Genomic DNA, 127,670 nt, shown 5'->3' with positions numbered 1-127,670 from the left:
AGACTAAGGATTGTGGGTTAGCATTTCCTTCCTGCCAGTTCTCTCGAGAGCACTGATGTCACCCAATTCAGAAAGAAAAAGGGTGAGGCAAGAGCGGCTGGTAACTATAGTTAGCGGAATCTGTTCTTCCCTTTTCCCATGGTAATGGAATTGAAATTCACTCAGATGACTGCCTAATTAGGACTATGTTTTCTGTGTCCCTCTTGTCACAGGTGTAATCAAGTGACTTCTCTCCTGGGCTGGGACCGTTAGGACAGTGGATGTAACTCCTTCATGTTCTCTCTTACCCCTCCCTAAAGTAACAGGTTTAGCAGCCCAGCCTTAATTTGTTGCAGAGCCACAGACAGGAGATGCCTGGATCCCTGGGTGACCACATGGAGTACTGGACTGTCATGTAAAAAAGGAGTTAATGTCTATTATTTAAGCCACATTACTGGTTTTGGGTTAGCAGTCACCTTTTGCTCAAACTAATAGAAATGATATTTGAGGATTGGCTTTGCTGAAGTTTGCCTTCAGAAGGCTGTACCAGTTCTGTGTTTCCATCCTACAGTAATAATATATAATAATATAATACAATATAATAATCGTGGAGTAATGGGGACTGAGTTTACTTCAAGTTGTATTTAAAATGTCGGTGACATATTGCTAAGGCTGCATGCACATTTGTATAGCAGTAGGGACACCCTGCTTTTTCTAGCATGTTGTTTTTTGAGCTCTGCCCCCCATAGATGAATGAGTGTTCTAACGTTAGACCATTGTCACTGAAGTTTTAACTTTTGGTGGGGGGATGTTTTTTAAATTATCTTTTTAGAGATAACTGATGTATAACATATGTTTCGTGTGTGCAACCTTCTGTCCCTGCTTCCGTGTACTCCACAGTGTGCTCACCACCAAAGCGTTCGTTTCCATCCATTACCACACAGTAATACAGTGGCCTGCCCTGGTAGCTCAGCTGGTAAAGTACCTACAATGTGGGAGACCTGGGTTCGATCCCTAGGTCAGGAAGATCCCCTCGAGGAGAGCATGGCCACTCCAGTATTCTTGCCTGGAGAATTCCATGGACAGAGGAGCCTGGCGGGCTACAGTCCATGGGGTCGTGAAGAGTTGGACATGAGTGACTTAACACAGTACAAAATAGAAAATAACCACGCTTATAGACACTTGCTAGAAGAGGACACCTGTGGTCTTTCTCCACTGCCTAGGCTGCTCCTGTATGGTCATTTTTTTCTGGTTAGAACAGGTGTGAGGCGGGGAGGAGGAAAGGACAGAGTGATCCTGGCCAGCTGGCATGTGACCTTCAGGGCTACACTCTCTGGGAAGCCTGCTCCTGGCCCAGGACTCTGTTCCTGGGCTCCTGCTGGTGCCCCCTCTCAGGCTTTCTGGCTGAATCCCTGCTGTTGTCCTTGAGGGCAGCGAGGGTTCACTGAGAGGGTGAGGATCCAGCAGCCAGAAACAGTGTGCTGTCCCTGCATCCGTCTGATGGGAAGAGGCCACCCTTCATGACCAAGCTCTCAGGAAGACACACTGGCCAAATGGCTTCAGTGCCCTCAAGCAGACCCGGCGCCAGCGCCTGGCATGACCACACCCTCTGCTTGCCTGAGGCTGCTGAGGCCAGACCCGGGTCAGCCCCCAGAGGATGGGGCTATGTGGGAACGTTTGTATATGTGAGAGAGTGTGGAGGGCTGGGGTCGGGGTCGGGGGGAGAGAGGCGACAGTCCAGCTGAACCACAGCTCAGCAGGCCAAGGCATGTTTTGTGGTCAAGTGTTCAATTTCCCTTTCCTTTACTGGCCAGGACTGAACCTTAGCTGTGATGTGGGCTCAACCAGGGTGGCCTTCCACCACCACAGAGGGTGGGGATGGGGTGTGGCTCCTCAACACTGCAGGGCTTCCTCAACTAAGAGAGGGGAGTCATGTGTGAAAGTCACCTTTCCTTTCCAACACCCCAGGGGCCAAGAAGAGGCACCGTTTTTTTCAACATCTCATTCCCTGGGGCAGCTTGACCTCTACAAAGCCTACAGGGCTCGCCCCCATCCTGAGGTGCGAATGTTGAGTGAAGGGGTGATGCCCTGCAAGTGTGGGTAGGGGCGTGGAATTGGTCCCCACCTTGTAGGAACTTCACATTTTAAAAACTTGGTATTCCGTTACTTCTGTAGAGTAGAATCAAGTGTAACATCAGATGTAGCTTAAAGTACATTCCAGGTTTAATATATTAAATATAGGATTCAGAGAAGCACTGTTTTTCATTTATTTCACTATCTGAACCACATTAGAAGGCCCATTCTAGTATTTTTAGATTCACAAACAACACTTTCACATGTTGTAAGCCAATGAGTATTTTTCTCTCACTTTACAATTAAGGGCTTGCCTAAGGTCATATAGCTGGAAGGGGCAGAGTCAGTGTTTTACCCATATCTTTCAACTTTTAAACTTGGTGTTCTTGAAAGAAGTGGAAGTTCAGTGGTCATTCAGAACTAGGTTCCAATGCTGACTCCAGGACACGCTAGCTGTTGGTATGTACACTTATGGTGTAATATGTTTGTGATGTTTATAATATGTTTGTTATATATAAAAATAACTTACAAAAAACTTCTGATAAAATCCTTGCTCAGTAGATTTTCACCTATACTCAGTCACTACTACCATCTATGTTGGTTTCTATGACTTCTGCTTTGGAATTAATTTAGAAAACATCTTACAGGTTCATAAGACATGGTTGTTAAGGGGCAGGTAGGGTTACAGCCCCCACAGTTACCACATAGCCTGGAACTCAGCTCTTTGGTGTGGTACCTGGACCCATAGTGATTTGAGAAGTGTCATTTAAGTGGAATAAACCTGGTAATTCAGCTCTCCTATACTGGGAGCCAACATTAATTAAACAAAGTTAACACTTTTTCAGCTTTGCTTACAACATGTTCAGATTCCAGACTGCTACTAACTGCACTGTAGAAAAAAAAATCTTTTATCTTGGTAATTGGGGGAAAAATAAAACACAAGGGAGGAAAATGTCTTGTTTTCCATATTCTGTATGCCATTTCAGATTGCCTACTTAAAGGAAAAAGCCAACTTGAAGCATATGCACCTAGAGGGAGGTAAGCACTGCCAAACTTCATGCCCACTCAGAGTCGCAAGCATTAAAATGTAGAAAAGCACCAACCGTCTTTAAAGCTACCAACTCTCATGAGCCATGGTCTCTGAAGGACCATCCCGTCAGCAATCTTTGCCAAGTATGTTGGTAAATGAAGAGTCAAAAAGGGAAATGACACTTTATGCTGAGTGGGGTGACTTGCCTGCTGGCTGACCCAATAAATTCAGTTTGGTCTTCACAGAATACCAACGCTGGAAGGAAGCCTTTGAGATGGTTGAGCACCTCTCATTTTACAGAAATGGAAACTTGGCCACAGCACTCAACCGCCTGAGATAATGAGAGAGGGGAGTCTCCTAACCCACATCCCCTGAATTCTAGAGTCCAGTGTGCTTTGCATCTCTCCATCATCAACTTCGTGGCAGCTTTATATTAGCCTAGTAATCACTTTTTCCAACATCAGGTGCTTTTAGTTTGTTGACCTAAAAATGTGAAAACAAGTATTAGCACTTAGAAGAACTACTTTCATGTTCTCGATGGTACTGTTTATGTTGTCTGGAATCAAGTGCTTCTGGAGAATGCAAGTTCCTTCTCAAGTTGCCCTAACAGCACCTTGCACATACGGCAGCAGGGATGTGAAATTTCTTTTGTAAAAAGAAGAGTTGAGGTTAAAATTGATCTCTCAAATGGGAATCTGACCAGCTACCTTGGTCTGTTCAAACAAGACTGGCTGTAATCCTGGGAGCAAGTCTCTATACACATACCCCATCTTCCCTTTCCTCTACACTTCCTTTGTAAGCTGTGAAAGCCACCCTTCACCTTTCTTCCCCTAGTAAAGTCACTGCTATGATTTTGGCATAGAAATGCCAGAGCTCAGAGATGCAAAATTTAATTGTTCCTGCTTATTTCTCCAGTGAGCCTGGAAGCCTTCCTCATGTGCTTTGAGAGCGAGCAGAAAACCCATGTGACTGTTCAGGAGCATGCCTTGTTAGAAAGTTCCAAAGCACAGCTAGAGAATCTAACTAGGCAATTTTTTCATTTGACAAATTAAAAAGGCCTTTTTTATAATTGTGTTGCTAACATTAAATTTGATAATAAGGCTTTTAGTGGAATTTTTTTAAATCAGTAATTTTTCTTCCTTAAACATCAAAAAAAAAAAGTCACATCTTTCTGTAAATAGTAATTAGTTGTGCCTCCTTTAGACAGCTCTAAGCGATGACTTCAAGTGCTTAAATTTATAACCCATGTGCTGACGGCAGGTTCATTTTGTTCAAAGGGCTTCAGAAATGTTTGAATTAGTTGCTAGCATTGAGAAGGTGGGAGACGTTTTACCAAAGTTCAAGTTCTTGGTTGCTTTTGGAAAGACTGAGGTTCTAGCGCTGCTTCTCTCGTCCATGGCAGTTGAGTGTGCCACAGGAGAGCGCGGCGGTCAGCCGAAGCCTGCCCACACCACGTGGATGGCACGGCACTCCCACAGCGCCTCCACGCCTGCTCTTACTTGCCTGGCCCGTCACCCAAGGACCACAGAGGGCAGGCCACATGCCACATGTGGACATCCAGCAGTCTTTGGTGCTCATCCCCATTTTACTTCTGTCTTACCGTGGCTTATGCTTTGTATCTAAAGTGAGTGCTGTGCTCAGTTGTGCACAACTCTTTCTGACCCTATGGACTGGGGCCCGCCAAGTTCCTCTGTCCACGGAATTCTCCAGGCAAGAATACTAGAGTGGGTAGCCATTTCCCCCTCCAGGGGATCTTCCTGACCCAGGGATCGAACCCACATCTCCTGCACTGGCAGGTGGGTCCTTTACCACAAGCACCGCCACACAGCAAATCTCTCCTTGCACTTCTGATACTTATTTAACTCAGGAACTAGAAAGCCGAGTGTCGAGAATATCAAGTGCATACACAAGGTGAGTCATTCTCTCTTATGAGTACTGAAAGCAGTTCCCATTGACTTTTATCAGCATCCTTCCACGGGCTGTGTGTGCTCCAGTTTGGTCTGAAGTGAGGAAAAATGCAATCATTGGGGTTCTGTTTCACCCATGTAGAGACTAGAGGCAGTGTTTTAGTATTTGATACTTATCTTGGGGCTAAATTTTAAGAGTTTTGTGATGGACCAAACATTTTGTTAACGAAATCTATGAACACCTTTTAGCAAAGGTAGGCCTAGTTTTCTAGCCTAATTCTTTACAGGACTGCAGGGCAGCTGCCTTTCTTTCTTCCTTTGTAGACAGTCTTCTTTGTTATTGCTATCAACCAAGATTTAAAAGCTTTAAAGCTTACATTATTATTGTGAATAAATATTTCTGCATTTCCTTAAATCTTTGGCAGTCTATATAACCCTTATGTAAGGAAATGAAGAAATGAATGGGGTGATTACTACGAGGAGCAAAAGCAACTAGGACTTGAAACCACTGAGGACAGTGACTTCAGCTTACACCTGCCTTTCTCCAGGCCAAGTAAGGCTGAGCATTTCATTATCCATCCTTTCAAGGCAAAGGTCTTTTCTAAAAGGAGGCCCACTGTTTGCAGCAAAGGTTCTGAAAACATCTTTAAAATCTGGAAACTTGCTCCTCTGTCATGTGAGATCATGAGGGAACAAGCACCTGCATTGTAAATAAGGATCAGAAGATGGCCTTCTTGAGGAAAACTGGTGAGGGCCATCAAAGTTATAAATGCGTAACCCTTCTCCCAGTAACCATGCTACTCAGAATTTATGTGCATATGTGCCAATGAAGGATAAAGTGTCTATGAGAACACTGAAGCCCATCACCAAGGGACTGGTGAAATAAATTACAGTATATCCAAAGGTAGACTACTATGAAGTCATTGCAAGAACACAGTGAGGCAGACCTATACACACTAAGGGGGAATAGCCACGTGTGAAGTGAGAAAAGCAGGTCTTAGCTGGTCTAGTTTCCTGCCATTTTAAAAAGCTACAGTAATGTAAATATGCTTTGAACAGCTGAAGGATGCACAACTAATGGGTAACAGTGGTTACCTCCAGGGAGGGGAACCAAGGGAAGCGGAGTGGAAAGGAGGTACTCCATGTCTTTCGCTTGTTTTAAACCATGTGCGTGCATTTTCTTTGCAATGCTGTTTTTAAAATGAATCAGAACAGGGAGATGATAATGAAGTTATTGAGAAAAGAGCTCTCCCCCACTGGCGTGTTTCTGAAGGGCTCTGTCTAGCCTGAATACCAAGCCTTGCCCTATCTAGGGGTGAGTACAGGGGATGCTGTTGACCGCTGGTTTTCCTACTGGATTCAGGGCTGCCCTCCCAGGGCCCAGCAGCTTTTCCCACACCAGTACGCGTGGGCAGCTCTGCCTCTGTGCCTCAGTTACTATTTCATACAGGCTAGCAGGGCAAGTGGACGTGCAGGAGTCAAACACTGGTCTGCTAGTGGTAGAACAGCAAGGCTACTCAAAGCAGCAAAGTGAACATAATCTGGATGCGTTTGAAGAGAGCTTGTTCAGAAAGGTCATTTGTTATTGATTAAGCATTTATTAAATACCTTCCTAAAGGTCTGAGATACCACTAGGACACTAAGTTAGGACCGAAACATGTGCAAGAATGACCCACATTGAAGTATTAGCTCGTCAGTTCAAATCCAATGTAATTCCCCCTTGAAACAGAACCCCAGATTAAGCAGCCAGCAGCACAGAATCCTCTAATTTAAAGATTTTAAAAGAAAAACATAACCAGAAGGCCCGGTTTTCAAAACTACTGTTAAAGGCCAACGAATTAGCTGGAAGGGAGGGGTGAAAAGGAATCAACCTACAAAGCACTCTGCCATAGAGAGCAGATGCTTGTAGTTTTTTGGTCTCTTTCCTTGAGATAATCACTACCTTGCTGAAAACGGGAAAGGCACCCCCTGCCATCCCCAAGAAGAAAAAAATATTCACCCAAACAGCTTCTCCTTGTTTTTAACCATATATTCCAGGGGTATGTGTGGGAAGATTTTTTTGTTTGTTTTTACATTTATACAGTTTACATTGCTTGACCCATAAATAACACTTGTAAGATTAATAGGGCCATAGTTTTAAAGAGTATTTACATAGCCCCACCATGCATACAGAGCCTTTTTAATATTGAAAAATTGGAAAAAAAAAAAAAAAGAACTTTCCATCACTAGGCAATATAAATTTGACCATCTAAACTTATAAACCCTGACTAAGATACAAGCAATCATTTCATCCATAAATGCTGTTTCTGGTTCCCTAACAAATCTAGCACTGCAGTGTAACAAACATCTTACATTTCAGGGATATAAAAATATCAGCTTTAAAATCTGAACTGTACAGTATGTACATTAATATTTGCACCGTTAAATTAGGAATACACTTAAGTCTATGAAATACTACATTATAAATAGCAATGTTCTTTCCGATCTGTAGCTGGAGCTAATATAATGTTTACCTGGCTAATAAGGGCTGGAAGGGGAGGAGGTGGCCTTGCACAAGGGGATGCACAGTGTTGGCTGGGTCACATGACTACGTGCATGCCACACAACTGGACAGACCGTCAGGACCTGGGTCAACCTGGTGCAGACAAATGACAAACACTATTGCTTGACAAAGGTGGCTCAAGTTCTCCACCGTCTAAAAATCAACACCCCATCCAATCACCTCTCAACAGCTTCTTACGGATCTCTTGAGGTTTGGAGACCAAAGCAGCTGTATCAAATTGTGATGCACCCAACAGACACAAAAGGTCATGTCTACCTGGCACCATCCAAGGAGGGTAAGTGGAGAAATCACACCTTCCAAAGGTGAATCTGACACTGTAAACAGCAGTCGGGGTCTCACTTACATGGGCAAAGCACTTGAATCTATTTTAGCAACTTTCCTATGGAAGAAAAAAGATATGATTTAAGATGGTTAATGGCTAAGTTTAAATACAATCTCCGCAGCTACTACATTAAGAAATAATACAGTTTTTGCCCTTGTGTCCCTTTTTCTTCTTGGATTTAGTTGTCCTCTGACCAAACTGAGGAGTGGGGAGTGCAGAAGTTGGACTAGAAAGGTCGTCTGTGTAGTAGGCGTATCTCTGCGGCCGGGGCTGAGGAATTGGTTGTCCAAGAAAATACCCTTCTTCTTCCGAGTCAGAGGAGGAGGAGGTGGAGGAGGAGCACCAGGAGTCGTCGTCCTCCCCATAGAGGCCTAGAAATCGCGGCCCCCCCGGGTTCTGCAGGGCGTAGTCAGAAGTGGCGTGGGTGTACTGCCCATAGAGGTCAGCATTCTGGATGTAGGCCTGGATCTCCCGGGCACTCTTATTCTGGATAAACTTTTCGTAGTTATCGGGGGTGTAGAGCCGCAGCCTGTCCTTGGGAGAGTATTTTCTTTCTGTGACAAGGTTCAGGGCATTGTCTGAGCGGGACTTCCTACTTCTCCTGCGGCGATGGTGGTGTGACCTGGGTCCCCTCTCTTCAAAATGGTACACCCGTCTCCGAGTTCGCTCACTCATGGGCGGCTGCCGGATTTCGATGTTCTCATAGCTTCCGTTGTCGATGACATCATCTGAAAACTTGACCTGCTGTGGCCTGGACTGAGACTTGGACCTTCGGAGCACTGGCAGGTGAACCGGCTTCTCCTCGGGCAGGACTTTTTCTGGACACAGCTCTGAACTGAGACTCTTCAAGGACTCCGTGCTCCTGTGCAGCATGGAAGAGTTCAGAGTCCCCATATTGCTCATTTTCTCACAATCTTCTGTCTCTATTTCCTCAAAGTTTTGCAGAGAATACAACGATGGCCTCGGCTTGCTTTCTCCATCCACTGAAGCCCCTAAAAAAAAAGCCAAGAGAAGACGTGACCATCAATAATCCTAACACTCTGACAGTGATTACCAACAAGCTTTAGAAGCATTTTGAAGTGCAGTCTCTTGAATTTCAATATCTGATGAATAATCACTAGGCAAAACCAAGAGACATATATACTTAAACAAGAAGAGGTATGAATTTTATCATTGAAACAAGTGGCCCAGCATCTCTTATAAGCCCCAGCCATTTGGGGGCCAAACATGAGTTACAGCCCATGGGATGAGCAGCCAAACTAAAATCTCTTCATAACACTTCTGTCATTAATTTATTAACATGACACATAGAAGCTTCTGTCTCTCAATCCATTAACGCAGCTGTTTATCTGAATCTCTCTCAAAGCAGTCCTTCCCTTTGCATGCACACGGCCACTATTATGGCCCTCTTCTTACGCCCACGCTAGTCTTCTCTTATACCTGGACTGGTAGTCGAACAGCCCAAGGGCCAGATCCAGCTCACAGCCTGACTGGTAGTCGAACAGCCCAAGGGCCAGATCCAGCTCACAGCCTATGTGTGGATAGAGTTTCACTGGGCCAGATAAATCTGTTTGCTTCTCTGCTGCCTATGGTTTTTTTCCACAATGTAGAGTTGAGTAGTTGCAACAAAGACTATGATGTCCCGAAAGTCCTAGCTAGCCTTTTATGGAAAAAAGTTTGCCAACCCCCTGACCCAGGCCTTTATCCAATCTTCTGCTCCATCAATCCATAAACTAATATTCCACTTCCAGGTTAATTTCATTTTAAAACTTTGCTCAAAACTGATGATGTGCTCCTTGTTATAACAGGGCTCAGGCAAGTTAAGCAAAATGGACATAACCCAGCTGACGGTAAGCAACAACAGGGAATGCTGTGAACTGTTGTCAACTGGTGGCTACATAGCCTCCCAGTTTCTAAATAAAGCCTGTTTTTGAGCCTATCATTGTCAAGAAAAGTCAGCAATAAAACAATGTATACCAAATGTTGCCTATTTTTGATATTTAAATGTTGAAACACCTATCATATGGTCTAGCAAACAGGAGGTGCTTAGTATTTAGTCTTACCCACCATTCCTTAAGTCCCCTTAATTATAGGCTTTAATGTTGACAAGCCCAGCTGAAGTCAGGAGGGTAGCTGTCTTAACCCTCTGTGCCCAGCACGTGGCCTGGGGCCCTCCTGGCAGCTGCTCAAACCTTTCCTGCCTATGTTATAATGTAACGTAAGCTTTATGAAAGGATTAGTGTCATTCGCTGAACTATGAAACTCACCAAGCAACAACCGCACCCAAAACTTGCGGCAAGTGTAAGATTCAGGAGGACTGGGGTCTAGGATCAACCTTATCTTTAAATACTTATATAAAGTTGGGCGTTTAGCATCTTGGTTTCTTTGGTGTTCTGTTTTTGTATTTTTGATCACGCCACGTGGCTTGCAGGATCTTAGTTCCTCAACTAGGGATTGAACCCGGGTCATGGAAATGAAAGCACTGAGTCCTACCCATTGGAACGCCAGGGAATTCTCTAGTCTCTTGGTAATTCAACTTTCCACATTTGTAAAATGCAATAATATCCACTCTCTCAGGGTCATTGTAAGGATGAAATGTAGATAACTGATACAAAAGTGTTTTGAAAACATTAAAGTGAAATTATTTTATAATCTGGGTTAAAAAAAAAAAGACTTAGCTAATTTTGAGCTATCTATTGCCACAGGGCAATTCAGGAAAAAAAAAATGTTCTGTGCTTATGGAGTATGCATATTGATTTTAGTATCTTTAATTCATACAGAATGATCCAAAGAGTCCAATATCTTTCAAGTACAGATGTAGACTCCATCATCCCAATAAATTCATCTCTTCTCTTCAAAACAGGGATAACAATACCTGTCTCCAGAGACTGTACTGAAAATGTATTTTATATGTACGCATACATGTATGTGAGTGTTTGCTTTGCTATCTGTTCTGTTCGGTTGCTAAATTGTGTCCAACTCTTTGTAAGCCCACAGACTGCAGCATGCCAGGCTTCCCTATCTGTCACCATCTTCTGGAGTTCGCTCAAACTCATGTCCATTGAGTCAATGGACCATCTCATCCTCTGCTGCCCCCTTCTCCTCCTGCCTTCAATCTTCCCCAGCATAAGTGTCTTTTCCAACCAGTCAGCTCTTCGCGTCAGATGGCCAAAGTATGGAGCTTCAGCTTCAGCATTAATCCTGCCAATGAACATTCAGGATTGATTTCCATTAGGATTGACTGGTTTGATTTCCTTGCTGTCCAGGGGACTCTCAAGAGTCTCTTCCAGTACCACAATTTGAAAGCATCAGTTCTTCAGCACTCAGCCTTCTCTATGATCCAGCTCTCACATCCATACATGACTACTGGAAAAACCATAGCTTTGACTCTACAGACTTTTGTCAGCAAAGTGGTGTCTCTGTTGTTTAATACACTGTTGTTTTGCTACAGTGTGTAGCATTTAACTGAAACACCTTCCTTCCCATGGTCAGCCATTTTAAAAAACATAGCCCCTACTGGTTGCTGAACTGTAACTTTTGGCATAAACTTTTTAGTGGCTCCTTTTTCAAATACCCCATAATCCCCAGATTACATACCTGTGATATTAGACAAAGCCAAAGAATCCATAGAATCCCGAACACTTTGCTCTGGTTTGAGGTCTGACAAGCACTCCAGGGAATCTTCATACCACTGTGTTTGATCGTGATTGTATCCTGAAGCCCCATGGTCCAGATCCAATTCCTGGAGTCTTCGACTGCTCGCAGGGCCCGGGTGGCTGCCATAAGCTGAATCTCCTAGTCCATCTTGTGACTGTGCCCAATACATATCAGATTGGTATTTTTTACTTGCAAGGCTCTGGTTGTTTTGCTTCAACTCAGTCTTATTTTTAACCATGTTATCAGCTATCCAGTGCTCACTGGCTCGAATGTCCATCTCACTGGGCTGCTGCTGAAAGAGACTTTTATCACCAAACTTGAGGAGGAGCTGTGTCATATAATCTTCATGCTCGGCCCACTCTTCAGGGTCTTCGGGGGTTTCGTGCTCTACTCTGCCTTTCCAAAATTCTTCACTGACAAAATTTGCTCCTTGCCTGGAAAGGCTCAGATCGTCCAGCTTCCGAGAGAGGGTGTCGTCAGCATTGCCTGACAGGCCAGGAAACTTATAGTTCAGAGCAGGGGACAAAAGGAGGGACTGACGACACTGATCTGCTGACCGGCTGCTCTTGCCCATCCGGACACTTCTTCTGGAGTCTCTTGATCGAGCTGACTGGAATGCAGAGTCAGAGGAATCGGAGGCATGCACGTCTTCACCGAGGCTGCATGTCTTCGAGCAATAAATCTGGCCTTGTTTGGGGAGGAAGGGGCATCCCAACAGAGAGGTTTTGCACTGGGCACAGGAAAAGCAGGCCTCCGTGGCATGCCAGTGCTGCCCATCATAGGTCATCTGTGCGTGGTCCACACCTGTTTCGAGAAAGGAAAGAATCACAAGTTATGGTTCCGCCCTGACACAGAGGAAGAAGAAAAGACAGACTGTGGGCATGAGGGCACCTTTGAGGGTGATGAGGCTGTCCTGGATCTTGATAGAGCTGGGACTTACACAGGTGTAGTTAATTCTCATTTATAAATTGATCTCTGTGCTAAATGTCTTTTTAGTTCCAGAATCCTTGCAGAGTCTCCCAGGTCACTTGCAGACATGTGCAAAGTGGCAGAAACTTTGAGTCAAGGGATGCTGCTGCCTCCCAGCTGAGGAGAGAGGGCGCTGCCTCTCGTGTCAGTGCTCACACCTCACACAGGCCCATTTTCTTTCCCACGTTTGCACTTCCTCTTAGTGATTTTGTTTGAAATGGCCCCAGCACAGAGCTGAAGTGCTGTCTAGTGTGGCTCAGCACAGAAGGCTGTGACGTGCCTCACAGAGGCAATCCACGGGTCAGATGAGCTTTGTCCAAGCAGGTGGTACAGGGCTGTTGACTGTGAGTTCGATTTAATGAATCAACAACATATATTAAATAAGGTGTCTTTAAACCAAAATACACAGGAAACAAGATTATCTGTTTGACTGGTTTATGACAATGGTTCAACCACAGGCTCATAGGAACTAACTCACTGTATCTCCAGGAGCAGTAGCTAGGTATTAGATAATCATGTTCATGGGGACTTAACAGATCACAACTACCTGGGGAGACGAGAATCCAGTCTACATCCATTTATCAAAATTCATCAAACCGAAACACTTAAATCTTTCAGATTTCACTGTACATAAACTGTACCTCCATCAAAAACAAAAAGAAAGAAAAAAACACTGGATAATCAGAGACAGAGTGATGGGTAAGTGGCAAAGCAGGCTGGGCCACAGACGCACCAATATGCTCCCCGCACGTCTCGCAGTACTCTGCATACAGGGACTCGAAGCAGCCGCAGCAGAATGGGCGGCCGTCCTTCATGATGTACCTCTGCCCGCCCAGGACCGTCTCGCACTCCAGGCAGCAGAAGTGTTTCATGTGCCAATGCCGACCCTCAGCCTCTGTGCACTCATCAGCAAAAATTATCTTTAAAGAGAAACAAGAAACCACAGGATGAAAGAAATTCATTTTGAATGATTTTAAAGGCCAGGTTAAATGCATGTTTTCTGGGCAACTGACAGGCACTGGATCTTTTGTTTCTTACAGCCCCAAGCTTACATGTAACTCGATGTAGCTACAAAACAAGAACAGAAATTGAAAACATTGAAAAAGAGAAACCAAGTGCATGCTTACAGAATTCTACATTGGAGTAATACACTTGGTCATATTTTTGCTCCTCAAGCACACTTTGCAGGCATAATCTGGCAAAGAACACATTAACACTGAAATAATTTAGTGGCCTGTGTACCTTTTAATAGAAAAAAAAGAAAACAAAACTCACTAAAGTGGCTGTGAGCCACCAGTTACAGTGATCTGGGTGCTGCACGAGTGAACAGCACTGATGCAGATAATGCTTCCTCGGACCTGGTGGCCATCTCCAGATTAAGGACTTTTTGATTTTTCCATATTTTTGGTTTCAAAAACTTTTCAAATAGCACATCATAGAAGAAACTTAAATATACAAAAATAAAAATAAGAAGTTTACTATTACTGATTGAAGCAGACTAGGGAGATATAACGAATAAATGCAATGAGGTTCCCTGGATGGGGTGTCAGAATAAAACACAGACACGAGTAGAAAAACTGAAGAAATCCAAATAAAGTCTATGATTTAGTTAAAATATTATACAATGTTAATTTCTTAGTTTTGATGCATATACCATGATTACATAAGATAATTAACAAGCTAGGAGAAGGGTATACAGGGACTCTTCATGATATTTTTGCAACTCTTCTGTAAATCTAAAATTACTTAAAAATAAAAAGCCTAAGGTAGAAAAACTTGATTTTACACCACCAGCCCTTCCCACACATGCTCCAGGGGTTAACCACTGTGAACTCAGTGTATGTCTTTACACGCTGTTTCTGAGTGTTTACAAATATGTATACAGTCTTGTTCTTCCCCTCTTTGACAAAAGTAAGATCAATAGTTACACACTCTTCTTGCAACTTGCTTTTTTCTCACAATCCATCAAGGACATTCTTGTCAGTGGACAAAGACACCTGCTGCCTTCTCTTCATCAGCCGCATGTGTTTCCATTATACCACTGTACAGGGTTATCTTAAAACTATATACACACAGCATACGCAGCAGAGACTTCTATTTGGCTGAGGTGTGAACAGTGGAATATTGGCTGACTAGAAGCTTATTTTTCCCAGTGTTAAGGGATGAACTTTTTTACCTCGTCACATGCTGAGCACCGGGGTTTGAGCAGCTCAGCATGGTGCCGGCCACAGTGAATTTTTCCATCCTGATAAAAATAGATGAGGTCGACCAGCAGCTCACTGCACGTGAAGCAGACAAAGCAGGATGGGTGCCAGCACACTCCCGGGCCCGCTCGAGAGGCAAACACTGCAATCTCACCTCCGTTTATCTTCAACCCACACTAAAAACAAATGGATTTCAATTTAAAACGATGCTTCTTCAATGACTGCAGTCTCTGCCTTTTCCACTTAACACTCAATCCCAAATCTCTCAGGGAAACTCATTTCTGTTCCCTCCTTCTAGTGGTTAAACAGCTCTTCACTGCAGAACTCTCACTCTCCACTGGAATGAACATGCCTCGGCTTTACTACCTACCGCACTGGACTGCTCACCGAGAACACTCGCAGTGGTTTTCCAGGGGTGGCCTCCTATTGGATATATTCTTGCTCTAAGAATGCACAGTAAAGGCCCTGAACGTCTATATTATGTCCCTGTGAACACGAGGCACACCCCAGCCCCGCCCTCCATGCCAGGACCTTAGGATTTCACCCCATGTTTACTTAAGGGGCTGCCTCCCCCATACACACAGCAGTGTGGCCAGTTGCAAACATGAATCCCCATTTAATATTAAGCTACGTTACTTTTCTTTCTCATAGTTTTTGGGTTTTTAGGGCTCACACCGATGCTGGCCTGGCTATCTGCTTCCTCCCACCTCTCCCCGCAGCTGATCCAAGACGTCACCACCCCTCCACCCAGAACTCGCTACCTGCTCGCACACGGCGTGCATTACTGCTCTGGACAGAAGTTTAATTGTGCCTCTTCCTAGTGCTTCTTTCTTCCGCTGAGCACTGAACACTTGAAGTTCTTTTTTCTCCTCCTCACTCAAAGTCTGGCAGTACCGCACCTTCACAGAAGGAAACAGAAGCACCCTCTGATGTACACAGCCTCCCTCACCAATTTTTTATTTCCAGAATTGAGTCTCAGGAAATAAAACAGCAAGTGTAGCTGGTCTGCCCTCATGAATCCCTAGTTTTAAAAATGACCCCATACCTTTAAAACGACAACAAATCTTGCAGCTTCTCTAGCAAAAGTGAAATGCAATCTGAAGGAATAGTCTGTCTGTCTTTTTTTTTTTTTTTGGCCACACCATGCAGCACGTGGGATCTTAGTTCCTCGACCAGGGACTGAGCCCACACCCCTTGCATTGGAAGCATGGAGTCTTAACCACTGGACTGCTGCAGAAGTCCTTTATTTGTTTTAAAAAAAAAAAAGGATGAAAAGTTTAATTTAAACTTTTATCAGCAGAGATGCTAAAAAAAAAACCTAAGGCATTAAGCTTTCTTCAAAAGGTTTAAACTGGTTACCTGCCACCTTCATTATACATTCTACAGGCACTCAAGCCCACTGCAGGCCCAAAGCCCCATTCAGCTCTGACTGGGCGAAGGGGTGGAGAAATTGCAGGAATCTGTAGGTTCCTGATAACTGGTGGGTGGCTGCAAACACTATAAAAAACGAACTTGTGTTAAGTTTATTGCACTGACACTCTTTTCTCTCTTGAAGAATGGAGAGCTGTATTCTCCAGCCCAATTTTATCTGAAGAAAGGCAAAAGAGTCTAAAGTTTATGGGAGGCATCACAACGCTGAGGGTGGATTTTTTTTTTTTTCCTAATTAGCCTTCTTCCTGTTCTTTTACCTCATTATCATGTGGTGGCAACTGGTACAAAAGCTGTTTAATTCGGTGCTTCTCTCCAGGGCTGTTAACATAAGGAACCTTTTCCTCTGGTAAGCAAGCAAAATAGAGCTGGATCTGAGGGAGAGAGGGAGGAGGAGGTCAGCACACAGGAAGCGAACACTTCAGCTCAGTCCACCCCAAGAAGTTACCCTGCCCTTTAGGTAGGGCTCCAGCCTCTGACAGGATGTGGCTGCTGGCCGCTAATGAGAAGACCAGCTGAGCCAGGCCAGAAGACGTGCAAACCCCCAGTTAGCTAGCACCCAGCTGCTAAAGGGCTCTTCAGGAATGTAATTTGTAGTAACAATCAGGGGTATTATAAATTACACACCATAAAATATGCACATTTAATGCTACCATTCCTGAGTGATCTCCCTAGGGTCAGCCAAGAGAGTGCTGAGTGAACACTGGCAGTGACCACACAGGCTGTGTGACACTGTCCACAATCCAGCCACTACACAAACACACTGGATTTGCTCTCTGAATTTCACAGGTTGCAAAGACAAAAGCTATTCTGTTAAACTTTGTAAACTCTCCCTTATCAGGTTCTCTCAAGCTTCAGCTTTCTTTGCTTCCATGGGTGCTGTTTTCTAAATACCTGGAGTCAATTTCCCCCAAACAACTGGAGGGAAGCTATAATGAGCTGTACTTAGTTCATTTTGAAAGAACTCAATTTTTGTTTGAATTTTTTTTTTCTTTCTGTTGTATCTAAAGGAAACCCCTTAATGAATGCTGCAAAGGATGCTGCAGTGCTGAGGAAGAATGAAAATGATTCAAGAAATGAGAAGACTAAGGAATTTGGGGCCTGTCTGCTTCAATATTTCAAGATCTCACAAACCTACCCTCCGAAGCTGCAGAAAGGGCTCTCTCTTAAAGGTCTGTCGAAACACTGCGTTCCTACCTGGAGTCCAGCTCTCCCCCATGTCCCAGTGTATCAGCCACCAGAGCTTGTAGGGCTGTAAATGCTAAACACCAGCTATGTGTGTACCAGGCACTGTGTGAGGCCCAGGATGAATCGGAAACCCCTCTTCTCAAGGGGGTGCCCACCAAACGGGAAACACAACCGTAACTCAGGAGCCCAACTGCCTCCCCTTGTTTCAAACTACCTTGGCCCCTGTGTCCGTCACCAGCAATTTTTTAACAAGTTCATCATTATAAGGATATTGGGAAGATAAAAACAGGTACACATAATGTTCTCATCTTCCTTAAAATAACAATACAACAAAGCACAAAATTAGCTCTTTAATTTTTTTTCCGATTCACGTGGTGTGGTGACAGAATCTTTCCTGTGCAAGGTTATCAAAGGTCTATTTAAGCAGTGACTCTGAAATGGTCTCACAGCTCTGTCTCCTCTCTTCCAAAGCCCAGGCACTGCAGAGAACTGCCAGAGAAACTTTCCCCTTTTCTTTCATTACCTTTTTGTTGTTACTGAAGTTTTTCAAAAGGTTAGTAAATTCCTCCCACTCTCTCCAAAGGGACACCTAAGTCAGAAATCCACATAACAAAGGCAAAGGCAGCACTCTGGGTTTCACTCATCAGGGCAAAAACGGCATCCTTCTGGACCCAAGAATATGAAAGGGATTGGAGACTTTCATTGAGAAACTAAGTGTGACTTAAAAAAGCAAAACCATCAGAAAAAAGAGTAAGGCCCGAGGACACAGCATGTCACTGAGGCAGTGACGTCTGATCACTAAAAAACAGAACACCAAAGACCTTAAATCACACTGAAAACCAGAAAAGTGGACGATGTGGTTCCCACCTGCTCGGGTCTGAGGCCTGGGGGTACCCAGGCGTACTCCTCCAGTGCGCAGCCCGAGTCATCATCCGATGTGGAGCTCCGCTGGCATCCAAAGGCAAGTTTGCTCATTTTGGGCTCCATCTCCAAAGGCATCATAACAGAGTCAACAGCTGGCTTCTCAGTCACAGGACATCAGACCGTGGCTGCTGTGAGCAATATAAGACAATCAAAGAGATGAATCTGAAGTCATGACTCTTACCCTCCAAGAGCTTTTATTGAACACGTATGTACACACATTGGGGCCCAGAGAAAGGGACCAAATGACCAGTGTCACCACCCTCAGGCCCCCAGATCTTAAAAACTACGGCTGCACGATGCGGAAAGAGGCCCGTTAGCAGCTCAGCCAAACTAGTTTATCTTCAGATGCCTTTAAAAGGTACTTCTCTACACACTGTTCATTAAAAAAGTTCTCAAGAAAATTGCACTGCTAACTAACTTCCCACAAATGAATCCCTGCGGAGCCCAGGAGTTGTAGGAAGAAGCTGGGTTCAAGCCTCCCGCCTTGTCCGCTCCTATGCGCTGTGAAAGGATTGCTCCAGCCACCCAAGTTGCTTCCCAGCATCTCCTGACCCATCTTCCCAGCGGAGGCATGCTGCCTGCCAGTACAGAGTGGGTCGGCTGGGCCACACTGCTTAGGTTTCAAGTTTCCAATAAAGTCTGAGAGGCACTGAACTTCGTTTACTCAGGGAGAAGAAACAGCACAGTTAAATTCTTACACAGCACATTAAATTCACAAGCCTTTATATCCATGGGCTACAGTCAGCCAGACATTCATTAATGAGTTCCTTCATAAGAAAGTCACTGAATCTGAGCACTAGGTTAAAATAAAATCCAGCGCGGTGACTATAAGCATTGAACTGTGTTAATGGCAGGCTTTCAAATGAAAAGTTCTGTAGTACCTGGTGGCTCAGTCGGTAAAGAATCTGCCTGCCAATGCAGGGAGACCCAGGTTCAATCCCTGGATCAGGAAGATGCCCTGGAGAAGGAAATGGCAACCCACTCCAGTATTCCTGCCTGGAAAATTCTATGAACAGAGGAACCTGGTGGGCTACAGTCCATGGAGTTGCAAAAAAGTGGGACATAACTTAGTGACTAAACTACCACACCACCACCCACCTACTGTGTGTGACATGCTCTCAACCTGCTGCTGGACACATGAGGTATAAACCCAGCTCTGAAAAGTCTCCTCAGATGAAGGCCTATAAGTGTTTAGACAGCAGTCCTGACCTACAGCCTAAGAACTTTGTTATCACCACGCATGTCCCTTCTGAGTTACTTCTGGTTCTTAAAAATCATCCCCTATTCCCAGTCACTAAGATGAAAAAAAGATAGAAGACTTTCAGGATCAGATGCAGCCTTTTATACTTCTCTCCAACAACAGCAACAAAAAAAAGAAATTTACAGGTAATTCAGTTCAGTTGCTTAGTCGTGTCCGACTCTTTGTGACCCCATGGACTGCAGCATGCCAGGCTTCCCTGTCCATCACCAACTCCCGGACCTTGCTCAAACTCATGTCCATCAAGTCAGTGATGCCATCCAACCATCTCATCCTCTGTTGACCCCTTCTCCTCCTGCCTTCAATCTTTCCCAGCATCAGGGTCTTTTCCAACGAGTCAGTTCTTTGCATCAGGTGACCAAAGTATTGGAGTTTCAGCTTCAGCATCAGTCCTTTCAATGAATATTTCTAGGAAATGACTTGCCCAAGGTCACACAGCTAAAAGCCAGAGTCTAGTCACACTGCAGCAAGTCTAATACATGGGACTTCTGAAAATTCTTCTGCTTTAAATGATCCTCTCATTTGCTTCAACAGGTAGGAAAAACACTGTCAGCCTGACAGTCATTTGTCAGTGACACTCTCAGTGCAACGCTACTTACTTACAAGTGTTAGAACATGTTACCTATTAAATCCTATGAGTACGAAAACTTACGACTTTTCTTTGATGAATCAAAGGACACTAAAATTTTAAAATTCTAACAGTTCACAAAAGGGGGGGGGGCACCAAGCACCCAAAAGGTACAATCTTTATTAGAAAAAGGAGTAATGCCACACAGAAGACAGTATTCCAACTAATAAACTTAACTTTCCTTCACCCTGAACAAAAAGTAAAGCTGACCTCATTTCCTGCCCCACCACTGGGGGGAACTGACCTTTTACACAAGACATCATTTCACGCAGGTGCACTTCATTCATGGCTCAACTGAGGGGAGGCTTTCTAAACATCGACACATTCCTCTTACCATTCAATAAAAAAGGATGTGTTAATGAAAGTCAGAGCACTTCTTGGATCTACTCTTTCCCTTTTGTTTTGAAAAAAATAACAACTGCATATCAAAGGGAGAACAACAGAGGATAAGAATTTAATTCATGACTCAAAACACCCCACTAGGAGAAAGGGTGCCTTCAATGCTATTGAACCCAAATCATGAACTATGCATGTCTGTCCTTTGCCAAATATGGCTGAAAAGGGAGACTTGAAGGTACCTGCTCTGCACAGACTTACCAAGAACATAAACATTAAGCAGAACCTAAAAATTAAATGTCATTGTATTTTAAAACAAGAGAAAACACCACAAATTAAGACAAATGAATTTTCCATGCTAGCACAAAGATGCAGATTGCCAAAGAGCTGAATTATTCTTATGGCTACATTCCTGATCAGCCTTTGGTGGCAACTGTACAGTAAATACTATACTAAGCAATCAGCACTCGATGCCACGGTCCCCGTGCTCCCAATCACCTGGGTGTGCCAGCCGCGTCTCCAGCCGGCAACTCCCACAGCCATACCAGCCTCGCCTCAAACTGTGCTGCAAACTGTCATTCAGCACTCATGGTGAAGCGATGAGCTGAAGAGCACGAGTGAGATGGGTGCGGCTCTCAGTGTCCTTTGTTGGCACTCTGACAGCTCACTCACTCCTCTGTGCCCAGCCTGGCATAATCAGTGATGTGACAGCCGATTACCACATCAAACAACCCCACGAGGGCGTATCTGCTTAAAACTGAGGAGGAAACCGAGGCTCAGAGTGATCGGCCATGGGTCACCTGCCCAAGGGCAGCTGCCTTAGAACACGGTTCATTTGTGACCTTAAACCCCTGCAACTCCATGCTGCCTCCTGGGTGGAGCTTTTTCATTTGTGAAGTAGTCAGACTGCTGGAGCACAGACATGCCTGATGACATAACCAGATCGGGCCCATCCACCTCCCCCAGAGAGGGCATTTCAAGGAGACTTTCATATAGTCAAAAGGATCATAAAAATTCAACGGCCTCATGAACTGTTGCTTCAGTTCAGTTCAGTTCAGTCGCTCAGTCATGTCCAACTCTGTGACCCCATGAATCGCAGCACTCCAGGCCTCCCTGTCCATCACCAACTCCTGGAGTTCACTCAAACTCACGTCCATCGAGTCAGTGATGCCATCTAACCATCTTATCCTCTGTCGTCCCCTTTTCCTCCTGCCTCCAATCCCTCCCAGCATCAGAGTCTTTTCCAATGAGTCAACTCTTCACATGAGGTGGCCAAAGTACTGGAGTTTCAGCTTTAGCATCATTCCTTCTGAAGAACACCCAGGGCTGATCTCCTTTAGAATGGACTGGTTGGATCTCCTTGCAGTCCAAGGGTTGTTTCAGAGCTTTTAATTTGGAGAATGTCTTTTTCCTTTATATCAGAGGATAATTACTTAAAATGACAAAATATTACATGTACTAGTAAGGTCTAAGAGCTGTCCAAAAACAAATATTAAAAAAGTACAGCTTAGTCACGGTGACCTCCTACTTACCAGACAGTGGTAGAGATGCTGTATTGCCACAGCTACTTTTTCTCTACTTGACAGCATAACAACTTTAAATCAGATTTTTCTTTTATAAATTACCTGTGCTTGTCAGCAGACCCAGAAAGTATACTGTTAAGTATATCACTGTCTCAGACTACATCATATGCAAGAAACTGACTGCTGAGGAGGGTTCTTGATCTCATAAATATCCCCTATGTAGACATTTACATGGCTACATGGTATTTACTTTGTAGCACAAGAGAAAAGAGGGAAGCCTGGCCATTGCTTATGCTCTGGGTGATGAGAAAGGGTCTTCCTAATGACATCTTCATGTGGCTGCATTTGCTTTTTGCCAAAATACTATTAAATATCTTTTAGGCCAAACATGAAACTATTGCTGAATTAGATCTAATAGGAAAATCCTATTCATTCTATTTCCAGGTATTGTCTCTCAAGACTGATCATGTGAAACAGATCAACAAACCAAGTCTGCAAGGAAGTTGAATAATAATTGAAATAGGACTTCCCTCGTGGTTAAGTAGTTCAGAACCCACCTCCCAATGAAGGGGATGTAGGTTCGATCGCTGGTAGGGGAACTAAGATCCCACATGCTGAGCTGCACCAGAAGACCCAACAACTAAGACTGGACACAGCCAAGTAAATGAATAAATAAATATTTTAAAAAAATTGAATTTTGGGGTTTGATATAAAACAAAACTTTTTTTTGGCAGAACCACAGTTACACAGACAAAGCTGGCCCTGTCCTGTGTCTCATATTTATTTTGTATATTATTTACTGTTGTAAATTTTTATTTTGCTGTAATTTCAAACTTCAGAGAAGTTGTAAGAAGAGTAAGGAACAAATTTAGGCAGCCTTTTACCCAGACTCATCAATTGTTTACATTATGCTTCATCTGCTTTATCCTCCTCCTCCACACACATACACACATGCTTTTGTGGGAACCATTTGAAAATATTTTTTACATTCTCTTACTTAACCACAATTAAACATGGTATCTTAAAGTTTATTTTAAAAAAATAAAACTATGTGCAAGATACCATGTTAGATGCCAAAAATAAATTGAATAAAAAGCCAGAATAGCTCAAATCATCACATTCTGTGCTTATTCTGAGGCAGGTTTCTTGTCCTGGTCTTGAAATGCGGCAATAAATGGAATGAACTCAATCACAAGTGAACAGCAATCATGCATTAACCAATTCTACACAAGGTTTGCCCCTTAAAGAAATGAACCAGTAGTGGCCCTACCTCTCCAATGTCTTTATGATTCTGGATGTAAATAAGTCTGATAAGGCAGAGAAAAGAAGTAAAACAGTTTGAGTCTGACCATGAAGTAAATGTGCAGGGGAAGCAATATCTTAAAGCTAATAACATGTCAAAGAGGCCCGAGGCTGGGTAAGGAGAGATGAGATGCTTATTCCTAGAAAGATGAGGATTCTAAAGTGGAAGAATCCCATTTCCCCTGCTTTGTCCTTTCTTTTCCTTTTTCCTTCAAGATAGTTAAATAGCTACTTCTCACCATTTAAAAAGATTCAGAGACAAACAGCTCGCAGATGTATGGCTTCTCAATCATCATATACCTGTCAAAAGAACACCTGACCTGGGGGAAAGGAGCAGAGCTGAGGGAAGGCAACTTGTTGCCCTGGGCATTCAGATAGCTCCGCCCCCAAGTCCTCAGGCTATTGTGGGGCCTGGTTCTCTCAAACAGCAACTATTTTCCTTCCAAAGATGGCCTAAGGATGTGACAGTTTTTAAAGAATAAAATAAACAAACATAAAGAATTGACGTTATCAATGAGTTGTACCAATTGGCATTGTTCCTTTCACTCTGATTACATACATCTGGAAGCTGACCAGTGACATCCAAAATGAGAACTCGTTAGTAACAAAGACTGAACACTGACAGGGGAGCTTCATCTTCTTTTTGAGTTCAGGACACTCCAGCCTCCTGAAGGGCAAACAGTATTGATAAATTATTGGCCACCATTCCTAGCTCCCTTGGAGTGAGGTCAGAATAACTAGATAAAATCTAGTTATCTACATAAAATCTCTGGCAGACAGACACTAAGACAGACACACACACACTGCATGTGTAAACGGTCTATGGAGCATGGCAGGATCTTTCCAGGTGTCTGACACAGAGCAGAAATCAGGAGCCCCTACTGGTGCTATGAGGCTGTGAGCTGGCACTTGTTCCCCAAATTCAATCATTTAAGGAGGAGTCCTTTATGAAATTTATTTTCCAGATTCACCTACTCCACTCATTTATTCATCCTTATATTTAAGGACCATTACTGAATCGTTCTGAGAAACAAAAAACAAGGCAACTGACATTCATTCCATTAAAAGCTGGAACTTTTTTTTAAGTACCTGCTGTGATAAGAATGTTTTCAAATTTCATTTGGAATTTCCTTGCTTTCTTTAATACTGGTGGTGTGTGTAAACTATACATGATTTAGCCTTTGGCTGATCATTTGTTTTCATTTTGAGTAGAAGATGAACAGTGTAAAGAACACTGGTTTTAGGAGTTTAAACAAAAGGAGCTCTAAGTCAGCCATCCAGCTGGGAACAGCCTGGGAACCATCCTCAAGGATGAGCTGAGGACTATATCTCACAATGCAGAGCTGATGTCCAGAATTGCATGGCTCCAGACACATGACTCGGAGAAGGCAATGGCACCCCACTCCAGTACTCTTGCCTGGAAAATCCCATGGATGGAGGAGCCTGGAAGGCTGCAGTCCATGGGGTCGCTGAGGGTCGGACACGACTGAGTGACTTCACTTTCCCTTTTCACTTTCATGCATTGGAGAAGGAAATGGCAACCCACTCCAGTGTTCTTGCCTGGAGAATCCCAGGGATGGGGGAGCCTGGTGGGCTGCCGTCTATGGGGCCGCACAGAGTCGGACACGACTGAAGTGACTTAGCAGTAGCAGCAGACACATGACTTTAATTTGTTGCTTTCAATGTTCTATAAATTAGGCAATTACAGTTTGAAAAGTTTGTCCACAAGTACATAGAATAATTATGCTGTCAATTATTGTTATTATGCTGTCCATTATTATATGGACAAGGGCTTACCGTTCCTCCCATAAGCACAGCAATCACTGTTTAAGATAAAATACAGTATGTGAAGGTGTTATTCAAACTAAAAAACTGCCTTATTATTTTGCTATGCTATTTTGGCCACTTGGAGATCATTTATTTTCTACTGAGCTATATGCTGCCTCTAGGATAGTTAAGGATTATTATTTTGATTGACCTTGACATATACATAAGCGAGCCTTTACTATTTTTCCCTAAAAATCTTAACAAGTCAACATAGCATATGAAAGTCTAGAGGCAGTAAATGGTCAATGTTTTGCTGAAAGACACATTCTTCTGAATGTGTCATCTGAAAGATGACAATGGTACCACTGAATAACTGCACATCTCAAGCAGAAGACTTTGGACTAAACCCTATAGACAAGGAAAAGGACAAAAGGCAGATAAGTAGGAAGTTTCCCTTCTTGGTCTTACAATTAATATGACAGTGATGGTCAGAGAAGAGAAAAGGAACCTGGAAGGGGCCTACTAGCCCACCGTCATCAAGAGAGCCTAAAGGTAGTAGCATGCGAAGAGAAAGTAAAAGGAACCAATAAGAAAGAGGAAAACTGGGTCAAAGAGGGTTCTGAGTCCTAGGTGATTGAAAAACAATGCACCAATACGGAAATATTGTCTAGGCAAGTCAGCAGGGAGTGAGGATTTGAGAGCATTGAGATGAATGAGTTCAATCAGATTCACATCGAGGTTATAACTGTGCATCAGTGCTGGTATGGTTCCTATTATTCATCATTTTCTTGGACCAAGTCACCGAATCAAATCAAAATCATGCAAATAGAAAACAGAATAATTTTCAGTGCTGGCCATTGACTAATGAAGTCTAAGGTCATACCCTTAATTACAAATACTTTTTCTAATGAAATTCCACCTTAGTTCCTATGAGAAGACTACCCGCAGCATTGCAGGATCCTTAGGAAAAAGTTATTTCTGGTGTGGACATGCCCAGGAAAGCTAAAAGTCCTTTGATCACCAGAAACCAGAACAGATACTGATTTGTGAAGTCAGTTGGGCTAACATTCCCTAAGTGTCCCCTGCTGCTAAGTGTCATCCTGTGGGCCACAAGCTGCTTAACAACTTCTTTGTTTAACTGCTTGTTAACAAGGCCTTGGTACATAGAAGATTCGGGTCACACACACCCACTCAAGATCTGCTCTAATTCAGCCAGGCTAAATATGCAGGTGAGTTAAATTTAACTACAGACTCATTTGGTAGTAGGGAATCCTGTAACACTTCCATTGTTTACAACACACACACACACACACATCCAAGCACACTCATGCTCGTGTGCACACACACATATATATATATACCCTAGTTTTATGGTGTCCTTAGCTTAAAAAAAAAAAAGTCAGAAATCTACAAAAGCCATAGGTCTCAAAACTATTACAATCAAGATTTGAATTTCATAGCAAACATTACTAAACTGTAATCTCTTTTAAGTTTTCACATAAAGAGCACTCAAGCCTATTGTCTGCTAAAGACAATAAGAAAGTCCTGGCCAACAGAGCCCAACCCAATTGTACTTATTCTGAAATGAATCACAATAACTGTAAAATAAAAACGAAGGTATCCGAAGATATTGCTTATGAAACATTCCTTGACTAAAAGGACTTCATACCAGCAATTAGTGACATCAGGCCATGAGCCCTTTGGCCTTTTCTGTATTTTCCAGGTAAACCTCCATTCAACTTGTACATTTTCCGACAGCTGAGTGGCCCGACAGGCACCACACCAGTGCCAAGAAGCTATCTATTTTTCCAAGAGGAAATGTGGCACTCTGCAGGGTTTCAAAGCAGGCTAATTTCATGCACAAATACATTCCACGACAGTAAGACAGACTGCTTAACAAAAGGAGGAAACCTGATGACAAAGCACGGTCCTTTGCCAGAGCGGCGCTTCGGGGGTCAGGTTATTTGGCTGTAAGCCGGCCTGTAAGGCAAAATCCAAAGGGCAGGCCACGGTGTGAGGCGGGCGGCGCGAGGCGCTGTCTAATGAATTCATTATTTTCCATAATGGGAGTCGCAGATATTTTCTCAAAATCGTATTCAAGTCTCCTATTGACTTTTTGAATTTCCATTTTCAACGGCGGCCCAAGGAAACGGCAGCCAGACTTGACTCCAATGTACACACAGACTCGGGTTTCACCCCGTCACCTGTTGGCTCCCGAACAACACTCCTCTTTGTGAAACTCACAACCCTCATTTGAAACAAGTTTCCAGAGAAAACACTTCAAGAAAGTGTTTGAGAAGTCACAAGACTCGAGTTGTAAAAACAAATTCCACACATAGCCTGACTTATACTGACACAGATTAATGTGAAAACCCGAGGTTTTTAAAAAGGCCGCGGGAGAGGAGTCGAGGAGGGGATATCACCCCGTCCTTCGTTAAAACCCAGGGGGCTAATTCGAGGTGGGCCGCGGGGGACGGGCTGCGGGGCTCCGCCGGGCCCTCCGCGTCCGCCTCAGGAACGCCCGGAGCCGGAGCCCGCAAGCCCACCCTCCGCGCGGCGCCGGCTGCTCGGGCCGCCAGGGGGCGCCCGGGCCGCGGGTCCGACTCGGGCCCGGGCTCCTCCGCCTCCGCGGCCTCCCGCACTTAGACGCCCAGCTCCACATCCCGAGGCGAGGAGACGAGCCCTTCTCGGCGCCGGCGAGAGCCCCGTGAAGGCAGCTCCTCGACGCCCGGAGCCTTCGAGGCCCCCGCGCCGCCCTCGGGGCAGCGTGACCTCCTCACCGGGGTCCGCACTCGTTCCACCGCTGGACGGCGGCACCGAGTGACCGCGGGTCCCCGCGTCTATCCCCAGCCTCCGACGCGAAACCCTCCGCGTAGCCTCAGCATTCAGCCCCGCCGCCCATCGCCATCGAGCCCCGGAACCCAGACGGCGGCTCCCCACCTGCGGCCGCGGGGCCGAACGCGGCCTGCAGCCCCTCCGTGGAGCCCTTGGCGCGCACTCGCCGTCCCCCGCTCTGCGACCGGCCGAGGCTGGCGGCCCGGCGCGGGTGCTCCCGCAGGAAAACAGGGCTGGATGTCCTTAGGGTCATCCGCGCCCCTCTTTCCGGAGGAGACCCCAGCAGGGCGCGGGCCGAGGGGCAGGGCAGCGAGCGTGGGGGCCCCGTCGCCGCGCAGTGTCAGCCCCGCCCGGCCAGCGAGGGGTCGCCCCCGCCCTGCCGTGACGCGCGGTCCGCCGGCGGGTCCTGTGAGTCCCCTTTCGGTACAACGCGGTGATCCTCAGCCGCAGATGCCGTCTAACCTGCCGTGAGGGGGCCGGCAAGAAGTCCCCCAGATTTCCAGAGATCCTTCGTCCCCGCCGGCGTCGCCGACTCTGCTCTCCCGTGTTGGAGTCGCCTCGCCCAGGCCACCGCATCCCCCACGCCTCAGCTCCGCGTCTCTCCAGGATCCGCCACCGCGGAAAGAAAAAACCCGTCTCCCCTCTGCTCTTGGGCCCGCGATCTTCAAAAGTAACCAGAGCCCGCATTAAAAAAAAAAAAAAAGTAACCATTTCGCTTCCTGACGGTCCCACCCTCCTTGCCTCGCTGCGGGCCGGCCGCCGGGCTGGCGATCCCCGCCCAACTCCGCTCCCCGCTCCCGTCCGCAGTAGGAGCCTACCCGGCCAGATCCCGCTGCCCCCGCTTTCCAGGAACTGTCACTGCTGACCGTGCCCCTGGCAGGTCTCCACAGGTCCCGCGCACGAACTATTCCTCGAAAAGTTACCCACCCACTTGGCCAGCCTCGTGGCTCGAGCACCTACCTCGGTCCGCCCGCTCCATTCCCGGGAGCCCTAGTGAGTGTTAAAGCCGAGATGCAAATACCCCAGGGCGCTTATGTAAACTTCCCCCTCCCGCAGGTGCACGCGCGGGCCAGAAAACGCTGGGAGCATATGCAAGGACACCTCTTAGAGAAATCATCTCCTCTCTGCCCATAACAATGATGTCAGCAAATGGCACGTTTAACCAAGTTCTCACTTGGAAGGGCTCATTAACATATGAATTCTCCTCTTAGGACCTTCCTTGCATTTCGGAGAGATTCCTACTGCTTTTAGCGCAGATTTATTTTTATCAGTAAATAACATCCAAAGAAACGGAACCAGGTCACGGGATGCACTCAATCAAGTACATGAATAAGAGTTGTTAAGTGAATATAATTATTCAAACACAAGGACTATGCTCATACTCATGGCTAACCTTGTTTCTGAGCTGTTAATATTTCTAGGTACATTAAGAGAAAGTGAAGCTTGGCATTAGTTGCCTACCGATAGGACCAAGAGAAGCAAAAACAGGACCTCAAGGCAAGCCCAGAGAGAAACTACAATCTGCAGCAGAAGACTGAGTCGCTTCAAAACTACAAATTTTAATTTCTACAATAGCCTCCTTATCACAAGGCGATATGCCAAAAGAAGGGAGAGAAAAGGATGCACTATTTAAGAGCTTTATCAGTTTATAAAATGCAACTTAAAATGGTCACCAGTTCCTTGGGTATCCTACCTCTTTTTCAAGTTATATTCGGAAAAAAAAAATCCTTAAACCCTCAGGATTCTTTGGGAGTGATTTGCAACATATATGTTTCTACAGTATACAACGGAACAATAGCCCATTGTAACTGTGATTTAAAAATACACAAGCAAGTTGCTATAAATAGAGCAGTCAAGTAAATAACTCTGTGGCCAATTTCTGTTATCTCTGCTGCAAAGCAAGGCAGCTGAGAAGCTGCTTTTTTTAAGTTACTTTTTTAAAGTGGCAGAGGCCCCCCAAAAAGGTAATGGCTCTGCTGGTAGACTAGCTTGGAAACACTGATTTAGGCAACAGGATCTGTTATTGAAACATACTCTATGTTGGTAAATCTAGAACACAAGTTGTGAAGATGGTTCCCAAACAGTTCTAATGTAGATCTCCTCTGCCTTCAGGTTGTATGGAGATTGGTGAGAGGGCAGAGATGGACTTCAAAGATGACCACTTTCCTCTGAGGAGTTGTGAAATGAGTCGTGAATACCTAGGTCAGATTTCCTTTTTCCTATTTCATTTCTGTTTGGACTTTGTCAGGGAAGTCATCAACTGACAGTGTGCAGTCCATTACTGACTTAAATCAAACCCAAACTATCATAATACAGGGAGTATCAGCAGGCCAATGCCATGTCAGGTGGCTCCTTTTTGAAAGCTTTTAATGGAGAGCTACACCTTAGCCAAGGCCCCAGAACCCTCCCAACTACAAGCCATAGCAACACTTACTAGTATTAAATGTCTGCCATTCTAAGTGTGCTTCTTCTCACATAGTTACTGGTAAATACTGTTTGTTACATTTTCAACAGTTACGGTCAGCTTTATTGCCTATTTTAAGTGTTTTCAGTGATGAAGTGGGTTTGGAGACAGTTAAAAACTTCCTACTAAAGTTCAATCTGAATGCAACAGACCTTAGTCCGGTCTGAAAGGCATTGTTATTGTCAAGGGTGAACTTATGCAGGATGGAGAGCAAGGCCCCCAACCAGCATCCTTTTGTTTTAGCGGGGAGGAATATTCATTGCCTGGAAATCACACTTGCCAGGAGGCTGAGAAAGGAAGCCCAGAAATTCACAGGACCTGGTTCCCTCTAGCCAACAGGTCTCTGCCCTACTCTCACTCAGAGTGGCCTTTTCCAGCTGCCCATCCCAAATATCACCCCCCCACCCCCCTTATTTGTGCTGTCTTCACAGCACTCTTGCTTGACATCCTATTTGTTCATGTTTGCTGCCTGTCTTCTTCCCTAGCCTTTGCAGGTTCGTTACTATACTCTCAGCACTAAGGTTCATGCCCCACACTTAGTAGACAAGTTCAATAAGCAGGAGGTAAATGAATGAATGGGTTGGGGACATTCTTCTCAGGCCTTCATTGCCATACCATACCTGAACAAGGAACTTTTGTTTCTAACCTAAAGCCAGACTGAATTCCAGTGTCTTAATGGAGGAGACTAAGACAGACAGAAAGAAAACCGCCAAGGGCAGAGAAATAAAGAGGGAGCATTTTGGTTGTCAAATGTCAGCTTTATTGGGTCTGGGAGAAGGAGATAAACGTACAAAATAGAAAGCACAACTGAGTTCTATTCCTTGGTTCTCCTATGATTTGTATATGGTGACCTTGAGGTCTTTTCTGCTCCTTGCTTCTATTTTTCCATTTGTAAAACAGACCTACTTTATTTAAGAGTAAGAGTTGCTCTTGGTCACAGCTATGTGGAAGGATTTGTAACTAAAAGTCAGTCATCTAGGAAGAGTCTATTTAAATGATTGAATGTCTATGTTTCTGAACAGAAAAGAGAGATCAAGGACTCTGAAATTCATCAAATGACATTTCACTCACTAAATTTAAGGGGCGGTTGGCATAGGAAATGTTCAGTAGGGTGATAGTTTTCAGGACAACAATTGGGTAGTTCTGACCGTGTAGAGATAGGTAACTAAAAGAATCACAACACCTGTAATGTTGGATGCAATTTCTAATGAAAATAGCTCAAAAAATAAATCATAGAGTCAGACAATGCTAGAGTTGACAACAATCCGTAGGATCCCACATCTTGTCCAGGAAAAAAAACCGAGATCCAGAAAAACAATTATCATCATAATTCTTCAAGTCTGTTACCAAATTTGTTACCACTAAATGTTTATGTAAAGTGTTTTACCTTCTTTTTAACTCTAACATTTGTGTTGTATCTCTGATTGGGCAGTATATCCTGATGGCTAACTGAACACCTGCAAATTCTAGGGTCAGCTGAGTCCTCAACAGCCCCAGGGAAGGGCCTGAAGGCAGTATCAGCTCTTCCGAGAGTTAATAGGCTGGATGTTGTTTTATAATAGGTTGCAGTTTCTCTAGGTCTCCAATTACTTTCTTTCCGCCTTTGATTATATTTAAAGCAATGTGATTAGAGAGCACTGGTTCTTTAACATTTTCTACACCCAGTCCCTCTTTAGATTTACTACTCCAATCCTCCCAGCCAGCCATCCCCTCCCCCAACTCCTAACTCCTTTGAGAGTAAGGTAAATCCTCCCTGCAAAATATCTCGATGCACTGGGTTTGATGTTAGGAGAATTTAAAGTCTATTCTCCGTCAGTTACTAGGCTCAGGGACAAATCACTTCTCTAAGGTATTATTAGCCTGAGGTATTAGAACTCAGGCTTCACCATCTCAAACTAGATGCTTCCAGAGACTCCACCAGTTCTAATATTTTTTGAGTCTCTTAAAATTTGATAGCTGGTTGTGACACTAATAACAGGCAGGTGTCTTGAGTCTATAGCCCAGGCTGGGTGGAAGAATATAATAGGATCAGGTCCTTCCATTTGACTCTCGCTCAGAGTTATGACTTCTAGTAAAAACCCACCACTCACTCTCTACTGCTCTGAAACAGCCCTTTCCCAGTCCAGGAAATGTCTCTTTCCATGGACAGATAATTAAACCTGTATTCCTTAAGAACTTAAACCTTCCTTAAGTTTTTCAACTTTCTCTATTCCTGTAGATCTGTGGTTTAATACAACATACTTAAGATTTCATTGCTGAAAAACCACCAACATGTTAAGAAATAAAGAATAAATCCTCCAATCAATATTGAGACATCTAGGGGGCTTCCCTGGTGGCTAAGTGGTGAAGAATCTGCCTACCAGTGCAGGAGAACAGGTTCTGTTCCTGGTGTGGGAGGCTCCCACGTGTCGGAGGGCAACTAAGCCACGTGCCATGACTAAACCTGTGTTCAAGACCCCGGAAGCCGCAACTACCGGAGCATGAGTGCCCTACAGCCCATGCATGTTCCACAATACGAGAAGCCATCGAAGCGAGAAGCCTGAGCACCGAAACTAAACAGAGGCGCTGGCCCGCCACAACTAGAGAGAAGCCATCACAGCAATGAAGACCCAGCACAGCTATAAACAAAGTTATTCAAACAAATACTGAGAGATCTATACACGGAAAGTTATTCAGGATAATATTGAGATGCAAATCCCAATACATAGTATGATCACATTATTATAGCTAATAATATATTGGCTAAGGTATGCATAGCAAAACTATTTAGAGGAATATAATTACTGAACCATTGATATGATTTCTAGAGAAAGGCAGATGGAAACTTTGACTTTTGAACTTACAGTTGACCCTTGAGCAAGGTGGGGTGAATCTGTGTATAACCCCCTCTCCTTGGTTCCTCTGCATCCGAAGATTCACAGACAGTGCAGCACTTAGCATTTACTACTGAAAAACTGTCAAGGGTAAGTGGACCTGTGTAGTTCAAACCTGTGTTGTTCAAGGGTCAACTGTCTATTTGTAAAATAATTGTACCTTTGTATCTTCACACTATTTACAACCTTTTTTTTTTTTCAAAATGCTCATATAAAACCTTTATAAAAATGGTTTAAGAAACATTAAAGAAAATATTCTACAATATTAATATAAGGAAGAAACGCTCACAAGCATAAAATGATTTCTTGAATTGTTATTAGTTGATACAGAAAGATATATGAATACATAATTCCTCCCTGTGCTATCTTCTGCTCAGTCACAAACTTCAAGGGTGAAACCTCTGCTGCAGTCATCAGTCCCAAATTTCCATGGAGCCAGACATACTGGAACAAGAGCTGCCTGTTGTTCCAGGCTGATGCTTCATAAATTCATCCATTGATTTATTGATAGATTCTTTGGTTGAATCAAAAGATATTTAATTCAGCGCAGCTCTGTTAGACCTAAACCCTCCCCTTAAGGACTTCATAGAATATGATATTTAAATATGAAGTCCTTAAGGGGAGGGTTTAGGTCTAATTTAAATTTCATATTCTATTTATATCTTGATAAAATAGAAGGCATAGGAAAACACACAAGATGAGTAGGGAAAATTACCAATTGTTCTAATTTTCCAAAACACATAAGAAACCATGGTATGTTGTGATTATACTAAAGTTGAGGTATGGTTAAAATTCTAATATAAGAGTAAGAGGAAACGTTGATCGATCAATTCTGGTTAGAAGGTGAGAATCTAGGAAAGTGGGGTGACATCTGAGCTGGGCCTGAAAGGATTTGAAGTAGTTGATCAGGGTAATCAGTGGAGTTGGGAGTAGAACCAAGGCCCAGTTGGGCCCGTCAAAGCTTGAGGGCCAAAAGAGTGAGCTGCCCTTAGAAAACCCACAGTGATGTGGCGGAGCACAGCCGGGAGGTAGGTCCAGACTCTAAATGGCTGCGTGTGCCAGGGCTGTTCAGCTATTCCAAGGGCTACAGGGAGTCACAGAGGCTTCAAGAAGAGCGAAATGACTGTGTCTTTGCCCTCATTAGAGGGAGGGCAGAGACAGCAGTGCAGGGAAACCAGATGGAAAGAGCCTGAAAGCCTTTCCAGGAGTCAAGGGCAGTGTGTCTGAGGGCAGAGAGACTGGGCTGTGATGGCCCAGCATGGACTTTGAGAACTGGCAGATGGGGGCCACCATTTCTTAAGTCAGCATTCCCATGGTTTCCTGGAAAGACAATCAACAAGTTAGCCCTGATATGAGAGCTCCAGCTTGAAACTGCAGATATTTTTCACTGTCCATGGAAGATAAACTCAAGGTAACCCAAAGTGTTGATATTTACGTTTCTAAGTTCAAACTTTATCTTCCTGTTGGAATCTATTCTTAAAATACAGCATTGGCATCCTCCAGTGTTAGAGCTCAGGGTCATTCATTATGGAAGGAAACAGGTACATGACTCTAAGGTTAGAAGATTATGTAGAATAACCCAGCCAAGCCTGCTGCAGAGATGAAACAAAAAGTGGAAACTTGGTGTGTTAGGTGAGCTCTGCAATCTTGCAGTTTGTATTCTGTGCAAAACATGTAAATAATAAATACTGCTTTGTCTTAAAAATTAAAATTATAGAGTATTTGCTGCTTTGCTTCATGAACTACACACTCAAAGCTATTTAGCTCACCTTTGTATTTTTCATGCTATTTAAACTCTCCACTACCTAAGACGGTTGATTCTCCACAAGGAAATATCTGGGCCAATGAGGGTGGGCCAGCTTTTAACAACTGCCATGTACAATAACGTTCTTACAGAGGTGTCCGCAAAGAATTATTTCAAGCAGCCTCTTGCCAAAAACAAAAGGTCAGCCAAGCTTTCTGTAGTTTCTTTATCTTATCTAAGATACCAAGTCCCCTTCTGGAACTGTGGGAATTTACACAAGGTGATTTTGTAGTGGGGACTGGTTTACCAGCTATCCCAGGTTGGGCCAGGGCCAGGAGTTGGAATTCCAATTGTTATATTGGATCAAATCACATAGCTCTAGGTAAGTAACTATCTTTTGATGAAAGTTACTTTTAATATTTCCTTTGTCTTTTATGCTTGGAGTACTCATCTCTTCAGCATTGTACCTGCATTGAATTATAGACGGGCTAAGGGAAGCGATATTGCCTATTTTGTTTAGCAATGAATCTATCCCAAGTGCTTAGATACTCAGGCCTACCCCCTTAGGTACTTTGCCTGCTACATAGAGTTTTCTCTGTGAATATTTGCTGAATGCTCAGTGACTGGTTCCAGACCTTGTTAAGCACTCTTATATTATCTCAATTATCAATCCATTGATTTTGTTTTCTCTATTTTTATTTGGAAAAAAGTGAGTCAACTAATTTAGTGTTCAACTCTCTAGTTTTAATATTTAAAGGAACCTCATAAAATTTATCTTTTACGTTATTCTTTTTAGCATATAGGATCTGAAATGAACTTAAACCAATTGGCTAAAGTGAAATCTCTTTAGCAAGCTCAAATTACTAAATGATATGCTCCACCCACCTCCAGACCAATAATCCTCCTTCCTCCTCTCTTCCTGGTCTGTTTATGGTACCTACCGCCAGTACCCCCAGTAAGCCAGACACCTGACCATCACAGGCGCCTCCTTCACCAAGTGCCCTTCTTCTTGCCTGCCCTCATTCAGGGACTTACTGGATCTTTGCATCTTTTCCATTTTCTATCTCACCCTGTCCCCCATCCTGGGATGCTACAGCAGCCAAGCCTCAAGGGCTTCTCTTCCCTACATACCCATTTTCCCTCACTTGAGCACTATAAACCTATATCATTCTTCTACTTTAAAAATCCCTTCTTCAGTTTTCCTGGCACCTCCATGGGATAAATGAAGGTCCTTCATTTCCAGCCCCCATTGATCCCTCCGACTGTATCTCCATCACTTGTCATATCTCACCTCTGGCTCCAGAACTTGTGGTTTCCAAGCATATCATGTTGTTTCATGACCCTTTGTCTAATCCTGCTGTTTCCTCTATGTGCAACTGTCTAGCCACACATTTTTATCTGCCTGGCTGACTCTTACTTCAGGACTTCATTTGGGATGGGTCCAGGAATGTTCCCTGAGGTCCCATTACACCAGAGGTTTCTATGCTGCATTTCCATTCCTCTAAGACTCTCCATTAGCCCCAGGACCCCCATCTTATTCAGACCAGTCCCTCCACCAAAATTACTGCCTATTTTCTTTCTCAAATAGAAATTTTTTTTCTTTTAACTCAACAGATAGCTTCTCTTCTTCTGTGCACAGAGCTTTGGGACAACCCAGAAACTCAAACTTTCCACTTGGCAGTTACACCAATAAGGATGGGCTACAGTCACTATTTTGCTTAATATTAGTGATTGGAAAAGATGTATTTTGAGAAACAGACCTTCTGGTATTTCTGGTTCCTTAAAAGAGCTTTCTCAAACAAAATGCAGTGATAGGATCCCATGATGATCATGGTGAGGAAGCTGTCTGTGAGGATAAAAGTGCAGTCTGGGTGGATCTGGATGTAACGAGCATCCTAGTATCCTTTGAGGAAAGAGGATGCTGTCTCACAGCAAGCCATCGTGTACCTGACACATGGCCTTCCTTTCACTGAACATGCAGTGACCTAAAGACAGGGGTGGCATCAGCACAGAATGAGGGGTCAAGTATGCATTAGAATTGTGCATCATCTTGGACATATAGCATGTTACTGCATTTTATTTGGTGACATGCTAAGAATATAATAATGCCAAGTGAAACTCCATCACTATTATTATTACTATCATGTAACTATAATATCTGGAGTACTTGTAGGCTAGGCCTTGTGTTAAATCCTGTACATTAAAAAAAATTCTAATAACATGATAAGGCATGTTATATTCCTTATTTTATATTCCTTATATTCCTCATTTTACAAATGAGACATGTAAGTTGCTCCATCATCTAATCATCAGCTAATTAGTGCAAGAGCCTGGATTCAGAACCAGGTCTGACATCGAAGCCTATGGTCTTCAACCACTAGGTTATTTGCTTTTAAAGCAGAGCTTCTTACAAATGGCAAAATAACATGCTTTGCTTGCCCCAACTGGTGACTCAGCGATATCACCAGGAAGTAGGAAGGATAATTCTAGAAGGTTCATGCCACATTATTTCATCTAGAAATGAAGCAATGCACTCAGTGACAACACACTGGCTCCCCTGACCTCTAGGACAGAAATGCTGCACAGCTCAAAGGAGGGGCATCACCCACAGCCCCCAATCCTGGGGGTCCTCAGAAAACTGAGACACTGAGCTTTTGGAAGCAGTTTCACTGCATTTTTAACTTCTATAGATACAAAGTCATTTATTGTCCAAATACAACAAAACTGGCCTGTATCTGAAGATCATTCATATAACAGTTGCTCTGATGCAACTATTCATCATTAGAGTATCAGGGTGTGCTAAGCTCTTACTCAAGTAAGGGTATCACTCTCAGATGGAGCCCAACCATCAGCTCCTCGATTTAGAGGCAGATTATGCTGAACAAAGGGCAAAACCACGAGAATGGTTTGGTTTGTAGCTTATGTGTGACCCATTCATCTGAACGCATCTCACATGACATCCTGAAGGCAAAAAGGCACTGCAGTAATAATGCAGCCATTAATAAGCCTGTCAGACAAAATTGATTACAGCTCAACTCCCAGGACCATAATACATTATTATTGTTGTTTTACTAAGGTCCTTCAGTTCAGTTACAGCAAATGAATAAAAAGGAGAAAAAAAAAAAGACAATAGAATTAATAGTCTGGCAGCATTTCTTGGTGATTGTAATTGCCAAAATGTCCCCCAACAAAAATTTGTTGTAGATGAGCTCAAATAATAGAAACTATTAAGACTCATATAATATCACTCATATAATTCCATATAATATAAGCAGGCTTGTACAGACAATCTGCTTCTTACAGAAGGACACACATTTTTTACTTAACACAGACTAAGATTACTGACTGCATTGCTGCTAATACAATAGACCAAACCTCATTTCCATTACTGACCATTTCTAAAGTCTTTAGCTTCTCTTTCAATAGGTTCTAACAAGATTCCAGGAATCTCTGAAATGCTTCTCTCCACCTTTTGGAAAGGTATGTTTGGGAGCGGGGAGCAACTTAGTGAAGACTGAAAATATCATTAGAAAAATAGTTTTATGACTTATCATGCTTTTAGGATCTAAAGAGTCAAAAATTTTTGGAAATAATCCAATGACATGGGTAGATAACCTCTTCAAATGGAGTCACCATTCAAAAGATAGAAGAGGAGGGCCAGTTCCTACACAAGTAACATTTCTAATCATCTTCTTGTCTTTCCAAGAATCTATTTTATAATGACTTTTCTGAACATACAACTATCTGATTCCTAAGAACACCTTTTATGAAGCGCAGCATGTTTTTTTCACAGACAATTAAAATCTACAAAAAAATGCTTGTCACTCTATAGGAAAATATTTCTCATGCCTAATTAAGAGAATTCTTAGGGAGAATAAATATGACATTCATATACATAAATATTTGGGATCCTTGAAAGCCTGTAATAGGAACATCTGGGCATTTTGTTGCTGATGCTGCGTAATAAGCAATTTCACTTGTAGTGAAATTATTAGGGGAAAAATAATTTAAAGCGACCTCTAGTGTGTTAACTAGGCAGCAAATTTTCTGTGCATTGTGAGGAAAAACATTTACTGTCACCATTAACAGCACTGGGACAAAGTAGGAAAAGTGGGCTAGGGCCTCTGCCGTATCACTCCCAGAGGCCAGCCGGCAAGAGTGGCAGCTATGACACTCACTGGGTAGACTCTTGGTGGCAGTTTTTGTTTTGAGTAGGGGAGGAACTGATAGTTAAAGAATGGCTGGGGAGTGACTGGACATTTACAGATCTGTTCTTTCCCAGATAGTTTTGTTTTAGATAGTTCTTAAAGGGAAAATATAGAGGCTACTTACTCAAGGTACTTAATAGGTATGATTTTTTTTTTAAAGTATTTGCCTTTCTGCTCCTTTATACTGCCAACTATCAGGGACCCACATTTCATACTGGAATGTATTTCTAGGGCAGATGGGGAAAAACGGCCAAGTTTCAGATGTCTCTTTTCTCTATTTCTTTTCTTCACTGTAAGGTTTGCTTTATGGAGCTTTCAGTCTTGGGTTTCCATAACCTCCTAATGCAAAACAGGCTAAGAAGAGCCATGAATGTAACAAACCACATGTTGCCTTGCTTTCCTTTTTTTTTTTTTTTTTTTGAGGAGGAGGAAAAATTCAGCTTACAAAAAAAAAGAGTATTCAAACTTACCAGTTCACCAAAATTAAAGATGTTTTAAAGGTTTCTTAAACTAAGTCTTGGCCATCTTGTAATATTTTAAAATATAAATTAAAACATATGATTGTGATAAACTCTGATTTTACTGAAAAGCAAAAAGAAGATGCTAAGACCATGGATAATGGTTTACAAAATTAATTTTGACTTATAGGGAAATCTGAATATTTTCACCTCAGCCAAAGATAAGCGACACGCACACACAAAATTAACTGTAAGGATTTCCTTGTGAAATCGACACTAGCTCTTTCTGAATCCTGGAAACTTGCATAAATTATTCAAAAATTTTATGGCTCAATTCAGCTGTCAAAGAGAAGAGCCTTGTGACAACACCTCACACCTGTTACTTATCTAGAACAGTCTCAGGCTTAGTGACTCCCACCTGGATGAGCATGCCCAGACGTTCCTCACACTCATTTTACACAAGGGGATGGATTCTTTGCCATTCTGGGTAGTAAAGAAATTAAGACACACACTAAAATCCCTGGAATTTTCCCAAATGGACTATCATGATACAGATCTTAACTAAAGTAACCATGGAAAAGAGCACAGACCTTACAAAATCATGAGATGTTCCATTTAGAGCTCTTCCATGGAACTTGAACACAAAACACAATTAAGGACCACAGACTTCAATATCTGTTGTAAGGAAACCACCATCCAACCAAAAAAAAAAAAAATAGTAACAGAAATTATGAAGCTGGTTTTTCTTCTAGGTCTTACTGTCATAGGAAACGCAAATGTCCCAAATAAATTCTCATCAGAATATTCCCTGCCTCTGGGGTAATTCTCAGCTGTGGAAATCTTTATCCCCACACCTTCTTCCTTCCCTAACTCAATTCGCATGATAAAGGGACGAAGCCTAGGTCAAGTGTGAGGTTCCTATAGCCTCCAAAGTCCCTCCCTGTGGTCCTCCCATCATCAAGCTGCATGCAATTCAAAAAGGGGTCTTGGTTATTTAATTGACAAAAGAGATTCTTGGGGAAAAGAGGTTTGAGACAAATATTTAGTTTAAATTTTGCATCTGTGGCAAAAACAAACAAAATCCCATTTCCTCACAAAAATCACACACGAATTAAAATCTGCTGATGGTTTTTAAAAAGGGGAAATGAGAGGTGAAGAAAAGTGGGGTCCAAGGAAAAAAAATAACAAGGGTGCTTAAAAAGCAGGGCATGTTAGAAGCTAAAGGCAGTTTTCTGAAAATAGAGCCAGAGAAAGCTCAGGGGTGTGTCTCCTGGACAGGAGTCCTGGGAGTGGAGCCAGGAAGGAAACCTCTTGTTCAGGGAAATCTGGTGGGCAGAGTACAGGGAACTATTAGCTATATAATTCAAGGGTCTTGAAAAGAGAATGTCCTGACAATGAACAAAAGTGTATTTGCCTCCAAAATGGGCACATCTGGGCAGAAAACCTGAATGGGGTCACCCTGGACTGATTCCACAGGTGGGCTCCTTCTTCTCCCTTGTGGTGGCATCCAAGCGTGCTAAATACATCAGGGAACTGTGTTATGCAAACTGGGTTGAGTTGAAATAATGAGGTTTGTAACAGGAGTATTTTGTAAGTAACAGAAACCAGACTAATTTAAGGAGAAAAAGGGTGGGGAGTGATCATTTAACAGACAGAGACATAGGCCTGTGTCTCAGGCAACACACAGCAGGACTATAGCTGAGCTTCAGAAAATGACCACAGTTCAGAAAGAGAAACACTCAAAAACTGAGACAGAATCCTTTCTTCCTCTAGTCTTCTGTCTGCTTCTTTCTGGTTTAACACTTTGTGCTTACCTTCCTGCAGACAGGGCTTTGTGGCTCCTCAGTCTGTGAGGTTAAAAAATGGCCCCCTTCCAGGGCTGGGGTTGAAATCCAACACAACCAAGGGCCCACTCCTTGACCATGTATCCACTCAGTCAGATGGATGAGGGCTTCTGTGTTTTACAGGCTACGGGCCAGTAATTCCCAGTGAAGGCAAAATTGTTTTGTCCTGCAGAGATACTCCAAAAGTGTCTATTAAATGAAATTTAAAAATTCTAGTTGTACAATGGGGTAAGAACTTGCTCTTAGATATTATGGATGGGCACTGTCCCTAATAACAGTTAGCCAAGAGCAACTGATGCTGCACCGCTTGTCAGTGTAAGAATCACTTACACTGATTCCCTCCCACCAGAGAGGGACTTATCCAGCGGTCCAGTGGTTACGATTCTGCCTTTCAATGCAGCGGACTCAGGTTCAGTTCCCGACTGGGGAACTAAGATCCCACATGCCTTGGGACAACTAAACCTTGGAGCTGCCACAACTAGAGTAGCTAACACTCCACAACTACTGAGTCCGCGTGCTCTAGAACCTGTGCTCCCCAACAAGAGAAGCCACGCTGCGACATTCCACAACACACTGCAACAAAGACCCCGTGCAGTCAAAAGAAAAGAATCACCTGGAAAGTCTAAAAACATATAGATGCCTGAACCACATCCCCATAGATTTTAATTCAATAAGTCTGAGTTAAGGGCGTCCCTGGTGGCTCAGTGCTAAGGAGTCCTCCTGCCAATGCAGGAGATGGGTTCAATCCCTGGTCTGGAAACATCCCACGTGTCACGGAGCAACTAAGCCCTTGCACCACAACTGTTGAGCCTGGGAGCTGCAATTACTGAGCCCTTATGCCGCAGAAGCCCAAGTGCCCTGGAGCTGTGCTCTGCAACAACAGAAGCCACTGCAATCAGAAGCCCATGGACACCTCAAGTGGAGAGTAGCCCCCGCTGGCTGCAACTAGAGAATGCCTGTGCAGCAAAGAAGACCCACCAAGGCCAACAAGAAATAAAATTTTAAAAAGAAGTCTGAGTTAGGAGCCAGAAATTTACATTTCATGCAGTTTTCCTAGATAACTGCAATTTCTAACTGGGTTTAGGAACCATGCATTGGTCTACAGACACAATTCACTTTGGTTACTAGCTCTCCTAAGACAGTGATAAATTTGTGTGAGGAGAAAGAAGAGCTACTTCAAGTTTTCATTGAGTAGCTGGTCAAAGCAAAATTCTACCCAGACACTCCAAGGTCTTCAATATTGCTTATGAAGCATGCATGCTCATAAGTAAATCCCAGATCTCTTTCATGAAAAGTTCTAAAGGGATAGATGTCATTTTGGGGATCTGACCTCTCTTGGTTAAGATATCTTGCTCAAGTGAAAGTGAACTTCTCTTTTGTCATATTAGGTGAAATTATTCTTTGGATGTGGCTTTGCGGTGCTGGTTTTAATCCACAACATCATTAAAACATAGTTTTCAAAGTTTTCTCATGAATTGTTAGAATAGGTTTTTAAAAAAGCATGAAATGAGAACTGTAGAAATTAGAGCCATTGAATACCTAACATTTAAACCCATTCAATTTAAATTTAAATTAAATTGGGGGCCATGCACTGCTTAATTTTAATTATGCACAGTTTCTGTCATTTCAGCACATTTCCTCTGCAAAGGCTCCATTTACAGGATGCTTCTGAGGCAAGTGCTGCTCCCACTGGTTTAAAGTAATGGCTGTCCTGCTGGGTAAGATTGCTGAAACTTGAAGGCTGCTGGGCATCTGCTGTTGCCCTGGGTTCTGAGTGTTCTTTAGCTTCCCAGAATTGTGGACACAAAGCAAGCAGATGACATGTCATTTCAGGGGTCAGGGGATATTTACTGAAAATACTAAGAAGATCAAGGTGGGACTTCCCCTGGTCCAGTGGTTACGAATCTGCCTGCCAATGTAGGGCACACAGGTTGGATCCCTGTTCTGGGAAGATCCCACATTCAGCGGAGCAACTACTGAAGCCTGTGCACCCGGAGCCCATGCTCTGCAACGAGAGAACGCACCACAATGAGAAGCACGCACAACTGCAGCTACAGAGTAGCCCTGCATGCCACAGCTTAAGAAAGCCCAAGAGCAGCAACGAAGATCCAGCACAGCCAGGGGAAAAGAAAAAAGATCAAGGTGTGTGTAGACAAAGCAGAAAAACAATAAATCACGTGACTTTCATAGACATAAGCCAGAAGGTGTTTGAACCAGAGGATAGAAAAGGCTTCCCCTAGCCTACAATTTATGGCAGAAAGTGAAGAGGAACTAAAAAGCCTCTTGATGAAAGTGAAAGAGGAGAGTGAAAAAGTTGGCTTAAAGCTCAACATTCAGAAAACTAAGATCATGACATTTGGTCCCATCATTTCATGGCAAATAGATGGGGAAACAGTGGAAACAAGTGTCAGACTTTGTTTTTTGGGGCTCCAAAATCACTGCAGATGGTGACTGCAGCCATGAAGTTAAAACACGCTTACTCCTTGGTTATGACCAATCTAGATAGCATATTCAAAAGCAGAGATATGACTTTGCCAACAAAGGTCCGTCTAGTCAAGGCTATGGTTTTTCCAGTAGTCATGTATGGATGTGAGAGTTGGACTGTGAAGAAAGCTGAGCGCCAAAGAATTGATGCTTTTGAACTGTGGTGTTGGAGAAGACTCTTGAGAGTCCCTTGGACTGCAAGGAGATCCAACCAGTCCAATCTAAAGGAGATCAGCCCTGGGTGTTCTTTGGAAGGAATGATGCTAAAGCTGAAACTCCAGTACTTTGGCCACCTCATGCGAAGAGTTGACTCATTGGAAAAGACTCTGACGCTGGGAGGGAGTGGGGGCAGGAGGAAGAGGGGACGACAGAGGATGAGATGGCTGGATGGCATCACCGACTCAATGGACATGAGTCTGAGTGAACTCCGGGAGTTGGTTATGGACCAGGAGGCCTGGTGTGCTGCAATTCATGGGGTCGCAAAGAGTCAGACACGACTGAGCGACTGAACTGAACTGAACTGAGCCCACAACTTGCTGTTGTTCCAAAATGACAATAAATGATTCAATCTGTTCACAACTATATCACTTGCTCTTCTCTGTTATAGTATTAATATTTTCTTTTCCTTCTCACACCAGGTTTTTTCCTGTTTAGTCTTCTAATTTGTTTTATTGCATGGAAGATTTTTTCCCCTCCAGTTATTATTATGGTAAGAAAGAACTCTTGGGGAGGAACTAACCTCCAATCCCCATTACACCATCAATGAAGGCTGCACTGCACTGAGCAGACAGCAGAGCCTAAATGAAGTTGATGGACATTTCCAAAGCCAAAACATCTGTGTTGACTTAATGCTGGGAAACAGAAGATGACCACGGCTAGTCATGTGACAGATGACATAGAAGCTTATCACCAGGCTGAATCGCAGTATTGACAGGATTAATTTTTCCTCATTAGCCAGAGAACAAGATAAATACATATCTGAGGACATAGAGTAGGATAGGATTACAACTCCTGTTCCTCTGTGATTTTTATCAGGATGTGAAATGCAATTACGTCAATCTTATTTGAATTCATCTATCAATTTGTCACTTTGGGGTTTTACAAAAGTTAACTGTATAAATAAACAAAAGTGAAAATATATTTTAATGACAACTTGAGAACACTGCTTTTACATTTTTTTCAAAAATCATGAAAAGATACTCATCCTCGTTTTGTAATGGTTAGAGCAGAAAATGAAAAGCATGAAGAAGTGGCTATGTAGAGGAAGCAGGGAACAGGAAAAGGGGAAGGGGGCGGAATATTTCTCCTAGAGTAAGTATTTTTATAAAGGATCCTCCACACTCATGCAGCTTAAGGGCACTAAGAACTTTATTATATGGCAATAATCTTAGCACAATGTACTTTCCTGTTAGAATATCCTGTACCATGGACTTTTTTGGCTAAAAACTGAAGTATGCCTGAACATTATATGTAATGTAATTCCCACAAATGAGCTACTGTTTGAGAGGAAAAAAAAGGCAAGTGGTAATAAATCTGTAAATCCGTACTGCAGTTTTTAGGATAACCTTTATTGGTCTGGTCTAAACAGTTTTATACACGGGTATATAACATATACCAAATTAGAAATTCATCAACGGAATTCATTGATAAAGAACTGTTGCATAAATGGCTTTATTCTTTAGAGTTTCGTTTATTACTTAGAGAGCTATATAAATAGCATTATTAGTTAGTTGCTTGTTTAAAGGAAAAACAACATGGAGAGACATTTGGGTTAGGTCAAATGTGGGAAATAGCTCACAACTGCATGACTTCAAACACAGATGGGCAGAAAGGTCCTGGAAGTGGTGAGAATGAAAAGGCGAGATGGAGATGGATGGAGTGCACTCTCGGGGTCCTGGGGGGTGGTGCGGTGGAGCTGCACTCTGGGTATCGGATGGAGGGGAGGGCAGAGCTTGTCATAGTGGTCCTGCTTCTGCCAGTAACTGGCTGGAAGACCTTTACTCTCTGGGCCTCAGTTTCTCATCCACAAAATGGTAGATGATCTTTAAGGTCTCATAGCTGTGAAATCCTCTAACTCTTTGATTTCTTCCGTCTAGGAAACCGTCCAGGAATAGAGGTCGGCTGTATACACAAGGGCCATTTTAACCAAAGGCTGTCTTAACATTTGTTGCCACACCCCAGGGTGGCGGAGTAGACTTGTTGTCCTGGGGAGGATAGCAGCCAGACAGAGAAGCCCACACGCATTGATGAGCCTGATCACCTGGGCAGCCACACAGACCCTCATCTCTCTGGGGTTTAGGCAGTATAAAGCTTCCAATGAAAGTTCCCAGGCACGTACCCTGAATTCGCCATCTCATCTGCAGCTCCTTAGTCTGAATGGAAAGTTCTATTCTGGGAAACCATCTGAGATGCATTCAGGCTAACTTGAAGGAAAAGTTGGAAAGCAAACTCAGACATGAAACACAAACTCTCAAAGAACTGTTAAAAAGGGGAAATGAGATTCTTCCTTTAAAGCATCCCCCAAAATAAAGTGCTAAAGGAAGGACCGAAGAAGAATTGCCACAGCACCTGTCAGTTCCCTACAACCTTCAGTTCACTCTTCAGTCATTTGTGTGATGATGGGGTCTCTGTTGGGCTGGAAGACTCGTGTAGATGCAAAGCAAGACTGCCTTGCTCAATGCTGCCCCAAAAAACAGGCCTGTCACACCATCAGGACTGACAAAGGTTTGTTGATTGACTTAATGCCAGAATGATGAGTACCGTTCATTTCAGGAGAATATCTGAGATGTGGAACATTCAGGATATTAAAATGTAAATTCAAAAACGATTACCATGGAGCCAATTTTTCTGTTCTACCAATGACCTTTATGAAGAAAAATTATGCATGCCATTTGGTCTGAAAGATAATCAAGATCACTTCTTAGTCAGAAACTTAACATTTTTCTTGAAAAAGTCTTTTGAGTTTCATTTGCATTTTACTCCTGGTACAATTAATCTTTTTGTTCTGAGTAAATCCCCCAAATTGATGCTATTTCTCAAAAATCTTCATTGAGATAGGCAATTGGAAGGTCTGCTTCGTTGTCAAAAAGGAGCCTGGGTCCTAGTTTGTGCCATTACTGAAGAGCCTGAAAAACTTTTATTTACCTGCCTAGCAAGGACACTAACCTGCTCCATTCAGAGCACTAATAAAAAGTGTGATAAAAACGCCAAGGCTTCCTTATCTTGAAAGATTCTTCCTAGTTCAAAGGGTCAGTTTCACACCAGGGTCCCAAGTCTTATCAGCTGGCTCTTCAGAGCCCTGCCATTGTAAAACAAAGAATTCCTCCAACGGGCATGACAATGGTACAATCCAGCAGACACTTCAAAAGGAGCAGGCACTGCTCAGAAGATGCCCTAAGCTTACCCCTCACTGCGATGTTTACACACAGATTCTAATGCCTCATCCCACAGTACCGGACAGGCGGGATAGTCAAGGGCATCGCACCCGCAGAGTAGTCAAGGATTGTGGTTTACCAGTAAAGTGGGGAAAACTTCAGTTTAAACACCATTTACTCCCAGTACCGAGTTCTCAAAAGCCAGGGTCTCATTATTCTTCTGGAGTGAAGAAGCTGCCAAGGGATGGCATCTGTGGCCTCAGCAAATAATTAGAGAGACAGAAGGAGAGAAAGAGAGAGAAAGAGAAAGAAGTGTGTCTGCAGAGAACCCAGGATCATCTGCAGGCATCCACATGAAATTTGCAGATGAGGATAAAAATAAGAATAAAAGCCCATAACGGCTCTGCAGGATGCAAAGAGAAAGACTTACAGGTATGAAGTTAATAGGAAAAAAAAAAAAAAAAAATTACTGAATTCCCTCTGAAGGTCTGACTTGTGATGGGGGCTCTGATCTGTTGGCCTTGTTTGTTTAACTTCGGTGAAAATCAAACACCAACTTTCCCAAATCAAGTTCCACAGGAAAATGGGTATGGAAATGATTGTAAAATTTACCTTTGAGGTTCTCCAGCCCTTTCTTATAGCTGTGCATTAGAGACATGTATAAATAGTGTTATTTCAAAGAAATCCAGACACTTAGATACTGGAAGCAGGAGGCCTTATTAGGAACAGCTTGATTTTATTGACATCAAACAGTAAGTTATAAAGTTTTCTTTATTTCTCAGAGCCTGTGCTTTATATATCCTAGGATATCAAGGATGTTTTAAAAACAAGCAAATAACCTCCCATTATTATTGGGAACCCTGTGTACTTTGCAGTGAGCCTGGTGGCCTTGCTAAAGACAACCAGACCGTGGAGTCCGGGCAGCCAAGATCTGAATCTGATCCTCCTTTGTAATCGCTCCACCCCTCACTAGGGCAACCTCTCCGGAGTTCTTTTCAGGTTCCTGTCTTTGCTTCAACTGGGTGGACAATTGTGCTGGATACTGGGCTATAAAGGGGAACAACAGCTGCTCTTTGCCCTGAAGCAACTCACTATCTATTCCTTGTATTTATATATATACACACACCCTCAATTCTTTCCTCATTTTTTAAGTCTCTCTTAAAGCTTAAGTGTGTCTCTTTTTTAAAATTATAATATTATACAATAAGGGGCTTCCTGCTGACTCAGTGGTGAAGAATTCGCCTGCCAATGCAGGAGACATGGGTTCGATCCTTTGAAGATCCCACATGCCACAGAAGGACTAAGCCCATGTCCCACAACTACTGAGCCTGGGCTCTAGAGCCCAGGAGCCACAGCTACTGAGCCCATGTGCCCTAAGGCCTGTGCTCCACAGGAGAAGCCCCACAATGAGAAGCCCGTGCACCACAAGGAAGACAAGCCCCCACTCTCAGCAGCTAAAGAAAAGCCCACACAGCAGTGAAGACCCTGCACAGCCAAAATTAAATAAATAAGTAAAATTATTAACAAAAATTATTACACAATAAAAATGGATATAATTTCATTGTATATTAGGAAGAGGTTCAATTTAGTATACACGGGAGCCCCAAGACTATTCCAATATACATTTGTTGCCTTTACAAATCCTTTGAGGTGTCTTCACTGCAATAAAACGGTCCAACAGTTGTATGGTATACAAATATATCCCCAAATCATGAAACATTAATGATCTAATAAAAGCAGTTCGTTTCAGGTTGTAGCAACTGAAACTATGTCTTCTGTTTTGGGATTTCAGATCCTTTTATTTTCTGCATTTCATATTTTCCTCTGTGTGTGCTGGCAAGCTATTAAACCCCCTACCATATTTCTTATCTTATGGTTATTTGGGGGAAGAATGATCTTTTTTTTTTTTTCTGAATTTCTTGCCAGTGTTCTTATAAGAAGTAATATCCAAATACAGCTTAGTTTTTGTTATGAAAGAACAACTGCATGCAGACCAACAGAAATGCCTTGGGAAACTCATGGGCTAATGAGCTATTAAATCTGAACCGTTTATCTATTATCCATTGTCAAATGAATAATAGATACTGAAACTTAAAGATCAACATTATCAAACTAAAATGGAAACAAAGTTTTTTTACCCATCCTGGCCTATTCCACTTTTCAAAATTTTATTTTTTAAAATTTTATTTCATGGAAAATATACAGTATATAGTTTAAAAATCAAACAATTCTAAAAGGGTTTTTTTTTTTTTTTTAATAGCTGTTGTCATGAAACCTGTTTTTCTTCCTCTCTGAAAAGCTGTAGGACCTTTTATATTTCTAGCATTCAAAATTACCTGATGATGTCCTTCATATTGACTCTACTTTATAACACTGCACAGGGAATTTGGTGGGTCTTTAAATCCAGAAATTCATGTCCTTCAGTTTGGGAAAATTTGTGGAATAATTTGTTTGATGATATTCTTCCTTCTGTTTTCTCTTCCTATTTAGATGTTGGCTCCCTGGACCTGATTTCCCATTTCCTCATCTTCTCTCTCATATTTTACATTTCTTAGTGTTTTAAAGTTTACATTCTAGGAGATTTTCTATTACTACAACTTTCAAGGCTTCTAGTGAATGGTTTTTTATTTCTTCTTTTTAATTTCCAAGAGCTGCTTTGTTTGCTCATGAAAGTTCCTTTTTTTGGTAGCATTCTGTTCTTGTTTACTTGGTACACTAACTTCTCCTTTCTTAGACAACACTAATTATACATACATATATATATATCATCTCCCTATTCTATTTGCCCTCTCTATGTTCACTTCATATTAGATATTTCTTCAATGTCTGATTGTCAGCTATCTGTTCATTTTTCAGATGAGAAACTAAAAAGCTGATTGGTTGCTGTCTATATTTGGGAGAATCAGGCCAAGGGAAGGAAGCTTTTTGACTCTGTCTTTACTCTAGACTAAGATAATACAAAGTCAAACGAGTTATCTCTAGTTTTGTTTTTATCGTTTGCCTCCTTTTGGCTAACTACATTCTCCAAAGAACACTTCCCATCTGCTTACAGGGTGACACCTGGCTAAATGATGTGGAAGGCAAGTTGAGGCATGTTATCTGATTCCTCTGGTTCTGGTCAGGGACCCCTGTATGGTCAGGCTATCCAAAATGGCTGTTCCCTTGCTTTCTCTACAGACCCTGCTCCACCAGTACCTGCTTTAGCTGCACCCTACTCACCCGACTAACCTTCCAACATACTTGTCCCCGACCCAGCTGGTGACTGTCCTTATCAAAGGGGCAGTAAGGGCTGTGCCCCTCTGCTAGTTTCCCTGGCAACCAGTGAGACAACCTGATGTCAATTCCCTGATAACTGGTAATTGCCCCCTCTCCTCAGTAGCAAAGACAGATGACAAGGTCTGTCCATTGCCCACTGCACACAGTGGGGTCTTGTTCCAGACGGATAAGCTGCCACTGCCCACTAAACTGCTGATGTTTCTGTTGCTGACTCCCAGCTCTTTTTTCAGGCCTAGTGGGCCTGTCGGGTGCAGCTCAACAACCCTTCCCTCAGTCGTGCCTGGTGCTTCATAGCTAGAGCCTCTCCTCTACTCTCATCCCAGGATAAACCTTCTTGAGCCTTTTGGGAGGTCTATGGTACAACTCAGGCTGCATCTCAACTTTCTCTTCTTCTAGATTAGGATCTGCCTACTTGGGTCCTCGAAGTCAGCCACCAATTACAGTCATCCCTTGGTGTCCGTGGGGGACTGGTTCCAGGACCCCTCCACAGAACCAACATTCAAGGATGCTCAAGTCCCTCATCGTCAGCCCTCTGTATGCAAGGATGCAGAACTCATGGATATGGAGGGTGATTGCAATCCTGCCTCCAAAATATGTTATTTTCTTATTTTCCATTCTCATCTTCATGGGTTTTCTTTTAAAAAGTAATTTATTCACCGTCATCTTAGTGAAATTTTGAAAGAGAATAAAGCTAAATGTGCATCCACCATCTTTAACTAGAGGTCCCTATCTCATTTTTTCCATGGGCTTATTTTTAAGGTCATCCTCAAATACCAGCCTCACTGTCTCCTCCCCCAACTCAAGGTCACCTTGCAGCTCCTGAGGTCTGAGTTTAAGCCAAAGGAGAGGAATTTCAGTTGATAAAAGACAAATGTATCCTTAAATACTTAACTGGACACTTAACAAGAAAAGTGAGGACTTTAGGAGTCTGAAAGATGTTTTTCTCTACATAATAGATGGGTTTCTTTCTGCACACCAGAAAGATAAGAATTTCTGGAGCACGAAGGGGAAACTAAAAGGTCTCAGGATGTCTCTTTTAGGTGTGAGTTTATAATTCTAAAAGTAAGAGAATTAAAAACCCAGCCTAATTCAATGCTTTCATTCCATTAGCAAGAAAGCTTATTGTAAAATTTAGCTAAATAAAAAGCATCAAAAACATTCAAGGATAGGTATCTTGTTTAACACTATGATTGCTTGCCTGCTAATAACAACTTTTTATACACCTGGAGAATGTCTCATTTTTTTTCAACTCATGTGCCTTTCCCTAATAAGCACAAATAATAAATATACAATATGCTGAAATCCATATGTTATGGATTTATTTTTTAATGAAGCAAAGTTATTTAAGTTCTGACAAAACAACAGCTGTCAAGTTAATTTTAAAATGTTAAAAATAGCTTCAGGGGTCCTTAATTTTTCTATATTTGTCCTGCATCTGTCTTCTAATTTTAAAACAAAGGCCCAACTAAATTCACTCATGTAAAAGTTATAAGATGAATTTTAATCCCATTTTTATTTAAAACTGAACTGTATTCAGTATTAGCATCCAGTTAAACGATCCTGAAACTTATTTGGCAATATCTACTTGTTGAAAAAGGAAAAATACATCTTATATTTCCCCCCAAAACCTAGCAATAATATCCCTACAGTCTTCGTATAGACTATAAAATGCACTTTTAACGAGATAATCTTGGAGCTTTGGTTCCTGTGGCAGCTCTGCCACTCACTGATTGTGCTGCCTCTCTTTGCCTCTATTTCCTAGTCTCTAAAATGGGAGCAATAATAGCACCTACAGCACAATGGTGTAGATGTGGGCAATGAAAATAATCCATGTTAAATACCAGGCCTTCCATGAGATGCACCATGGCATCATAATTGATAAACCTCTGCTTTATTTAGGAAAGTCAGTCAGACCTGAAATGTTGAAAAGAATAGTTACCTTATTTCTCTCTCATATACACAACCCTCAGAAGTAATCACTGTCATCTTTAATACTGAAAAAATGTCTTCAACACGAACAATTCTTAAATAGCACTCAGGGAACTAAACTACTGCCTCCATTCTGTTTTTTTTGTTTGTTTTTTGTTTTTTAGCTATACCATGTGGCATGAGGGCTCAAAGTTCCCTGACCAGGGATTGAACCCATGGCCCCTGCAGTGGAAACGCAGAATCTGAACCACTGGACCGCCAGGGAAGTCCCTCCACTGTGTTATTAATAGGCATTTTCTGAATTTTTTAGCTCTAGCTTTAGACTTTTACCAAAGAGCAGGAATACTTCAGACTTTTGTGGCTTAATGTACCTGATCATCTCTGACCTCTTCTCTTGGTGAGTGAATACTGATCAATGCTCGTGATGGCACCAGAACAGCATTCTGACACTTAGTAAAATGGCCTATTCTTTTGATTAACCCACAGCTGGATGACCATTTACAAAAGAGTGCTTTTCAGAACTCTAGACCAGTGATGGGGTAGGTAAGAAAACACCTCTGAATTGGCTAAAAGGAGTGGAGAGTGGGGGACGTTGGGCAGTTTGAAAACAAAGCAAACCCATGGCTTTGAGTATTTTAATCCAGTGTTTACTTAGCAAATTAAAATAACATTAAAGGAAGACCTCTGTGTTTCACAGCATAGGCATGTAATTTTAAAAATAGTTGAGAAATACTCCTCAAAACCAGAATTTCTCAATCTTCTTTGTCCTGAGATGGTGTACTTCAACCTACAACATTGCTTCCCCACACTCCTGATACAACACACACACACACACACACACACACACACACACACCCTGCAATGCTGCTCTTATGTACCAGAACCACAGGCCCCATTTTGATTTGGAAAATCTTAGTTCATGCTTCTTTTCCACGTACAGTTATTGACAGCAACTCTTTAATCCTCTTAAGTGTTTGGGTTTAAAGGAAAAATGATATATCTATGGGTTCCCAGATCTATAGTGAATGTGGAGCCCTGGAAATAAGAGAGTGACATGGAATCTGCACAAGTGAACAGAGTTGCCAGTACAGCCTGGCAACTAAACCTCTCACCATGCTCTTCCAACATAACCAACCTAACATGTGGCAAAGGAGGACACAGGGTGGACACTGTACACGAAGAAGGATATTAACAGACAGTGGGCTCTGCCAAAGGATAGCCCTGAATCGGACTGCCGCCTCTCCCATTTTGAGATGGGGGCAAGTCATTTCATGCTCTCTTAACTTCATTTTCTTCCACTATACAATGGAAATGTAAAATTTCCTTCATCAAGTTGTGATGGAGATTAAATGAGATGATGCATGAAAAGTGCTTAGCACAGTGAGGAGATACTGTGACTAAGATCCATGCCAAATAGTCCTTTATACTGTTTTAATTTGATTAAGGCTTCATTTTATGTGTTGTCTATACAACCTAACAATACACTTTTAATTCAAAAGGTTTTTAACTTTTAAAAAAAAGTTGTTTAATTTAGGCAGAGCCTCAAATTGTTGACTGAATTCAGCTGGTTAACAATACCCACAGAGAGGCGTTGCAAATCAGAATGTAAGCTTCAAAGAAATTTCACTACGTGCATAATTTGAGGAGAAGGCAATGGCACCCCACTCTAGTACTCTTGCCTGGAGAATCCCAGGGACGGCGGAGCCTGGTGGGTTGCCATCTATGGGACTGCACAGAGTTGGACACGACTGACGAGACTTAGCAGCACAATTTGAGTCAGATGCAGTATCGTGGTATCATGATGTGGGTAGTGTATGTGTACCTCTACTGATAGAAGGATAAATGAGTTAATCAAGGCAATTCATATTGCATTAATACAAATGTTAATTATATAATCGAAAGTCAAAATAGTGATGGCAAAAAAACTTTAAAACCTTCTTTTGAGGAACATTATATTTCTTTAATAATTACACAATTAATGGATGAAGAGAAACACTTTTAAAATCACAGTGTAATTCAATTTCAAAATGGTTGTGAATGGAATATACAGCTAAAAGTGATTAACAGTAGAAATTAACCAACCAGTCAAAATTCAAAAGAAACTGCCTCGTGCAAGGTGTTCCATTTCTCCCAGCACTGAGAATGTCTCCTATGAAGATACTACCTGTATAAACCAACAGTGGAGTGAGACAACTACCCTCAGCACAACCTGATTTGGTTTTAGTTATATAAATATTTCAAGTGAAATCAGGGATTTTTTATCTTGTACTGCCATTTTCTGCTTTGCTGTACAACTAGAATAACGTGGAATTAAATGACTACAGTCCATTGGTAATAGAACCAGATCAAAGTAGATAAGTTTTACTGAGTTTTACTCAGATAATTCAGGCTGTATTTTGGCTTTGCGATTTGCCAGTTTGGTACAGTAAACCCTGGTTTCTAAATTATACCACAGCAAGTCCACAGAATTACCACCTAATTGCGACATGAGAAAGTATATGTATCTGACAATGTATCTTGTTTTAATAAATGTAGCAAACAGTAAAAAAAAAAAAAAAAAGAAAAATACCCTAAATATCTGGAAATGAGAGCAGTGTCCATCTGGTGGGGTTTAGGTCTTAGCTACAGCAATGCTCCTTTCCTTAGCACACCATGTGGCACTTTGCCATGGGAAGCCCACCACTGCACCAAGTAGGTTTTATTACTTTGGTGACCAGGCAAAGTTTTGTTTTCTTCCATTAACAAAAAGAATCTTTATTTAAAGCAAGATACTGGCAAAGTTATTTTTAAAGTGGATATGTTACATAAATTTGACCTTAAGGAATCTAGGAATTTTCAGTGCTCTCTCATAAAGAAAGCAAGCTTTGTGATACTCCATCCATTTTTCCCTTTAGCCTCCTTGATATAAAGACTGCCAATGTCCCATAGCAGTTCATGTTAGCTGAAAGGTGATTCTAAAAAAAAGATTTTTTTTTAAGTCCCCTTGAAACGTGGAGTAGGCATTTAAAGGTTAATCAAGACGCCCATTTTCGGAATTTTCCTCTAGCACAGCTGGTGGGGGGGCATCCCTTGAATTGTGAACAAGACGTAGGGAACTAGGTCTTTTAATGGCTACTTTACAAAGAAGTCACTGGGTAAATATTTCAATAAACTATTTTTCACACAAGTGCGTCTGTTCCCAACTTTATTTGGAATGATAGATTGATACTAATCACCTTTATTGAGTCTTCAAACAACCAAGAAAGGAAAGAAAAAAGATGGGGAGAAATAATGGGCTTCACATGCATGTCTTTCACATCCTCAGATGGCTCAAGGAATTTCCAATTATAAATATGAATGCTGCTGGTATTTTAAAGTGTAAGAATATGGGCGTTACATTACCTAGCACAGGTGGAAATACATCTACAAACAATGTCAAAACAGGTGATTTGTATAAACCTGAAACTTTTATCTACATGCAAACTTAACCAGTAGTACTCTCCTATCCTGTACTTAAATGAAATTAAACCCTGTCAACCACAAATATCAGGATAAAGATCTTTGATGTCAACCACTACATTCTGAAGCAAGTTTTTATTAACTATGCATTTTGTAAATAACATTTATCTTCAAAGTACCAAACACAATACCCATTTCCAGGTAAACAGTAAGTGCCAAGGAACAACTGTGTTGAGTTAATTTGTGACCCTAAACATTCTTTCCTCTGAAATATATTTTAACACTTTAATTGAATTGACCATGGCTTCGTTGAGCTAATAAAAGGCACTTCCTAACCTTAAGCTAATTTTATTTCCATTAAAATGGCCTATGCAACACAGGTAATTTGAAACAGCAAGTACATCTATAATACTGCAGCTCTACAAAATGTTGTTTTGTATAAAATGTTTGATTATGAAAATCAAGGCTATTCTGAAACACTGAAAATTATAGAAAAACAAAGGACCAGCTCCTAAAGTTTAGTTATGTAATCCTTTTTAATTTTTTCCCTACTAACCCAATAGTAGATTTAAAGTTTTCCTAAAATAAAAGAAAGATCAAAGTTAAATTATTGAATAAAAATCATTGGTAATAATTCCTGTCAAAATTTTTATATTTATCTTAAAGTTCACCTACATCAATTATGATCCTTTTTAGAAGAGATGTTTGGAAGACAGTGAGGCACAGAAGTTAAGAATACAGGTTCTAGAATCATCATGACTTGGCTCATATGGCAGCTCTGCCACTCACTACTGAGCTGCCTCCCTGGCCTCCACTCCCTGTTCTCTAAAGCTGGGACAATAATGCACCTACATCAAAAGCACCAATGAAAGTGATAATTCATATAAAGCGCCATGCCTGAGACACAGGTGCTCAGTAGACGTTAAATGTCACCAACGGACCAAAGTCCATCACAAAGGACAGTCAAGGGATGAATGCCTCCCACAAAGAAATCCGGGCGTTTTCCTGTCTAGAGGGCAGTGAGAAGTTCTGGGGTACAGAGGCAGAGAGTGCAAGTGCAAACTCATGGGCAGAGAGGTCTGCAGGGTGGGCTGGGGCCGCTTTGTAAGGGCTTTGCATGTGAACTCTTGTGAGGAGTGATCCATTGGCATATTTCTGCAGGGCCAGACCATGATCAGAATCGCCTTGTAAAACAGTGGCCGTGGCTGCAGTGTAGAAAATGGCTCTAAGGAATGCAGACAGAGGCTGAGGCAGAAAGAGCAGCTGGGAAGCTGTTCTGTAGTCACGGTGCCTTATGAGTGGGGAAGAGAATGAGAGGAAGGCTTGGATTTGAGGGTGAGCTCCCAGGTAGACCCAACAGTTTATGGTGCTGCTTTTTACAGGAGCCATTGTGAGATGATCTTGTCAAGGATGATGTGTCCAACATCAAACATGGACCAGCACCATCATCTCTACAGATTCAGATGACTAAATGGTTAAGAAAGGAGAAGTGAGGAAGTCAGATTGGGTTATTGGGAAAACGCAGAATCTAAGGGTTTGTTTTCCTTAAGGAAAACCACCTCCTCTCCTTCTTCCAAACTCGAGATGCAACTCTAAAGATTCATTAAGCAGGCAACAAGCACTCCAGGAGGGCCCATCTCATGCCCAGGACAACTTGTCATGAAAAGACTTTACTGGAAGCCCATGAAGACATGGCTGGTGTCTGGCATGCAAAGGGGATTTAATAAAGGTACGTCCATTGAATTTCATACGCAGAAGTGAATAAAACAGTGGGCTGGGTCTCAAAATTACCCAAATCTTCTTAACTCTTGTGTTTTGATTTTCTCATTTATAAAATGGAAATGAAAATGTTAAAAATTCAACAAAGAAAATTCTTAAAATAAGTAAGGCATGATCAAGAAGTAGTGATGTTGAGAAAGAATAACTACCGAAGTTCCATGATGATGATAAGTATAATCTATTAATTTTAGAGGCTTCCTTGGTGGCTCGGTGCTAGAGAATCTGCCTGCCATCGCAGGAAACATGGGTTGGATCCCTGATTCGGGAAGATCCCACATGCTGTAGGGCAGCTAAGCTCCTGTGCCACAACTGTTAAAGCCTGCACTCCTAGAACCACGCTCCACAACAGAAAAGGCCACCGCAGTGAGGAGCCTGAGCACTGCAACTAGGGAGTGGCCCTCCACAGCTAGAGCCTGCACAGTAGTGAAGACTCAGCACAGCCCAAAATAAATAAAGTTACAGTAAGAAAAGAAATCTGGATCTATAAAAAGGAACAGAATATGAAACATGGTAAATATGTGGATAAATACAACTAAAAAAATTTATATATACTCTATATTCTTTAATATCTATCTAAAATGTTATTGTCTATCTTTTTTTGCCATAAAGCAATTAAACAAATAAAATGAAGTGTAAGCGTTCTCAAATTTACATGAGAAAGCTACATTTGTGTGAAAGTCTCACTGTGGCAAGAAAAAAATTCTATTTAAGCAAAGTTCTTCTTCACGAACTTACGGTTACTAGAGAGAAGGGATGGGGGAAGGACAGGTAAGGAGTTTGGGATTGGCGTGTTGTTGTTGTTTAGCTGCTAAACCGTGTCCAGCTCTTTTGTGACGCCAAGGACTGTAGCCCACCAGATTCTTCTGTCCTTGGGATTTCCCAGGCAAGAATACTGGAGTGGGCTGCCATTTCCTTCTCGAGGGGCTCTTCCCAACCCAAGGATTGAAACCGTCTCCTGCTTGGCAGGTGGATTCTTTACCAATGAGCCACCTGGGAAGCTGAGATTGACGTGTTGTACACACTGCTGTATTTAAAATGGATAACCGACAAGGACCTACTATGTAGCACAACGAATGCTGCTCAATATCCTGTAATAACCTAAATGGGAAAAGAATTTGAAGAAGAAAAGTTACATATATATGTATAACTGAGTCAGTCACCTTACCGTAGACCTGAAACTAATGCAACATTGTTAATCAACTACACTTCTACATAAAACTTAAAAAGGTCACCAAAAGAAGAACTCTTCTTCAGTTTTGAGAAAAAGTAAACATTTGCAAGAAGTCTTCATATTTATAAAGGCAAGGACATAACACTTAAGCCTGGTTTTACATCTATCTTTAAATGCCATTTCATAATAAAATATTACTATTTTAAAAATTGCAGGCATTATGCAAAAGTTAAATGTATTGAATTTGAATTGCTGGAAATGTTTATATTCTATCAGTCAGGCAGGATTTGATATAATTAGGAATATGACAGTGAGACTCTATTTGATATTCTCACAGTTGCTCAAATCCCCTGACATACTTATTAGAATGGCCAAAATTCAGAATACTAACAACATTAAATGCCACTGAGGATGTGGAACAACAGGAAAGCTCAGTCCTTGTTGGTAGGAATACAAAATGGCACAGCCACTTTGAGACACAGTTTGGCAGTTTCTTATAGAACTAATCATACTCTTACCATAGGATCTAGCAATTACCTTCTTTTGGAATTTATCCAAAGGAATCGAAAACTTGTTGTTATTCAGTCGCTCAGTTGCGTCTGACTCTTTGTGACCCTATGGACTGCAGCATGCCAGGCTTCCCTGTCCTCTGCCATCTCCCAGAGTTTGCTCAGACCCACGTGCATTGAGTCGGTGATGCCATTCAACCATCTCATCCTCTGTCATTCCCTTTCTCCTCTTATGTTTACACAAATATGGATGTGATCAAACCGGATCTCCTGCATTGCAGGCAGACTCTTTACCCTCTGAGCCACCAGGAAAGCCCACGGATGTTTATAACAGCTTTATTCATAAGTGCAAAAATTTGAAAGCAACTAAGATATCCTTCAATAGGTAAATGGGTAAATAAACTGTGGTACATCCAGATAATGGAATATTATTCAATACTAAAAGAAAGGAGCCATGGGGCCATTAACAGATATGGAGGAAACATAAATGAATATTACTAAATGAATATTACTAAAAAAGTCAATCAGAAAAGTCTACATACTGTATGATTTCAACCATATGACATTCTGGGAAAGACAAACCTTTGGAGACAGTAATAAGGTGAGCGGTTGCCAAGAGCTGGGGGAAGATGGAGCACAGAAGATCTTTAGGGCAGAGAAAATACTCTGCATATGACAACGACGTATGGCTATATCCCACACAATGTACGACACCAAGAATGAACCGTAATGTGAACTATGGGCTTAGGGTGATTATGATATGCTAATGTAGGTTCATCACTTGCAATTAATGGATCATTCTTGTGAGGAATGTTGATAGTGGGGGAGGCCACGGATGTGTGGGGGCAGAAGGTATGTTGAAAATCTGTGTACCTTCCTCTCATTTTACTTTTACTGTGAACCTAAAACTGTTCTAAAAAAATTTTTTTAATCCACTGAGCATGATTAAAATCAAGAAATAATAATCATATACCTAATGTGGATGTGAAATCCATATGATGGATGTGTGAATGAGCTGTGCTAATTTTTTAAAAGGATTGCACAGCCTCTTCTCTCTCACAGAAAACAGTCCTTGTAGCATCTAAAATCTTCATGTGGAAACCCAAAGATGGCTCTTTGCCTCTAAAGTACCACCACTAAAGGCAACTTCCCTTGAAGACAGCCCCTCTCCCTCTGCACAGAATTAAGTGAATGGGTGTGTCAGATTTAGACTTTCTGCTCTGGGGTTAGAAACACATGGGAACATTTACGAAATTACACTAAAAAAATGGCAGCTTTTTTTTTTTTTTTAATTAGAAAACATTTCTAGTCCTTCAAAACTAGATATTTTACTTTGATTTTATTTGTAATCAAAATATTTCTCTGGAAGCATTTTCTGTAGTCTTAATTACTTAATTAAACATCTTCCTGTGGGACTTTTATATCACCACTGCATGATAATCCTGCAGATGGCAAAGATTTAATGTGGAATTAAACTAAGCTATTAATTATATACACAAGTTAAAAGAAATTTAAATGAATGACCTTTAAAAATGTTTTTCATACTTCTAATGGGCAGAATGGCAGCTGCTTTCCTACTTAACTGGGAGACACAGGAGTTAATCCAGTCAAGGATGAAGCACTTATACTTTGCTACTTGTTTTTATGAAATAAAATACTAACCTTTTATTTAAAATGCCACCACGGGATAAAAATGTGACTCTTAGAGAAGTCAGGTCATTTCAGATCTTTTGCTAATATATCTGATCAAAAATTGAAAACTATCCCAAGCTAGTACATGGTGTATTTTCATGTATGCTCAATGAGAGGCAGACACTGAAGTCTCTAAAAGATGGTCTTCACTGAAGACTCATTTTAAAGTACATAAATGGAGAACCTCTCTTTGCAGTCAGATGGCAAGATGGAAAGTGTTCACTGCAAGTTAGAAATAAGAGTTATGTAAATACTTTATCTTGGATGATCACCTCCTCTGGAAAGAAGACAAAGCGACTAAGTAACAATTCAAAATGTACAAATAGTAGAGTCTTATATAAAATTATCTTCAGGAAGTAAAAAAAAAATTTTTTTGTGGTTCTGAATACTGTTCTAATGAAAGTCTGTCTTTTCTTCTTCTCTCACTCATAAGGAGAAAACTCCAGCTTGGGAGTTCTGCTTCATGGAGGTAGAGTTGCATCTTTAAATTCATTAGCTCCAAATTTATGAAAAAGAAAGAATTTGCTAAGCTGGATTAAATTACGGGTTTTTATTTCTGCTTCTTCAGTTGGTAGACAATGTAATTCATTATTTTAAATGAAACACTGACAGAGAACCTGAAAGTCATTATTTTATACTTCAGAAACACCATGAATCATTCCCGAAATTATATTCAAGTCACTGTTTAGTCCAATAAATCCTCAATAATGCTAACTTGCCTAGACAAACATAAGTTCTCTTTCTTGAATTGGCATTTTCTTTACTATTCCTCTGGGGAAACAAAATAAGAGTTCAGTAGCTCCTGAAGATTCCTGACATTTTCCCTAATAATCCCTGAGACACTAGAGAAAAAAATACAACATGCAAAGATCCTAAGGAAGGAAGGAAGGCTTCACAGAGGATCTACTGGCCACGGGATGGAAAAAAATTCAGTGTATGTTGTCCACTTACTATTACAAGAAAAGCACAACTGTGTTCATTGAATATATGTCGTATTGCTAAATATCCTAAGGCTTTGTTTTCAACGTACAATAAATAGTGTTAAGGCTTCCCAGGTGGCACTAGTGGTAAAGAACCCTTTTCTTATGCAGGAGACATAAGAGATGTGGGTTCAATCCCTGGTTTGGGAAGACTCCATGGAGAAGGGAATGGCTACCCACTTCAGTATTCTTGCCTGGAAAATCCCGTGAACAGAGGAGCCTTGCAGGCTACAATCCATAGGGTCGCAGAATCAGAACACAATTGAAGCAACTTGGCATTCATTGGGATAACAAATAGTGTTAAATAATGGTACCTTTCCACCAATGATAGATCAAATACTCTGGGTCTCTGATAAAGGATCTCTTAGGCTCATATCCCCTTCCCCCTTCACACCATGTAGTTTTACAAATATTAATCAGAAAGGCTTAAAAATCTATATATTGTTAACTTTTTCCATTTCATGATTGTCTACAATCAACAGCTGAGAAAGTGTGTGTGTTTTAATTTAGGAAGAAGAATAATGCTGAGTCTAACCCTTAACCCTTTGCATTTCACATAAAACATGAAAATTCAGAGGTGACTTTTCGAAGACAATTTAGTCATAGCTAATTCTGATTTATTTGAATATAGCTGACAAGGTGTTTTAGATTCAAGGCAAAATGGGAATGGTTAATAATCAGAAGTGTATCTTTCTCTATAAAGAGAATGATAACACAGTGAAAAGCAAAAGCATTATTTTTTACTTCTTCACTTATTTATAATATCATTTCTCATTTAAAAAGTTCTGTTCTCCCAGGATTTCTACTTCTATCAGTAAATCCTAAGAAACAATCACAGATGTGCAAAAAGATTTATATACAGGGTATCCAAAGTAATTTTTAATACTGAAAAACAAGAAGCACCTTGAAGATTCAACATGATGGGATCAAGAATTGGTTAAATAATTACAAAATCGTGTGGTATAAAACCATGCAACTATTAAACGATGCTATAGAGCCAGTGCTGTCCAACAGAAATAAGACCACAAGTGATTTCTGTAACTTTAAAAGTAGATGCATGAAAAAAAAGCTTTTTAAAAAGTGAAATTAATTTTATTAATACATCTTATTTAACCCAGTATTTCATTAGGTAATCAATATAAAAATCAATAATGAGGAACTCCCCTACCCCTTTTTGTTTGGTAATGCCTCTGAAATGTGATGAGTTTTTTGTGGTTACAGGATATTTTAATTCTAACTAGCCACAATTTTAGTGCTCAACAGCCCATGCTGCTGTGGTGACAGTACTGAACAGTGCAGTTACAGATAATATTTAGATTTAGAAAGTAGTTAATAATGTATGAAAATTTAAAAACAGATTATATGACATATGTACAGTATGATTCTAATTGTATGCTTTAAAAATTCATGAATGGGAGAAAAAAACAAAGGAAGATACATGACAAAATGTTTACAATGCTATTCTAGGAAACAGGATTATAGATGTTTTATTTCTTTTTTCTTTTCTGTATTTTCTAAATGTTTGAAAATAAACCTGTATTGTTTTGAAGTTAAATAAATGATTCTGTTAATATGCTCCAATTAGCACTGATTAGATCTGTGATGACCTTAGACATTCAATTATTTCTAAGAATTTGATCCCTGAAAAGTAACTGTGTTTGTCTTTGTTTTGTATTTCATACTAGTGAATACAAATTTTATTGTCCATAGAGAATAATTCACATTACAAATAGGACTTATATTTTGAACATGAACTCTAACATTTGCCCCTTAAATTGGTATGTGTAATTACATTATAACAACTGTGAGTGAATTAGTTCATTGTCTATTAAATAACGATTTGTTAAGTCTAGATAACAATCATAAATAGCCATTACTTATAAAGTTTCCATTCAAAGTACTCAGGGGATTGTACAGTATATAGACAGTGTGACCAGCACCTCCTCATACCTCCAAATCACACCACAAAAAGAAAGAGAGAGAATATATAAAATTGACAAAGATGCTAAATACAGACAAAATCCACTTTGAAAAAGTGAGACTAAACTGAAATGAATGTCGCATGCTTGGCATCCACCTTCATGGAGCAGACAGCTTTTTCTGCTGACCCTCTTCATCACTGTACCCCCGACTCCCCACAAAAGGGTCTTATGACAAACCAGCCTATGATTCCTTTTCAACCATCTCTCTCAATATTCCCCATCACTAGCTCCATACTGTCTAGCTCTCTGGTATTCCTCATTGTATCCTCAACAAAATTCCTATGACCCTTAAGTAGCTCCAGAAAACACCTGACATTAATCTATTTTACTGAGAAATATTTATTGAGCTCCTACTTACTGTCTAAAGTGGGGCTTACATCAGTTAGGAGAAATACACAAAAACATAAAAATAAAAAAATAATTTAAAATGGTGGTAAGAAAAATAAAGGAAGAGAGTGCTATGAAAGAAAATAATAATTGGGGATTGGAGCAGGAAGGGGTGGTGGTCAAGAAAGGCCTCTCCAATGATGAAGGACAAATTCATTGATTCTGAGATCTGATGGATGAGAGAGAGAAAGTGGGAAGAAGTGCCTTCCTGCAGCTGTGCCTATCCTGGCCCCCGGTGGATGGGGGATCAGGTGAATTCAGGAATCCAAAGTTGGCAGGGTTAGGGTTAGGGTTAGGGAAGCTTCCCTTCCCTAACTCATGGGAGGCTAGCAGAGGGGCCAGTAACAGTGTGTCAGCATGGTCATTATTATTATTGATAGATAAATAGCGATGGATTATTAGCAATAAAATGTATTAAGCATTTTTGATGAGCCAGGTCCATGCTAAGAGCTCTGCATACAATCAGGGACTGACTCCTCACAGCAGTCCTGTGAGGTGTGGACAATTAAGCACTTGAGAGGTTAAACCTGTATGAAGTGACATGACTTATAAAGCCCAGAGCAGGGTCTGTGGACACAGCACCCTCTTTGATGAACTGCCTCTCCTTCCATGTTTTGTACCCGGATGTCCACTGCCCCCAGAGTTACGGGCAAAGGCACAGTATTTTGAAAGAGTATACTGGAAAAAAAAAAAAAAAAAGAAACAGATTTCTGTTCCTAGAAGGATAAAACTATCTTATGGACACAAAAGACCAAATTCACTCACGTCTAAACCATGGAGGAAGGACAAAGAAAAGTATATACAGCACACTATGGTAGATACCTACAGGTTTTGTCTTCCTGAGACATCAGATCAGATCAGATCAGTCGCTCAGTCGGGTCCGACTCTTTGCAACCCCATGAATCGCAGCATGCCAGGCCTCCCTGTCCATCACCAACTCCTGGAGTTCACCCAGACTCACGTCCATCGAGTCAGTGATGCCATCCAACCATCTCATCCTCTGTCGTCCCCTTCTCCTCCTGCCCCCAATCCCTCCCAGCATCAGGGTCTTTTCCAATGAGTCAACTCTTCGCATGAGGTGGCCAAAGTACTGGAGTTTCAGCTTTAGGATCATTCCTTCCAAAGAATTTTTCTTATAAAAACTATTTTCTTTAGGAAGCTCTCCCTCCCCTCCCCTCAGTCTACAGAGGTTTTGGTAGGACAGACACTACTCCTGGCTTTCAGTTCAGTTCAGTTCAGTTGCTCAGTCGTGTCCGACTCTTTGCGACCCCATGAATCGCAGCATGCCAGGCCTCCCTGTCCATCACCATCTCCCAGAGTTCACTCAAACTCACGTCCATCAAGTCGGTGATGCCATCCGGCCATCTCATCCTCTGTTGTCCCCTTTTCTTCCTGCCCCCAATCCCTCCCAGCATCAGAGTCTTTTCCAATGAGTCAACTCTTTGCATGAGGTGGCCAAAGTACTGGAGTTTCGGACCGAGCATAAGACCCTTTCACACCTTGGCAACTGGAATATTTCATTTCCTTGGCCAGTTTCTGGCTTAGAGATGGTATATGACTGATGGCATATAAGCTCCATCTGGGACTTTTCTAAATGAGAAAGATGTAAAGTTACAGTTGTTGGTGTGCATACTGCTTCCATATTGGATGATACTGTATGGGAATGAACCCAGTAAGGAGAAAAATATGCCAAGAGATGAAGAAGTGGAGTCCTTAGGAACCACTGAGCACAAGTGTTCAAACAAACTAGAAACAAGCAAGACTGCAGATTTACTCCTAGACTTTCTAGCTGAATGAACCAACAAGTTCTCTTTCTCAGAGAAGCTATTTTGAGCTGGATTTTTCAACCAACAAAGACCTAGTATGGATCAGAGTCTAAAGAGACTGGAGAGAAATGAGGGCCAGAATAAGGTCAGTATTAGCCATAATGGCAAGAAAGTGGTCATTACATGACCACTGAGAAAACTGAGACATTCAGATGGCTGGAGGAAAACTGCCCCTCCTTCCTGGCAGCAGGCAGCCAACAAAGTGGAAAGCACAACTTTGAGATGTAGGTGAAGAGAGTCAGCAGTCAATAAAGAGTTATGGGCTGCTTGAGGTGCACCAGACTTGGTGCTGGGTGCAGGAATATGCTGATTACCAAGACACAGTACCTTTCTGCCTTCGCATTCACAGCTACTCCAGAGGGCAAAGGAAGGAAGCACAGGTTAGCATATCCACATCATAATTTACCTACAAACTGAACACAGGGAGTAAAAGCAGTACCTGATTAAAAAGAGTCTCGGTCTAGACATAAACATCTTCCAGTGAACTATATAATGAAAGGTTCAAATGTGCAGAGGCCAAAAGACAGGGAGACCTGGACGATAAGAGACCAGCATTGGGAGGAGTAGCAGCTATGGGCAGAAAGGCACAGAATCAGAGCTGTGGGAATCTAAGTGGACTCTGGTCTGTTTCCAGAAATAAAGATGCTAAAGAAAGAAATCAAACTAGGAATTGAGAAAAGAATGTTGGTGGTGGGTGGCACTCACCACAAAGAGCCAAGGTGAAAAATGCCTCCAGCTGCTACAAGCGACAGAGCCCTGCAAAATTTTCCTGGCCTTTACCAACCTAAAAGATGATGCTGTGAAAGTGCTGCACTCAATATGCCAGCAATTTGGAAAACTCAGCAGTGGCCACAGGACTAGAAAAGGTCAGTTTTCATTCCAATCCCAAAGAAAGGCAATGCAAAAGAATATTCAAACTACCGCACAATTGCACTCATCTCACACGCTAGTGAGAGAGTCATTTCCTAGGCAGGTTGATAAGGAGTCTAGGGGTCCCCAAGGAGAGAGGGGTCCGGAATTCTCAAGGAGGAAGAAAGGACAAACTTTTTTTTTTTTCTTCTCTACATTCCTTAGGATTATATAACAATAATGTATCCTGCCTGAGGATAGTCTCTGGATTAAACCTGGCTAATTCTGTAATCTTAAAATATAAATTATGGGAGTAGACCTGGTCTTTACAAGGATGTATCCTGCCTGAGGACAGTCACTGGATTAAACCTTCTGGCTAATTCTGTCATCTTAAAATGTAAATTATGGGAGTAGGTCTGGTGAAGTCTTTACAACCTCCAGACATTCTTTGGATTCATTGGAGAGTATATAACTTCATTGCTAACACTAGCAAGTGGGTACTCTTTCTGCCCCCTTCTGATGCCTATGTCAGAAGCTTTCTCTATCTCCTTTATACTTTAATAAAACTTTATTACACAAAAGCTCTGAGCGATCAAGCCTTGTCTCTGGCCCCGGATTGAATTCTTCTCCTCTCGGGGCCAAGAATCCCAGTGTCTTCGTGTGATTCAACAACAACCTTTCACTAGCAAAGTCATGCTCAAAATTCTCCAAGCTAGGCTTCAATAGTACATGAACCGAGAACTTCCAAATGTTCAAGCTGGATTTAGAAAAGGCAGAGGAACCAGATATCAAATTGTCAACATCTGCTGGATCATAGAAAAAGCAAGAGAATTCCAGAAAAACATCTACTTCTGATTTATTGATTACAGTTTGACAAAAAACTGTGAAAAATTCTTAAAGAGATGGGAATACCAGACCACCTTACCTGCCTCCTGAGAAACTGTTTGTAGGTCAAGAAACATATCCAGTTAGAACTGGACATGGAACAATGGACTGGTTCCAAATTGGGAAAGGAGTACGTCAAGGCTGTATATTGTCAACCTGCTTATTTAACTTCAGAGTACATTATGCAAAATGCCAGGCTGGATGAAGCACAAGCTGGAATCAAAATTGCCAGGAGAAATATCAATAACCTCAGATATGCAGATGACACCACCTTTATGGAAGAAAGGGTAAAGGAACTAAAGAGCCTCTTGATGAAAGTGAAGAGGAACCAGTCAGAATGGCTTCGATCCAAAAGTCTACAAATAATAAATGCTGGAGAGGGTGTGGAGAAAAGGGAACCCTCTTACACTGTTGGTGGGAATGCAAACTAGTACAGCCACTATGGAGAACAGTGTGGAGATTCCTTAAAAAACTGGAAATAGAACTGCCTTATGATCCAGCAATCCCACTGCTGGGCATACACACTGAGGAAACCAGAAGGGAAAGAGACACGTGTACCCCAATGTTCGTCGCAGCACTGTTTATAATAGCCAGGACATGGAAGCAACCTAGATGTCCATCAGCAGATGAATGGATAAGAAAGCTGTGGTACATATACACAATGGAGTATTACTCAGCCATTAAAAAGAATACATTTGAATCAGTTCTAATGAGGTGGATGAAACTGGAGCCTATTATACAGAGTGAAGTAAGCCAGAAGGACAAACACCAATACAGTATACTAACGCATATATATGGAATTTAGAAAGATGGTAACGATAACCCTGTATACGAGACAGCAAAAGAGACACTGATGTATAGAACAGGCTTATGGACTCTGTGGGAGAGGGAGAGGGTGGGAAGATTTGGGAGAATGGCATTGAAACATGTGAAATGTCATGTATGAAACGAGATGCCAGTCCAGGTTCAATGCACGATGCTGGATGCTTGGGACTGGTGCACTGGGATGACCCAGAGGGATGGTATGGGGAGGGAGGAGGGAGGAGGGTTCAGGATGGATTTTCTTTTAAAAATTTAGAAAAAAATAATTAATAAAAAAAAAAAAAAGAGAGAAAAAAAAAAAGAACATACTGTACAGAATAGGAAATTATAGCCACTATCTTCTAATGACATAATGGAGTATAATCCATAAAAGTACTGAATCGCTATGTTGTACAGCTGAATCTAATATTGTAAACCAACTATAATTCTAAATAAATAAATACCACAAGAACAGAAAAAAAAAAAAAGAAAGTGAAGAGGAGAGTGAAAAAGCTGACTTAAAACTCAACATTCAAAAAGCTAAGATCATGGCATCTAGTCCCATCACTTCATGGGAAATAGATGGGGAAACAATGGAAACAGTGACAGACTTTATTTTCTTGGGCTCCAAAGTCACTGCAGATGGTGACTGCATCCATGAAATTAAAAGATGCTTGCTCTTTGGATGAAAAGTTATGACCAATCTAGATAGCATATTAAAAAGCAGAGACATTACTTTGCCGACAAAGGTCATTCTAGTTAAAGCTATGGCTTTTTCCATAGTCATGTATGGATGTGAGAGTTGGACCACAAAGAAAGCTAAGTGCCGAGGAACTGATGCTTTGAACTGTGGTGTTGGAGAAGACTCTTGAGAGTCCCTTGTACTACAAGGAGGTCAAACCAGTCGGAAATCAGTCCTGAATATTCATTGGAAGGACTGATGCTGAAGCTGAAGCTCCAATACTTTGGCCACCTGATGCAAAGAACTGACTTACTGGAAAAGACCCTGATGCTGGGAAAGACTGAAGGCAAGAGAAGAAGGGGTTGACAGAGGATGAGATGGCTGGATGGCATCACCGACTCGATGGACATGAGTTGGGTAAACTCCGGGACTTGGTGATGGACAGGCAAGCCTGGAGTGCTGCAGTCTGTGGGGTCACAAAGAGTCAGACACGACTGAGCAACTGAACTGAATTGAACTTACCAGCCTAGCTCATCTCTGCTCTGACCAATTGCTATATTTCCTTGATCAGTTTCACATCTGGCTCCCTCCTCAGTGAGGCTGGACATGGACTGCCCTCCTGAACACAGGATCCAGGGCCCCAGAACTAACCCAGTGCTCCCGGCATCTGGTTTCCCACGTTCCGGTGTCTCCAGCCTTCAAAAGGGGCCTCTCCCCAACGTGAAGTGCAGGTGTGTACGGTTTTCCATCCCATTTGCTACGAAGACTCGTTAAGTTTCATGCCCCAAATCATGGATTTAACTCATACTTGTTGGGGATGAACGCTCTTAAATTAACTGTTTGGTAAAACTACATACAGTTCACCTAAAGAGCTATTTTGGTCCTTCTCCATTCTTGTATACATATTCGTTATATACACACCACTCCTATATATATAAAATCTCAACATAAAGATCCCACTTGGGTGTTACTAAATCAAAGCACCTCACTCAACACAAATATGTCCCCTGAATTATCTGTTTTATGTTACATAGGGCCTGAGGGGAGACTATTCTTGAATAAATGCACCAAAGAACAAAGGAAACAAGACCCAGCAACATGGACCAAGTAAATGGACTTGATACCAATTTGGTAATTTGAGAAGACATTTAACCGTCACACTGATTCACTCATACAACAAATTTATAGTGTTTACTGTTACGGCATCACCAACTCGATGGACACGAGTTTGAGCAGGCTCCGCGAGTCGGTGATGGACACGGAAGCCTGGCATGCTGCTGTCCATGGGGCCACACAGTCAGACATGACTGAGTGACTGAACTGACTGGACTGTGATGGGGCTTCCAGGGGGCGCTAGTGGTAAAGTCTATGGTAAAGTGTCCAGTGCAGGGCACTTAAGAGACACAGGTTCAATCCCTGGGTTGGGAAGATGCCTGGAGTAGGAAATGGCAACCCATGTGTGATTTGAGTATGCACTGCAATGCTACACTTAAAAGAGTTTTTCACCTTCCCCCCGCCCCCCACCTTTTTTTTAAAGCCACACCATGCAGCTTGTGAGATCTTAATGCCCTGACCAGGAATTGAATCTGGCCTTCGGCAGTGAGAGAATGGAGTCCTAACCACTGGATGACCAGGGAATTCCCTCCTTTTCTTGTTATAAGACACCAGAGCTTTGACCTAACCATTCATTTTCTCTGATTTCTCAAAAGTGAGATACTGGTAGCTGCACTATGTCAACTTCAAGAAAACACATGGCAATTAGTTGTACTTTATGGTTTTAAAATAAATTGTGAATTTTACTAAAGGATACATACTTAAAATAATATTTAAATAGTTAAGAAAAAAATAAGGTATTTTGATAGCTTGAATGGATGCTAAATAGTCTCCTGAGAGTACAACTATTTGAATATTCAAATTCTATCATTAGAAAACGACTAAAATGTTTCCAAAAATAATACAATCAGAAATTTTTATCTGTATCTTTATATTACTGTGGTCTTATTTCCTGCCCTGGAAACAGAGCGCACCCTTTCTTAATGGGACAGCTGACAGCTGTCTTGGTATGAGCAGGCACCTCTATAATCCTTATCATAGTCTTCCATCAGCAATTTCCATTTTCCTAGAAATTTCAGTGATTAATGTATGTAGTCAGTTATTAAGAACTTTGCATTAGGTTTAAGAGATCAGTCACTTTTGCATCTGAAAGTCACATATTTATACATTATGCTTTTAAAGAAATAAGAGTCCTTTGTGCCTTTCTAAATGTATTCCTTACAAAACAATAAGAAAAAAAAGTTTTATTAATGCACAAGACTGAAAGAAATGTCAAGTATGCTAGAGTTCTGGTTTTGATTTTGGACTTCAGAGAAAGTAAAAGAAGCAGTGGAACAGAAGAGCCCTTTAATTACAATCCAATGTCCTAGAGAAGAATATTTGATATCTCTTCCAGTTGGCAGTTGAGCCGGGGTAAGAAAATCAACTACAATGAGCACAACATAAAACCATCCCACCTCGTCAAGTTAATAAGGAATTACATCGTATGTCATAAACCTCCCTGGTTTTGTTTAAGACCTTCTTGGACACATTAAAAGATGGAAATGTTTCAAGAGTTAAATCAATAAATGTATTTACTCGACACAACCTAAGCCAATAAAGGTTTGTTCTAAGATTCCTTAAACTCCACTTCACTTTGGAGAGGGTACATAAATGAGCATTTTTCTCTCCCAGGACAGTAGACCGCTCTGACAGGAAGAAGGCAACAGTATGATGGCTCAGAGCCCGAGTCTGGAGTCACTGGCTGCACACAGACTCTCCACTCAGCCTCCTCATCGTGTGAGCCTTACGAAAACTAGCTATCACTCTAAGACTCAGTTTCTTCATCTGTAAAATGGGAATAAGAACAAGATTGCTGGGAGCATTTAATGCAATACTGATCATATGTCACTTGACACAGTAACTAAGCATTTAGCACAAAGTATGCTTTAAATGAATGTCAATTATTTGTATTAGATTTGAAAAGGATTTATCATAGCTCAGTGGCCATGAAATAGTTTCCTTTACTTTCATCAAGCTCCTTTAAGGCCCCTTACTTTGTGTTTGTATTTAGAAATCTTCCTTTAAAACATAAAAATATCTATTTATGAGAAAAATAAAAGAGATATTTGGGGATTTGTTTTTGAAAAACAAGTATGTTATCTGCTCACCTGGAAATGCTCGACAGCCCCCATTTAGAAATAAAATGACTCAAAGACCCTGAAATACAATCTCAAGAAATATAATATTGAATCAGTAACATTAGATACACTTTTCCAGAAGGAAACTTTCAGTCATGGGGTTACTGAAGGGAGGTCCAAGTAGCTCAGAACAAAGAAGTAGACAACTGAATATGTAATTTATATTGCATAGGAGGAAAATCTGACTTACTCACTTCATAAAGATGAAGACTGTTTTGGTCCTTCATTATCTAGTTTGATTCTTATCTACACAAAAACCATGCGAACTCCTCTGTTCTCTTACTAAACGAAGAACTGACTAAGGAAGAACAAGAACCGTTCTCCTCATTAGGAACAAGAGACAGTGGTGCCAGTAACAATCACCCAGGCTGAAGCTCCCATCGGCCCAAAGGGCTTATGTATCAGCACAGTCCAGGTGAGAAGGAGCCTGATGTGTACAGTCTCTGCAGCAGGCTGACCTTCCTCTGAAGGGACAGCTGTGGAGACATTCCCACTTAAGATGTCTATGACAGTACTCACCAGCAACAGAATCCAGGCTCCCTCCGGTCACAAGGGGTGTGTGGGGGTGGGGGTGGAGCGAGGAAGAGAAACAGGCTGACACTGCACGCGCACAGAGCACTGTCCCATCCACAAGGTCACAACAGAACGTGCTGGACCACAGTCCTCATGAGGCTGTACAGTTGTTTTATCTTATCAAGAAACAAAGCTCTGAAGGGAAGATGGCGTGCCCAGGAAAATCAGCAACATGGCAGAGGTGAGAACTCCATCCATGTCATTCATGGGCAGAGAGAAAAGAGTGGTGGAGAAAGATCACTGAGAACTCAGCTTTGAAGTGCTAGACTTCACCAAGGTATGGTTCCTGTGGCCTTTGGTTTTATTTTCTATATTGTCAAAGTAAGTAAGGCAATAAAACTCAGGTTTTTATGAACATAATTTTTCACAATATCATCAAGTATTTAATCCCTATTCAAAAATTTTAATTTGTTTTTTAAATGCTTTTGCTTTTTTTTTTTTTTTGGTGAGGGCGGGAGGGATTTTTTTTTTTTTTTGGCTGAGCTGCATAGCTTGTGGGATGTCAATTCTCTGACCAGGGATTAAACCCAGGCCATGACACTGAAAGCGCCAAGTTCTAACCACTGGACTGCCAGGGAAGTCCCTAAAACGTTTTAAAAGCAGCTTTTTCTCCACCTGACCAGGATCCAATCAAAGTGGTACATTCCTTTTGATCACTAGGTTCCTTTAGTCTTTTTAGCCAATAATACTGTCCTTACTCGGAGAAGGTGATGGCACCCCACTCCAGTACTCTTGCCTGGAAAATCTCATGGACGGAGGAGCCTGGTGGGCTGCAGTCCATGGGGTCGCTAAGAGTTGGACACGACTGAGCGACTTCACTTTCCCTTTTCACTTTCATGCATTGGAGAAGGAAACGGCAACCCACTCCAGTGTTCTTTCCTGGAGAATCCCAGGGATGGGGGGCCTGGTGGGCTGCTGTCTATGGGGCCACACAGAGTCGGACACGACTGAAGCCACTTAGCAGCAGCAGCAGCAGCAGTGTCCTTACTATTTTTTAAAATCACACTGGCTTTTTAAAGTATCACAGCTGCTGTCTTGTAAAAGGACCACATTCTGGATTTGGTTGTTTGCTTATATTGTCTTTTAACATATTCTGTCAGCCCCTCAATTTCCTGTAACCTGTGTTAGGTTTGCTTGGAGTCAGGTTAATTATCCTTGGAAAGAAGATTTCACTGGTGGTGGTGTGTGCTTCATATTGTTTCACATCAAAAAACATCAGCTTGCCCCCTGTTACTGAATTTCAGAGTGATTACTTAGTTAAGTTGGTGAGCACCAGATTTCTCCATTATAAAAGTGGGTTTTGTTTTGTTTTTAGTGATGGTTAGTATATGTAATTTTTTGGTACTGTGTCTTTATGTATAGTATATTCCTCAATAACTTCTCAATTTTTGTAGCTATTTTTTATGCTATAAATCTATCATGTTTTACTAAATAAAATTCCCCTGGCAACATTCAGTTTTTGAGTTGGGAATCTGGTGAGGCCAGATCTTCCCCACTCCCATCTCCCAGTTACATTGATGAACCAACCCCAGATGCAGGCCTTTTTCTCTACCTGCCAAGTGAAGATGGTGGGCTTCACCCTCTGCAGGACAGGAGATTCCATCAGGATACAGACAAAATTCAATCACCACCCAAAACTCTAAGAACAATGCTAACCATCAGGTAAAATTTGTTATCATTCTGAAAATGTTTTTTTATCAACATTATATATGTAAATATATATATATATATATTTATATATATATATGTATATATACACACAGATTTTTTTTAAGAGCAAAATAGTGCTAAAGGGCTTACAACAGCAACAGTAGTCGTTTGGCTACCCTTGGCCAACAGAGTCATCCACTTTTAACTCTTGCAGTTATTTCTTTTACTACTTTTGATCTCTGTATTTCTATATAATATGTAGAACTGTTACACTTAATTTAAAAATCATAGTCATTATCTCTGACTACTTCTTACATAAGGTGAGGATTAGCTGCTTTTCCTATTTCAAGCTCTGGAAGAGAAGTGAACATGAACTCCTAGGGCTGCTACACCGAATTTTGATAGCAACTAGCACATGGTAAGTGGGCCTTAAAAATACTGTTGCATGTCATTGGATGAATTACAGATATCCAGCATAAAGTCAGGATGCAGTCTGCAGTCTCTCATAGCAAGTATGCATTGAACAGAACGTAGGAGAAATACCTCATCTCCCCAAATCACATACATCAAGTTGTTTATCTATATCTCTTTTAGTATGTTCTTAGAAAATATTAAAATTTAACCATTAAAATAATTTTAAAGGAGGTCATCATGAAACTAATTCAAAGGACTCAGTAAAAAATAATCTCTGGACCCCAAACATTTTTTTTTCTAGATATTCTTAATTGGCAGTAGAGAAAATAATCTCTTTCTTACTTCATATGTGAGAAAGTAATCTTTTCTGAACACTGATGAGCAAACACTCTTGAAAATATATGAGAGACCTTCTCTGGAGTCATGTGGACTCAGAACTCAGCCCTTTGCCTCACAGAATTTACAGTTTGATGCTAAGCCAAAAAAAAAAAAAAAGGTCTAAGTTATGAATACTCTGAAAAGACTCCCACCTCATTAATATGTCTCCAAACATGTTGCTTAAGGCTAAAGTTAATTAAATCACAGTACGCATAATTTTGAAGTGAACGGGTAATCAATCACAGGCAAAATTATGTTATACAGAGACAAAATGGGTGTAGTGAGTGGACATTAATATAAGTTAAATGAAAACAGATTCATACAATGGAAGGAAGTTTCCACCTGACTTGCTGCTGCCTCTTTGTACTGTCCAGCTTTCACGAATATCTGAGGCAAATTGACGAAACAATTAAATATTCTTCTTAATTAAATATTCTTCTTCACCTGGAACCCTTTAAAGTGGTAAATCTTCCATTTAGTACTCTAGGAGAGTTTCTCAAGCTGACTTCAATGAGCATCAGATTTTATAACAATGAAATAAAACCCTTAAATTTACTGGCTGAATTACGTAGCTTTGTGAATTTGCCAAGAACTCTCTGTGTTCTGTTGTTGTGTGTCTATGGACCTTTCACTTTTACTGCATTTCAACTATTTTGCAAGAAGGGAAAAGAAAGAAATAAATTAAAACCAGCCATTTTGACTACTTGTTAACAGTTCTCACAAAATATTCCCTGAGTTGTTTTTCTGTAACTAGCTGCGGGTGTCAAATATTCATGTATTATTATTAACAGGAGCAATTTGGAGAAGATTTCATTTTCTGTAGCTGCAATAATGTCTACCCCCTGTAATATTACTTCCCTTATATGTCTAGCTTTTACAACATTAAATCTTAGACTGGGAAGGTCTTAGAAAGAGCTACTTTCAAAACTCCATCTGAAGCATCTTCCTAGCAAGTGCTTATAACAGGAAGTGCTGCATGGTGGGCAAAAGAGCAAGGGACTGGGAGTCAGTTTTAACCATTTCTAACCAAGTCTAATGACAGATATCCAGGAAGTACTTGGGCAGTTATGTAACATAACACACACAAGAGTCAGTAGCACAGTGCAATGGACAGAACCCCAGGATCTGCAGGTGGAGTTTTGTCTCTTCAACGTGTGTGTCTCGGGACAGGTTGCCTATCTTCTCTAAGGCCCAGTTTCCCCGTCTGTCAAATGGAGAAAATAATACACCTACTTCACAACATTACTTTTCAAAACCAAATGGGATAAACTGCATGAGCTACCATTATTAGGACACTTTAGATTAAAAACTGGGAACTAGATAAACCTACCTTCAAGGTTCTCAGATTAACAGTATTATGTACCTAAAGAAGGCAACTTTGTTTATAACTGACAGTTTTAATTCATGAGAGAAGAATATGAAAGTAAATTTTCATAGTACATGTAGTAGAAAAAATATTTTGTATATATTAACACAAACATATGTATGGTGATTTCTAAGCATAAGCATAATATTGTTATTGTTCAGTCACTAAGTTGTGTCTGACTCTTTGCAACCCTATGGACTACAGCACACCAGGCTCCTCTGTCCTCAACTGTCTCCCAGAGTTTGCTCAAATTCATGTCCACTAAGTTGGTGATGCTATCTAACCATCTCATCCTCTGCTGCCTCCTCCTTTCGCCTTCAATCTTTCCCAGAATCAGGGTCTTTTCCAATGAGTCATCTCTTTGCATCAGGTGGTCAAAGTATTGGAGCTTCAGCATCAGTCTTTCCGTTTAATACTCAGGATTGATTTCCTTTAGGATTGACTGGTTTGATCTCCTTGCAGTAAAGGGATTCTCAGGAGTCTTCTCCAGCCAATAATTTGCAAGCATCAAGCATAATATATAAGAAACAAAGAGAGCACAATCCAGGGTGTTGCCCCAAAGACAGTCCATCAAGAAGCACACGACAGCCAAGCACACCAAATAACTAAGTACACAAGACCATATAAGCTGAATGGTGACTAAGGGGTCCAAATCATAAATTCCAAGGAGCAAGGACTGGAGCCCTTTCAGGAGGCGCAGTCAAAGAGGGAGGAGAGGGAATTCGAGCTGGTCCTTAAAGGTCCTTATTCAGAGAGGAGGCATGGAAGATGAAGGTTGTTATTTCAGACAGAAAGAATGTGCTGTCCTGTCCAACCCCCACCTACAATTTAAACTAATGATAAAGCTGCAAACCAGTCTCAGAAAGTTCCATGATTTGGAGTGAGAAGAAGTGAGGGAACTTGGACCACTTATAACTTTGTAGATAAGGTCGCCTTTCCCCATTGAAAGTTAGAATAAAGGTATGAGGAGTAATGTTAGGCAACAATTGGTACCCAGCTCAGCGTTCCTCATCCCCCAGGGTTCGCAGGCCCCAGTTGCATCAGGTGGTCCTCCTGAAGTTGGGTCAGGGTAAGAACATACATCCAACAGGCCACAGCAGCAGCCGCACTAAATTGGGCTTCATGAGAACACAAAATGAAGAGTGTAAGAAACACAAGGGGTTAAAGTATCTAGTGTGGTTAAGCTTATCATAGTTTCATGAGTCTACAGAGTCTCAAAGTCTCCTTTGTGCACTGGGACCATGAAATGCCCTCTCCACCATCTCCTCTTGGGGGCTCAAGGCACCTTTTCCCTTCTCCTTTCACAGTTCCTCTCTCCTAGGATGGGCACACCTTCTCCCAACAGTGCTGTGGACCAGAAACCTGAACCTCCTCATGGACTTCTGTCTCTTCCCAGACTCTGTAATGGATGGGTCACCATCTCCCCAGTCTGGTCTCAGCTCATCTAATCTGTCCGTTCTCTAGACTGCTGCCACCAAGAGTATCAGCTGTAGGATAAAAATCTCAACTCTTCTTTAGCAAGGCAGAAAAAGGGCATCATTATCTGGCCCCAGCCAACCAGTCTGACCTGAGCTTCCAACACGTCCCTTGAAATTTGCATCCTGGCAACATCTAATTACTGGAGAGCCCAGAATCCATTCTGCTCTGGGGCCTCCCTGAGTTGCACACACCCTTCCCTCCCACTATGCTGACAACTTGGAACATTTCTATTCAACCTTCTAGCCTTGGCTCAAGTCCTTTCTCTGCTCTGTTTCCTGACACCTGCCCACATGCTGAAGTGCTCCCTATCCATGTATCTGCTAGGACAATGATATTTCACAGTATCTTCATACTTGCTCTGTAAGCTCCTTGAAATTGATCAAAAGCCTTTTTCCTGCCAGCCCTAGCATCTTGTACACAGCAGCCCACCCAAACAAAACTTTGTTAAGCAAATGACTAAATTTTAAATGAAAGAGAAGAACTGATATTATATGGTTAAAATCAACAAGTTTGATTTACTGCAATTTACTGAAATTTACTGCAAACATTACTCAACTTAACTGAGTGGGGGGGGGGTGGTGGGCTTGCATGGGAATATTCTTTGTATCAGTTTTATCTTTCTTTTGAAACTACCAAGCCAATGAAATAGCCTCTCACATGTTGTACAACAGGGCAAGGAAGCAAAGAAGCATTAATTTAAAAGAAATGACTTCTGCGGTACCACCTGAATTTACAGAGTTTGGGAACTCTTTTCCTCCCCTCCAATACTCAAATTTATTTAGAATATTTTCAACCCTTTCTCCACTACCAAAACAACAAAAATAGATCAAAAAGAATACCACAAAAATTTAGAACCAGCCAGTCAATAGAGATTTAGCATCAACTTAGCTTTGAGAACTCTCAAAATTACTTTCCAAGCCTCCCTATAAAATGGGAGATGTTATAAAATTGTCTGCATTCCCTGAAGGAAAGGGTGACACACAGACTTATGCCAGAGGTCACAGGACTGAACTCTAAAATCCTCAAGTTTTGAATATTTGGTTAATTGCAATCATTTACTTTCCCTGGGAATTAACAGAAACCATCAGCTTAATGATAAAGCTGAGCTCTGCAATTATTTGAGGAAAAATGTGCCACAGTCAGCATAAGAGAGTCTTACTGAGGAAGCCTGCTAGACATACATATTTCTTTTCAATAATTAAAGCCAATCTCATTCATTAATTAAAATTTTTTTATTTATCAGCACCGCCCTCATTAATATACACCTATGCAACCTTCAATTTCAAACTTCCAGTAGGTTAAATAAGCATTATTGTACAGATGGCTGCTATCACACACCAGAAAGTTGAGGCGATCATGAGAAAAAATAGAGATGAGAAATAAATGTCCACTCTGAGCCACATATCCGGCTCTGGGTCTCATACCTGTATGCCGCGGGGGATACTTTCCTCTCCCAGCAAATAGAAAAATGGCTGGGAGTGCTCCAAACAAAATGCCTTTGAACTGGCCATCTCTCAAAGCTCCTGCTAATTCTAACTACAGTCCTGCTAGCAGATGTGAAGAAAAACAGGCAACTTTTGTTACACGGCAGCCTACAGAATGGGTAGAGTCCTCTGAATGGCTGTAAATATTGATCCACCTGTGAAGAATAAGGGTGCCATCTCTGTATGGTGGCAAATAAATAAAGCAGGGAGAGGACACACGTTGGGCCAACAGCTTCCAGCCTCTTTCTTCTCTGCGTGTGTGGCCCGAGGGAGGAGGAGATGTTTATTTGGACATCCTCCCTTCCGAAAAGAAGCCAGCTGACTGTCTGCTTTTGTATGAGTATGATGCTGGAGTCCAGTTACTAATAATTTCATAAGCAGAGGCCATCCAGTTTTAAACCACTGTTATGAAGCATTTGAATTTTTAAAGCGAGTTGGTAAGAAGCAGCTGATCCTCACCACCCCAGCCCACCAAAACTCCCACTTTGGTTCTACAATGTTGAACTTGTAGAACTACAATAACAATGTAGTTATTGTTGTTCAGTCACTCAGTCGTGTCCAACTCTTTGTAACCCTGTGAATGTAGCCTGCCAGGATCCTCTGGCCATGGGATTTCCCAGCAAGAATATTGGAGTGAGTTGCCACTCCCTTCTCCAGGGAATGTTCCTGACCCAAGGACTGAACTCATGTCTCTTGCATTGGCAGGCGGGTTCTTTACGGCTGAGCCACCAGGGAAGCCCATTTAAATAGTAATCACTATGGACCTTAACCTACAGAAGAACAGAGAGGGTAAGAAGATGGGTTTTGCAAAATGTGAGAGATACTGATTGAAATCTCTATTAACCATTCACTACCTGTATTAGAAAGGTACTTAATGTCATTATAGCTATTTCTGTAAAATGGAAAAAGTAATAGTGTCTACCATAGAGGGCTGTGAAAATCAAATAAGACAATGTGTAGAAGTGTTTAGTCCGGGGCCTGGAACAGAGAAAGTGCTCCATAAATGTGAGTTATCCTTGTTATTTTCATTCTTATCATTATGGCCAGCCTCATAGTAGAAACTAGAAGGGAGACTCAGGAATCATGAATATTCCTGAGGGATCACCACTGCCAGGGGGCACCGTTGCCAGGAAGAAGGCATCCTTTCTTTTCTCTTGAAAAGGAACCCAGCCAGGGAAGAAATTAAGAGTTGGGCTTGGGTAACTGTGAGCAGTACTGTGAGCAGCCATTCTCTCAGAAATGTGCACCCCGGTTTTAAAGCTGAGCAAACACAAGTCTTCTGGCAAAGAGGGAAGTGGTATTCTAGAATATGAGTGTTTGTATGCCACCTTCGGTTTCTTTTTAAAAAATTTTCAAACAAGTATGTCCATTGCATTATGCTATTGAAAGGTACACAGGCTCTAGAATCAGAAGAATCAGAGTGCCTCCTCACGCTGTCATCTACCAGCTTTGTCACCTTGAGCAGGTTACTTAACCTCTGTCAGCTCCAGCTTCATCGGTGAAGCAGAGAGAAGATCAGGCAATCTGAATGGGACAGAAGGAAAGGTATCTTCCCACATATGTTAAAGAGAATGGGCTACACAGTTGGACCACCTGGGTTTAAGCCTGGCTCTGCCACTTGCCCTAGGGGACCTGGGGCAAATCCCGTGAATGTTTGCTTCAGTTTCCTCCTTTGAAAAATGATAATAAAAATACTCATCAAGTTATGTAAACATTAAACAAGTTGATACTACAATGGGTCCTAGAACCGAATTCATTTTACTTACTATTGTAAAGGTTAAAAGAGATAATGCATGTAAGCCTTGTATGTATTAAGCGCTCATTACCTCAGTAGCTATCATTCTTACCATAAAGAAATTAGAAGATACAAATGAGCAAAAAAGTAGAAAGAACTCAATTTTTAAATGGAAACTTTTAGAATTAAACAGTAAAAAATGACCAGAATTGTGGCTGAATAAAGACACTTTTTCTAAGAAAACTATGGAAATTTATTTCCCTAATTATCTATTAAAAAGGAGTCTTGACTAGGACATTCCAAAGGTGGTGGATGACATATTTCCTTTTTAGACATATTAACAGTTCACAAGTTGTTCAACAGAGGGACTAGAAACCTGTAAGACAGAAAAAGCATCACACAAGGTGAGGCAAGTACCTATTAAAAAGGGGAAGTTTTAAGTTCAAGACCCAAGAGAAGAAGAAGAGAAGAGGAGGAATGCATTTATTAATGCCAACAAATCCAACTTCTATTCAGGGTGGAGATTTTAAAACAAGGAATTTTTCCCTTAAAACTCAAGTTCAAGCTCCCTTTATGAACTCTTTCCCTAAGGCACTGAACAATTATGGGTATTAATATGAAAGTTCCTCTAGTCTGAATGGACCTAGACTTTTTTTTAACCCAGGGAAGGTCTAGGTCCATTCTCCATTCTATGTGACTCAGACTAGAGGAACTTTCATATTAATACCCATAATTGTTCAGTGCCTTAGGGAAAGAGTTCATGAAGGGAACTTGAACCTGATAGACTTCCCTGGTGGCTCAGATGGTAAAACGTCTGTCTACAATGCAGGAGACCTGGGTTCAATCCCTGAGTCGGGAAGCTCCCTGGAAAAGGAAAAGGCAACCCACTCCAGTACTCTTGCCTAGAAAATCCCATGGACGGAGGAGCCTGGTGTCCATGGGGTGGCAAAGAGTCGGACACGACCGAGCGACTTCACTTTCACCATACGAGATGGGGTTCCCAGGTGGCGCTAATGGTACAGAACCTGCCTGCCAATACAGGAGAAATAAGAGACATGGGTTTGATCCCTGAGTTGGGAAGATCCCCTGGAGGAGGCCATGGCAACCCACTCTAGTATTCTTTTTTTTTTTTTTTGCCCCAAAGAGCCTCTTTATTCACAGGAAAGGACCTCACCATAGCAACACACGTCAATTCCCTGAGAACTTTTCTCCTCTTATCGTTCACTTTCCTAGCTATGTCTTGCAGAAAGAAAAACAGAAGGCAAAAAACACACCTCACTGGTCAGGTGCGCCAGGCTGGGAGGAGACGGGTTCTGTGAAGGAGGTGGGCAGGGAGAGGCCAGATATCATGACACATAAATACACAGAGTGTTAGACATTTCCATCAGCTTTAACAACAAAGATTATCCCAGGTTTGGCCTCTGCTTTTTCTGATCCACAGAGAAGGTAACACCTTCCCCAAGCCCCACTCTAATATTCTTGCCTGGAGAATCCCATGGACAAAGGAGTCTGGCAGACTACAGTCCATGGGGTCGCAAGAGTCAGACATGACTAAAGTGACTTAGCATGCATGCACCATACTGCTGCTGCTAAGTCGCTTCAGTCATGTCCGACTCTGTGCGACCCCATAGACGGCAGCCCACCAGGCTCCCCCGTCCCCGATTCTCCAGGCAAGAACACTGGAATGGGTTGCCATTTCCTTCTCTAATGCATGAAAGTGAAAAGTGAAAGTGAAGTCGCTCACTAGTGTCTGACCCTCAGCGACCCCATGGACTGCAACCCACCAGGCTCCTCCGTCCATGGGATTTTCCAGGCAAGAGGACTGGAGTGGGGTGCCATTGCCTTCTCCAGTGACAGTACTACATACATATAATTATTTTCTAAATATAATTATTTCCAATGTATTTTTAAGTTTCAAATGACTTAAGAGCTCAAGGTTGAAATTTTTCTTATGGTTTTTTTTAATGGTTTAACACATTTTTAAATATGACAAATGGATATATGTAAGTTATAATACAGTCTAAATATTTTAATAAGAGGAAATAAAGCTTACTTATTAAAGAACAGCTTTTTAAAACCATCCCTCTAGAATTTTTCTAGAATAATAGAAATATCTATACAGTATTTTCTTTCTCTGTTACTTGGTTACTCACAATTAGCAACAATCTCACTCTTATTCCTAGTGCATATAAACCTTTCATTGTTCTTGGGAGCCCAGGAAGTAAAAGGAATTACACCTTTTAGCATTTAATCACCAAATTTGATTTTCTTTACAAATAGCCTGAAGGTAAGTCTGTAATATTATGTATCTCTTAATTCCACTTGGAAGGTAAGCAAACACTTACCACCCCACTTGGTTCCTGGATACAATCAGTATTCTTTTCTGTGGTTCAGACATAAAGCCCTATTGATTATATTCAAGTGGCTACTTACAATGGTGCCTTAAGCAAGTGCTTGTTGAATTCACTGAAGGAGGTTCTCTGGCCTTGGCAGAGGCAGAAACTACAGATAGACTTCATTACCACCCTTCCCCAGCTTTAAAGGTTTTGATGGCTTCCCAGGGAGGAGAATGAAGCCCCAAACTGGGAGACTTGGTCCTCTGACCTGTCCAACTTCATCTCACAACATACTCGTCTTTGGTCTTTCTAATAACCACTAACAGTAATAACTACCCACACAGGATCTAAGCACTGGATACAAAGCAATTAATTTAATCCTTACAACAACCTTTTAGTGGAGGGACTATTATTATCCCCACTTTCAGAAGAGGTTAAATGACCTGCCTGAGATCATCCAGCTAGTAAGTGCGGCAGCCCAGATTCAGACAAGCACAGTGTGGCTCAGGTCTGAGTTCTCGCATCTGGATCCTGATTCAGAGATAAAGTCTGGCACAAAGTAGGACCTCAATAAACCTATATTAAATGATTGGACCGGAGAAGGCAATGGCACCCCACTCCAGTACTCTTGCCTGGAAAATCCCATGGATGGAGGAGCCTGTTAGGCTGCAATCCATGGGGTCGCTAAGAGTCGGACACGACTGAGCGACTTCACTTTCCCTTTTCACTTTCACACAATGGAGAAGGCAATGGCAACCCACTCCAGTGTTCTTGCCTGGAGAATCCCAGGGACGGGGAGCCTGGTGGGCTGCCGTTTATGGGGTCGCACAGAGTCAGATACGACTGAAGTGACTTAGCATAAATGATTGGACAAATGACTTCTACAATTAGGCAAGAAGTCTATACAGGCAATCTTAACTTCTTAATATCTACACACAACTGCATTATGGGTTTCAAAGGATTTAAATGGATAACACAGAAATTTTTTCAACAAATATTTCAGAACACCTACAACGTGCCAGACCCCCAGGCTAGAAGGAGACACTATCCCCAAAGGGCTGACAGCCCAGTATAGGACATAGACCAAGAATAGTGCACTAATATTTCCCAGAGTGGTGACTGCTGGGTGCTACACAGCCACAGAATATCTTGTCCGAGCTGCACAGAGCTAAGCCTTGGGAAGAGTACCAGACAACAGTGAATGTTCTATAAATAAAGTCAGTTTATTCAACACATATTCATTCTGCTTTAACCTTCTGTGAGCTGGCCCAGGACAGCGCCGGGGCTGAGGAGCAATGCAGCTGCTGTTTGTTAAATGGATGAAGAAAGGGACAAATGAAGGAAGCAAGCCAGCTGTGACAGGTCACATAATTTGTCCTGGAAAATGTGTTTCAGAGTCTAACTAAACTTGCAAACTCATGTAGTTTAGGTCTTTTGTTACATCAGAGTAGGAGAGGAGCTATAGTTTGCAAGTTCCTGCCCCCCCTAAAAATGGGGGGGAGGTTAAATCAATATTCAAAATGGCAAACGAACTCCAGATTTTATATCACCTATTCACATACCACCCGCTCTTCCTTTCTGCAAATGCTTTTTTTTTTCCATGCTGAATAGCTTTCAGGATCTTAGTTCCCTGACGAGGGATGAACCCAGACAGCAGTGAATGTGCCGACTCCTACTGGACCACCAGGGGATCCCTCAAATGCTCTATTTTTAAAGATGTTGATGTTTGTTTAAAAGATGCTTTAGGAACTGGAAGGGGCTTCCATCATAGCTCAATCATAGCTCAGTTGGTAAAGAATCTGCCTGCAATGCAGGAGGCCCCAGTTCGAGTCCTGGGTCAGGGAGATCCCCTGGAGAAGGGATAGGCTACCCACTTCAGTATTCTTGGGATTCCCTTGTGGCTCAGCGGTAAAGAGTCCACCTGCAATGTGGGAGACCTGGGTTCGATCCCTGGGTTGGGAAGATCCCTTGGAGAAGGGATAGACTACCCATTTAGGAACTAGAAGGGCTAGATCCCCCCTAATATCATCTATGACACACAATTTGTATAATACTTGAGTATTACAATTCTGAGCTTTCTGTGGGAGTCATTTTGTTTTTATAAAAACTAGCAAGTCAGAATTCTAGGTTTCATGACTGTTTTATGTAACCATGCAAAGTTTTTCTCCCCATATAAAAAAGGCTCCTCTTACACACTAAATTACTTATTCCAAAACCATCACGATTTTTTTCAATCAAAAAGTGAACAGCTTTGACATTTTAAAATAAGAAACTGTCACTTTCAGAATTTGATTAAACTATTCTAATAGCAGGCTGGAATAATTAAAATTGGCTTTTAGAGAGACACTTCACATGCTTAGTAACTGGCATACTATAGTGATGACAGTCTCCAAATCAAGCTTCCAAGTAACACAGTGTCTCTGAAGACTGGATAAAGGCAGGTCACACACAAGCTACTCATTACAAGTTATGTTTCAATCTTGTTTAATCAGACAAATGCTATATGTCCATAATAAAGCAATGGTGTTTTACATAAATAAAATGTTTATACTTTTGTTGTTGTTTAGTTGCTAAGTTGTGTCTGACTCTTTTTCGACCCCATGGACTGTAGCCTGCCAGGTTCCTCTGTCCATGGGATTCTCTAGGCAAGAACACTGGAGTGGGTGGCCATTTCCTCCTCCAGGAGATCTTCCCAACCCTGGGATCAAACCTACTTCTCCTGCGCTGTTGAGCCACCAGGGAAGCCCCTAATATTTATACTGTAGTGCACACATAGTTTTATGTAAGAAATGGAAAGATATTCTGCAAAATCTCTTTACCACTTTCATTCAAAAGTAACATACAAGGAATTCCCCAGTGGTCCAGTGGTTAAGCCTCCATGCTTCCAATGCAGAGGATGCAGGTTTGATTTCTGGTCAGGGAACTAGGATCCCACATGCTGCAGAGCTCAGCAAAAAATTTTTTTAAATGAATAAAAAAATTAAAAAGGTAACATACAAAAGATCATTTCATAATTCTTCTCTTTGTCCATTATTACCATTAAGCGTGAAAAAGGGAGGGAACAACCAATAATTTGTTAATGGTTTACGAGAGAAATGCCAGATTAATTAAAACAAAAAAGGCACAATGTTTCCTAAGATTTACTACCATTTTATTGAAGGGCAAACTTTCTTTAAAATTCCAGATGTGAAAGTGCCTTAGGAAAATTCCAATGCTGTTGTGGAAAATGCAGTGACAGTCTCCAACAGGACGAGGCTTGTCTGGGTCCCCAGCAGCTCTCCTGGGGCCAGCAGATGCCAGCCGGGAGTGGGAGCTGGACCACAGGCTCACAGAACGAGCATCATTGTTGCCTTTGGGTCACTAAGCTACAAAGAAACACTCTGTTTTAAAAGTCTTCTTATGGAAAGTAATAAAGTGCTATTTCTTGGCTTTTATGACCTTATATTCTTTTAAAGAACTTCATTTTCCCATAGAGGAGCCAGAGTTGATGTATATGGTTGATATGGTATGAACCACAGCCAAGGGATGCCATGCTGAGAAGGGAGAATACTCTGCTGGCAGTGCAAGTATATTGAAATAGTTAATTTTCTTAGCAGTCAAATAGCTACCAAATAGACAGGATTTCTTTTTTTTTTTTAATCCGATACCTAACCTGGCATACTGAATTGCATGATTTATTTTATACATTTTTTTTTCTCCCCATTTGTGAGATGTCCTAGCTATTAGGTTGCAATGTAGAGGGTACATTTCTACAGAAAATTGAGAAACTGTGCACAGTAGAGTCTGAAAAAAAACAAAAGAAAGAAAATCAAAGGACAATGAGTTCAGGCCTCTGTGAAGTGCTAGACATGCACTGAAACTCCTACAAAAAAAACACTTTTTCTTCTTTGTCACTAATATCTCTCATTTCAACATCCACTCTGCTTCCTGGTGGCTTTTAGAAAATAACATTAACCTACATAATCCATTTAGCTGTCAGAGATCTTTTAACCTGAAGAGTTATTTTGATGTCAAGATGTTTAAATGCTCCTTCCTAATCAAAATGCACCAAAATAAAACCTAGTTAACATTTTCCATGTGAAGGGAAAGATCTTGATCTCTCTTCCCTCAGATACAGGCTACCAACCTGCCTTTGGCTCCAGTATTGATTCTACCTGATTTGAATGTGAAAGTGAAGTCGCTCAGTCCTGTCCGACTCTTTTCGACCTTGTGGACTGTAGCCAACCAGGCTCCTCCATCCAAGGGATTCTCCAGGCAAGAATACTGGCATGGGTTGCCATTTCCTTCTCCAGGGGATCTTCCCCACCCAGGGATCGAACTCAGATCTCCTACATTGCAAGCAGATGCTTTAACCTCTGAGCCACCAGGAAAGCCCCTACCTGATTTGAGTGATAATTAAACAGATTTTTACTCCATTTTCACAGCAAGGGAACTACATTCCAGGTGCAGTCTGGAACCTGTGCTGAAGGCATTCTTACAAACACCAAACACTGGCAAATAAAACAACTGTATCCATGCTCCCTAAACACTGCTTCGCAAAATTAGTGTGCTAACCAATAGTTCTATATACTCTGGAAAAGAAATAAATAGGCACAAGTTCTTCAAACAAAGTAGAGAAGTAAAATTTTAGATACTACAGATAAAACAGGATATCATTCAACATTTGGATATTCTTAGTCTTTGACTCAATATTTAAACTTATTTAATACCATTTCTATTATCTGAGACTATTTGTTGAAGAGTGCGGGAAAAAATGTCAGAGACAGAAAGTGTGGGAGACAATAACTGATCCAATTTTCCATTAAAAGCAAGCATTTGTCATTTCTATATTTTATTTGAACTAGGCAGTTATTTAGTTACATCTGCCCTTTACCTTGGCTAAAGCCAGCAGCCCTAACCCCGGACAGTCATTTCAGACAAGGCCACTACTGTTCACAAGGAATGACAGGCAAGAATGAATGTGCATCTGATTCTGGAAAAAATACCCCTTCATCTTGGTAAGTCAAAGGCACCATCTTTATGCAAGAAACACATGTAACATTGGCAGTTCGGAAAATCAGTAATAATATTGCTAACTTGTGTTAATAGTAAAACAATATTAAATAGAATCCTGTCCCCTTAGAAGAACAAAAAATGTCTTCCAGGATCTGTGATGCCTGAAATGCTATAAATCTCTGAAGACAGGTTATATCCTTCCCACTTCCCTGAGGCATTTGTCACGTTGCCAGACAAGATTAGAACCAGATAAGCCTCAGACACTTTTTGAAGATATTAGAAAGATCATGTTAGGGAAGTGGCTTAGAGGTTATACTTTATCAAACCAACATCCTTCAAATGCCTCCTACTAATAATAGAGTGTCATCTGCTGCAGCAAGATGGTGGTCACTGAGGCAACAAGGCGGCTATATATTTAGTAATAACCTTTATTCTGTTTTCCTTTGTGTGTGTTTGTGAGGGAAAGATCTATTAAAAAAATAATAACACAATAGAAAAGTCTCCAGTAGCCAAAGGCATTTTTCATTATGAAAACCCTTTTTAACCACTCCCAGTCACTTCTCTGACCTTCTTTTTTCTACTAAACTTTCCTGTTACTCCACCCAGATTTTTCTCCTGAATACTATTTTTTTTTCCCCTACCCCATCTAACACTCATAGAATAGCTTACTGCTGGCATCTATTAATATCTTCGGTGAATATGTGTTTCAAGTGCATTATTTACAGTAGAAAATTAACTCTGTTCTGTCTAAGAATTGATGATGTAATTTGGTTTAAATTAAAAGATCATACCTTAGAAGTCCACAAATGCTTTTGAATTGCAGGTAAATACATATGTTGCAAATCCTCACTAGAGATTTTATCAGGATACATAATGAAATTCATCTTATTTTCCATTTTAGATATCTTTTTAGAGAAAATGATTCAACATGTATGTAGAATAACTATGAAAATGTATGTAAAACATGTATGTAAAATAACTAAGAATGGCCAAGATATATTGCTAATTCAAAATCACTGTGGGAAATTTGTCAGTCATTAAACTGTCATCTTATGGCTGCTCTCAGACAAATAGGTGAAAATGTAATGTCTCACTCCCCATTTTTAAATCAATCAAAAGGCAAAGATATCTTATCTCATTTATTGTATTAGAAAATTAAAATATATGTGCTAACAGGGTTAAGACTACAAAGGGAAAGATTAAGAGGGGGAAGCAAACCTCACTAGAGATTGTCTAAAAGAGTGAAACCCAGTTTGAAGATGTAAAAGATGTTGATAGCAGACTCAAAGTGTATTATACACATAATAGAGCTAAAGGAAATTAAGAAAAGTTGCTAATGTACTTGAAATGTTCCTGAAATCAGCTGAAGTGAATTCCGAAAAATAAAGCACCTCTGGAAGATACCTTCAAAATAATTTTAGAAACAGAAAAAAAAGATAGAACTAGCAATGAAAAAAATTAGAAGTGAATAAATGAATGAATATATGTAAGAAAAACCAAAGGTGTAGGGATTCACCATGAAACAGATGAGAAAGAACCAAAGCAAGGCAAAGACCTGCACATAAAACTTAAATATCAACTTCACGATGTGGAAAAGAGATGGCAACAGTCTCCTTAAGTGAAGAGTGACTTTAGTACCCTAAATCACAGACAGAAAACAGAAAAAAATGAATGATATAAAGGGGGAAGAAACTTGGCTGCTGAGACAGCTGGTGGAAGTCACTGGCCAGAAACACTGGATCACCAACAAAGATGTGACTTGCATTCCAATTTTAGCAGATTTAATTACAATTTTAAAATTGTAATCCAGACAATTTCACAGCTCTGGAAGATACAGAACTAAATTACTGCCACAACTAGAAACTTGCCTGTGAGAAGCCAAATTCAAGCAGGGTGAGTAAGAATACTGACTGCTTCTTTCTCAAACTACATTTAAATATCGGGGTTTTTTAAAGCCCAGTATTTTGTTTTTAATTTTTCTGAAAGATTTAATTACAGACAAACAAAAATCCCAATCAATTGTTTGATAATTAAATACAGTTAGGAGAACCTATGATTTATCATGCAAATCAGGACACTTTTCCCATGCAATTAATAACTATGTTGGCACAACAGATATAAACCAGGATGTACAGTCACCCTAAATACAGCACAATTCTAAAGTGAAATAACATAAAAAAATCTTTCGAGCTTGTTTGGAGGTTCTAGCAGGGGAGCGCAGCTACTCGTATACCCTTGACCGAAGACCGGTCCTCCTCTAGTGGGGATGGTCGTCCTCTTCGACCGAGCGCGCAGCTTCGGGAGGGACGCACATGGAGCGGTGAGGGAGGAAGGGGACACCCGCCTAGCCAGCCAGATCAGCCGAATCAACATAAAAAAATCTTGAACTCATCACCTCACCCTTCTCCCAACTTCCACTTTTGGAAAGGGAAAAATGTACCTTTCCAAAATGCTATCAAAATTTTTCTGGAAGTCATATTTTAAAAATGTAGGAATAACATTTCCCAAACTTCACAGCAGAACTCAAAGAAATATCCTTGGAAGGGTTGGCTGTAAAAGGATTTAATTTAATTTTTGTCAGTTTCAAAATCATTTGGATTCCAAAGTCCTAGTGGAATGTAAACAAAAGCAGAAGGATACATTTGCTGTAATGCATCCAGATGTAGAGCCCCATGTCACTGGTAATGAAGAGTCATGATTCAATTATTACAGAAAGGATTAGCTTGTATTTAGTTTACATTTATTTAAATACATTTTATTTGGGGGAAGAAAACGAACACTAGAAAGATGAAAGTAAACAAAGAATCCCAAAAGGAGTTAACAGTTGATACCACATGCTTGAAAATATCATTCATAAATATCTGAGTCAGCGCTCTCAAGGTCAAATACAAATACTACTATCTCAGTTGGGGTTGCCAGATTCAGGGACATCTGGGTTGCCGCTGGATATCACCAGCTTTCTGGGAACAGCCCTCTCTTGGCACTGAGGAACATTCAGGGTGCACAGCAGGACTGAGGGGAGAGGCCTTCAGCGCAGCAAGTTTTAAAATGGGATCCTTCCTTCCAGACTCTCATCAGCCAAGCAAGCTGGAGAGGTGAGAGCAGAGCAGGGAAGGAAACCAGCCGGTGGGGTTGCCTCGAGAGCCAGAGACTCTGGGAAGTACTTCTCTCCAGAAGGGGTGTGTTCTAAGGGTGGACAGAGGAGGGGCATGGGGAGCACCTGTCCCACCTCAACCTCCCCCCAGGCCAGACCCCCAAAGTGGTACTTTTGCAGATGCCATTTATAAAGACCCTGGACTTGGCATTTAATAAAGCAGCACAGAATGTAGGCTGAGATCCTTCAGGGACACAAGGACAGAGAAAAGGTAAACAAAAAGGGAGTCCTTTCTATGGGTTTCCTCCCCACCATAGCCAAAGCAGCACCTCATCCTTAGTGGTAGAGCCTGGCCAGTGTTGTGGAGGCTCTTTTTTTTTTTTTTTCCTTTGGCCACAGGGCTTGGCCACAGGAATTCCCCAAACCTGCAGTTTTATCCATTTGTTCTGTATATTTGTTTGCATCTGCTTTTTTTGGCTAATTGCTTTTCACCCACAGCCAGTTTCCCTAGCTTCCTTTTTTCTTTGTTAAACCAGCACCAACCGCATGATCCCAGAGGCTGGGGAGAGGAGGGCACTGGAGAAGTACTGGGCTAAAGGAACTGATGGAAGAACTACAACTCCCCTCCAAGGAGCTTTCCTCCAGGTCTCTGGCTTTGAGGCCTGATTCCATGGCTACTATACTTACCCACAATGGGCCAGAATGTGGATCTGGGGGTGGAAGGTGGAAAAATGTGGCTCTACCCTGGAAAGAGACCACCTGTGTTGCTAGATGGCTAAAGCCAAAGGAGAAACTCCACAGAGATGTTTGACAGGGTGGGCTCAAGAGCCAGCCCATGGGGGACTCACAGGAGAAGCACCATCTGAATGAAGAGGATCACTCTGGCAATTTCCTGGCGGTCCAGTAGTCAGGACTTCACACTTTTACTACCAAGGGCACAGATTCAGTGCCTAGTCAGAGAACTAAGATCCCACAAACTGTGCTCACGGTGTGTCCAAAAAAGGAAAAAAAGATCACTCTGCAGTGTGAAGGGAGCAGGACTGGAGTCCAGAAGCCTGATGATGGATTAGTGTGTGAAGATGAACGAGTGAATCTTTGAGACAAGAGGATGATGGCTATCCCAGAAAGGTCTGGGAGATAAATTAGATGGGACTTGCAGTTGAAGGAATGTGAAAAAGAGGAATCAAGGATAACATCCAGGCTTCTAACTTGGACAACTAGGTGATTTTTGAAGTTACTAAGTTAGTACATATATAGATGGTGGAAAAGGTCTGAGGATGCACAGTGGCAAGCAAAGCAGCTGGCCGGGAGGTGACAGTGGAGTCTCAGCTCAGGTAGTCTTCGAGCTGGTCTCCAGCAAACTAGGGCAGAGTGTACTGGATCATGTAGGATCTCTGGATTCTCGTCTGGTGCTAACATTTAGTAACTGTACCACTCACAGTGATTCTCTCAATCATCTGGAACCTGATTCTGCATTTATCAAATGAGACAACTGACCCACAGTTTGCTACCAGGATTAAATGAGAATATATGTAGAAGTATTTTCAATACCGAAGCTTTAATTAAATCTAAGAACTCTTCCAACTCTCCACAGCCCCCCAAATTCATCAAACGTTTGGTATTATGTTCAGCCAGGCACCAGAGGTACAGAAGTGGACAGTGATCTCACGGGGCTGACACAGTCATCAGGACCTGGGGTCCCAACCTTGGCTTTTCACTTGAGAAACATTTATTTATTGGTCAAGTAAAAATATTTTGAGCCCCTCCTTTTAGCTTATTCTATAAACAAAAACACGAGTATCAATTGTTTTCCTTAAGGCCCCCAAACTTCAGGGTGCAGAAGATAAACTATAAAGAGATGAGCACAATATGTGCTCAGCACTGTGTAATAAAGGTCTGAGGCTGAATGAACTGGAGGTATTTGCACACTGTCTTTGCCAATTCAAATTTCTGTATATGAGGGGCAAAAGGATTACTGTTACTAGTTTAATTTTTGATTGAAGTATAGTTGATTTACAATCAACCAGGGATTGAACCCGTATCTCTTATGACTCTTGCACTGGTAGGTGGATTCTTTGCCACTAGCGCCACCTGGGAAATCCTCTTAGAGACTATGCTGCTGCTGCTGCTAAGTCGCTTCACTTGTGTCCGACCCTGTGTGACCCCATAGACGGCAGCCCACCAGGCTCCCTCGTCCCTGGGTTTCTCCAGGCAAGAACACTGGAGTGGGTTGCCATTTCCTTCGCCAATGCACAAAAGTGAAAAGTGAAAGTGAAGTCACTCGGTCGTGTCAGACTCTTAGCGACCCCATGGACTGCAGCCTTCCAGGCTCCTCCATCCATGGGATTTTCCAGGCAAGAGTACTGGAGTGCTTAGAGACTATATACTTAATAAAAAAGTCTTTAGATAAATGTTCTGGTGAGGTCTAAATCTGCTGGACATTTCATTACGTTGATGCCTACAAGCCAGTTAGCTTCATTGCAAATATAATTTAAAATACTAAAACAGTAATAATATGGAAGAAATTACCGATCCAAATAATCTGTTGTGTGCTAAAAATGTCCTTGATAGACATAGTCAATTGATGAACAAATATGTATGGAATACACATTCTGTGTTAGACATTCTATTAAGTGCAAGAAAGACTTTTTAATAATCTGTAATGCAAATGGTGACTGCAGTCATGAAATTAAAAGACACTTGCTTCCTGGAAGAATAGCTATGTTAGCTATGTCAAACCTAGACAGTGTTTTAAAAAGCAGAGACATCACTCTGCTGACCAATGTCCATATACTCAAAGCTATGGTTTTCCCAGTAGTCATGTATGGATGTGAGAGCCATAAAGAAGGCTGAGCGTTGAACTGACACTTTTGAACTGTGGTGCTGGGGAAGACTCTTGAGAGTCCCTTGGACAGCAAGGAGATCAAACCAGTGAATTCTAAAGGAAATCAGCCCTGAATATTCACTGGAAGAACTGATGCTAAAGCTGAAGCTTCAATACTTTGGCCACCTGATGCAGAGTGGACTCACTGGAAAAGGCCCTGATGCTGGGAAAAATTGAGGGCAAGAGGAGAAGGGGGCAACAGAGGATGAGATGGTTGGGTGGCATCTCTGACTCAGTGGAATGAGTTTGAGCAAACTCAGGGAGATAGTGATGGACAGAGAAGCCTGGGGTGCTGCAGTCCATGGGGTCATAAAGAGTTGGACATGACTTAGTGACTGAACAACAACAACGTCTCCCTAAAGTCTAAACCAGCAGTCTCCAACTGTTTGGACACCAGGGACCAGTTTCATGGAAAAAATTTTTTCCAAGGACAGAGGGGGGAGGGATGGTTTTGGAATAATTGTCATAAGGAGTCAGCAACATACATCCCTCGCATGTGCAGTTCACGCTCCTATGAGAATCTAATGCTGCTGCTGATTTGACAGGAGGCGGAGCTCAGGTGGTAATGTGACCAGTGGGGAGCAGCTGTAAATACCGATGAAGTTTCACTCACTCCTTGGCCACTCACCTCCTGCTGTGCAGCCTGGTTCCCGACCAACCATCAACTGGTACTGGTCTATGGCCCAGGGGTTGGGGGCCCCTGGTCTAAACTGACCCCTTCTGAATGGAATTGTACTTTGTGAGCCTATTTTTAAAAAGCTATTTAGAAGACAATCTGGTATAGAAAATTTCAGTCTTGCCAGACTCTTTCTGGGGTATTTCTCAAAGAGAAACATTTGGGGACATTTTTATTTTTAAAAAAATACTTCAACTATTTTTTAATCACACTTTTCTTCACCTCATAACGGACAATTAACTTCTAATGACATCATTATCCAAGACAAAAAGGTGAGAAGTATAAGTGTTATCGTCTTTAGGTGGGATACACATTCCTCTTTAAATACACACACACACACACGCACACACACACAAGGAATAGCACAAAAAGAAACTTATTACAACCCCTGCAAAGCTTTACCTCCAACCTTATAACCCAATGATGGCAATTTCTAATAATACTTGATGTGTGGATCTTTGGAGCTTAATCAGTTGTATTCATTGTGAATGCAATCTGGCCCAATATAAACACAGAAACTGTCCTTCAGATCTGTGTAAAGTTTGCTAATAAGTATAGCACAATATTCACTATACCTTGGAAATGGAAACATTTTTTTGGTATTATCTTTAACAATGAAAATCTCACAGTATAAATATTAGGTTGGTGCAAAAGTAATTGCAGTTTGCACTGTTGAACTTTACCATTTGATACTGGAATACATTCTTAAATGTGGTTATGTTATACATCGTTTTAATGTGAATTTCTTGCTTTATGTTTTTTGCTAATGAATTTTAATTGTTTATTTTATATGTATATATAAATATACGTTTATATTAATAACATAATAAATAATAATAAACATAAATAAATATGTTTATTTTAGACTATGGAAATGATGGTAGACAAAAAGCAAATTTGAGCGATCTTCTTATTTGAGTTCAAAATGGGTCATAAAGCAGTAAAGACAACTTGCAACATTAACAACACATTTGGCACAGGAACTGCTAATGTGTGTACAGTACAGTGGTGGTTCAAGAAGTTTTGCAAAGGAGATGAGAGCCCTGAAGATGAGGAGCATAGTGGCTGGCCATCGGAAGTTGACAACAACCATCTGAGAGCATCATCAAAGCTGATCCTCTTACAACTATGCAAGAAGTTGTCCAAGAACTCATTGTCAACCATTCTACTGTCATTTGGCGTTTGAAACAAATTGGAAAGGTGAAAAAGCTTGATAAGTGGGGACCTCATGAGCTGACCACAAATCAAAAAAATTGTCGTTTTGAAGTGCTGTCTTCTCTTGTTCTATGCAACAACCACGAACCATTTCTTGATCAGATTGTGATGTGTGATGAAAAGTGGATTTTATATGAGAACCAGCAATGACCAGGTCAGTGGTTGGACAGAGAAGAAGCTCCAAAGCACTTTCCAAAGCCAAACTTAAACCAAAAAAAGGTCATGGTCACAGGTGATCTGCTGCCCATCTGATCCACTACAGCTTTCTGAATCCTGGCAAAACCATTACATCTGAGAAGTATGTTCAGCAGATTGATGAGCTGCATGGAAAACTGCAGGGCCTGCAGCCAGCACTGGTCAACAGAAAAGGCCCAATTATTCTCCGAGATAATGCGTGACTGCACATAAAATTTTGCATTATCCACCATATTCATCTGACTTCTTGCCAACTGGCTACCACTTTTTCAAGCTTCTTGACAACTTTTTGCAGCAAAAATGCTTCCACAATCAGCAGTATGTAGAAAATGCTTTCTAAGAGTTTGTTCAATCCTGAAGCACAGATTTTTATGCTACAGAAATAAACTTATTTCTCGTTGGGAAAAATGTATTGATTGTAATGGTTCCTATTTTGATTAATAAAGATGTGTTTGAGCCTAGTTATAATGATTTAAAACTCAGGGTCAGAAACTCCTACTGTTTTTGCATCAACCTAATACTACTAACCTTACAACAGGGAAAAGCACACAAGGTAAGGTGGAAAATATACTTCCAGAAAAAGTGAAATGACAGTTAAGTAGTATTTTCAAGAAGCTCATCTTAGCTTAGGGAAGCAATTTTACTCCACTGTGTCCACTGTGTGCATTTTTAAACTATTGTAATGCTCATGGCATTCGATCCCATTACTTCATGGCAAACAGAAGGGGAAAAAATGAAAGCAGTGAGAGATTTTATTTGCTTGGGCTCCAAAATCACTGCAGACAGTGACTGCAGCCATGAAATTAAAAGACACATGCTCTTTGGAAGGAAAGCTATGATAAACCTAAACTGCACATTAAAAAGCAGAGAAATCACTTTGCTGATAAAGGTTTATATAGTGAAAGCTACGGTTTTATAAGCAATCATGTATAGATGTGTGTTGGTCCATAGAGAAGGATGAGTGCTGAATAATTGATACTTTCAAATTGTGGTGCTAGAGAAGACTCTTGAGAGTCCCTTGGACAGTGAGGAGATCAAACCAGTCAATCCTAAAGGAAATCAACCCTAAATATTTACTGAAAGGACTGATGCTGAAGCTGAAGCTCTAATACTTTGGCCACCTGATGTGAAGAGCGGACTCACTGGAAAAGACCCTGACGCTGGGAAGGATTGAAAGCAAAAGTGGAAGGGGGCAGCAGAGGATGAGGTGGTTAGACTAGGTGACTAGCATCACCTAGTCAACGGACATGTTTGAGCAAACTCCGGGAGATAGTGGAGGACAAAGGAGCCTGGCGTGCTGCAGTCCATGGGGTCACAAAGAGTCGGACACAACTTAGCAATTGAACAGCATCACCAACAAACTAATGTAAGTGCTCTGAGCATATTTAGGGTAGGCCAAGGTAAGCTATCACGTCCAGCAAGGTCGGTGAACTAAATGCATTTTCAACTATGATACTGTCAACTTATAATGCGTTTATTGGGATAACTAACCTGTAGATTGAGCAAGATTTATATATGGAATACTTTTCCATATCAAAAGCAAAATTTTATAGTGGGATAGTAAACTTCATAATGCCCCTGGATTTGCACATTCATTTGGAACAGAAGTGACTGCTTTCAGGTAATGCATTTAAGAGAGGAAACGTGATTTCAAGTTTGTTTAAGACTGCCATCTAGTGCCTCCTTTCTCCCTACTGGATGCAGAATTCTCTGTGAGCAAGTCAGTTTGGAGAAGGTCTATATTTAACTTTCCGGACTGGTTAACTCAGGTTTTCAATAGATAGCAGTAACCTTTTCCAGCTTGGATGTCATTCTTATGGTACCAGCTGTGCAGAAACTGATTGTCCTGCTTGGCAGCCTTAGAGAAAAAGTGAGGCACAGACATGAAGCAAAGTAAAAAACAGTCATCTATTATTCTTTGCTGACCTATGCAATTAGACATGACCCTCAAAACAAGACAAATTAACTCCTCTGTGGTGATGTAATCCCTAGAGCAGATGGATCGATGATGGAAACATGTAACCCCACCAAGGTTCATATTTAACATGAGTAGTGTGGTACTACTGCTGTGTGTGAAACTCTGCTCTGGCCGGTACAGCTGAAAGATTATGTCAGCAGCTGAACTGCACAGATTCTGAAATCAGAGTCCCACAGAAACACCTGCTGTAGACTATAGACGGTCGCTGTGTGACCCAAAGTATTCCTCTGTGAATCAATGTGAAATCAATGTCCCAGCATGATGTTAGGTGGAATCACGCTAATGGACAAGTAAACTAGTCAGGGAGACACAGCAAAGCGATCTCAGCTTTATGAGCTCATTAGCCAATTGGAACTGGAATAGTTTCAAGACACCTGGGTGGTTATGTCCACCTACCTGAATTACCCTGAAAGTTTCAATTGGATACAGTTCCTTCTGTGAGTCACAGATTATTTATTTTATTATGCATTGTTAAACAATTGTCATATTCCATGTTGAAATGCCTGCCTTCCAGATGGAGTATGAGGTGATTTTGTGACAAAATTCACTGGAGTCCTCAAGTATGAATGAAGTGTATGGGTTTTTGATAAAATTCCATCTGGCAGCCCAACTGATCAAGACATTGATTTGATTTTAACAGTTCACAGAATTATAATTAGGCAGTTATGAATGGCACCCATATTTTCTAGAAAACATCTAGTTTACTCATAAGTAAAATAAATCTTTAAAGAAGCCCCTTTATATTTATTTCAGTGGCTTTACAAATACAAATGTGCAACCTGAATAAGTTAAGTTCCATATTCAGTGAGTTCTTGAAAAGTATTATATAAACTTTAAAATATATAGTCAAAACAAAGAAGAAAATATTTAGCTTTATTTTGAAGCAACTATTTTATATATTGGGGAGATTATTTTCACATGTTAGGGTCAACAATAACTAATTTAATGTAATATGCAATAGTCTGTGTTGCATATTTAACTTTAATCCCAAAAGCTGTCTTAGCAAATATAAAATCTTTAATTTCCTAGGTTTATCAAGCAAATCCCCTCAAATCACCTGTCAAATTTTACCTTCATCTAGCCACTGAAAAATGTACAGCAAAATGTAGCCTATTTGAAATGTGAAAGTAAGTATAAAAATCACGAATAGGTAATTTTTTGCACATGTTAATATCAGAAAAGAAAGAAATACAAAAATTTTAGGTTTCTCCATCTTATAAACTTGGTATGAGTTTCAAAGTCAACAAAAAAGACCAGTAAAAGGGAATTTTATGAAGAGGCTATTTCCTTTTCCAAGAGAATTCAAAAATAAGCTGATTGGAAAAAGAAAATGTCCCTGTAACTTATATAGTTGATCAAAAACAAAACCCTTGGAAGCAGCTTGGTGGGGTGGGGTATGAAACCATCCAGTATAAACCGAGTCTGCAGTTAAAGTCAGTGGTGAGAAGCAGAGGAATGCCGGAGTCTCAGGCCTTGTGTTTGGAAACAAGCAGGGGTTCTGGTGGCTTTTCAGACCCAGCTCCTGGGATGGGAGCTTGTGTTTGTTTTTACGGTCCAAGACAACGAACCCCCAGCAGTATTTGAGTGACCTGGGCCTTTAGGTATTGATGTGAAAGTCACTTTTGCTCGCTCTGCATCAGAGGGCTCATTTGCTAACTGAGGGCAAGCATGTTTCCTTCTGCATGAGTGCATTCCCCAGCCCAGCCCTCCACATCGCAGAGCCCTGAAGGATGCTGTGGATAGTTTACATCTTTGGATCTTTCTTCTCTTTTGCTTCCATTAATCACCCCCTTTCTTGTATTGTATAGGAATATGTCTCTGTTTCTTCAGCAAGTATATGTTGAATGAATAAAACAGATGGATGAATGAGAGAGAAATTTTAAGTGTGAACAATTTGGGTAGATTCCCCTGGTGGCTCAGACAGTAAAGCGTCTGTCTACAATGCAGGAGACCCAGGTTCAATTCCTAGGTTGGGAAGATCCCCTGGAGAAGGAAATGGCAATCCACTCCAGTACTCTTGCCTGGAAAATCCCATGGACAGAGGAGCCTAGTAGGCTACAGTCCATGGGGTTGCAAAGAGTCGGACACGACTGAGTGACTTCAATTACTCACTCACTCATATTATAATTAACCTTCAAAGATACATGCATGCTGAGTTGCTTCAGTTGTGTCCGACTCTTTGCAACCTTATGGACTATAACCCACCAGGCTCCTTTGTCCATGGGATTCTCCAGGCAAGAATACTGGAGTGGGTTGCCATGCCCTCCTCCAGGGGATCTTCCGGACTGAGCGATCAAACCCATGTCTCTTATGTCTCCTACATTGACAGGCAGGTTCTTTACCACTAGCACCACTTGGGAAGCCCCTCAAAGATACATAAGTATTTGCAAATAAAAACTATATACCAGATGGTCTTCATCTATACTTTAGAACATTTAAACACGGAAATAGTTATTGGCGTCCCCCTCCACAAAATATTTAAAATATATCACTAATACTTATTTTCCTTATTTAAAAAGTAACACACCTACAGCACAAATTATGAAAAAAATGAAAAGGGGACACAAAATCATATCCATTCCTAATCTACCCACCAAGGAATAAACCATTACTAATATTTTACTGATACAAAAGTGTCACTAGAGTTAGAAGGCCACTCATGCAGGGCTTCAAATCCAAAGCACCTGGGGACCCACAGTTCTGGGAAAAGGTCCTTAGTTTTTTGTATATTTTTAAAAGATTTCTCATCAGTTAACCCAGGGAGTCCCTCAAGCATTAAAGGATTGTTTCATCCTAAAGAAATTTAGTGCCTTCTGATCACTAATGAGACTCTACTCAGTTACACTGGGAAATATAAATGGCTGAATACATAAGAATATTCCACAAAGGAATCAGCTTGAAAAATGAGAGTAATAATCCGAAGGCTGGTTTAAAATATTGGAGCAAAATAACTGAATTACGTTAACATGTAATATCCTCAAGCCAGGACCACTAAAGCATGTACATGTCAACTAGACCAAAAGCCAAGGATGGGCCCATGCCAGGTACTGCTCCCTTGGGGGGCTGCCTGAGAATCAGGCTCACAAGGTCCCATCCATTCTTCTCCTTTTATGTGTGGACGCTATTTGGTCAACCTGTAATTCTGATTTACCATCAGTTCTGCTGCTTTTTAACTGCTGACTTCTACAAATAAATGACTTGACAAACATTGTTTCCAAAGACTGGGAGACTTAAGCATTTTACCCTAAAAAACAAGAAAGGCAAAGCAAAGGCCATAATTCTTTACAACTGGTGGCTCAGATGGAAAAGAATCCATCCTGCAAAGCAGGAGACCTGGGTTTGATCCCTGGGTTGGAAAGATCTCCTGGAGAAGGGAATGGCTACCTACTCCAGTATTCTGGCCTGGAAAATCCCATGGACAAAGGAGCCTGGTGGGCTACAGTCCATGGGGTTGCAAAGAGTTGGACACAACTAAGTAACTTTCACTCACTGTGTGTAGCAGTGGCCACATGGTCATGTAAATTCTCTAACAAAGCCAAGGAAGTGATGATACTTCCTAAATTGGACTGAGAAGAAAAATGTATTATTAATTCTCTCAGAGCATTTGTACACATTTCCTCTGTCTCTTCTATTTCTTCCTAAACTGTGTGCAAGGAGCCAGGACTCTCACCTGGCTGAGCAGGACACAGGGGCATTCAAAGGGTGGAGCTAGAAATAGGAACTTTGAGTTGTCAGGTAAAATATAGGATGCACGGTTAAAACTGAATTTCAGACAAACTACCAATCATTTCTTTTTTTCAGGGACATGCAATATTTGAGATGCACTCACACTAAAAATTATTATTTTACATTCTTTTTTTAAAATATTCTTTTCCATTATGGTTTATCACAGGATATTGAATATAGTTCATAGGACCTTGTTGGTTATCCATCCTATATATAACAGTTTACCTCTGCTAATCCCAAATTCTCATCCTTCCTTCACCCACCCCCTCCCTCTTGGCAGAACCACAGTCTGTTCTCTCACAGTCTGTGAGGCAACATAAAAAAAAATTCTTAATTGTTTATCTGAAATTCAAATTTACCAAGCATCTTGCGTGGCTTTTTTATTTTGATAAATCTGGAAGCCCTATCACAAACTCCCTTTGTTCCTCTCAACAAGAGCAGTTCCTACTTGATAGGCTGGAGTTCTGGATAACCTGGTGTTTGAGAACCGTGTTCAGCTATCCAAAAAGTTTGTCAATCACATTGCTCAATGAATCTGGGCAACGCTCTGAACTCCACTGTCTGAGGACTTCTCATCAATAAAGTAGAGTGTATCTGGTTGTTGTGAAAATTAATTAAAGCTTACAAAACCTTTTGCAATTGGCATGTTCAGCCCCACATGCTACAAAATATTTATCACATGCCAGACTGCCTGAAAACATACTGATTGCTCAGTGAACAATTAGATGGCAGAAATTCTGAAAGATGTTAAATCACATCTTAATCTCACCACACTTAAGAACAACATATTGAAACACAGAGGGCCTTCCAACCTAAGAAGTGAACTTATCTTTGAAAAACAAACATAACATGACTTGCTTTTAAACAGTACAGTACTCTAAATTATATTGGTACAGATTTTTTTCAGCTGAATCATAGCTTTTCAAACAGGAGATCAAGAAATAACAATCAGGAAATGAAAACAGTTCATCTTCTACAAGTCTATTGTCTGCTATTTCTGCTTGGTAAGGTTTTTTAAACTTAAAAAAAGTTTTCATGAAAACAAAACAGAGATACCAACACAATAAAACACATCTGGAGGCCACTTGTTGACATTCAGGCTTCTTTTTTTCCCAACCATTAGCTTTCATGGAAAGCTCTTACAGTACTAAAGCAAATGTCATAAAAGTATAACACTTACTATATAATGTTGTCTAAACACTTGAGGCTGAAATTGAAACCTGGCAGTGAAACTGAAGAGTAAATAAATTTAGATTGTACCAACATAACAATGAAAAGACACAAGTGTAAATAAATACCTCGTGGGTTGGCCAGGCTAATGCAACATTTAAGGAGAAGAAGAGAGAGCTCTGATTCAGAAGCTTAAAGTCAATTACAGAGAAGAAAGACAGGGTTACAATTCAAGTTGTCAAAATTCATCTCTTATTTTCTGATCGAAACTGAGGTGTTAAAAAGGTGGCAATAAGTCCACCGCATAATTAATCTTAGAGCCAAATATAAAGATTTGTAACTCACTAAGCATCATGCTTGTCTTGTTTCCTGCTTTTGCACAAATTTTGCTTTCTGCCTAAAATGAGTCATCGTTCGGTCATCAAGACCCAACTCAACTATCTCTTCGTCCCTGGAGCCTTCCGTAACAAGTCACACAGAACAAACGACTCCTACTTGGCTTTGTGCCACTACTGTGTCTGGCACATTTCTGTGTTCGTGCCTCCACCACTGTATTTCACAAGTGCTTAAATGCCTTCCTTCGCTATACAATGGTGAGCTTTTCAAACACAGGAACCACCCTCAATTGATGTCTGTAGTCCCAGAGCCTAACACAGTGCCTGACAAAGCACAGGGCTCAATGAAGCTATGCTGAAGTGAAAATGATGCCCCTAAACTGAAATAAAAATGGAAACTTTCACATTAAACAGTTAACATGAGTTTGTAAGTGAAATTGTTTCTTACTCTTCAGAGGAGCGAAAAGGCAGTGGAGAATATTCAAAACAGCTACATCACTTTGAAGTGAATAAATGGTCAGGAAAAGAGGCAGAAGATGAAAGGTTCTACATATCCATTTAAGAAGCTAGAACAACGAACTACTGTGAACCGTTCAGAAAACATCTTTGCAAAAGTGTGCCGTAACCTGGAGGGCTGGCCTCCAGACCAAGGAGCAGATGCGAATTTATATCTATCCCTCCCTTTAGCTGTCTCCTGAGAAGGCTCACAAAGGTGTCATTAAGAGATGGAACACTTTCCTGCAGCACTTTCACACACTCATTACCAGCTGATAGCGTTTGATCTTTGAGTCATGGCTGAAGTGACCCAGATTCAAACTGGTGATTATTAATGTCACATTTCTATAGGCCTTCTTATTGGAACAGCACTTAACAGTCACTTGTGAATCTGCTGCGATCTGGGCCATGGCTCATTGCTGTGTTCATCCCAACAACTCACAAACTCCATCTTCAGAGATATAATATAAGTGGTACCCTGCCTCTCGGTGGGCCGTCTGTAACTTCAGCCTAATTAGAATGTGAATAAGATCCAAGAGCCTGAGAATTTGCTTAAAGATCAGTGATTTAATTAATCACAGTGCTAGAAAAATGGACTAACCATGGCAGTACGTATGGCCACACAAGCCAACATATATTAAGATTAATACGGAAACAGTTTCACCACTGACTGCATATTTACACCAGCTTTTACTGGGAGAGTCGGGAGATAAGAATTTTATTATGGCTTAAAAAATATTAGGAATGCAACTAAAATGGATCCTGGGCTACTCTTATTTTCCAGCAAACCCTTTTCAAACTTCTCCCAATTAATTCCAATTTGGTCAATGAACATTTTAACAAAATTATAATCACTGTGATTACATAAGTAAGTGAACATACTACTTTGAGTTCTCCTTTATGCATTTTCCACATTTCCCATTTATAAACACAGTGCTCACATTTGTAACTTTCAGTGTGAATATAAGTATGCCATGGCTGTAACTACATCAGATTAATAATTTGCTCTCTGAATATTAAGGCATTTTAAGCTCCTCATATTAAATTACAATGTAACCTATTAAACCAGACTTTTGGTAAGGGGAAGCCAAACCGGACATTCTCTTAGGTCTTTAAAATACAGCTACTGTTGAATTTTGAAATGGCCGCACTGTAACATGAATAAAAAGACCATCTTTAAAAGATGCACCTGGTTAACATGAATAATTCTGAGTAGACTGCTAAATAATTCTAATCAGGGATTTAGGTAATGATGACAATTAATAATAATAATATCAGCTATTTATTTAAATATTCATCTATTTGGCTGCAACGGGTCTTAGTTTCGGCATGTGGGCTCTTCACTGCATCACACGGGATCTTTCGTGGTGGCACACAGACTCCCTCCAGTTGTGGCACCTGGGCTTCAGTAGTTGTAGGACACCGGCTCTCTAGCTGCGGTGCACACTCTTTCTTGCTCAGAGGCACATGGGATGTTAGTTCCCCGACCAGGGACCAAATCCGTGTCCCCGGCACTGCAAAGCGGATTCTTAACCACTGGATCACCAGCGAAGTCCCTCAGCTCCTATCTATTAACTACTCCCCTAAAGTTACAGCCTCCAAACCCAGTGTTTTAGAATCAAGAAAATTTTGAGCCTAAAAGGTCATCAGGCCTCTCACTTTATCATTCAGGAAACTAAGGCATAGAGTGGGTAAGAAGCCCAGAAAATTAAGTGACCTGTCCAAGATTACATGCAAGTTAGCAGTAGTAGAGGCTATAGTTATATCAAAGCATTTAATGTAGAACAATATACACACAGAAATACTTATAAAACAATAAAATATTGTCAAACAATTTTAGACAGATCATAACTGCTTGCTCATTTTTCCTCTTCCTTTTGTTTGTTTCTAAAAACCCAAACCAAACTCCTTAGGAAGGTGCATCCTGAACTAAAAGACAGCTTCTTCATCAATAAATTGGGGATAACCTTGGTTAGACCTCTACGCAAAGATGCAGTGAAGGTAAATGAGACGAATCTGAAAGTGCTTTGTGTACTTCAGAGGTATTAGCCTTATTAGCAGTAAAGAACCCCCAAGTTAAAACAGGATAATTTCTGGACAAATAAGTTGGCACAGTGCCTTAATAGGAAAGCTGACTCACTGCCAATTTAGCCCTGGAACCTGAGACATTAAAATAATAATTTCGAGCAGCTATGTTTCCTACTAAGCTGGCTGAAATCACTTAGAGGATTAGCTTTTCACCTCTGGAGTTTAAGTCAGGATTTCTTGAGTGAAAGATGGCCCATCACCCTTATTTTAACATATGAGGCAATAGCACAAGTCTGTCTGCAGATACTGCCTCTACTTTTGTTTTAAGGTTACAGAGAAGCATTATGAAGGGGGATGTCCTACAGCTTCCTTGTTACCAATATTTCCTCTTGTTTCTATTAACATGGCACTGGTTTGTTATGTGCTTACATATCGTTGATCACTTTGTGATGGAGAGAAGGGAGGAGGGGTATTTGATCAGTCTCTTTCCTCATAGTCCATCACATTTCTCTGGCTTTATTCAGATAAGGGAGGAAACAGTTCAGAAACTCCACTGTAGTTGCCAACTGCCCCCTGCCAAAAAAATAAATAAAATAACCACTCCCCACCAAAAGACTCAGTTCTGGAAATTTTCAACTTATTTTCTGTTTTTCCTTTATCTAGGTTTCTGTTTTTCCTTTATCTATCATAGTAACAGAAATTAATTAACCAAGAAATCTTGGTTTCTGTTATACCTTTACCTTTCACATTAAAATGGTCCCCAAATGCCTACCCTTTAAAACAAGGATGACCATTTGCTAACTTTATGATCCTATTATAAGATGGAGAATATAAGAGTAAACTCTCTAACTTGCTTATATATTAGTATTAACAATATAAGTATATATTAGTACATATTATTAGACTCGGGAGAGGATGCTCGAATCTGAAGCTCCCTAAATATTTGCAGTCATTCATTCTGCAGGTATTTTGTTAAGTACCGACTATGTGCCAGGCAGTACTCTGATTGTGGGTAAAGTCACAGACCAGACAGCACAGAGATTTCCTTTTGGAACAAACAGCTATAATAAGGAAATATCTGTCCAGTAGTGACAAGGGCTATGGAGAAAACTGAAGCAGGTTAAGGGTTTCCAGAGTGGCTGGGGGATGGCGGGGGCTCTGCTATTTCATGTAGGGTGAACAGGAAAGGCCTCCCCAGTATCAGATGACTTTTTAAGTTGAGACCTGAAATGATGGAATGACCCATGATGCCACCTGGAAAAACCCTACACATGTACTTTTATACTAGCTTGAAGTCCAGAACAAACAAGGAGATAAGCTGTGAAACTTCAGGAAAGTGAAACCTACAAATAATAAGGCTTATACAATACTTTGAACCAGCCCTCAATTTATCTGCAATGATTCTGAAACCCTGTTTAGTGACTACTTAATCTTTTCCTAACTCAAATGCCTTACAGTAGTATCTCTTCACATACTAAGAGAATTTTCCAGTTAAGTCGTACAAACAACCCAAGCAGATAACTCAGGTGTCAGTGTCTACTCTGAGGCCCTGATTAGTTGATTTGTCGATGGGCGTACACTAGGGAAAAAGAGCTGACACTGGCTGATTTTGTTACTGGCCATGCTTTCACAGTAAGAAAATTCAAAGGAAACTGGACAATTATCCAGGTTTTAGAAAGGTCAATTTTTAAAGTTCTTTTAATTAAAAAACAAAACAATACCCTCCCTCCCCTCAAGAATGGTGACATACAGCAGCAACAACAAAATCAATAAACAAGGTAGGGATCAAATGTCTCCTTTTGTTCCTAAGTAAATGTGAACAGCAATTATACCGATAGACTTGCCTGCGTGTACGCTAAGTCACTTCAGTCCTGTTTGACGCTTTGTGACCCTATGGATGGACTGTAGCCCACCAAGCTCCTCTGTCCACTGGATTGTCCAGGCAAGAATACTAGAGTGAGTTGCCATACCCGCTCCAGGGAATCTTCCCGACCTAGGGATCGAACCTGTGTCTCTTAAGTCTCCTGTGTTGGCAGGCAGGGTCTTTACTACTAGTTGCCACCTGTGAAGCCCCAACGGATTGCTTTAAGTTCTTTTTATCTATGTTCTACGGTAATGGTAATAATGTATAATGATAGGAAATAACCCATTTTTTTTTTTAATAGACTGAAGAAAAGAGCAAAGAAACAAAATGGGCAACAAACTCTTTTAATCCATTTCCACAAAACTATGCAACCAAGAATTTTCCCCTGCTTGATAGCAAAACTTTCAGATGCATCACAGTCATTATGAGAAAAACTGAGTGTGAGTCTCATATTTTATTGAGATTTCTGATTTATTTGATCTAAAACAATATATACATGTGTGTACATATATATGTATACACATGCTGTGGATATGGACAGTTTTAAAGCAGTTTATAGATTAAGAAATACATGATGTGGAATCATGTCTGTAAAAGGATACAACATAATGGCTGGCTATAAAATAACAGTAATTAGAAATCTATTTAAAAATTTTGACCTCTGTAATCTAAAATATTTTAAAATAAGACTTCAAATTATAATAAGGTTTTAAATTTGTCATATAAACTGTGAAAACTTTATAGTGATTTGATTGTGTTATACTTAAAATGACACACACAGGTGATGGCAGAAAACTGGAAAAATCATTCATTCAAGGAGGAGTCCAAGAGATCAGGAAACATAAGGCAAACTATGGTTTTCACAGGATAAACTGTTTTACATAATGCATTAATTACACTTTCAAGTAATGTGCTTGGTATCTTTTTCTGTCAGCTTCCAGATACCTTTATAGGTGAAGCACCTCCTTATTTAAAGCAATGAGACCAACTGCTAATCTGGGAAGAATATAGTCAGTATGCTACAGAGTATCCCCAAAGTCTGGAAACATAAGGGAAATAATGTATTTATTATGATATTTTTCTCAGTATCATCTTTCAGGATTTGAAATAGCTCAACTGGAATTCTATCATCTCCACTAGCTTTGTTCGTAGTGATGCTTTCTAAGGCCCATTTGACTTCACATTCCAGGATGTCTGGCTCTAAGTCAGTGATCACACCATCGTGATTATCTGGGTCGTGAAGATCTTTTTTGTACAGTTCTTCTGTGTATTCTTGCCACCTCTTCTTAATATCTTCTGCTTCTGTTAGGTCCCTACCATTTCTGTCCTTTATCAAGTCCATCTCTGCATGAAATGTTTCCTTGGTATCTCTAATTTTCTTGAAGAGATCTCTAGTCTTTCCCATTCTGTTGTTTTCCTCTATTTCTTTACATTGATCGCTGAGGAAGGCTTTCTTATCTTTTCTCTTATCATCTTCTTTCTTATCATCTTCTGAAAGATGATGCTGTGAAAGTGCTGCATTCAATATGCCAGCAAATTTGGAAAACTCAGCAGTGGCAACAGGACTGGAAAAGGTCAGCTTTCATTCAATCCCAAAGAAAGGCAATGCCAAAGAATGCTCAAACTACTGCACAATTGCACTCATCTCACATGCTAGTAAAGTAACGCTCAAAATTCTCCAAGCCAGGCTTCAGCAATACGTGAACTGTGAACTTCCTGATGTTCAAGCTGGTTTTAGAAAAGGCAGAGGAATCAGAGATCAAATTGCCAACATCTGCTGGATCATCGAAAAAGCAAGAGAGTTCCAGAAAAACATCTATTTCTGCTTTATTGACTATGCCAAAGCCTTTGATTGTGTGGATCACAATAAACTGTGGAAAATTCTGAAAGAGATGGGAATGTCAGAACACCTAACCTGCCTCTTGAGAAATTTGTATGCAGGTCAGGAAGCAACAGTTAGAACTGGACATGGAACAACAGTCTGGTTCCAAATAGGAAAAGGAGTACGTCAAGGCTGTATATTGTCACCCTGTTTCTTTAACTTATATGCAGAGTACATCATGAGAAACGCTGGACTGGAAGAAACAAAAGCTGGAATCAAGATTGCCGGGAGAAATATCAATAACCTCAGATATGCAGATGACACCACCCTTATGGCAGAAAGTGAAGAGAAACTCAAAAGCCTCTTGATGAAAGTGAAAGTGGAGAGTGAAAAAGTTGGCTTAAAGCTTAACATTCAGAAAATGAAGATCATGGCATCTGGTCCCACCACTTCATGGTAAATAGATGGGGAAACGGTGGAAACAGTGTCAGACTTTATTTTTCTGGGCTCCAAAATCACTGCCGATGGTGACTACAGCCAAGAAATTAAAAGACGCTTACTCCTTGGAAGAAAAGTTATAACCAACCTAGATCGCATATTCAAAAGCAGAGACATTACTTTGCTAACTAAGGTCCATCTAGTCAAGGCTTTGGTTTTTCCAGTGGTCATGTATGGATGTGAGAGTTGGACTGTGAAGAAGGCTGAGCGCCGAAGAATTGATGCTTTTGAACTGTGGTGTTGGAGAAGACTCTTGAGAGTTCCTTGGACTGCAAGGAGATCCAACCAGTCCATTCTGAAGGAGATCAGCCCTGGGATTTCTTTGGAAGGAATGATGCTAAAGCTGAAACTCCAGTACTTTGGCCACCTCATGCGAAGAGTTGACTCATTGGAAAAGACTCCAATCTTTTCTGATTGGAAAAGATCTGGAGCGATTGGGGGCAGGAGGAGAAAGGGACTACAGAGGATGAGATAGCTGGATGGCATCACTGACGCGATGGACATGAGTCTGAGTCAACTCCGGGAGCTGATGATGGACAGGGAGGCCTGGAGTGCTGCGATTCATGGGGTCACAAAGAGTCGGACATGACTGAGCGACTGAACTGAACTGATTATGATATTTTTCAGAGGAACAATTATATCCATTGCTTTAAATTTGGAGACACTTTACCTGAAAGGTATTTGGAGGTTGACAAAAACAGATTGGGCATATTATTTGACTTGGCATATTATATGGCCATTTTATTTTGGCATAACATTGGACATATTATTTCATTTTAATTTATCTTTTATTGAGGTAACACTGGCTTTTAACATTAAGTTTAATGTGTACATTATATTTATACTACTGTGTACACTACAGAATAATGACCATATTATTTTAAAATCACTAACATCACATTTTCTAAGTTTCCTGACTTTTGGGGCTCTCTGTAGCTGTCGAGTGCTATGTGCCAGGTACTGTGTTAGGCGTTGGGTATGCAATGGGGAGCTAATATGGTTCCTCCATTACATCAATTACCATCTACTCACAGGAGCAGAACATAGATCTTCCAGGAACTGGGTTAAAATATCCACATTTTGTCAGTGACATTAGGAATGAACATAGCTGTTAAGAATGAATGAACAAATGAACAAAAGAGAAAGGAAGGAAGGAAAAACGTTCAGTCCAGTAGGATTAGAAACATAAAATTTTAGAACTGGAAGGAAATCTTAGAGACCATCTAATTTAGTGGTTCTTAACCACAGCTGGGCATCAAATTACTTGAGGAGCTTTTTCAATTTAAATGTGCAAAACCCCACCCCAAACCCACTCCCTTAAAACCCTCTGTGCGCTTGCTTCACAGGTGTTTATGGCTCACATCTCTGGTTAACATGCACTGACCTGGACCAAGTCCCTTACTCCACATATGAGGAAACTGAGGCCCAGAGAGGCTGAGTGGGCTGACTAAAAATCACACAGCTATTGTACCACAGTCCAAATTTTCTGATTTTAAAAAATGAAGGTAAAAAAACTTTTGCACTATTATACCACATCACCACTGTCTGTTCTTGAATCTCCGCTCAAGAAGAAATCAGGATAAATGTACAAGTACTGTACATGTGAACTGTGGTGTTGGAGAATACTCTTGAGAGTCCCTTGGACTGCAAAGAGATCCAACCAGCCCATCCTAAAGGAAATCAGTCCTGAATATTCATTGGAAGGACTGATGCTGAAGCTGAAACTCCAATACTTTGGCCACCTGATGTGAAGAACTGACTCGCTGGAAAAGACCCTGATGCTGGGAAAGATTGAGGGCAGGATGAGAAGGGGACAAAAGAGGATGAGATGGCTGGATGGCATCACTGACTTGACTGACATGAGTTTGAGCAATCTCTGGGGGTTGGTGATGGACAGGGAAGCCTGGCGTGCTGTAGTCCATGGGGTCGCAAAGAATCGGCCACAACTGAGCAACTGAACTGAACAAGTACTTGACCAAAAGCTCCTGAACCAAAGTAAAAAAGCCAATGTGTACAGGCAACATAAATATATAAAAAATAAGACCCATCAAGTACCATGGTAACCTGGTTGCTCCCTGTTTAAACAGCCAAGTCAAGCCAGTTTAAAACACTCCCACACAAATATCATTATTCCCATCAGTTTCCATTTCGGCACTGCAATGAATAATACTTTTGGTTTTTGTGGGTAAGGAGAAGAAGAGAGTGATTTCTTTTCTGGTTTATTTCTAAAATTTAGAAGGTTAAAAAAAATATGTTTCCAGTACCTCAATATAAAGAAAGCCTGGAGTGCTTTTAACACGTTTGGCAGTACTTGAGGACATGTTTTTGGCTATTAGCCTGACAAGCTGTTTAAGCTTATAGAAGACCCACAAAGGGAACTTATATGATTAAGTTAGTTAAACACAAACATCTTCTCTGTATATTTTATTCCCTCCCTTCATATTCACAAAAACATAAAAGGCTAAGGCATTTCAGAACTGGGTGAGGGGGCAAGTTATTTATCACTTCAGCTCTCTTCTCAAGGCTTGTGTAAATAAGAACTGAAGCAACTCAATGAAATTATTCATATGACCCTTGTGAGGAACAAAGCTCAGCACCAGAAAGGAGTTCAAAATTCCGATGAAGCATATGTATTTTCTTACAAGAAACATCTGTGATATCCTAATGCACTTCAGACCTAACTTTATCTCTTTCTAAAAATTATGTAACATGTGCATACTTCAAGCACTGAACATACTTATTAATTACATAGTCACAGAAGAATTTAAAATGCAGTCTCCTTTTGACATACATTATAACAAGTATTCCAACACTAGAGCACTGAGGAGTCTTCTGACATAAAATCTAACAGTTCCTTAAATTGTTTGGCAGATATTTTGAAGCAAAACAAAATGCCACACCATCTAAGTCTTTTCCAGTTCCTAATGATGGAATTTAGATTATTCAAGCATGTAAATAACAGAGTTGGAAAACATCAATTACAGTTAACAAGTTATGAGTTTCTTCAGAAGCATATCATATTATTTACTTATCACTGAGATAAAAGACAGAAAAAGGGAAGTACAAATGCCTTTGGTGAAACTATACCATGATCTAAATCAGTTTACTATTATTAGATTGAAAGAGGGTTGGTTGTATATGTGTGTGCATCCAGAATACAGCAGTGTAATGAGGGCAGAGGAACTGGCCAATGTATAAATAGGTTTTAACAGACTTTCCAGTTCAACCATAGTAACTATATTAGGTTTTGTCCCTACAAAACCACAGGGGCCGGGGTGGGCTGAGTATTTGGCAGCCTGGGGTGCTCAGCTGGTAAAGCAACATAAACCTCATTTTACCTTGAGTTGAATAAATTTCCTCTGAGATGGTTTGCTTAATTGAAAGAGTTTTCAAGGAGAAAGGACAAGTCTAAGTGTTGGTTGGTGGGCACTCCTTACACTAAGGCTAACCTTGCACCTTCTTCCAGCTTTGATCAAAGGCCTCCACCATCATTCATTCATGGTAGCACTCTGGATGCAGGCAGTAACCTAACCTCCAGGATCTAACAATCCCTAGCAGCCTGGGTTAATTTCAGCTGTCTCTAAAAGGGCTACATGAAACATGGCATTTACAAATTTGGATTATATAGCACTATTTATTACATGATGGAAGATTTCCAAAAATGCCAGAAGAGATGTTGGCACTTATGCAAGTCAACTACTGTTCAGCCCGAAGAAGCACTATATTCTATAGGATGCTTTTGCCAGGATTGAAAGAGCCTGTGTGAAAACACCCTAATTGGGACCATCTTAGCACCTCAGCTATTGGATACCCTCTGGCTCTAGGTGTTAGGTTTCAAATGGGCCAACAAACCATCCTAGAAACAGAACCTCCCAGTCCTGTAACTAATCCCTTCACTCCAAGTCTTGAGAGTGTATATTTTCTTATTTTCAGATTTAATAAGGCAAGTGTAGCTGGTAGCTATTAAAAGATTTAAGCCACTGCTGTTTTAAAAGGTTTCAGTATTCAGAGATTTCAAGCCCATAGAGGGGGCAATGTGGCAGGTTTGGTTGCTGTAGAATGGTGAGATTATTTCCCTGGTTCTCTTCCTGTGCCCCCTTCCCCCACCAGCCCACTGTTTAAAGAATGTTCTTATTGACCTTTCTCTACCCTTTTAATGTGTCTTTAACTCATGTTCATGGGTTCACAAAAAGAAAACTAGAAGAATCTGAAGGAAAGACACTGGACCAAAGAATCTTCAGTGACCTACATAGATAATTACAATGACAGATCCCTAAAGAAGGAGGCAGAAAAATTCGAAACATTGGCTACTTACAATACAAGGTCAGATAATCTTTCCTTCTTTTCTTCTTTGGGGAAATCCAAACAGCTGTACAACGTTTCTTTAAGTTTTCCTTTATTGAACAGTCCTCATGCTTGCGCAAAACCAAGAGCCATCCTAGAAAACCAGGGCCAATATTGTATCACATTAAGTGCTGGCTAATTTATATCAGACTTTTTTTTAAAGGTGACAAAAATGGGGTTGGTGGGGAGAAGGTGGTTATAAAAAAACTTCACAGGAAACCAAATAGCCTTTATTTAAATTAAAAGCAATCACAGGCTGATTCTTGGAACATACTTGGAAATGCTTTTTGGCATGCAGCTGCTACATGCCGCCAATATTGTGTGTAATTGGAAACATTTCAAACAGAATTGTTACCAAAGTCAAAGACCATAATTGCAAGCCGTGGGATCTGTGTTGCAGATAAAAGCAGGGCAGCTCAGGGAGAGCATGCTGCACCCAGGGGTCTCCTTACTGGCAGCGTCTGACTACAATATTTTCACTGTATTATCGATGTCTCTTTCTTTCCAGATCCCCAGTGAGACAAGAAGGAAACACAGAGAAGTGTACACAAAGCAAAAACTGGTAGGTGCTATAAATCAGTGGTCAGGACAAAACTCTTAGAAAGAAGTACATGACTTCAGTACTTGAACAACTGAAATAACACAGCCTTCACTTTTTTTTTTTCCTGAAGTGTAATCCACTAGAAATAAAAGGCTTCTCTCCCAAGAGTTGAATCCAAACTTACCAGTGAGAAAAATGCAACTGCAGTCAAATCGGTCAGTTGTTTTTTAGGGTTGCTTAGGACCAAGTTACCGACAGGAGGAAAAAACGTTAAGTCCAGGTAAATGACAGCTGCTTGTTAGTTTACAGCTCTAAGTTTTAGAATGTTTACACTGGCTTCTGCTCTGCTGACATTTTTATTTTTATTTTATATTTAAAATCTCTCTTCATAGGGAAATGAATCTGGAAAGGTCTAATCAGTTCAGGCTGGGCAATCACTCTTGTTCTGCAGAGGTCTCTTCAAAACTGACCAAAAAGCATTTTAGAGTTTAGTCTAAACAAGCGTACAAAACAGAGACACAGGAAGGATTTTACATTCTCTTTGAGAGGTCTGAACCCCCAGGGGACTGGAAATAGTCAGAGCCAGTGGACCACTGGCTCAGAAATCGTTGTTGGAAAAATCATGTCATTCTGGCACACGGGAAAGGGTCCGATTATTCTGTCGTGTCTCCGTGCCAGGAGTGTCATGACATCAGCTTGCACCAACTTGTAAAACCTGTCTCTTCCCACCATCTTGCCTTCAGGAGAGAGGGGAGTGAAGGAAGTGGGGAGTGAGGTGGATCCCAGTGCAATTTTGGGCCAGGCCTTTTCCACTGTTCATAAATGTTCCTCCACCAACACACACATTAACCTCTGCGACTTCAGTTCTGCACGGCAGTAGACAAGAAGGTTGGATACTGGTTCCTGGCAGCGCTGGGGGCTATGCTTGCTTGTGTCCAGAGACGGAAGAATCCAGAAGTGGGGCCGGCTGGGTCCTGGCACTTGGCTCTGGCTCCATGTGCCACCTGAGGTTTCGAGGAACATCATCGAAGCAGGACTTGGCACCCAGACTATCGTCCTTTCCTCTCGCAGCTCATGTGCTCACAGAGACCTTCTATAGATACCAGGGCACAACACACTACTGCTTTGTTCTGAGACCAAACAGCAAAGCAGGAGTGAACCCTCAAAATACCAACCAACCAACCTAGAAACAAAACTCATTCCCTTTCCTAACTCTCTTTATTGTGAAATAATTAGACCTGCATTTAAGCAAACTGAATATTCTCACTTGAATGAGCTAAACAATTAGTACTATTTTATGTAAGCTGGAGGGAAAAAAAGAGCTATTTTTCTCCCAAGTGGAAGGCCTCTACCCTAGCCCATTGGCATCTAACATTTTTATGCATAGATGAGGATCACTTTGACCTTTAAAATTACTTTCCTTCTTTAAAAGGAAAAATTTACTCTTTATAAACTACTTTAACCAGAAAATTAACTGCAGTAACTAATCTTTTCTGAAAATTGTTTCCTGTAATATAAGCATTCTCAACTACTACGTATATACCATTAAAACAGGTACACTTAATTACTGGAGAATCATTTAAAAAATTCCTGTTCCGTTTCATGAGTATTATGAAGAGTCAGTCATAATACTCAACTTCCTTTTGTTTGATTTTCAAGTAATTATAAAAGGTTTTATAGAAATTATCTCACAATGTCACTTTTTAAAACTTAGATTTCAGCTTTCTAAAATTCTGACTTAAGAAATTTTAAGTTGTTACCTCTTTTCTTTTGTGTCTTTTCAGAGTTATCATAGGAGAGGTTATTAGGAGTAACCAGACTTTTACCTACATCTGACTCTAAACTTTATAGTTTAGCTATGAACTCTTATAAGGGTCTTTTCTTCATTCAGCTGATATTAGCTTTTACTTGGGTGACCCAAGCTGACTCATTACAACCTCCTTAATTAGAAAGACAAATGGTGGTTCCATAGATCCTGATTTTAAAAACATGATAAACTTTTAAAGGTTCAGTGGTATTACTGGCAGAACTGCTTGAATCTGTCACATGAGTAAAATACATCACTTTTCCTTAAAAACCTGTGAACTAACAGGGTCATTCAGTGATAAATCACAAATTAGTAGCAAATTAAGAATGGAAAAATTAACTTACAAAACCCATTTGCTTATATCAATATGGCTCCCCCTATGTTCCATCAGTCCTTTAGCCCTTCAGAAGTCCCTCCCTTTCCTTCCTTCCTAGGCTTAGTCATGAGAAGTCACTGTCGTTAGCCATGGTTTATTAAAACAGAGATTTTCAAGTTCATCAGCAGTGTGCTAACTTCCAACTGTGGGTAATGTCCATTTATTTCTAGCACCTTTTAGTTTTAATATGTAGAGCACATGCATTGTTAACCTTTAAATCCTTTGTATAAACATTTCTGGAAGGGCTTTAAAACATCTCCTCTGTATTTCCTGACTTGCCAGTTGCATTTAGGAACTCCCTGGTACCAGCAGGTGCTGTATTTTGCTTTCTTCAGGTTCCAGCTGGGCTACAATGACAGATTCCTGTCCCAGGCCCGGCCCAGCCACCTAGGCTGGGACCACATGGAGGCAAACTGAACCGGGCCCCACCAGACAGCAAGATAAATGGCTGCTGTTTAAGTTTAAAATCCCCTGGTGGGAGTAAATATTGTTCCAGAGAAAAAGGCTTGACAAATATTGCATCATCCTTCCAGAGCTGTCTTGATTAAAGCAGGATCTTTGGATTAAGTTGGTGCTCAATTCAGAATGTATCTATCTTGCTGTCATGGGATTTTTTTTCCCCCTTCCTAAAGTCTGAAAACAGACATATTGTTGGGAATGGTCAAACAAGGCTACCGCCTCCCAAGCGGCTCGAGTCCACTCTGATAATAGAAGGCGACTGAACACTTCACTGAGGATAATGGAGACAGCAAAGGCTTAGTGGGAAAAGGCCAGTTGTCACCTAAGTGACAGGCAACAGCTGAGCTCACACATCTGGAGCCAGACCAGGGCAAATATTCAGCAACCCTCACCCGTCTACACCTTGGGTTTGTCTGAAGTAACAGATGGAAGTTCCTTTTACTCCAAAAACACATTAAAAAATATCTGACAGTGAACCACATTGATTACATAACATCAGCAGCAAACACCCTTCTGAAGTACTGGTTAAAATTGGGAGGTAGACAAAACTGTACCGCAGGTACACACAATTTCATTACATACAACCTCTTCTTCATAAAACCCATCCTAAAAGCCACATATATATGCATGCTTTTTATAGCACAAATGCAGCTGAATTGCTTGGGAGAGGCAAGATCCTTACATGTTCTTTTCCTTTAGGCAGTTCCCATGCTGTGTTCTTCACCTTGCTCAGGGCCGCAGCGGCTCTGCCTCCCATACTCTTCAAGAAATCAGCAACCAAACGTGTTTGGCTTGTGATTCTGAACCCTCCTTAGGCAAGCTGGAACGCAGAGCCGTGCCAGCCGTCCTTCCCCCACCCCCACCTCCTTCTTCAGCCTCCTGAAGACAATCCGTGGACAATTTCCCCAAAGTCCCCCAAATAACACGGCACTGCCAATAGTCACTGGCGATGCCGTTTGTTTTTCTTAGAGGGCAATGAAAATTTAACAGCTTTCTGCTGCATCCTGAGTCCGGGTCCTGCTAATTATTAACATGCCCAGTTTCTTTAACTTTTTCTGCCTAAAAGGAAGTCGACGCTCCCATTCTTTCCCATATTCGTGTTACATGCAGAAAACACCACTGCTAGGGCGGGAGGCAGGGGGCTGATGCACCCCAGGAAAAAAGCAGTCAACCCTTTCCCCGGAGCGTTAGGGGAGAGTCGGCACCCTGCCTCTGGACGCCGGTAGGTGACAGGCGATCCTAAGCGGCGGACACTGACCAATGCGCCCTGGTCTCCCTGCGCCCCGCAGCGCCCCAACTCTGGGGCCCCTGAACGGGTTTCCACGCAGGAAAGAATCAAAGGAAGAGTTGGTTGTGCTGCAGCCAACAGGAGCGGTGCGGGCAGCCTATCTGAAGCCCTCTGGTGCCGCAGCCCCAGTATCTGCTTTCACTGTCTACACAGCCCAACAAACCGGTTATGCCCATCTCCCGCATCTTCTGCGACACCGAACCACTCTGACTGTCAGATGCCCCGCAGTGACGCGGACCTTTTCGGCCCTTACCCCGCGGCGATAGCCCCCCACCGCCGCACCCGCAGCCCCTCTGCAGAGCCCACTCACCTCAGAGAGGGAGCGGGACTCGGCTGGACGGTCGTCGGCTCTGCGGCGGGTCTGCGGACCCGCGCTCCGCGGTGTCAGCGACGGGCAAGGGCGGGCAGCACAGGAACCATCCGGAACCCGGGACGTGGCCGTTGCGGCCGCGGCGCCCCTCGCGGAGGTCAGCGCTGGCGGCGCGAGGCGGGCACGCTCCGGAGCGCGCTGTCTGGCGCGGCGGCCGCGGGAGGCGGCGCTCGCGGGGCTGCAGGCGGAGTGCGCCCGGCTCCCCAGCCCTCTCCGCGCCGCCGCGCACCCCGCCCTCGGCCGCCCGCCCGGCGCGAGCGAAAACACGGAACGCGGAAACCACCGCGGGATCCGGGCCGCGCGCGCCCACGCGCCCCCGGCTCGGCTGCGAAAGGCTGGCGGGTCGGCGCCGGATTCCGGCGGCCGAGGGCGCCGGGAGACCGGGCTGGTTGGACCGGCTCGGCGCCGCGGGAGGGCTGAGCTGAGTACGGGCAATCTGAGGGATGAAGTTCGCCTGGGCGCAGCCGGGGTTCTCAAGTGCAGTCGGGTCTTCTCTGTCCCGCCCCCAATTATACGCCTTTTTTTTTTTTTTTTAAACCAAGCATTTTGATGGATGGAAAGACAGGAAGAGTGAAGGAGCAAAAAAGATAAACCCAATTTCCTCTGATCAAACGGTTTCGGGGTTGCCTATTTGGGTTTCTTTTCCTTTGGCGTAGTCGGGGCGGGATAGTTAATTAAACTCTTACTTCGATTCCTTCCGGCGCGCCTCGCCTCGCTGGGGACCCGATTGTACTCGATCCTATCTCGTGTAATCCCACAGGCTGGGCTGTCTCACCTCCGAGCAAGAAGCCACAGCTTCAGCCTCAAGTCCGTTCCCTCCCCTCCCCTCCCACCCTGGTCATCTCAATAAAAACTCAAAAGTCCGAGGAGTGCATGTGAAAACCTCAGCTCATCGCAATGTCCTGGCCTGGGCCAAGTTAGCGTGTCGCACTTAAAGTCGTATTCAAAATATTAATTTCATCACGATGATCATTTTCCATTGGCCAAGCTACTCTCCATGTTTTCAGTCTGCCCAGTTTCCAGGGCTGGGCTCTCAGGCGCATTTTCTCAGATGAAGTAAAGCTCAGCCTGTTTGAAAGTTCTGCCCTGACATCTGGGTCGCCTTAGAACCTTAACCCCCCTCACTCGTTCCAGTTCCAAATCAGTGGAGTTTCATTCCACGGGAGTACTGTTTCCCCGGGGTTGCAGAGGGTGGATCCGACAGCAGGTGTTGAGCCCAACTTGACAGGTGTCTCTGCAAATCTAGGGATTCTTTGACCTCTCAATCCCTTCTACAACCCACTGGGACACTGTAACATCTTCCTGAAAGATGAGGATATGTGCATGCGTGGGGCGGGGGGAGGTGTTAATCAATGCATTTTTAAATTTCTTTGGTGCTGGTGCTAAGTCGCTTCAGTCGTGTCCGACTCTGTGCGACCCCTTAGATGGCAGCCCACCAGGCTCCCCCGTCCCTGGGATTTTCCAGGCAAGAACACTGGAGTGGGTTGCCATTTCCTTCTCCAATGCATGAAAGTGAAAAATGAAAGTGAAATGGGGTGCCATTGCCTTCTCTTTAAGGAAAATCAAAACAGCCAATTTCAGAAATTTTCAGAGCACCAAATCTCTTCTATTTTAACTGGGAGTAAAATAAGGGAATACTGAACAAATTCTGAGTTGATGAAAAAAGGATACAAAGCAATAACATTTAAGACAAAATGAAGGGGAAACAGTACAAATCTAAGGAAACGTTTGGCCCCAGCCCTGTGCTCTGCAATTCCAAATCTGATTTAGATCTCTCTGCACTGTGAAAACTCTCACCTCTAGATTCACCCCTGAGTTTCTAAACCTTGAGCACAGATCTTTCAGGAAACAAGACTGTTGGTTTTGAAGTAACTCCACTTGTTCCTGGTGTTTGTACCTGATGGGAATCTGGGGGAAAACAACCTAGGCTGTCTTGCTTCTCAGCATTTCTTTTGGAATTGTGTGTGTTTATCTTAACAGGGTTACAAATGCTTCTATTAAGCAGTAGCCTTTTAGCTTGTACCTAAACTCCAGAACTGCCAAGGAGACTGACAAAATGATTTATTCCACCCATAGAGGTTGTGAAAATCAGTACTTATAAGGGCAAAGAGTCCACTCTCCATCTGTGGGTGCCTGTCTATCGTTTCAGTGGAGACCTTCAAGTGAAAGTAGTTTTCCAACAAACTGAATGACACAGTGGAACAGAATCAGTGGAGGATGGAGTGGAGGAAAGCATCACTGAACTGCAGCTGCATCTTCATGAGAAAATCCTCTCTGATGGACTAGTAGGCACTTGTGGCCAGCAGAGTTGGGTATGGAGAAGCTCAAGAGAAGGATATTTATGGAAGGTGCAGTTGGATCTCCCTATAAATTGGAGACAATGCTACTTTCTTATGATGAGAAATAAATCAATAAATCAATCTGATATCAGAGGACTTACAGCTCTGTGGTGACCTCACAAAAGTTTCATTTGTTGAGCACCTATTGTTTGGTAGCAAACATGTTGGGCACTGTAGGGTGTTCACAGTTGCCAGTTAAGGGGATTACTGTCTGTTTAGACAATGCACTGAGCAGCATCTTTTGGACCTATTGCAAAGGTGAACACTTGATCTTCAACCAGGACTCCCAAAATTACTTTGGATGGTTCAGTTCAGTTCAGTCGCTCAGCCATGTCCGACTCTTCGTGACCCCATGAATCCCAGCACGCCAGGCCTCCCTGTCCATCACCAATTCCCGGAGTTCACTCAGACTCAAGTCCATCGAGTCAGTGATGCCATCCAGCCATCTCATTCTCTGTTGTCCCCTTCTCCTCCTGCCCCCAATCCCTCCCAGCATCAGAGTCTTTTCCAATGAGTCAACTCTTTGCATGAGGTGGCCAAAGTACTGGAGTTTCAGCTTCAGCATCATTCCCTCCAAAGATATCCCAGGGCTGATCTCCTTCAGAATGGACTGGTTGGATCTCCTTGCAGTCCAAGGGACTCTCAAGAGTCTTCTCCAACACCACAGTTCAAAAGCATCAATTCTTTGGCGCTCAGCCTTCTTCACAGTCCAACTCTCACATCCATACATGACCACAGGAAAAACCATAGCCTTGACTAGATGGACCTTTGTTGGCAAAGTAATGTCTCTGCTTTTGAATATGCTATCTAGGTTGGTCATAACTTTCCTTCCAAGGAGTAAGCATCTTTTAATTTCATGGCTGCAGTCATCATCTGCAGTGATTTTGGAGCCCATAAGAAGAAAGTCTGACACTGTTTCCACTGTTTCCCATCTATTTGACATGAAGTCATGGGACCAGATGCCATGATCTTAGTTTTCTGAATGTTGAGCTTTAAGCCAACTTTTTCACTCTCCACTTTCACTTTCATCAAGAGGCTTTTGAGTTCCTCTTCACTTTCTGTCATAAGGGTGGTGTCATCTGCATATCTGAGGTTATTGATGTTTCTCCCAGCAATCTTGATTCCAGCTTGTGCTTCTTCCAGCCCAACGTTTCTCATGATGTACTCTGCATATAAGTTAAACAAGCAGGGTGACAATATACAGCCTTGACGTACTCCTTTTCCTGTTTGGAACCAGTCTGTTGTTTCATGTCCAGTTCTAACTGTTGCTTCCTGACCTGCATACAGATTTCTCAAGAGGCAGGTCAGGTGGTCTGGCATTCCCATCTCTTTCAGAATTTTCCACAGTTTATTGTGATCCACACAGTCAAAGGCTTTGGCATAGTCAATAAAGCAGAAATAGATGTTTTTCTGGAACTCTCTTGCTTTTTCCATGATCCAGCGGATGTTGGCAATTTAATCTCTGGTTCCTCTGCCTTTTCTAAAACCAGCTTGAACTTCAGGAAGTTCATGGTTCCATGGACTGTGTAACAAAGAGTCAGACATGACTGAGAGACTTTGGATGGTACATGTGATAATTTGTGGTTAGAGAAATTTGAGTTCAAATCTCAGCCCAGCTGCTTCCCAAATGCAGCCTAGAATAATGTAGTTAGGATTAAAGTGGTGCTTAGGTTCTTCATTTGTAACTGAGGATAATAATATCCATCCCCAGAGAGCTGCTGGGAGGATTGAATGCTAGGCATGCAGAAAAGACTCAGCAGGTGGAAAGTTTATACAGTGCTGGTATATAAGGCGTTGTCTCACACCACCCTTCTCTACACCAGCCTCCGAGCGAAGTCCTGTAAGTTAGGAAAGAACCATTTTGGACTTAATCTGAAAAAGTATTCTTTATTGTGGACTATTCAGTTTCTTCTGGGTCTTTTATCCTAATGGTGTTATTTCTTTGTCTACACAAACCTACATGGTACCAAATCTTTTTTTTTTTTTTTTAGATATTTCTTTATTATTATTTATTAAGCACCAGCTTAATACTGAAGACATTTCAAATTACCAAACTCATTCTTCCACACCCAACCCACCCCAAATTCTTGATAAAGAGCTCTTCAAGTAAAGACACACTCTGTTCTCTCCTCTGTATAAAACTTTACGAAATAACGGCAAAGAACTGTGCACATCTTGCTGTAAACGCTGCCCACAGCTGTGGAGACCGTGTCTGTCCAAGGCTGTCTTTGCTGTACAGGTCCTGAAAGACTCTTGTTCATGAGTTGTCTCTTCACAAAGCAAGTCCACCACTTGCTGGGTTTATCATTCTGAGGGTCAAAAACTTTCTCATAAAGTCTCAGTCCAGCCTCTTACCTCAGCTGTTGTAAGTAGGCTCTCATCACTTCATCCTCCTGTTTGCAGGTTTGGCGTAAATGGCATTAAGTGCAAAACCAAAGGCTCTCTGGAAATGGGAAAATTAGTGATTCCCAGTGTATACATTTCTTTCTCGCCTTGGCTTTTAGAACTGCACTTTTGGGGTTTCTGTTGACACTTAGAAAAGTAGAGAGTTATATATATATCAAGGTCCTATAGGCTTCATTCTTAATTTCATAGTTTTTGAAGAGGATATTGGCCTTGAAGTAATAGATAGCTTCATCCACAATATCTGTATCTTTTGTCTCTCTAGGGGCAGGTCCTTTGAACTGACTTCTGATAGGCAACAGTGCCGTGTTTCCAATGAGTCTGGTGTCAGGGTCTATGAGGGAAGAGCGGTAAGCCAGCATCTTGGAGGCACCCAGGTCTCAACCTCAGCGAAGAGAATCTCCAAATCTTTTGTAAATAAATCAATTCACTTAGGGAATGTCTATTTTTCTTCTAAAGCTTTGATAGCAAATGCATATTTTTGTAAATGATATCTTTACACTGAAGTGTGTCCTTCAAACATTCATGAGTTGGGGGTCTTCACTTCCAGTATCTCAGAATGCAATTTATTTGGAAATAGAATCTTTACAGACGTAATCAGGTTAAAATGAGGTCTTTGGGTGAGCCCTAGTCCAGTATGACTGGTGTTCTTCTAGAAAGAGCAAACAGACATGCACATAGGAAGAATACCACGTGAAGAAGGCAGAGGTCAAGGTGATATGTCTTATAGATAAGCCAAGGAACCACCAGAATCTCAGCACGAGACTTGAGCATAGATTTTCCTCATGGTCCTTATCTTAGGAGAAGCACACTGACTGAAGCCACCCACCCTGTGCAGCCACCATAGTAACCATTCGCGCTAAGTCATTTTACAACAGGGAGTCCTACTAAGGAACACAGAACTAATAAGCCATCACCAACCCGAAGAGTTCAGGAAAGGTCAAATGGAGACGCCACGTGTCCGACCACCTCCCAGATTCCTTCTTGCTGGCATCCATCTTGGCTGAGCAATGCATGTGCCACCAGGAAGGACCAGAGAATAGAGTGATTGGCCGGAGAAAACCCGGAAACTAATCCCATCACCATAAAACCTGAGACTGCGAACCATGTGGCAGAGCAGTTCCCCTGGGTTCCCTTACCTTCATACTCTCCGCCAGGGCACCCGTTCCCAGTAAAGCCTTTTGCTTTGTCAGCATGTGTGTCTCCTCAGACAATTCATTTCTGAGTGTTAGACAAGAGCTCCCTTTCGGGCCCTGGAAGGGGTGCCCCTTCCTGCAACACTTAGAAGGAACCAACCTTGCTGACACCTTGATCTCAGCCTTCTAGCCTCTAGGGCTGTGAGACAATACATTTCTCTTGCTTAAGGCATCCAATTTGTGTACTTTGTTATGGCAGCCCCAGCTAACATACAGTTCCCAACCAAGTCATGTTATGAAGGCCTTGGCTCATTGAAGAATATTTTCACATGAAGATGAATAATTCACTAGGCCACAAGCTTGGTATTTTAAAAAAGCAAGAGCCTGATGATGTTGGCAGGCTCTGTTGGATTCCCAGTTCTGCTGGGTTCCTAGGTTTTGCTTGGTCCCTGTTCCTTCTGTCTCATTTGCCCACATTTGGGACTCTTTGCTGACCTGCAGACTCAGCCCTACTGAGTGTTTCCAGAATGAGTCATCCTGCCCCTGTAATGACCTGCATGGACTTAGCCGTAAGGCATGTTTGCCTGCTGAGGAATCCTACATAGGCTTCCCAGCAGTTTCCGGACACATTGCACCCTATTTGGTTATCCTAAAAGGTCTTTCATATTTATACTCTGCTAATCTTTCTGGTTTCTTTTCCTACCACTCCCAATCCTTGTTTGCTCATACCGTGTTAAGTTATTTACAGTTCTTCGAAAGCATCAAGCTATTTTATGCCTCTGTGCTTTGAACACACCTAGAAGGTTACCCACTGATAAAGGTCCTCTTTTACTAACTCTTGCTTATCTTTTAAAATTCAACTCAGATATCATCTTCTTGATAGTCCATTGATGTGCATATTTGTTTTTCTGCCCATCCAGGATTTCTTTCTCCTTTGTAATGCCCAGATTTCTTTTGGGGAACCACCTTCCTTCACTGTGAGTGCACAAGGTTTCACTGGAGACTCCTCCCTGGTTTGCTGTTGGGATCATGGGACTCAGGCCTGGAAACAGAGCGCTAGATCTTCCTGATCAAAAAATTGGTTCAGGGAAGGGCATGTGTTCCGAGTCCAGGTCCTGGGATTTTTGTACAAGATTGTAGGAATTCTACAACAACAAATTCAGCAAATCTGTACTGAGCACTGTTGTACCAGCTACCTTTTTTGCTGGAAATTCAACAGTAAACCAAACAGACAGAGTCTCTACCCCTATGGATCTTCCTTGAGCCTCTGGATCAAACCCCATCTGAAAACAACTGCCACTGAGCTTGTCAAATTAAATCAATATCTTGTTGTTGTTTAAGCCAGTTAGGGGTTGAAATGACTTGAAATTAAAGAATACTAACTGATACATTCTTCCCTCATATAGATTCTACTTTGTTCAACTTTCTACTCCTTTATCACTTCATTTGTTTATTT

General features: G+C 41.5%; 1 protein-coding gene and 1 long non-coding RNA gene across 7 annotated transcripts; one reads left to right on the top strand and one right to left on the bottom strand.

Annotated features, from left to right (window-relative positions):
• Positions 1–6,567: 6,567 nt before the first annotated feature.
• On the bottom strand, positions 6,568–120,366 carry PRICKLE1 (prickle planar cell polarity protein 1). Of its 6 annotated transcripts, none has more exons than XM_061416408.1 (9): positions 120,277–120,366; positions 115,467–115,589; positions 18,188–18,372; positions 16,393–16,506; positions 15,466–15,603; positions 14,677–14,880; positions 13,234–13,420; positions 11,472–12,335; positions 6,568–8,866 (listed from the first exon to the last, which is right to left on the bottom strand). In XM_061416408.1, the coding sequence occupies exons 3-9, from the start codon at positions 18,320–18,322 to the stop codon at positions 8,004–8,006; spliced, it is 2,505 nt and encodes an 834-aa protein (XP_061272392.1). In that variant the 5' UTR covers positions 18,323–18,372; positions 115,467–115,589; positions 120,277–120,366; the 3' UTR covers positions 6,568–8,003. The 6 variants fall into 6 exon arrangements, with proteins under 6 accessions (XP_061272392.1, XP_061272388.1, XP_061272389.1 ...); XM_061416404.1 differs by having other exon boundaries at positions 18,188–18,369; XM_061416405.1 differs by lacking the exons at positions 115,467–115,589; positions 120,277–120,366 and adding an exon at positions 28,854–29,021.
• LOC133247512 (uncharacterized) lies at positions 72,865–93,227 on the top strand. The gene is made up of 2 exons (XR_009736412.1): positions 72,865–73,611; positions 87,361–93,227. It is a non-coding gene; the product is annotated as an uncharacterized LOC133247512 (long non-coding RNA).
• Positions 120,367–127,670: the final 7,304 nt, after the last annotated feature.

Source organism: Bos javanicus, chromosome 5, assembly GCF_032452875.1.
Source record: "Bos javanicus breed banteng chromosome 5, ARS-OSU_banteng_1.0, whole genome shotgun sequence".
NCBI classification, from domain to species: Eukaryota; Metazoa; Chordata; class Mammalia; order Artiodactyla; family Bovidae; genus Bos; species Bos javanicus.
The sequence above is the reverse complement of the archived record's forward strand: the minus strand, read 5'-3'. Positions and strand labels throughout refer to the sequence as shown.

What these genes read in the sequence shown, in the direction of transcription:
- PRICKLE1 (XM_061416408.1), bottom strand. Translation starts at nt 18,322, where the DNA reads ATGATGCCTTTGGAGATGGAGCCCAAAATGAGCAAACTTGCCTTTGGA. An exon ending in CAGGCCTCAGACCCGAGCAG is followed by an intron (nt 16,507 to 18,187) that starts GTGGGAACCACA and finishes TCTCTCCCTCAG; the next exon opens with ATCCAGCTCTATTTTGCTTG. An exon ending in TGCACGCCGTGTGCGAGCAG is followed by an intron (nt 14,881 to 15,465) that starts GTAGCGAGTTCT and finishes ATTTGTTTTTAG; the next exon opens with TGTGGGTTGAAGATAAACGG.